The following is a 144,179-nucleotide window of genomic DNA, read 5'->3' as shown; positions in this document are numbered from 1 at the left end:
GATCTCATCTTCAGAGTAGTTTCTCTAGAAACAGCAGCAGTACAGTAAGTGTCCTTCAGTCTTTCTGTTTCAGTTCACTTTCAGATTATTTGAACCCGATTTTGCTCTTGCCAACCCATATCCAATACCAGCATTTCCATCATGTTCCCTGGATACAGAATGGCTTTCCCCCCTTTGAGCTGCTTACCAATTTCTTTCCATACGCTTTCTCGTGTTTGTTTAAATATGCATGTATATCTACTGGCTTCTAAGATAATGAGAAGAGAGATTCTGTACGTGATCTTGCTCTCAGTGTTGTCTCTGAGAATCTTGTGAATTTTGCAAATTATATCAGATTAGGCACTGAAACGTGCCTCTGATTTCCTGCTGAGCTGCTGTTGTCACTCACCCTGGGCATCTGATCTCTAGGTGCCCACGTACGGGGCTCCACTTAATCTGAATGTTTTAAGAAATTATAAAGGTCAATGACAGTATTATTAATGTTTATAGGGCACATCGACTGTAAGACTGAGCACTGTGCATCATTGTAAGAGTATGTGGCCTTCAGAAAGACTTAGTGATCTGGAGATCATAGGAAGGAGACAGTCCAACAGACAGAAAGTTTTTGAGGGTATTTTGGAAATGATGGAAATTCACACAGGGCATCAATGATACAGAGGAAAGGAGAAGGGGGTGTGATGAAGGAAGGGAGAGAGGGAATAAGGAGAGAAGAGAGGAAGAAAGGGAAGAAGTACCCTCCTTTTCTTGAAATAAGAATTTTGTGATTGCCCTAAGAAGTAACAGGAGAAAAACAATTTGTACACTCACCTGTAGGTAATAATATCCCTCTCCTCAAAAATAAAATAGAATAAAATGAAAAGCAGCCCAGATATCTCCCAGGTGTCAATAATCAGGGAATTTTTCTCTATGCAAATAAGGCTTCCTCAAGCACTACCTATCTCTCATCTCCTCTCTGTAGCAGAAAGCAGTGTGTGTAGACTACACAGCCATTAATTCACACTGAGACTGATAATCAAAGATTATCCCCTCAAGGTGTTCCATGCACCATGCCAGGTTTCTCATGTTTCTAAAGCATGTTACCACAGTCTTACTTTGGGTCCATGCTCTTGCCTGGTGGCCTGGAGGGGCTGGTGCCAGGACCAAGGAAGAAGCAAAGTGCCTGAGGCACTGAAAGGTGGGTCACTGACCAGAACACTGCAGTCAAAAAGGACTTATAAGATGGCATGCTTCACAGCATGCCACAGCCTCTTGTTTTGCCCATCCTCTTCCAAATGGCCCAATGCTCCAGGCACCTCCCAGCATACGTCTCTTCTCAGGAGGACGGTTTGCATAGCTACATTTTGGCATCACGACATACTTGTCACATTGTTAGCTAATCTAAATAAATGTATGTGCTCCTTTTCATTCCATCCAGCTTTTTTTTTTCTTATTAGAGCTGTTACATGGTAGGCAAAGGCAAAAACTTGAATATTGTACCCCAGGAGTTCAGCTGCAGCAGTCTCAGCAACAAAACCAAGAGTGCCTTCAGAATCATCCAAGGAATTAGCACTCCAACTTGTCTCACTTCAGATGTACTTTAGATACCAAATATTTCCAGCTGCATGTAAGGTCACTGTAATTTATTTATTTTAGTCTGAATACTGCAGCACGCTTTTTTTTGCTGTATGTCACACTACTGCTCCCTGCTGCCCAAGTCTATTTTGCATCCACAGATACATTTTATACCACCTATGCATGAGATAGATCTTGTACTGACTGTGAATAACTGGCTCCTCAGAAGCAGAGTGGCTGCTTGCTGTCAATGAGATGTTTGTCTCACCATGATTAATTACTGTGAAATTCCCACAGAGATTTAAAATCATGATTAATTACTACAAAATGCACAGAGATCTTAAAGACCAAATTCTACAGCTAGATAAGTTTACCCAAGAGTTCCTGTACATCCTGCATCTGGGGACACTTCTGCAACATGCAATCAGTGGATAAAACTCCCATAGAACATATGGTTAATTCTCAGAAAAAAAGCTAAATAAAAATAACTAGTAGCAAGTTCTGTGACAGTATTTGTAGACAGTCAATGACTGAGGTGTTAGCAGTCTATTCCTTCACTGCTCCCTTGTTTTACCTAGAAGATACTATCTCAATTACAAAGGAAAATACCCTTTTAAAGAAGCAATTACATTGTTGTTGCACTTTTCTTTTTATTTGCCATGCTCAAAGACATAACAGTTCCCAAAAGGTTAATATCTCTTCAGAGTACAAAAATCTAGATCCCATCTGTACGATGCATTTCTTTCCTATTTTATTCAGCACAGAGGCTGAGAAGATTAATAAGCTCCAGTATTTTAAATTAAGCTTATTACAGACCAAACTTTTAGTAGGTTTGAAATCATCTTCTGAAATCCCACATTCAAAGAATAGCTATGAGCAACTTACTCCCTTTTCTAGGAACTTTCCCAAAGACCTTTATCATTCACATAAAAGCCAGAATCCAGATAAGTGTATCATGTGGCAGGGAGGGAAGGGACAGTCAGTCCACCCAGAGTTCTGCCATATTTAGTGCTTATTGGATTCATGATAGCATCCTCCCTTCTGGTGGATGAATGCTTATAAGCACACACATGCTTCACCAGGTAGAAGCAATATGACGTTATGCTGGGAGAGATAAGAAGGGGCAGAGGACTTGGCAGTGAGAGTTTCTCTTTCCTGCACAAACAAGTAGCTGCAGAGCACTGCAGACTGTGTTGGCTCCTCGAATTGGTAAAAACCCACCAAAACACAGGCTCTTTGAATGAGAAAAATGTATTATGCTAATAACTTCAATCCTTCTTCAGTTATCCATGAAAAGCTTCACTGCATTATTCAATATTTTTCCATCTAATGCACTGAATTAAGTCCTTTTAAAAAGTTTTGTTCTTGTAACACTTGGAATTTTTACTGAATTTTATCTTTGGGCTTCCTGGGAAAGTATTCCTTTCACCATTTCTCTCTGCCAGTTGCAATCCATTTAGCAGAGTTTTGCAATGTCAAACATGTTGCAGTTAAAACCACAGGGAAAAAAGGGTGCTCTGAGTAGTGGGATTCCTTGTCAAGATAATTTACCCCAACTCACAGTTTATATAAAACCCAAGAACTGTAGAGGCCTTTAAATAAACACACCCTACAGATATGCTGTAGGTGCAGAGTAATGGTGCCCATTGGTAATAGGTACTTTATGCATGGGGATTTCATTCTACACAGAGGTTTGGTAGACACAGCAGGGTTTTTTTTTCTTTTAGCAGGCTTATAAAAGAAAGATCAAACAATCAGACCTGCTAAAGCCAAAACAAACTCCTTCTTTCCCTTGCCTCCTCAGAGCTTTCCATTTCCTCCAGTTTTACAAGCCTAAGTGAAGAGAACCTGCTGCAAAAACACCATGAGCTATCAAATCTGTGTTCTTTTGTGTCGTGGTTTAAACCCAGTCAGGTAACTTGTTCACTCACTCCCAGTGGGCTAGCCCGGGTCAGGCGCCCCGTCTCTGCCTCCTCACAGCTTCCCCTCCTCCCTGGCAGAGCATGAGCCTCACAGAGTCCTTGGTCAAGGTAAACATCACTTAGCAACAACCGAAAACATCGGCTTCACCAACGCTGCTCTCAAACTAGAAGTCAAAACACAGCACTGCACCAGTTAACACAAAGGAAAAACATGACTGCTACTGCTGAACCCAGGACATTATCCACCCCTTATTCCATACCATTCACGTCGTGCTCAGATCCCACATTTTCAATGCACCATCGCTCTCCCACATATATACATCCATATACATACAGACCAAGAGGAAAAAAAATCATTTTCTTAGTGCATGGACCAATCCCTATAATGCTGCCGAGTCCATTCGGTCCATGATGTTCCAAGTTCATTCTCTGTTGGGATGATGGCTGGAAGGAAGTCAGGGCCAGTCGCTGGTGACCTGGAGACATCTAGTTGATGGGCTATAAAAGCATTACACAGCAGGCAACAGTATACAATTGAGTTCACTGGCTGTTTTCCCCTAAAATCAAATCCCCTTGAGGTATACATCGGACTTCCCCATCTTCCCGCATTACCCACCAAGTATATCCAGGTCCCTGAGCAAAAGCAATCCCACGAGTGGGTTTGCCTTTACCTGAAGCAGGAATAACCCAGACTGTCTTCCCCAGCAAATTCTTCATATGCACCACGGGAACTTTGTCCCCCTCTACAATATGTAAAAGTTCTGACTGGGCTGGGCCAGCCCTGTTGGCAGATCCTCTGGTGTTGACCAACCAGGTGGCCTTTGGTAAATGTGTATCCCAATGCTTGAAAGTTCCCCCACCCATCGCTCTCAGTGTAGTTTTTAACAGCCCATTGTACCGTTCGATTTTCCCAGAGGCTGGTGCATGGTAGGGGATGTGATATACCCACTCAATGCCATGCTCTTTGGCCCAAATATCTATAAGGTTATTCCGGAAATGAGTCCCATTGTCTGATTCAATTCTCTCTGGGGTGCCGTGTCGCCACAAAATCTGTTTCTCAAGTCCCAGGATAGTGTTCCGGGCAGTGGCATGGGGCACAGCGTATGTTTCCAGCCACCCGGTGGTTGCTTCCACCATGGTAAGCACATGGCGCTTGCCTTGGCGGGTTGGTGGCAGTGTGATATAGTCAATCTGCCAGGCCTCCCCATATTTATACTTCAACCATCGTCCTCCATACCAAAGAGGCTTTAACCGCTTGGCTTGTTTAATTGCAGCACATGTTTCACACTCATGAATAACCTGGGCAATAGTGTCCATTGTTAAGTCCACCCCTCGGTCACGGGCCCATCTATATGTTGCATCTCTGCCCTGATGGCCTGAAGTGTCATGGGCCCACCGGGCCAGAAATAATTCACCTTTATGTTGCCAATCTAAGTCCATCTGAGCCACTTCAATCTTAGCCGCTTTATCCACTTGTTGGTTGTTCTGGTGTTCCTCAGTGGCCCGACTCTTGGGTACATGGGCATCTACATGACGTACCTTCACCACCAGGTTCTGCACCCGGGCAGCAATATCTTTCCACAGTGCAGCAGCCCAGATGGGTTTACCTCTGCGTTGCCAGTTGCTCTGCTTCCATTGCTTCAACCACCCCCACAGGGCATTTGTTGTTCTTCAACTTTCAGCAACCCCACAGCAGAGGGATCTTCTGAGAGACCAGGCAAGGTGGACAGCTGCTCAATTTCCTCAGTCTCCAAAGCAGCAATACCAAAAGCCCACCGGTACCCTTTTGGGTCTTTGAAGTACCCTCTCTTGAGGTAGTCTATGCCGAGGATGCATGGAGCCTCTGGACCAGTCACAATAGGGTGCTTTTGCCACTCCCTCCCAGTCAGGCTGATTTCAGCCTCCAGCACAGTCAACTCTTGGGATCCTCCTGTTACTCCAGAAATATAGATGGGTTCCACCCCTTGACAGCTTGATGGCATCAGGGTACACTGTGCACCGGTATCTACTAGAGCCTTATACTTCTGTGGGACTGATGTGCCAGGCCATCTGATCCACACAGTCCAGTAAATCCGATTGTCCCCTACCTCCACCTGGCTGGAGGCAGGGCCCCTCTAATGGTCGTCACAGCATTGGACACTTAAGTCGTGTTGAAAGGGATTATTCTTCGTTATCACAGGAGCTGGAGTAAAATCAGCTCTTCCACTCCATCTGGGAAACTGCTCACCAGAGACTGAAGCCGTAGCTCTCATGGGACGATCAGTCTTGGCCCTTGCTCCCCTCTTCAGTTCACTCACCCGTTCCTCCAAAGCTGAAGTAGGTTTTCCATCCCACTTTGTCATGTCTTCTCCGTGATCCAGCAGGTAAAACCATAGGGTACTCCGTGGCGTATCTCCTTGAATCTCCTGTATCTCCTCTCTTGAATAATAGGACGTCTTTTGTTAATAGCTGAGACGCGTGTTGGTACACGTGAGGAGCTGGATAAATCAGATACATCGTCCCTCAATTTGTCGAGGTCCTGGGACAGTTTTTTCACAGCTGAGATGATGGAAGGAGTGAGATTGTCTTCGAACTCTCGGAGTTTATGAACCATTTCATCCACTGTTAGTGGTACTATGTCATTCCAGGTCACTGTTGCCAATGAATGGGCATATGATGACGGTGCATTCCGTGTAAGTTTTCGCCACATGGGTCGTGTACATTCAACTTCATCTGGATCTATAGGTGTATCCCCGTTATTCGGCTTGATGTGATAGATCATCTCTACGATGGCCGATTCCCTCAGAGACTGGATGCCTTTGTCTATAGTAGTCCACTTGGCCGAACGACTCGTAACATCGTCCTTGTACGGAAACCTTTCTTTCACAGCTGCCAAGAGCCTCCTCCAAAGGCTGAGGGACTTTTTCTCTCTTGCAATTGCTTTGTCAATTCCCCCTTCTCTAGCAAGTGATCCCAGCTGCTTGGCTTCTGTACCTTCTAGTTCGTGACCATCGGCCCCATTGTCCCAGCATCGGAGTAACCAGGTGATGATGTGCTCCCCTGGTTGACGGGTAAAATCTTTTCGCATATTCCGCAGTGAGGTCCGAGTTCGAGAAGTTACCTCTTCTTCTTCTTCTTCGTCATGTGAGGATGACTCCTGATCAGATTCTGGACCGGGTGGTGAATTCATTGGTTCTTCATCTCGCTTCACCCTTTTTGCCTCCTTTTTGCTTGTTCTCTTGCGTACAGGGGCAACTGATATTGGTACGAATTGGTCCTCTGGTTTGGCTGCAGTGATTATCACTGTGGTTTGAGTGGCGACTGTACTTGTTGCTGGGGGTGGTGTAGCTACTGTGCTTGGAGCTGGGGTAACCGCGCTGTCTGTTGCAGTTGAAGTTTGAGCAGCTGCTGTACTTGCCACTGGGGTAGCTGCGCAGTTCATTGCAGCCAAAGTTTGAGTAGCGACTGTCACTTTGCCCTCAAATCCGCCGACATTCTTTTCCTTTTGAAGGTGCTGGATAGTGTTGAACAAGGCCCTGTAAGCATAGGCCAAGCCCCAGCACGTTGCCGTGATTTGTCCATCTCTGGTATGGCCAGAATGACCACACACCTCATTTAAGTGTTTTACTAATTCTTCTGGATTTTGCAGTTGTTCGGTAGTGAAATTCCAAAATACTGGAGGGGCCCACTGACCTAGATACTTGCCCATACTATCCCACACACCCTGCCACTCATGGCTGTCCAGCCTCTGGGAAAATCTCTCGGTCCTCCTACATCGTCGTTTGACCCCAGACAAGACCCAAACCTGAATCTGCTTAATTCTTGAAATCAGTAGTGGGCAAAACACACTCTGTATGCGTGTTAGCATGGTGATTCCCATCACCATCAGTAAACAAGTCTCAAGAGCATTAAAAGGCCATTTAAAAAATTCAAAACTCTCAAATGTAAATGGTCTGGGGGGACGACTAGGAGGGTAAAAGGATGTCTCCTTCACAGGTTGAGCACCTGAGAAGGAGAAAAAAGATGTGTAATTGCTAAGCACCTCCATCATATACCTCCCAAAGTATAAAGGTGGTGACCACACTGGGAACATAAACCAGATCAGTTTCATGATCAACGATTCTATTGTATTACAAGTCATTACCATAAAGTACAATGGGATAAAAACCTTAGCCCAAGCCCCACACTTGAAAAACACTAATACAGCCAATACCGGATGGACGTAAGATATGGTATACTGAAACTGTGAGATCAAGAGGAAAAACCTTGAGAGCCAATAAATCAGCATTGTGACGAGTGACTATCAATCCAGTCAGATCTGTTCTTATCTCAACCCCTTCGAGCCCCACGTTGGGCGCCAAAAAAGAACTGTCGTGGTTTAAACCCAGTCAGGTAACTTGTTCACTCACTCCCAGTGAGTGGTGCCGAGCTGACAACAATCAAGGTCCGTGTTCGTCTCCCCCCTCCCTATACGATACCACCGGCCAAGAAAACGAGTTCCACCCGGAAGCCCCTGTCCTTCCGGGTAACTCCCAGTTACCCCCCACCCCGGGCATGACGTGCTGTGGTATGGAATACCTCCCCGGCTAGCCCGGGTCAGGCGCCCCGTCTCTGCCTCCTCACAGCTTCCCCTCCTCCCTGGCAGAGCATGAGCCTCACAGAGTCCTTGGTCAAGGTAAACATCACTTAGCAACAACCGAAAACATCGGCTTCACCAACGCTGCTCTCAAACTAGAAGTCAAAACACAGCACTGCACCAGTTAACACAAAGGAAAAACATGACTGCTACTGCTGAACCCAGGACATTTTGGTACTATTATTATTTTCAATAGAGAAAAAAAGAGAGGTGGATTCAAGTGTAAAGAAAAAAAACTTCAAAATTTGACCTGGAAACATCCCTCCTTCTGGTGGTTAGACATTTTCACCCATGCAATGCCCTTTCAGGAACAGCTATTGAAAAGGCTCCTAAGTATCCTTAGGCTAACACTCAGAAGAGTAACAACTGTGTGTGTAAATACTGTGTAAAGAATTTGTGTGTGTAAATAATGTGAGAACATTAACCTTATCTAAGAATTGGGTCAAAAAAACAGGCATCCTCTTTCAAAAATGCACCTATAAGCTGACCACAAAGAACTGAGAGTAGAGTCAGCATTAATGAGGATACTGAAATTTTCTAAGACAAACAGAAAAAAACAGTAAATCATTAAAATCTATAAATGCAAAGATATGACCCACTGACACATGAATTGAGTAGGAGTTAGATATCCCTCTGACAAAGAGCTCAAACTGTGCCAGCCTGGGAAACTCAGTCTGTGTATGAGTACCTTAGAACACTTACAAAGCTGGTCTTGTTTCCCTACTTCTAGTAAAAGCCAGTTGTGGCTGTGGAAAGAAAAATAATTAAAACCAACCATGGACCGGCATAATGAAGTGCAGCTATGAGGAACAGCTTCCTAATGGAGAAGCACAGATGTTCTATGCACAATGGCTATAGTTTAAATCGAAAAGTGCCATTGCTTGTCCATCATTTAAATTCATGATACCCCAAAGGAGAGATTTCAGGACATGCACACTTGAGGAGCATATAGCTAAGATAGAGCTAAATTGTTATCTCTGCTCTGCTCTGTGTGAAAAGGAAATGGTTTTCATGTGCATAGAAAGCAAAAGATAGAAAATTGTATTTAGAGTAGAAGGGGAGACCAGGAGTGAAAGGCAAAGAACATGGACAGGAGCTGCCTCCCATCAGTAACTGAAAATCGTTTTTTTTTCCCCAAAATCTGGGAGTACTGCAGTGGGTGGGAAGGCAATATCACTGCCCGGGAGCCCACAGGCTGGCAGTATGCTGGTACTGGGACAGGAGGAAGAGGGAATGGTATATGAAATCCAAGAAGTTGTTCCACCCAGCAGGGGTGCCCAAGTCAGCCCTGCCTTAATGCTGCACAGAGCCCTCCACCCAGTTCTCCTTTGCCACAATACAGCAGGCATCTTGAGCAACATTTAAGATGCATGCCACAAGAAAGCAGAGCCTGCCTTGCTGACAGCAGGGTCATCAGCATCTACTCATGGTGAGCACTCGCACTCTATTTGTTCTGCACTTCAGAGCAGCCACTGCACATGATCTTAGTTAGATCTGATGCTAGATTGGACCTCTCAGGTGTGGGGGTAATGGAAGTAATACCTTATATTTTATCCGTCAGTAAATAAAAGATACCAGCTGGGTGCTCACAGTTCTTCTCCCAGTACCTACCTTAACTTGGGCATTTCAGATCAGCTGTAGACAGCAGCCTTTCCCTCCCCCTTGGAGAAACAATGACACTGCGTAGCGCACTTAACAATGAAGGGGCACTTACAATGAAGGGCAACTGCCGGTTAGCCTTGTTGCTGCTTAAAGTAGGAGACTTTGAAGGGCTCTATAAACTAATGCTTCTGGGGATTTTACTTTCCAAGTCAGCACTGGACACTAATTCTGATTACATGGGTCAGTTACACAGCAGCTAATTATGTTCAAAACTGGAAACAGTCCCATATGCTCCCCAAATCTGTTTCACCAGCACTTCTCCCCACTAACTGTGCAACAGAATCAGAGGGATTCCATTTAATGAGCAATAAATCTGACTTTTCTATACACTTTACCACTGCAGAAAAAAAACTGTGACAGAAAAAGCTGAAGAATCAGATTAAGACAATAAGACAATTACAGAGAAAAGAAATCCATGCAAATTCTTATTGCTCAAAAACTGTCAGATTTATCCCATGGCAAATCATGAGGAGAGAATTAGCCAGTCAGAGCCACTTTCTTCTTAAGATAGGAGAGAAAAGGGGGACAATGGGTAGAACAAGTAAGAGATTTCATTGTAGTTCATACGCTTCAGGAGAATGCAGGACCCCATTTTTCTTCTCTTTTGCCTATTCCTCTCTCTGCTCCCTCCTTTTTCACTACCTTACACAGCTGCCAATCTGGGAGTAAAAGAGTCGAGGTGCTCTTCAGAAGAGTCACTCCCACAGAAGATGTGGGGAGTGGTCAAAAAGCTTTGGCTAAAAAAGAAAATTCCTGACTCCCACTCCATAATTTCACCACTAGACATCATGGAAAACATATGTGGCTGGAAACACAGGTACCTGCATTCTTCAGGAAAATTAATCCTCAAAGCCTAGCATAAAATACAGTCACAGATATTTGTTGGTTTGCAAAGTTAGCTCATAAACTTGTGTGGAATTATTTTATAACATGTATTAAATGCAGCACAAAATGAAGCATGGATTCTTTTGGCAAAAAGAACGTTATCACCTGCCTATAACAGAATTTCACTTTTAAAGTTTTTCTGTGACTGTAATAGAAATCTGTTTCTATCTCTGCTTTATTCATGTTGCGGGGAAGGTAATTCTCCTTGCCAAGCAGTTGCTCGAGGCTGGGAGAAAAGCAACTTAATGAGGTTCATTACCTGAGAGTGACTGGGCAGGACACTATTTAATATTAGTTTTGCTTTGTATTGTGCCTACATTATTGCATGTGTCCAGCTAAATTGTTCTTAGAAGCAAATAGAGGTGACACAATAAATACTTCCATTTCGTTCTGTCCAAAACAATCTATACCTAAATGCCTTGAGAAGCATAAGCAGCAGGCACAGGCTGACTAACTTCTGACATTAAAGTCAATGTGCCACAGTCATCAGTACTTCAAACATTTCAGTTTTGCTAACTTTGGTAGGGTTGCCTAAATTATATAGCCATACAGAATTTTGCATTTCTCTTAATAATCCCCTGTCAGGCAGAGATCTCATTCAGGTTCGTTAGTCTTTGTTTATGTTTTTAAAACCTTGTAGCTGCAGTAAATACCAATAGTTTATAGTCAGCTGTGAGAAGTACTATTGACCTCCAATCTGCATACACCGCTCTCCACCTTCTCTACCTCTTTGCCTTGCACACAACTTACATCTGCTGAATGCTGTGAATTAGTAATTATACACAGGACTCACAGCTTAGATAGGCACACAAAATCGGGGTAGAAGGGACTAAGATAAAGAATAATAAAGACCGGAATAAGATATATAAGCAAATAAGAGGAAAGAAGGACAATAAGGTAGAAATCAGCCTCGGGGTGGGGCTAAGGGAAAAGAGAATTGCTTCAGTCAATTCCCTTTGTATTACCCACACTCATTTATAACTTGAATGGATGAATAAAAGTGTATTTTTTCTCCCAGCTATCCTGCTAGCTATAAGCATGAAAATATGGTAAGTATCCTCTCTGAAATCCATTCCCTGCTTCTCATCTCCCACTGTGTGCAGAAACCAAAGTTACAGTAATTTGAAAATACTTTTTGACTGAGTTGTTCAGCCTCCTTAGGTATGGGAGCAGAGAGTTAATCACTGTTTAATTTCGAAGCTCTCTTGTCACTTGGTTTAAACACTAACTCTCAGCCTAGTCACGTAAAATCCAAACGTGTGAGACACTGAGCACTGTCCTTGATGCTTAATGCCCTCAGCTGCCTTTATCTTCTGGAGGGGGGTTTAGGATGAGGTCATTAACAGCAATCACCAGGAAGTCATGCCTGATTACTCTTTCAATTAGGGCTTGATCCCGCAGGCAGTTATGTGCTGTAAGTGCAGAACCAAAGGCTGGTGCTGAATACTCAGTGTTTGCTTACTGCCTAGTCAATGAAGCTCAACAACTGAGCAAATGAAGGCAGAGAGGAAAAAAAATGTGGTTGGTGATATGGCCAAATTTCTGCAGCCTCCATGCTGAGTCCTGAAGAGGAGGGCAAGGTGGGCATGCCCAGCATGAGCTGCTTAGGATGAGAGACCGTCACATCGCTGAATGTGAACGAGGAATTTCAGGTGCTGCCTGCATGACAGAACTAGCAGATGACTCAAAGGTTATGGTCTTGGAGATAAATCCAGAATAATGTGAGACTAGAAGTAAGTGAAGGGCCATTACTTGTCAATATTTGTCACTCAGTTGGCCAAGTCCATGTGCAAGGCAGCTTTTTTACTATTCCAGGAGACTGCAGTCTGTGTCAGGTGGCAGCAGCAAAGTCTACCTGGTAGTCCTGCAGCAGCTCAGTGCTGCTCTCCCATTGTTCCAGATCCTGTCTTGATTCCTCATGGATTGGCCTGGAAAGGCAGAACAAATGCAAATACCATCTGAGAAAATAGGTTTTCTCCTTTGCTGTTGTTTTCACACTCATTTTGTCTTCATGTTCTGTGTCTGTCTAGCCAGCAGGTTTATGTAGGAGCATTTACTGAAACAGAAAAAGCTCAGAGAAGCTATAGACTAAGAACTTGTAGAAATTATTCAATGAATAATGAATAAATTAAAAGAAATCAGATAATTAGCAAACAGAAAACAGAATCCAATGACACATTAGTTATCAGCTCTCCATAGCAGTTCTGACCTCGGAGCAGCTGGTGCCTGTTTCACACACATTAACTGAGTGTCCCACAGACCTTGCCACATGCTACTGTTATGTCCCTGAGGAGCTCTTCAACAGCCTTCAGACCCCAACAGTCACTGTGGATTAGCAATGCAGGCCAGTCGCCCCACAGGGAATGGTGGCAACAGTGGAACCCTCAGGGCTTCACTGACAAGGCTCATGCCCAGAACCCCCATGAGGCCACAAGAGCCAGGCTGGTGTGGTAATAGGGTTAGCCCAAACCCTGTGGGAATCGTATCAGTCAACAGTCATGGAATAAAAGCTCTCAATTTGTAGACTTCTCATTAACTCATTGAGAAGCACAGCTAAAATTCATCTGCACTACTTGGCTCAGCTGCAGACTTGGCTGATGTGATTTTGCTGTTCCCAGGTGAATCAGACTTTGGGCGCTACTAACCATCTTCCTTGGATTCACGTAAGAGCTGTCTTGGTCTATTCTGACTCAACATTGAATGAAGCAAAGTATCTCTGCCTACTTTGTCCTCAAAGTCAGCTGTCAGTTAACATCTTTCAGTGTGCCTAATAAAGTGATTACATCTATACCACTTTATGCTGCTGAAAAGGGACTTCAGTTTCCCTTCAAACTCCAGCACCTCCTCTAGGAGTTAATGACTAATAGGCAAATCACACTAATAGGCCGATCACTCTCTTTCTTATCTGCATAATTACACTCTTTTTTCCATGCTTCACATCTCCTTCCCCAAATTGGGAAACAATTTCTGCCTCTCATTGCTGCCCTCGGTGGAACTTGCCATATGCCTTCAGACTCCTGCTCTGCCAGCTGCTGCCCTGCCCTTCTCTGCCTCTGAGATTTTCTATTGGGGATTTACTTTGCAAAACATAAGGAGAGGGAAAAGCTGCCACTATGATGCCATAGAGATGCTTGATGGACTATGGGACTTCAGTACCCAAGGTTAAGCTCCAGAGAGGATCTGTGTACTTAACATGAGTTTTCAAACACCATATATATGGTTTCAACTGGGTTTTAATTACTTTTTTCTCAGAGGATTGCTCTAATCCATCCAAATGGCTACTGGTACTATCAACCACAGACAACAGTGGGCATCTCCTGGTGGTCATTTTTATCCCCCATTGACTTCTAACACTTTCACCCTGCATGTCACACCATAAGGAAGCGAGCATTCCCTTCTGATAAGGCTTACGTCTCCACTCCAGTTCCCTTAGCGATCCCTTCAGCCCACTGAAAATTGAATGGAAAATGAAATGGTATCATCCAGCAAGATGGAGAATACCCCATCCAAAAATACTTACTACTCTGGTGGCTGCCAGTGTCATCTAGATGATCCTAAGCAGAGCCTTCAGGGTAGATGTCTAGAGTTTCTCTGGAAAGGAAACTGGAGAAAGAACCACTAGTTTTCTGAAAGCTGTCATTCAGGTCATCAGCTTTGGCAGGTGTTTCAGGTTGCAAACCACAGTGAGATGCAGATATTCCCCAACCACTCTGATTAGGGCTTCTTATTGACTAATCAAGGAGGCTCTTAGCACACTCACTTTTCTGAATCCCACTTTCAGGCATCTAGCTTTACCATGGCAAGATGCCCAAGCACCTCATGCAGGGAAGAAAAGGTATCCCAGTAGGTGTCAGCACATCCGAAAATCAGACATTGCCCTGCACTGCCCATCCTGGGGACCCACTGCTGATCCCAGCCTCTGCAGGCCCCACTGCACCCTGGCACACAGCCTCAAAGTGCCAGCATTGAAGAGATGCTGTTCAGCTGCAATTTTGCTGGACTAAGCAGCACATGTACACTGGAGCTGCATTAGCTTCACCTCTCTGGATGCTGATAAAAAATCATGATGTATTATCCAGTCCATTTTGGCTCTGTGCAGAGCTATCAAAACTCTTAATATGCAAATGGATCTTATTTATCATATGATAGGTACTGTGTAACACAGCACCTAAATTACATTGAGTTTGCAATACCATCTGGTTTCATCTTTCATTACATTAGGGGATCACTTCGTCATACTTGACCTGAAAATTGATGCAGGAATAAAGCAGGGCCATGCATTCTGTTCACGGTGAAAAAAAGCTCTGCTAGCTCATGTTAGACAAGTGGGTCTCAGATCACTCCTCTCATCTTCAGGTCTGGAAAATATCAAGTACCAATAAGGCTGCTACCAAAATTTAGCATTATCATATTTTCTCATGTGATACAAAAAGGGTGATATACGGTGGCTTGAGGAAGAGGGAAACGTCAGTGAAGGCTCAGAGGAATGGTCCACCAGTATAAAGTTGCTGCTGGATTGATAGGATTTTAAGACAGAAAAAAGAACATACTCCCATTAAATTTTAGCAAGCTCCAAGTCTTCCTGTGACTTCAAAGAAACGATGGGCTAATGCATTTATTTTACTGGTTATGCAAAGAGGCTCAAGGAAGTTGACTATTTCTCATTGTTCACATTTCACTCAATTAGCCAAAACACTTTCTTGAGCTCCTTTTGCAGACCAGCTCTCTGACTGTCTGATTAAATCACAGTATAATGATTCATCATTGTCTGTCCATTCCCACTTTACTGACTAATTAAAATGATTTTTATGCCAAAAGTAATTGCTTTCTTCTATTATTACTCTGAAATGTTAACATAATCTAGCTCACCATTCTCTGTGTCTACCACTAGAGACAATAAATAAATTAAACACAGAAAAATGATGTTTAAATAACATTAAGATGGAGTCATAAAACTACAACAGCACAGAAATTCCAGTTAAGGATACACAGTATTGCCAAAGACATTTGCCATACATATGGCTCATTGTTTCTCATAGTTCCAGAAAAGGGGGTGCTAGGCACCCTGGCTGCTCCATTAACAACACATTACTGGCCTTATAGAATCAAGTGAAACAGAAAATGACTTCTACTGCTGAACCCAGGACAGAGTGGTCATTACTTTTATGTCAGTACTTACTGGGAGTTCTCATCCCGCAGCATCTGAGTATGTGGAACAGAAGAGGTTGGCAAACGTTGGCTCAGTGGAAACCTCTTGACTTAACTATCTCATTAGTTATAAACTGTTTAAAAATGCTTTCTTTTGTGGTCTGTCTTTGTCTGGTGACCCTTTGGTAAAGGTAGTTACACCGAATAATTGCCCTGAGAAGATAGATATAACGACCAAACCGCAAATGAGTTACTTCTGTAAAGAGGCAATCAATATCAATATTGGATATTTTGGTTTAAAATACCCATAATATTTTTTTACTTCCTTATTGGTTCTTAACTACAACCGAGCCATATTCAATCTGTCCCTATTTCCTATTTTTCAGCACGTTTCCTTCATTCGTATTGCTTATTCTTGTCGTTCATCAGTCCCAAATACATTTGTAAGTAAGTGTACATACACATATGGGCATAAGCAATGCCGGTTTGATTGTAACTGACATTTGGGGTTGGTCAGATGCATCTCATCCAGCCTCAGAAAGCTATAGCTTGCAGATCATCAGGCCCAGAAGAACAGCAAACTTCAAATTTATCCATACATTTTCTGTCTCTTCCTAACCTGAAATTTTACCCTGTGCTTTTAGTGATAATTATATTAGCTGACTGATCTCAGCTGGCCTTTTTAGTGAAGCCTGGAGAAAAAAAGGGCAACAAACACATTGGCCTTTCCAGAAACGTCTGCTGAGAGCTTTCCATCACTGCCGCCCTGAAATTCAGAACCTCGTAATAATCAATATCATTATCACCTCAATTCCTCACCTCCTTCTAACTCTGATCCATGTTTTTGGGGCTTGCTTTAAATTTCTATAACATCAAAGAACTTCAGACTTTGCTTTACTTCTCATCCAAGCTGATCCCACAAGCAGAAATTTTATTTCATGGAGAGAATGCTGGACTTACTCTCTTGAGATATCAGATGAAAAAGTGAAAAGTTTTAGGTCTAGAAGTTACTCGAGGATATTTCTAGAGATTTTTATGCTATATTTTTGACACCCTATTGTTAGATTCATGCCAACTATAAGCAACTTGGTTTTAAAAGATAAGGGCAGTGAAAAGGAATGGCAGATTCACAGGGTAGATGAAGGGTTATTTGCTGAGAAGCTGCAGGCTCAGCCAATTCAAAACTGTTTGGCAGATTTGCCAAAATAATTTTCAGAGGGTCCTTAGCCATCATCAAGCTCCAGTGGAAATATAGGAAACATCAATTGTAATCTGCCTTTTACAACACAGCAGAATTTTTATCTAAGTAGGGCAATACACAGCTTGCGTGAGAGAAAAGAAGCTGTACTATACGCCTGTTTTATGCCCGCATTATCAGCCTCTAAAATTTAAATGCTCAGGGAAAAGGCTGCTGACTCTAAAAAAAAAAAAAAAGAGAGAGAGAAAAAAAAGGAAAAACTGTCCCCTTAGAACCTTCCTGACCTTTTTTCCTCACATGGATGTACATGTGTACTTGCTGGGGACTCCAACTCATTTCTCGCTCCTGGGACGATCCATGTGGACGTACCTTTAACCCAGCAATTCCTAGAATTAAGACCATGCTGCTTCATTAATACATTATTTATAGTAATCTTTAATTAGTATAAATTACATCTTGCTATTACTGATGTCCATTCTATATGGACTGATTCAAACTCTCTCTTAGAACTAAGTTTAACTTAGTTAAACTAAGAGGTTAGCAGTGATGTTTTCACTGCTAAAAATCTTCACAGAAAAAAAAGCAAACAACAAAACAAGCAATACAGGAAAAAATAATCAAAACACAAAACTGAGCCAAAGCAATTGTGAGAATTCAGATTGAAGTTTTAAATTCCCAGCTGAAGACCTCTGGTAGCTATAACTGAAGAAAGAAAAGTTAGATCCCATAGATATTATATCCTGTCTTCATCAATAAAAGGATAGGAGGCCAAAGCCTTATTCTCACAAAAAAAAAGAAAGATATTGGAAGAGCTGTACCTCAACAGCAGTTTGCTGTCCATCCTCAGAAAAAGTCTAATTTCCATAGTAGACCAGCTGTTAGCTGTGAGAGAGTTATTATGCAATTTCATCCATACAATATTTATCATGTAACAGATGCTTACAGTGTCTGTCTATCTATTAAATCTTTATCAGCACACTAAACAAGACAGGGAGTTATTCAAATGGTAATTGAGACACAGAGAAAACAAGGGGCTTGCAAAACTTACATGGAGAGTATATCAGATTAGTTTCCTTGGACAACAACTTAAAACACAGTTCCATCCTCACCATCCTGATTTGCTTAAATGCCTTCTTAATACACCTTGGAAACTGCCTTGACAAATCATGTCAAACATGAAACCTAAGTTTGAAATAGGAGAAGAAAATTCAACTGTATTCTTCCCAGTCAGCCTGTGGAATTCCTTTCAGCTTCAGTTTGTAAAATACTGCTACTTCGAGGATACAGCAGCTATTTTGCGTATTACTCAAAAAAATGTCAGTAAGATTTCATTAACAGAAGCAGGATCATAAGCATGCTCAAAAGTAAGCTTAAGAGTTTAATTTAATATTGTATTGTCTCTGCTGAATCCTACAGGAGCTGACTGAAGAAAGCAGAAGAAAACCAATCAATTTAACTTGACTGCGTTTTTTAAGCTATTTTTAATTCCTTCCTCTAAAAGTATCAAATTTCTCCTAAACTGGACATGTTAAGACAACATGCAGTAAGTGGGGTTTTCTGAGTTTCCTACATTAGTACAGCATTCCACTGTTGTCTTTAATCAACATGGTCTACATGGAGTGTAGAACTACCTTCTGCAGAGGTAGTTCACATAGCCTCACTATGTGAATAGTTTGGATTGCACTGAATTGGGCTGGATTACAGACTTCATAAACAGATGAATGTTTTTACATTTTCTGAATATTTGCTTTTCACTGCTTTTATTTGTTTTCATTTTTATTCTTTTATTCAGTTTCATTACAGTGCACATTACATGTGTGCATTACATGGGTTTTTTATTGGTTTTACTTGTTTTTCGGTTTTATTCTTTTATTCAGCATCACACAGATAATGCATAAATTTTCTTGACAGTAGCAATTAATAGCACCATCTGAATACTGAATGAATTAGCTGGAAAAGACTGAATTAATTTGTTTTGGTCATGGTCTGAACTATTTTCTTTTAGTTTGTCAAAAACATTTGCATTATTCCCTTGGGGAGCAAGACAGAACTGTTGGATACCTCTCCTTCAAGCAGGATTGGGCAGAACTTGTGATTTCATTTCAGCAGGGCATAGCAATCCAAAACAAGCCTGCACACAGCCACCCAGAAATTGAGCTGCGTGAGTTGTGCCCTGTCAGAGATATGTGCCTCTGCAGCCAGAAACAGCAGCAGGAAAGCTTTCAAAAAAGAAAAAAAACACCCAAAGAACACAAAAAGGAAACGTGCCCCAAAACAAAAGAAGCATTTTGACACAGTGTTGCTTCTAAAGAAGCTTAAAATTGGGAACCAATAAATTATTTCACTTTTATTTCTCCCCTGTTCAGGTGAGACTTTGTGAATGATTTCTCAAGACAGAGGGCTAAGTCTTTTCTCCTTCCAAGGGGAGCTGCCCATAGGACCTCAACACTGCAGGAGTCACAGGGAGTACCAGTATAACAGAACTTAAAACACACAGATGTCCCTAGCAGTGCAATCCAAAGCAATACATTGCACAACGAGTCAAGTAAACAAGGATATAGATTGGCAATTGTGAGTATGGATCTTATGAGAAGCAGAGAAAGCTCCATCAGTTCACTGACCAGTTGTAAGCCATTAGCGCATCCCCAGCAACAGCATCACTCCTAGGCCTCCCAGATCTAGGCATAGATCCCAGGAAGATCAACAGAACTAAATCTGTAGTTGAACTGTTTGGAATAACAAATCAAGACAAAGAAATTAGGATGTGCTCAAAATTATATATATATATATATAAAGGGAGGTCATGTGCTGCATATGTTATTTTTTGCAGATGAATCATTCTATTCCAGCTATTAATTTAATCATGCTTCACCAGAACGAATGCGTTGATTTTGGCTGGGGTGGTGTTCTTTTTCTTTATAGTAGTTAGTATGGGCTATGTTTTGGATTTGTGCTGGAAACAGTGTCTATAATACAGGGATATTTCAGTTACTCCTGAGCAGTGCTTACACAGAGTCAAGGCCTTTTCTGCTCCTCATCCCACCAGCAAGTAGCCTGGAGGTGCACAAAAGGTTGGGAGGAGACAGCTGGGATAGCTGACCCTAACTGAACAAAGGGATATTCCAGACCATACGACATCATGCTCAGCATATAAAACAGGCGGAAGAGGAAGGAAGTGAGGGGGGGCATTCAGAGTGATGGCATTTGTCTCCCCAAGTCCTGGAGATGGCTGAACACCTGCCTGCCCAAGTGAAGTGGTGAATGAATTCTTTGTTTTGCTTTGTTTGTGTACATGGCTTTTTCTTTACTGATTAAACTGTCTTTATCTCAACCCAAGAGTTTTCTCACTTTTAGTCTTCCAGTTAAATCTGGGGTTAAATCACAAGAATACTTTTGCATATTAATAAAGTGCTGCATTACTTTGGAATTGATGTATTTCAGAAGAAAGTGTAAATGTATAGCATGTAGATCTCCACACCAGAATAGGCTCTTACAGTTTCATAAAGCAAGATTAAATTTATAATTGCAAGTTGCAATCATTGTCCTGAAAAGTATGTTGAGCTGAAAACCTACCTGCCCTGTAATATTGCAGGAAGGATTTCATAGCCTGGAGCTGAAGTGATTGATCTGTCATTTAAATGCCAGGGAGAGATTTTAGGGCTGGAGAGAGAAGAGTAATAATGCAGGCTGGTGTTTCATTGAAATGGGGCTGCTCAACAGAGTTAATTCTAAATGCTCATCTTTTTGCAACTTTAGTTAAGTCTCAACTTAATCAGGTTTTTTTTCTGTGACAGTGAAGCCTCAAAAAAACCAAAGAGGTCACACACAGTAGGAGGGTCAGTGAGCAGGAACACCACCATATTAGCCCACCTTAAATCAAGCCTTCCTATACAGCCAGAGTTAAAATTGTAGGCTGTGATGAAAAGTTACTGCAAATGGGGAAAGATCACTGGCTGGCCTGCCCCATGGAGGAAAGAGTGTAAAAGAATGTTAATATAACACCATAATACTTGCTGTCACCCTGATTATCTGTTAATCAGATTAAAGTTTTCCATCCAATAATGAAAATATTGGGTGTTAAGCCACTTTATTTGCAAGTGAATACAATTAGTTCACCCATCACCACAGTATTAGAGTAATCTTCTCTCACTTCTAGTGAGCATTGAGATTATATTTCTGTGGTGAAATCCTTCGAGCTGAATTTTTCCCTTGTTTCTGCCAAGCAAGTCCTGAGGAAAAGCCTGCACATGCACGCTGTCTGCTCCGTCAGGGTGTCAGACAGAGCACCAGTCATTTCCAGCCAGAACACAGGGTTTCCTGGCCAGCAGGCTGATACAAATGGGCATCACTTCTGCAATGGCAGGTCAAAGAACATAAGCATGTTTTCCGGAGAGTCACTAGTCACAAACAGCTAGCTCTCCCAGAAAAGCAGCCAACAGCAGTGGGGAAATCTGTGACACTGTAGTGAGAACATGGAAGAACCAGCAACTGGAGGTGAGGAGTGTGAAGGACCACATGATAGGCTAGGGTATTGCAGGGTGGATGAGAAATGATAGGGAAAACCACAGCAATTTTACTAGAAGACATTAAAAGAGGGATTGGATGAACTGTGAGAAAGAACTTCATCGATAAATTTAGAGGCACGATGGTAAAGGCTGCTTGGGACATGGCAGGATTTAAAGTATAGCGGCAGTGACAGAGTATATGGAGGAACAAGAAGTACAGAGGTGGAAAAACACTGAGGGACAAAGCATACTCTGAAGAGGAACATGGGGAACTGAGGGTATTTCTACTGGCGAGGGAAGGTAGGAGGAAGACTCATTTCGCTACATTCCCTTGCTTTCATTTTCATCTGATACCCAAACACCTCTTTAAGTTATGACTTAATCAGTAAAATATAAACACTGGTCTCTATTGAAAGTGAGCAGCATTGCTGGCCCCAGTGACATTCTTCACACTAACTATGGATAATTTTTTCCAAGCTAGTAAATTCACTTCAGAAGAGAAGCTGTTTGTTTATGCCTGCAGCATTGGCTGCTTTTGCGAACCAAGGAAAGAAATGCCTAATTAATTATGTTTGTTACCTATCTCCTGGAAAAGGAAATGCAGAAAGGAGAAATTGCGCTGACCTTGAATGACCACATTCTGTGTTAGTTCAGCAAGACGAGCTTCTTTGTGCTTAACCAGCTCAATCTTCTGATCTAAATGAGTTAAAGGTAAATCTTGCTAATTCTGTTGCCCTGTAGCCATGTGGGCTAAGCAAGGATCACACGTTAGGATCACAAGGTTAGGCTCAACCCTCCATGGGGCAGGGGACGAAGGAAGAAGTTCTAGCCTAAAACCAGCTTGCAATACACATCTCACAAATAGGAAGGAGTTCACCAAAAGTTGCCTTCAAAGTTAACCATTTAAGTGACATACCACCAACAATCCAGAAAAGAAGCATTTAAAATTAAAAAAGACTTGCTTCTGGTGCTAATAACAAATTAATACACAAATGCCACCAGAAAATTAATAATGAGGGATTAAATTTAGACCTCAGTCAAATCTGACCAAAATTCGAAAATTGGTGTCAAAAGCTATTCTTGGTACAGCTGCCAAAAGGAAGGAGCCAAGCAAGACTTTTACACATCTAACAGATAAAATCTGGGCTTGTTATACGAGGTAGGCTGGATAATTTTCACAGCACTCTTCCATCTCCCTTTCTCTCTGATTGTTCTTTCACTTTAAAGAAAGCTGCTGAACTTTCTGTAAGCCTTATTTGTCCAATCAGTCCCAAATTAAAATTAATATTTGCCTCTTTTTAGGTAACATGACATTTTCCCTAATAATGTCAAATAATATTTTGTTGCCACTATATTTACAGAAAAGCGGTGTACATTGGTTCATTTAGCAATCAGAAACTAAAGTCCCCTGTGAATCAGGTACATCTAAATTAGTGTTTTCCTGCGCAGTGTCCCTCCACAATAAAAGTATTCATTAAAGCTGGAACTGAAGAAACAAACAAAAAAAAAAAAGAGGTAATTTAGCACTCAGATTACAGAAAGGGTACTCAACATTTCAAGGCTAGAGAGCTTAGTTAAAACTTTGCAAAAGAGGAAAGCAACATTGCATCTAGATAGGAATGTTCGGTTGTTTATTAACAGCCTGTGCATGTTTCTTTGATATGCATTCAGATTATAAAGCCTTCGAGAATAGGCATTGCTGTGAAATAACCTAGCCCTTCGTGCTTCCAATTCAGAGTGCCACAGTAATAAACAGCGATCTCATTGTATTTTTTCAGTGCCCTCTACTGGAACAAACATCAGCATCCTGCATCGGGTCTTTCCCACGGGCAGCTTACTAATTTTCTACTGACACTGTATAAGGCAAGCAATCGTTTTTACTTAATCATTTAAAGAAATCTTAAAGAGTTTTGCTTTCCCATCAGTAAAATCATAATCAAGAAATGGCGCTGGCATAAATCAAGTTTGTCGAGGTTGAAAATTCAGAGCTTTTTGTCTTTTCCTCTTTTTCTCCTTTTTCATTGTAGTGCAAACACTGCACTGTTTCGCTTCTACAGAGAAGATACTTTAACAGATTGAGACTGTAATCATTCTTCTTTTCATTATTAAAACCAAAGCAAAAAAAGCTCCTGGTGCCAAAGAGTAAAGTCTGGTGATAGTAATAAGGATAGAGTAAGGATAGTAATAAGCAATAAGGAAGAGAACATATCATTAAACACTGTCTCCTGAGAAGATAATTGATCAATTTGCTTTTCAGTGTAAAAAAAAAGCATGGCAGGGTAGGGGTTTGAAGGTAACTTCAACTTCTTCCCTAGTCTCAAAGTACAAACAGAATACATGAGATTCACTATGAGTTGTTGATATTCTGCCTAAAATTTATTTTAAAGATTAAACAATACTACAAAGGACAACATGTACATTTATCTACTTAGCACATTTAAGGCTTATATAATTTTGCCCCCCTAAACACAGGGGTTTTGGAGCCATCAAAGGGATGCAAAGAAGGGAGAATGTAGGCCCCCTCAGGAAGCTCTCAGGAGAAAAGGCTACACAGGATTTGGAGAAGGCTGAGATTCTGAATGACTTCTTTGCCTCGGTCTTCACTGGCAAAGGCTCTGACCACACCACCCAAGTCCTGGAAGGCAGATGCAGGGACTGTGAGAATGAAGACCTTGGGCCCACTGTAGGAGAGGATCTGGTTTGAGACCATCTTAAAAATCTGAACGTGCACAAGTCCATGGGTCCTGATGAGATCCATCTGCGGGTCCTGAAGGAGCTGGAGAATGAAGTTGCTAAGCCACTGGCCATCATATTTGAAAAATCATGGCAGTCAGGTGAAGTTCCCGATGACTGGAGAAAGGGAAGTATAACCCCCATTTTCAAGAAGGGGAGAATGGATGACCCGGGGAATTACAGACCACTCAGTCTCACCTCTGTGCCTGGCAAAAGCTTGGAGCAGATTCTCCTAGAAGGCATGCTAAGGCACATGAAAATCAACAAGGTGCTTGGTGACAGACAGCATGGCTTCACTAAGGGCAAATCCTGCATGACCAATTTGGTGGCCTTCTATGATGGGGCTACAGAACTGATGGACAGGGGTAGAGCAGTTGATGTCATCTACCTGGACTTGTGTAAAGCGTTCGACACTGTCCCACACAACATCCTTGTCTCTAAATTGGAGCGACATCAATTTGATGGATGGACTACTCAGTGGATAAAGAACTGGCTGGATGGCTGCACACAAAGAGTTGTGGTCAGTGGCTCAATGTCTGGCTGGAGACCAGTAACGAGTGGTGTCCCTCAGGGATCGGTGTTGGGACTGGTCTTGTTCAACGTCTTTGTCGCTGACGTGGACAGTGGGATTGAGTGTGCCCTCAGCAAGTTTGCTGATGACACCAAGCTGTGTGGTTCAGTTGATACCCTGGAGGGAAGGAATGCCATCCAGAGGGACCTTGACACGCCTGTGAGGCGGGCTGATGCCAACCTCATGAAGTTTAACCATGCCAAGTGCAAGGTCCTACACCTGGGTCAGAGCAATCCCAGGCACAGCTACAGGTTGGGCAGAGAAGAGATTCAGAGCAGCCCTGTGGAGAAGGACTTGGGGGTGTTGGTCGATGAGAAAATGAACATGAGCCGGCTTCAGTGTGCGCTCGCAGCCCAGAAAGCCAACCGTATCCTGGGCTGCATCAAAAGGAGTGTGACCAGCAGGTCGAAGGAGGTGATCCTGCCCCTCTACTCTGCTCTTGTGAGAACTCACCTGGAGTATTGTGTGCAGTTCTGGTGTCCTCAACATAAAAAGGACATGGAACTGTTGGAACAAGCCCAGAGAAGGGCCATGAGGATGATCAGGGGACTGGAGCACCTCCCGTATGAAGACAGGCTGAGGAAGTTGGGGCTGTTCAGCCTGGAGAAAAGAAGGCTGTGTGGAGACCTCATAGCAGCCTTCCAGTATCTGAAGGGGGGCTATAGGGATGCTGGGGAGGGACTCTTCATTAGGGACTGTAGTGATAGGACAAGAGGTAACGGGTTAAAACTTAAACAGGGGAAGTTTAAATTGGATATAAGGAGGAAATTCTTTCCTGTTAGGGTGGTGAGGCACTGGAATGGGTTGCCCAGGGACGTTGTGAATGCTCCATCCCTGGCAGTGTTCAAGACCAGGTTGAACGAGGCCTTGGGTGACATGGTTTAGCGTAAGGTGTCCCTGCCCATGGCAGGGGGGTTGGAACTAGATGATCTTAAGGTCCTTTCCAACCCTAATTATTCTATGATTCTATGATTCTAAGGTAAACCTTGCCTCCAGCATTTAGTCTCACACTCCTTGCACTCTAGCCTGACAGAGATTGGTTTTTGCATTCAAAATTCGCTTGTTAGTCACAAACTCAGATTCTAGGTGTTATTGTTCATTCCCTGGCCGGCTTCCTGTCTACAGCACCATTACTGCTAAGTACAAAGCAAAGCGGTGCCATAGCGACAGTCAAATTGTAAATTATTAAAGAAAATGAATAACTGGATTGGACACAAAAAAATAACTATTAATGCTATTTGGCATTAGTGGAGCTAATATAATTACCTTTGCAATAGTTTCAGAGCCACTGAAGCTCACTTCTGCTTTGCTTGTTTGGGAAAATAGTCTATTATTACTAATGAAACAGTCCAGAAACATTTTAAGAACATTTGGTGTTGAATAACAGCATTTAACAACCGTGTAGAGATGGAAAATAATTACAGAACAACCCTGCCTTTCAAAAGCTCAGTAGTACTAATGGCCTGAGCAGGTGACATGCAGTTCACCCCGTATCAGTAGACCTGCTACATTCTCCAGGTCTCAGTGGATAAAGCTGGAAAAACCTGTCCAAGCCAGCAACTGCAAACAACAAACCTACCCTTCTGGAGCTGGTAGTTTCACTGCTTGTTTAGAATCCTGAAAGACAAAGATGCAAAATATTAGTGATGAACATATACATTTCTTCTCTTAAACCTGCCAGTTTTCTGACTTCCCAAAATGTTCCTGGAACAAGCCCCCCCTCCCAGAAAAAAAAAGAAAAATTACAAACACCAAAACTCTGAATAGAATTCAGTGAAACCCCTAAATGCCTTCCAGTTTTCCTATTGTCCTTACAGCTGTCACATATATCAGTGGTCACCAGCTCCTTTCCAGCCCGTGTGGATTTGCCCATGGTCCCAGTAACCTGCACTTCTTCCTGGATCCACCCAAAGCACTCCCAGCTTGGAGTGTGGACAGAGCATCTCCATCCTGCTCTCCTTCCATTTACCTGCCCTCAGTGGCCATACCCTATTCATTTTATTCCTCCAGCTCCTGCCCTAGGCCAGGGGACCCCCCAGAGCCTGTGGACTCCACAGCTGCCCAGGGGGTTGGGGCACAAGCAGCACTTAACCCCAAATACGGTAGCTTCTACCAACTCCCCTCTGTCCATCACTGAGCATTTGCCAGTTCCTAATAACTCAGCTACCAGGTAAAGAGAGCGCTGGGCAGAACATCAGCTCCACCTTTGCTGGTGAGAGCTAGTGTAACTGGCTAATTTCAGGAGAGGATTTGAGGGGACAGACTCCAAATAGAGGAGCATTGCCTTGCAGTCCTCAGTGACAATCACAGGAACACATGGTTAAAACACAGCCTGCCCTATTTCTCACAGGTGAGACGACATGTCTCTTCTAGAGCTTGCTCTAACAAAAATTCAGTAACAGAAAAGCGCTAGTACCAGCTACTAAGAAGGAGAAAAAATGACTGCTACTGCTGAACCCAGGACAGGAGGGAAACTTTTAATCCTCTGTTTCAAATTCCCAAAAAGAAGCTACTGATGGTGGGATGGTGAGTAACTCATAGCAGGACCGGTGTCCCTGAGTGGCAAAGGATAAGCTTGTGAAGATGTGACCTTGTAGGCTGTGAGCCCAGAGGAAGGGCTGGCAACACTCACAGAGCTCTTGCACAGCAGGACTTTCCAACGACGGGCTGCTCCCTGGTGGGACAACAGGTAAAATACAGTGCTCATCTGCTAATAGAGCATCACTGAAATCAGGTGAAAATACTGAGACAAGCATTGGTGATGCACATATCCAACCATGGCAGCATCACTGAAGGGAAAGGCCATTTCCTTCCCAGGAAGTGCAACAGAACAGGCACTGGAAGTGCAAGACAAAAATCCACTGAGTGGAAAACAACTCTGCAAAGCAAAAATCTCACCTCTGCTTGCCTCCAAGAGCAACCAAGCTCTTGTCCCTGGGTTTTTTCCCACCTTTCTTTTGAGCTTTGAGCATCCCTCATTTCTAGGAACCGGCGTGTCCAGCAAGTAACAGCTCCTTTCCCGAGCTGAGACCAGGCAGAGTATTGTTAAAGATTTCCCACAACACAAAGAGTCCCGTCCAGAGGCAGAATTATGCTCACAGCAAAGTAGGAACTGTACAGTGATAAGGGAAAGGATGTGGAAAATAGGGACTGGAACAGCTACTGTTTCAGTTTTCCCAGCTTAGCCCAAACTAATATTTCAATGTGATTTTTTAATGTATGAATAAATACTGCTTTAATAAAAGGAGTAATATGTCTGTAACCATAGATTTTGCTTGTTTGTTTATACAGCTCTCATGCAATATTTATAAGCCCATTCCCATTCCTTTTCTGATAATTTCACTAGCACAGTGAAAGACTGCCTGGCAAGTCATAAAATGCAATTGCTGTTTCACAGCGTATTGTGCACTTCTAAAAGAAACTTCTAGCCTCAGATGAATGCTACTCATTGTTTTGTAGCAAATTGCAACGTGCTGGGGGCACACTGGGAAATCAAATGTCAGTCTCCAAAGTATCACTCTTCCATTTAAAGGTCACATCTCCTCTTAATGGATAACTAGAATGTCTGCTCTGATTTCATACCCCTAAAACCTCTCTTCTTTGCTCCTGCAAATGTTGCCTTCTGACAGTTCCTTTCCAGTAACAGGTCACATAAATGCACATAGACACAAACGCACATGGTGGTGTGGGGCAAGTAGATGAGACAGCTTTATTGATTTGAAGACATCAACTGCTTTTTCCTGTCATTTCATTTTAGGGTGAAAATGCTACTATAATATAAGAAAGAGGACCTTATCTGTGATAGTTTGGGGCACAATATTGTAGTATCGTATTGTACTGTATGATGGCTACAGTATAAAATCTATATTGACATAGTGTAAACTCAGATAAACTCCCCAAGCCTTTATACATGTTTCAGTATTTTAAAAATACAGCAAAACAAATTAGATGAATGTATAGCTGTACCTTTGCAGGGTGTGCAGTGAAAACTGTCATTATTTGGTTTTCTTCTACTTGAAGACATGGAGTTTCTCCCACCCTGCCCATTTCTGTCCAATCAATATAGTGAATATGTTTTGAAATATGATTTTCTGTTTGTCTATTTACTTACTGTTTGGGGTTTTTTTTATTAATAATTGTGGTAGCATGTCTTTTTATCTGACTTTTCTATTGAATTTATAATCACATAATAAATTTATTTCTTATTTGTATATAGTAAAATATAAAAAAAAGTAAAAACAGGAATTCCTAAGGTCTCACTCCCTTATCAGTAAACAGCCAGCAGTTTTATTACTATCTTAATGGCAATAGAATATAGTTACAGATAATCAGTGCATGCTGTGTACAAGTTTCTGTCCCACTGCCTCTGCATATGGGGTCTCTGTTGTGAAGTGGGACACAGAATAAGTCTTCAGCAGAGCTTGGATCCAGCCTTCAGAGATTTTAATTCATATTAGCACTATCACTAGTATGTAAAATCTCAAGAGGAAGAATATATTCTGCTGCACCAGAGTTTTGCTAGCTGCTATTCTGATGTAGTCTTACATGTCAAATTCACCACTAGTCTCAGTGGTAAGTTTGCCATTGTGGTTACTTTAAGACTAAGGTATAAATAAGGGGTATGGATAATTAAGAAATAGATTTGGTTTCAGCATAGCTCAGTCATTAGGTTTTTTCAAAGGAATATTTCTTCAGTTTTCAAGAACTCATGGTTGTCATGGTTTAAAACCTAGGCAGACAGCTAGGTAGATGGTAGATTTTGACTTCAGTATTTCACTTATGGCCTTGGGCAAAGATGTGGATGTTTGCTTTGTTGCACTCTGACAACTCTGAAAAGAAGCACTTTTCAATGGAAAAATACATATTGACAGCAGAAGCCAGGCCAAGGTAAGGGAGACCATATTCAAGATTGACGGCTCAATAGATAGAACAAGTTCAGAGCAACCTTTGTCAAAAACTGGCAGATAACTTTATTGTATTATGGCAACAAACAGGTTTGCCTCTGTGTGTGTTTGTGTGAGTGCACTGCACAGGAGTTATGTGCCAGCACTCAATATCAAAGCTCTTTCTGAAGAAAGAATAACCAATGTGGTCTGGTTGGTAATCAATCCCCAAAAATCCCCCAGGTCATCTTCAGGCGACTAAGCTCTAATTCTTACAGAGATATAAGCTAAGTGCTGAATTGCTCTTCCCCAAACCAATACTTCCCGAACCTGAGTTTTAATTCATATTTTCAGATTTAATGCAATTTAATTGCTGATTACCCATTCCAAAATTGGCAGAATACTTAGGAGGACTCTTTCCTCCAAATAGCATTCACAGCAACCCCAGGGTCCTGACTGTACACATCCCCATGCCCAACATCAGCGGTAAATAAACAGGACACATTATAAGTGTCCTTTTTCATTTCTGCAGCTTTCTATTATTAATGAAGACTGAGAAGAAACACGGAGTGTTACAAACTTTTAGTGCACAGGAGGAGCTCCACGTACTTTTGACAGCTCCTTCTCAAGTGCCATACCAGAGCGAGCCCAGTGCTGGAGCTCACAGAAACTGAAGGCAACATTTTTGCAGCTAACTTTTTACAGACCCACTTCCCTTCTTAACTTTTTCAAACATAGCTCTAGATTAATTACTAGCAAAGCTAGAACGGTCCTGTATTGAGGTGGGTGAAGAGCAGAAGCTTAGCCATTAGCACACTGCAGAAACACTTCTGAAATTTTCAGTTTCTTACTGATGCTGTAAACTGGAAAAAATCAGTCTCTGAGCTAACGTACAGATAAGCGCAGCAAGCAATTTATTTTTCTGTAGTGCTTTTGTAATCAGAGAGAGAAGATTCACAGGAACAAAATAGTTTTAAACTGGAGAAGAGATTAAAAAGATCAAGCAGATGATCATTCACCAGGAGGTAGCTGGGTGACAGGAATAAGTACCCTACACCTGACCTGGCCATAGCACGCAAACCACACTGCCTAAGAAAGTCTCAATATGTTTAGCTTGCAGCCATTACATTCAGGTGTTTCTGGGTGAAGACCAGGATAAAATTTAACATCACTGATTTTTGTCTTTCAGCTGCTCACTTGGAGAAATTGTTCTTTTTCTTGTTGCATTGCAGCCTAAGAATCCACTATTGGAAAATGACTTAATCATGAAAGACAACACAGAACAGCCCATAAGGTTTGCTTGATTTCAGCAGCTGAGAGTATTGATTTGCGTTCACTCTCTGAACTGGCTGCAATACGAATGGTAACAGGGGAAGAGAGAGAAACTATCTCTTCCATCACCTCAAACGAGCTCCAGTTACTCAACTCTCTGTGCTGATGCTGTGACTAACTCGGGAAAAGCAAGGCAGGAGGTGGGGGAAAATGTTGTTCAGAGGCAGCATCAGTCACACAGATGGGACTGTAACTCAGCCTGGGGAGATAAATGAAGAAGCATGTATGATAAATGCTTCTTCTTCAGGATTCTCTTAAGGATTCATTTCTTCTTTGTGAGTGATTCATTGTTTTTCCTCCTTGATTCTCAGGTTATCTTAATAAGCATTTGAGAAACTTTTATTCGGTAATAAAAGGAAATAAGGCTTGAAGTCTCATTTCATAAATCATATCTGACATTCAAAATATGCTGAAATATCAGCCTTGATTTTGCAGCAGCTTTTGGAAGAAAGCATGTCCTGCAAAACATGCAAACTCTGCTTCCATGCTCTTGGAGCACATCTCAACAAAATTTATGAGGGTCTTAGAAGGGAGGGAGTGTGATGGCTTTCACAGAACTTACAGCCATTGTCCGTACTTTATTCCTTTCCTTCTCTTCTGTTGTTCTGTGTATATCCTTGCCTTGTGACAGCAGAGAAAGTGGATACACTCTTCAGCATTACTTCTTTGGCCAAGTCTCAGTGTCACAGGCCATATACGGCCTAAACGTATCTGATATACCCATCTACCCTCTATGCAAATTAGATTTAAATTTAATTACAAAAATAATTTAAATTCTGTAGAATTTAAACTCATTTTTTAATTAAAACTTGGCCAGAGCTACAACATGGCTCCACACAGGCAAATGGAGAGGGAGCTGCTCTGATCTATGCATTTTCCAGCCTCGCTCAGCATATCCTCTCCTTTTGCAGGACATACTTTCAGAAATGACTATACAGTCTGACAGGATAGCATAGTAGGAACATCTTGTACCAAACCCCACTATTGCTGCCCAGCTGATCATCAGAAGGTCTCGGAGAAAAATAAAGTACCTTAGTAGCTGTTGTTTTTCCAGTCGATCCTGTCACCCAACCCAGCAGCAGCTTCAGAGATTCACTTGCTTTGATGAAAGTTTCCAAGGCAGAAGGGAAACTTTAAAGGACTAGAAAGATAGTTCTCATTATTCATCTGCATGAATATTGTTTGTTTGTTAAGAGTGAGCTACCTACACAGAAGCTACTGTTTATGCCAAAAGTAGCGAGAACATTTCCAGCTGGGAAGGATCTGACACAGCCTCTGCTTGCCCAAAACATTCCGTACCTCAGAAAACTCACTTGTAATACATTTGTATTGGCAATAATTTCCGTAAGGCAGGTTTTTTTGGCTCTTCCACCCACATCTTGTGTCCTTTCCCAGCCACTTCAGTACCCTGAGGTATTCCTGCACCAGTTTCTCCTCCTGAACTACATAGTCAGAACTTCAGCCATCTAAGATTAAGCATATGAACTCAAAAATGCTCAGTGGCAAGATAGGTAAGGGGGGGGGGGGGTGTGTGTGTAGATAAGGGTGTGTTCTCTGATTAATTCAATTACCCAGAGGGAGTTGCCGTAATCATAACCAAGGAACCAAGGTCAGGAGATATTACAAGTATTTTCTGCCAGTGTTTTTTCTGTGGGTTTTTTGTTGGTTTTTTTTTGGGGGGGGGGTTCATTCTGTTAGCAGATATTTTAAAAAAGAAAAAAATTGCTAATGAAATAAGAATTTATAAATGTTGCCTTTCTTGAAATGAAAACAATTACCTATAGAAGACAAATATTTGCTCTTTTCCCCTCAAGAGTCAGATTTTTATTGATAATGTAGCGATATCTGTCCCATCTAGGCCAAAATAAATGATTAGCAATAGCATCTCAGTTATACGAAAACGTCCAAATGCAGTCCCAAGAAATCTTAGGGATTACATTTCCACTGTGATAACTCAGTAGTGTTGCTAAACTCAGGGACCAAGAGGGAGATCAAAATCTTGAGGTTGCAAACACCATACTGGCACTGCCTGAGGGTGCAATGCTGATGACAATGCAATGACAGTAGGTCCATGATCAGTCCAGCACCCACACTTGATCCTTTCAGGGACAACACCAGGGTTAAAAAGTGGCAATTAATCATCCACAAAGTAAAATACTGCTTATTCATTGCATCTGCGGCAATAGCCATCTTCTGCAGACCTGTGTACCTCTCATTCCCTGCTCTGTACTATAGGCTAGTCCAGTTATTTTGCATAAGTTTAGGTTTTATTACTCCATTTTTGGACCAGCCAAAGTTAATCTGTACTGGAACTTGTTACCTACATTATTTCAAGGTTGAGCTATGCATTAAGCAATTAAAAATGCTATTAAATCAATTTCCTTGAGAGTATGGCCATACCAAGCCTGTAAAAATATATATAGCAATTATAATACTAATTCAATGTCTTTAAGTTCTGTCATTTCACAGATGCTTCTGCCAATGGGCAAAATTCAGAAAATGGTTTCATGGTGGTAATCAGCAACACAAAATTATCTCACAGAATATATGAAGTTTCATATCTTTTAAACTCTCTGGACTGTACAACTTTCCATATTTCTTCTGAGATTCCAAATTGCTGTGTTTTTGTCGTATAAATATGTGGATGCTCCCACCCTTTTCTAAAACATTTTTGAAAACATCTAGACCCAGAAAACCCTTTGCAAATTTATGTTTTGAGATTCAGTTCCAGATGAACCCCAAGGTGGCAAAAACTCAGCAAACTCTGTGGAAGCTGTCCTATTACTATAAAAAGCCCTCAAAATCAAACTGATTTATCACATCAAAAACCTGAACAACCTTAAAAACATGCATTGGTGCTTAGTTGCGCAGTGATGCTTCTTTAAATGTTAGCTGATTTGAAGAGTACTATGAACACATAATATTAAACACCAAAACTCCCTGTGATGCTGCTTGACCTCTTTAAAAAGTAGAGGTTTGAAATTTAGTTGTTTTAAAGGAAGAATTGCATGGTTTGTTTGTCGGGGTTTGTTGTTTTTTATTTTTAATAAATATCTGAAATTATTACCTACCATAGGCACTATAAATATTTTTCTTTATGGATTTGTGGTAGGAATTTAAAATATATCCTGTACTGCAGAAGCCAGAAAAACAGCTATGAAGCCATAGATATGAATAACTCTTCACCAGCATAGCTAGCATCCACAGTGACTTTGAGAATCCACAGGATTTTATCTTCTTTCTGTTAGGTCATATTTGCATCACATTAATGCTACGGATGAAAGTCAAGGAAAACACAGTCTTTAATAGCTTGTTAATACAGTGTAGTGGTGAGTTGTATTTTCTTTCTCCTGTTCTTAATATTTCTTTCATCCTGCTCTCAGATGTCGGAGATGCATACACATCCTGAAAGCAATGCCAGGCTCCTCTCACCACAGACTCAGGATGAACCTCATAGCAGACCTCATAGCAGCCTTCCAGTATCTGAAGGGGGGCTATAGGGATGCTGGGGAGGGACTCTTCATTAGGGACTGTAGTGATAGGACAAGGGGTAACAGGTTAAAACTTAAACAGGGGAAGTTTAAATTGGATATAAGGAGGAAATTCTTTCCTGTTAGGGTGGTGAGGCACTGGAATGGGTTGCCCAGGGACGTTGTGAATGCTCCATCCCTGGCAGTGTTCAAGACCAGGTTGGACGAGGCCTTGGGTGACATGGTTTAGCATAAGGTGTCCCTGCCCATGGCAGGGGGGTTGGAACTAGATGATCTTAAGGTCCTTTCCAACCCTAATTATTCTATGATTCTATGATTCTAAGGTAAACCTTGCCTCCAGCATTTAGTCTCACACTCCTTGCATTCTAGCCTGACAGAGATTGGTTTTTGCATTCAAAATCTGCTTTTTAGTCACGAATTCAGATTCTAGGTGTTATTGTTCATTCCCTGGCTGGCTTCCTGTCTACAGCACCATTACTGCTAAGTACAAAGCAAAGCGGTGCCATAGCGACAGTCAAATTGTAAATTATTAAAGAAAATGAATAACTGGATTGGACACAAAAAAATAACTATTAATGCTATTTGGCATTAGTGGAGCTAATATAATTAAATTAATAATTTAATATAATTAATATAATTAAAGAAGTTCTTTACTGTTAGGGTGGTGAGGCACTAGAAGGTGTTGCCCAGGGAAGTTGTGAATGCTTCATCCCTGGCAGTGTTCATTCAAGGCCAGGCTGGACAGAGCCTTGGGTGGCATGGTTTAGTGTGAGGTGTCCCTGCCCATGGCAGGGGGGTTGGAACTAGATGATCTTAAGGTCCTTTTCAACCCTAACTATTCTATGGTTCTATGATTCTATGAACAAGCTTGAGCTCTTAATGATGAGGTATTTTTATTTAAGGCCAAAACAAATAACAAGGAATACAGTTAGATGATCCTGTTATTTCTCAAAGCTGGCCCATGGCTTCTGAGAACAAAATTAACTGGGATAGAGCAACACAGGGGCAGAGCATGGCTCAGTGCACTCTGGGGGGGTAAGACACATAGAGAGTATGAATCTGTTTCCTCTCATCACTAAAAAATCCTGTCTAAGGAGACAGACTCCTTTTTCCTAGCAGGAACCCTTGCTTCCTTAGCCCATGTGTTTCCTTTAAGCCTGGTTCTCCAAGGCTCCAGCCCTGGTAAAGTCAGCAGCAGGATGCTGCCTTTCCTCTGCCATTGCCATTTTAGCACCACTTACAGCCTATTACCACAGACAGCTGCTTCTCTGCCTATGCTTAAATTTGTCCCGTTTTTATTTACTGTGTGCATTGAGACTGTCAAACAACAGAGTGGTAATGCATGGCCAGGGAATAAAAAGTGAAAATAACAAATATCTTATTGTTTGCATGAGTCAGAGGGAAAAGTAATTCAGTGTGTTTTTATCTGTGTTTATAAAAAGAAAATCCAGCCCCAATGGTATGCACCTGTGTGTGAATATAAGCCAAGTTTGGCAACTAGTCAGTTTTCTAATTAGGAATTAATTTCTCTGCAGTAATCATACTGAAATAAAAAGAGGCACTTAAATGCAGGCTGCCAGGTAGTACAGAGGCTACAGAGGTTTCTTCAGATGTGAACAAGCCTGGTTTCAGCAACACAGAACTCAGTGGGAGTCAGTTCACCCTTGCAAGAAGAAGGTGACCATGGTGACATCCATGGTGGCACCATCTAGCTGCTTCAAGTATTCAGGTCCCTCTGGGCAAGCTCTGCAGGCTAACTCCACACCAGGCTGCAGATTGCTGCAGCGGCATACATAGAGGCCACTCACAGTAAAGCAGCAGTGGGCACTCGCTACCCTCTCAATCTGATAGCAAAAGCACCAGGTTGTGGTGAAATTCAGCTTCTACCTGCTACTCCACCTGGTTCATATTGGGGTACAACGCTGCCTCTCTTCCCAGAAATGGTCTTACCAAGCAGTGGGCATCTCTTCCCCTCTCTGTACTACTGTCTATGAAGTGATACATAAAGTGTGTATAAGCACTAATTTGAGCAGGCCTGTACTCTCAGCCCAGACTTCACCACCAGGTTACGAGTTTTGGCCTGGCCTCTGTCTAACACAACAAAATGGGCATTTTGTTTCTCCATCCTAGCAGTGAGCAACAGAAAGGTAGCTTGCACTGAACCAGAGCAGGTTAGCAAGGACACAAGCCATCACTCATCTCTGGGACTTATGTTTTAACTTACCCCTTTTTCTCCTTATTCCGAACAAGCAGAAAGAATAAGAAAGAAGCAGGGTTCCTCTTCTCTTTCTGCTCTCCATCAGGCTTCTGTATTTACCCCTCAGCAGGGGTAAGAGCACATCTTTTATCACAACTCGAGTTAGCTGGGCAAAACCAGTCAGGCAACATCCTCCAGCAATCTTGCAATGCAGAGTGTCAAGAGATCTGAACGGATATCTGTGCTGCTGGTCCTAAAGTAACAGCTGCCAGATCTTAATCCCTTTTTGGTGAAAGAAGTCACAAACATGAAACAGCTATTGCTTGAAAAGTTGCAGAAAAAGCTAAATTCATCTGTGGGCCTGCATCCAAAATCCCAGGACACAAAATGGCAATGTTAGTACATAAAATCTGCAGAGGAAAACCACGAGCTCTGTCCATCTGAAACAAGCTTTGTGTGAAGCCAGCCAAGCTCAGGCACTTGGTTGCACTTTCAAATAGTTCAGATCTCTTGGCTGCCACTTCTGGAATCAGTCAGGGGCATTTGAATTCCAAACACTGGCTGGACTGTCACTGCTAGCTTGGCCATTTTCCGTTGAGACAATAGTGCCAAGTTGATTGTATGGTTTGGAGCTGCGTGTTTGAGTTTGGAGCTGAGTCTCAATCATACAAATACTCTCTGCATTGCTGTTGTTTACCCATTTTCAGAAAAAATCTTTCACATAGGTCATATTCAGTCTCCTCCCATTCTATTATACCCTGAGACTTGCCAGTAAGCTCTGTTTGTTAAACAAAGCTGACTGACATTTCTGAAAACCTTTATTAATAGACCAGTCTCATCATCATAACCTCAGCAGCTGGATGCACAAAGCTCAGAGGGATTTGGGAGTAGACATCAGTCACTCATTCTCTACTGCAGAAATCCTTGTAGCTTTCTCATTCCCGGAATGTCAATGTCCCTTCTGCTACTGCATTAAGCAACACACTGCTTGGTGTTTGTTCACCCTTACTCCAGGCAGAAGGCAAAACTGTGTGCCTAATTCAACAATCGGCTGTGCACATGGGACACATAATAGACCATACTTGAGGACATGGAAAAAGCTAGCAAAGGAGCTGCTTCCTCCACAGAGACCAAAATGCCAAAGGAATTGTGTTCCCAACCTTATTTCATCTTTTGTGTTCACACAGTCTTTTAGATCAGCTTAAGTCCAAATTTCTGAAGGATATTTTAAAGATAAGGCCCAAGATTTTGACCAAGATTCGGTACACAGAAGTCACAGTAAAGATATTGAATGCTCCCCACAATGTTTGTGCTAAGCCAGTATGTTTGTTAAATCACTACAGCAAGATGCCTTGAGTCTGCAGTCTGCAGGAAAGAAAAAATGCTTATTTATGTCAATGGAAATGTTTTTCTGCTATGAAATCGTGTTCAAATTCAGCTCCTCAAATGGGACAGACGCAAGTATAATTTAGACTAAGAGTAGGCACTAAGGATAGATTTCAGGCACTATCTAACCTTACTGTAACTCCTTCCAATTCTACTCTGGCAGATAAATAATGCATGTTTTGCTTGTTTTGAAAACTCTATGGTAACAGCCTTTTATGTTCCTCCAGGGCCTGAATCTACTGCCATGGATGCACATTAGCACCAGGCACCTGAGACTCATGTCACCACACAGAGAGTTATCCCAAAACCCTGATTACTGAAATACATAGGAGTTTCAGTATTGCATTTAATGGGGAAGTTTTAGATCTCTTAACACAGAGAATTCTTACCAGAATCAATATAAAGAGCTTATTTTCAAACCTCAGTAAACAAATGTCAAGTGAGGCCAACAAACAATCCTTGGAAGAAGAAAAAAATGCAGATCAGCCATTAAGAGAAAATAGTTTAAAATTATGGGGAGGAGGAAGTTATTATATATATTTTTAATTAATCATTCATTATATGAAAGATCAAGAAGTAAATAGCATGCTAGCTAGACTACTTCACCACTGCTTCTTAAACAGCCTCAGGTCATGGACTTCATCTTTGAACCACCTATTGAAATAACTAATGTACCAAGTATGGGGACTTATCAGTCCAAACTCAGAATTATGCCTCACTTAGCATTTAAATGGTTTATCTTTCTGGTTTTAAGGTGTCTGATTTTACTTCATTCTTCACTTTGGACAGATGCTACTGAATTTCCCTAGAGGAGCTGTATTCAAAGAAGTGAAAGATGGCATTGCACAGATATATCTCTTTATTATCATGCTTTGGAAATATATATAAAATAAATATATAATAAATATAAATATAAACATATATAAAATAAATATATAAAAAAATTAAGCACAAGATTGAGTAGAATACCACTAGGAAATGAACTATAGAGCCCTGCTGACTTAAGTTTGATTGTACTTAATACTTCAGTGGCAACTTTGCCAGAGACAGCAGCCTGCACATTGCTGTGTCAGCTTCCATCTCTAGAGAACTAAGGCAGCCTCAGATCAGGGCTGCAGAGCAGAAAGACCTCTTTCCCCAGGGTCTCTTCCCCAAGGCGTTCAGTCTTCCACTGTCCAACAGCCCCAGAGCCAAACTGATGGCGCTTCTGGAGCACTAAGCCACGCTGGTGTCAAATACTCACTTTGTCCTAGCTGAGGAGCAAAGTATTTAAATGGCCAGAGGGCTGGGGCAGAGGGAAGGAAGAAAAAATTTATGTCAAAGGATTAAGAGTGACTCTGCTGTCCTGCAAAAAAAAAAGAGGTCCCAAAAAACTTCCAGGCAACTTGGAAGTTTTAAATACTTCAGGGGAAAAGGGAAGCTGAGCTGAGATTACAGGTGATTCTTAACCAGGGGTTTTTTCTGTGCATAAGGCATAGGTGTGGAACACGTGGACATGAAATGTTTGCACAAGTGAAAGGCTGCAGGAGCTCATTCAGCAGACACCTTGTGAGCTTCAAGGGAAGGAACAATCACACAGAAAAGTTTCTATTAATTCTCTCTGATTCTCAGACCTCTTATCCTTCAGTCTTTGGCAGGATGGGTGTGAGGCTCTGGATGCTACACTATTTGTGATATCCAACCTAATGATTCAAACTGAAGCCTAGAAGAAAGAGTTCGCTCATCCTATACAGAGATAGTTCTATCACTAGTTACCAGCTGACTCGGTAAGTGACCGAACTTTGTTTCTAGCTTAACCAGCTTCTGGTCTTACCTAATGTTTGGATTTAGAACAATTAACAACAAAGAAGGTTTGCTTCCCACTATCCAGTAAGTGAGCAACTCACCTTCTGGTCTGGAATATTTACCACATTCAACTAAAGCTATAAAAATGTACCTGCTTTGTTAGGAATACACAGGTCACATCTGAGGTTCACAGATAATATTACTCATTTCATAACCCAGAAGAGCAAGGCAGGCAGCTGCCATCTGATGCTGTACCTTTGAAAGATTTATGTACCAAATAAAATGCCTGCACATTTACTGCAGCTATGTTTTTAACCAGTATCTTGGTTTGGACAATCAACCTTCTTTCCATCTATTAGCAGCACTTTATTCCAAGAAAAAGAAAAAAAAAGAAAAATGAGTAAGGTTGTTTTGAATGATTCACTGTGAATAGATCTGACACATTTTGCCATTATCCTCTTTGCAAACAATCCTGTCTTGTATGAAAGTGTCAGTTATACTTGAAAATAAGAGGAGAAACTTAATATATGAAGAAATATCCCTTTCAGGTAACCCAGGAATAGGTACTAATCTCTGTTTGGCGTGTGACTAGCTATATTTCACATGATACTGTTTCTTCTCCCCAGACAGAATCTTTTTAGAGATTCAAGCATAACAGCGGACAAATAGCAATCATCTAAAACCAGACAGCAATTCTTGTTCCTCTGCAGGTATGACTTTTTTGACATGAACATAAATATTTAGACATAGAAAAGACATTGTTTTGCAAACACCCTTTCACTGAAATGCTTAGTAAAGACGTACTTTGTATGAGCAACCATTCAAAATGCTAAGATATGTTCACAGTATTTTCCCTATAATATTGAACATTTTAAATTGCTATCATGTTATCCTGTACATTTGCATCTCTGATCCTGTATAAGATAGGGAAGGGTGTCAGATATCTTTCCTGTTTGGTCTACTACAGATTAACAGGATGCTAGTGCTGAGAAGTAATAAGTGTGCAAATATGTGCAGAGTTTGAAGAAAGTGCTGCACTCCCCAAACTCCTACACTCTTATGAGGATGGAGGCACGGACCCAGAGGTAGAGCGCAAGCTGGATCGTTTATTGGAAAGATTACACGATATTTATATGCTTCCAAGCAATTAGCAAAGCACATCTGTGTTTGCCTTGCAGTTACATCAGGTGAAAGGTCAATCTGATTTTCTTATCGACATCCTCTTTCCAGCTCCAACATCCTTGTTCCTTGCCAGTTCCAACATCTTCCAAGTACCAGTCAGGGACAGGTCACTCTTAATTGCCTGCTGTAGTTCTTCCTTCTCATGGTCACTCTTAATTGCCAGCTGTAGTTTCTCCTTCCCATGGTCTCTGACAGCTTTGATACATTCCACCCCCCACAATTCCCCCTTCTTGTTTTTGCAATGCAGTATACACGTCTTTCAAAAGCTTGGGATAACATTCGCTGCATACATTGTAGTAAGCAAGGTAGAACACATATAATGGCAAAGAGAGCAAGCAAAATGATCATTCCTCCCTTAACCAGAGTCAATAACCACCCAGTTATACCCCAATCAGAGAAGAGTGATGATAACCAATCTTTATCACCCTCCCTTAACTTCATTACACTGTCTTTTAATTTATGGATACATTCATGTATGGATTCTGAATGGTCTGACAAATTCATACAACACATTCCTTCCAAAATTTCACACCCATGTCCATGAGCTAAGAGGAGAAAATGAATTGCTGCTCTGTTTTGCAAAGTTGCATGTCTTATAGAGTCAACATCAGTGAGCAGCGCAGAGAGAGTGGATGCTGTAGCATTAGTTTTCTTAGCAAGCCAACATCCTAACTTATTCAATGCTGCCAAAGCTTGAGTGCTAGCTACTCCAGGAGATAAAAATGAAGCAGCTATTGCTTCACCTGGGTTCCAAAAATTTACTTTGTCATCACAGCTCAGTTAAAAAGCGTGCGTTGACCTTCGAGAACACAATCCTCGTTTATTTATTATCATAGTGTTATTCGGGATAAACATGCCTAAGGTCCCTACTGCACACGGGCCATCCTTTATATGGGATAGCACCCTTTGCCAGGCCCGATCTTGTGGCAACTGAGGCATGGACTCTGTTTCTGGCTACAAATGAAATCCCTTATTGAGTGAGCTTACAGGTTTTTATAGTATTCTGCTTAGCAGTTAGTAGCGGTTAGTTCTTTTGGTACTTTTCCATCACAAAACAATTTTATTAATCACACACTCTTTCAGCCAATCACATTACTGTCCACACACCTTTGCTTGAATAATTATTTCTAAACATAGTTCTCTGCTATCACTACTCATTACAATCTCACCTCCACTTCCCCTTGACTACACATTCTTTATCTTGTCTTAAGCATCCTCCTGTTTCCAAATTTACAGTCCTCAGAAATTATCTTGATGCTCTTTCTTCAGTTCCACCCGGTGTTCTTTCTCCAGTTCTTTCTAACTTGTCCCGTTCACTTCTCCCAAGGTTTGTGGCTGATAAGAGTCCAGATGCCTGGGCTCTCATCCAGGTCTACTGGTGCAGCTTCTTGTGCAGCATTCCCCTCATCTCCCCCTTCTTTATAAACTAACAAAACATTGTTAATAGACTTAGCAAACAAACGATTTACACAAGCAATTAAACAAGGAAGTTTGATTAAAATACATAGAGACTTTTACACAGGTTAATGCGATTTTAATAATATTTTTCAAGCATGCACTGACGCCCTATTCTGACAGCAAACTTTCTAGCCAATTCCAGCTACTCTCCACTCACAACTTCTTAACTCCGTCCTTTAGGTTTTGAATTGCCTCATGGACAGACTCAGAATGACTAGACAGGTTCACGTAACACATTCTATCAAAGTCTTTACATCCATGTCCTTGAGCTAATAGCAAAAAATCTATGGGAGCTCTGTTTTGAAGGGTAGCGTGTTTGACTGAATCGTGCTCTGTTAAGAGACCATTGCTGTGGGTGAAAGACCTGCGGGGCAGAGGCTGGGTTTCTTACCGCCTCTCACCGGGAGGAGTGGACCCCGCGCCGCCCCGCAGCGCGCATCTTGGCGGGCGCAGCGCGTCCCCGCGCCTGCCGGAGCACACAAAGGCGAGGGGCGGGCGAGTATCAGAGCCCTCTGCCCGCGGGCAGGCAATGGGGGGAGCCCGCCGGAGCCTGCTGCGGCCGCCGCCGGGCGAGTGAGTGAGGTCGCGGCATCAGGGAGGTGGCGGCGGCGCGCCCGCGTTCCGCAGCTCCTTATCCCACCGCTGCCACTAAGTGCAGCCCCTCGGTCGGAGGGGAGCCCCCTCCGCAGCCTCCACCCGGCTCCCGCGGGAGCGCCGTTTTCCTCCCCGCCGTCCAGCCCCCGGTTCGCCTCGTGACGGACGGGATGTGGAGCATTCAGGTTGTGGGGCAGGTTCACAGCACCTTGATTTTCCGCTTCTTTTTTAATGTTTTTCCACATATCATGCGGGTCAGGGGGGTAGAGGTGGGGTTCTCTGTCAGGGTCGATTGCTCTGGGGTCAAAAGGGTCATCTTTGCCTGGCTCATTTGCTGTTGCAGCCCGCCGGCAGATATCTTCCCGCAGATCGATAAGCTCGGGAGGGTGTGTGAGCACCGGCAAAGCTTGTGTCTCATGACAGCCAATGCCAGGATCAGGCGGAAATAGATCTGGCTCAGTTTCTGGAACTACTGGCCTCGGGTGTAGAGGATCCGGAGGTTCTCATAGACTGAGTGCCATATGGCCAGCAGTTCGGGTGCTGCCGCATCATCTCTAGTGGCTGCGTCCCAAAGGTAGACCCCAATCTTGTCCCATACTCCCTTTTGATAAATATTAGTTGATGTTGCCTCTGGGGCATGGGCCGAGGCCCATATTAATAAGTCTTTCAGTTTATCTTCATTTACAGTAACCCCCTTCTTTGCTAGGAATTTTACTGGTACTCTGTACACCGATTTGTGCTCGGGGGATACTGAGTTTCCCATGTTCCCGTTCCCAGCCGCTTACCTCAGTCAGACGTATCGGTTAATTGCTGCAGCCTGTCAGAGTTCGGCTGGGCTCCTCACCGGTAGCCAAGTCACGGCTCTGTCTTGTCCCTGTTCAGGCGCCATTTGTGAGGATGGAGGCACGGACCCAGAGGTAGAGCGCAAGCTGGATCGTTTATTGAACAGATTACACGATATTTATATGCTTCCAAGCAATTAGCAAAGCACATCTGTGTTTGCCTTGCGGTTACATCAGGTGAAAGGTCAATCTGATTTTCTTATCGACATCCTCTTTCCAGTTCCGACGTCCTTGTTCCTTGCCAGTTCCAACATCTTCCAAGTACCAGTCAGGGACAGGTCACTCTTAATTGCCAGCTGTAGTTTCTCCTTCCCATGGTCTCTGACAGCTTTGATACATTCCAACCCCCACACACTCTTACGCCAAGAATCTATAGAAACACATACTTTAGGTGCACAAAACACTTACATATGGACTTTTCTTTGCTAAGCCTTCCTAGTGCGTCCAGGTTTCAAAACACTACAGAAAACATACCTTGACCTCACAAATTTAAGAGATTATTTAGTTATTCCAGGGCATTTTTTTGCTATGCTAAAACACCATCATCTGAAAATTTTCGATGTTTAATTTAGGGTGGTATGAAAAACATGCTGAAGTTAATACTGTCAGCCACTTGCCACTCTGAGTAATGTTGAATTGCCTTTATTAAGTCCTGCTGTCCTCTACTTTCAAGCATCATCTTCTTTTATAGCCCTCCTATTACTCTATAAAGAGGGGGAAGACAATATATTTTCAGAACTTTTTCAGAACACAGAAGTCAGGTGTCTTTAATACACTCATACTTTTTCTAAACCTACTTATTTTAGAAAGGATGAGTGATTCTCCATTTTCTTTCTAGGGTGATTGACACATTCATTTTCACTCACACTCATATGAACTTTGATGATTGTTATAAGAATACTTTCCCACATTACAGCAGTACTTTCTTATGGGATTAAATGCAGCGCTTTGCCTAACATATCAATAATTACACTGCAGGTAAAAAGTAATCAGTGTTAGCACCTGATATAGCATTGCTGCTGCATGTTATTGAACAGCCAATTAATCACTGTTCTGTTTGACAACTGTAGAGTATAAATATATGTGACTTAAAAATGTTTCTTTTGCAAAGTGCCGCTACAAAAAAACTTTATTTTAAAAAGACTAGAATAATTAAAAAAAAAAAAAAAAACCAAACCAAACCAAACCTGCTGAGCTGAATGCTGCATTACAATCACAAGCAAAAGTCAATCTTTCAATTAATTATATTAATTAATATACAGGGATTGAACTCAGAGAGGTGACCTGATATCCAATTTTCACTATTCTCCCAAGTGGATGTGGTGGGACAAAGGAAACAGGAAACAGAGGAAAGCAGCACACTGCAGGGCTAAGCTCAGGGCTGGATGCAGGTTGTAATTAACACCCTCCCACTTACCCCCTATGTGTATTTGGAGAAAGTGTAACCTCACTGCTCTGGCTTCACCAGTTCTCAAATGGGAATAAAAGTTTCTTCTTCAGAAGGGTGCTAGGAGCGAGAGCTGCCTGTGCTCACACAAACACCCTCTTTCCCCAGTTTCAGCCCCAAATGGTAAGTTGTGAACCATTTGAGGCAGGACTGCCTGCAGAGTTTAGCCATAGCTCTGAGCACCAGGCTGTCTGCATGACCTTTTGCTCACGGCCAAGCTTGCTCTGCCTCCCTCCCCCATGACAGTGATGCACATCAGCTGTGCCCAGAGTCACTCTGCTCTCCTTCCTCTTAGCCTGCACCCTAGAGACACAGCTCATCTGCATCCAGGATTTGCTAATGGTGAACATGAACAAAAATAGAGGAGACTTTTGAATGCAACGTAAACCCACTGGTAAAAGAATAACAAGGTCTAAAGATGGTGGTTATTGTGAATTTCCCTGATCTCTAGCTCCAGACCCCTTGCTGCAGCGCTAGTTACAGATTTTTTTCTTCACTATCTGGTACCAAACATTGTGTCCACTGGTTACCAGAATCTCAGGCTCACTCTGATGCTGAGCCCAGCCAGGCCCTGCAACAAAACATTGGACTAAACACCCCCATCTGATCCAGAAAGAATTCTTGTGATATCTCTTAGGAGTAAAATGATAGCAGTATCTTAAGTGAAGCACCTTGCTTACAGACATATGTAGCCTGGAGTCCATAAACTAGACTACCCACGAAGAAAGAGTCTCATGTTTATTTAATTGGAAAGCTGTCAGTGAGAATTCTAGACAATAAACTTCAGGTCTTAGAAATCAGGTTATTATGTGACAGCACCCCCTCTTACAGTACATCCTAATTGAATTTAACATCACACTACATTTCTATAAAGACAATGACAAATTTTATTTTGCTACAGAATACTCACAAAATATCTGCTAGATCACAACTAGATTACCCTCTTGACAGCAGTGATAAATGATTGTCATTTTTATTCTTTAAAGAACTTTAAAAGTAATAAACTAGTGATCCTAGTGCTCCAGTAAATAAGTGCACATTTTGTTACCCTCTGTCAAAGCTAACAAAATGGCCACACTGTGTTTGCATTTACCAGAGACAGCCAGGCAGGAAACATCTGCACTGGCTGCCACTTTACATTCCTTGACAGGACACATCTATCCTAGTAAATTCAATTAGTTTTATGTTTTCTGGACACTTAAACACTGAGGCCAACAGAATGCCTCATTACCATGCTATAAAATTCTTTCCGTTATAAACATGGTGGCACCATCCAAACTACATATTGGGAATGGCTTAGGCTAATTCCCAAGTGATGCATGGGGATGGTTCAGGAAACTGATACTTGCCTCAGGCCAAACCCCTTTGATGGACCATTCTGACAATTTCAGAACATAGGCAGTCACAAAACCATATAAATATTGTTTGAAGAGTACTTAATTCAACTTCCTGTTTGACACTGGACCATCTCCATCACTAGCTCAGGTCTGGAATGTCTTCATCCAGCAACATGTTGAAAGGATCCAAGGCTGGAGATCTGACAGCCTGTATGAACCACTTCTCTATGCTTCTGGTGAAGTCATTTTTCTTACACTCCAGCCTGAACCTCTGAACCACAGTCTGCTGTGCTGCAAGTTAGTTCTACACATCAGTCAGTTGGGCATCGAAATAATGCCATGCGATTTGCAGAATTAAACACAATAGTACATTTCATTTTGACAATGCTCTTCAAACATTTCAGGCCCAGTGGAGACTCACACATAATCTTTGACAAATATAGTGGAAAGGTTCATGTTTTTTTTTCCAGCCCTTTGGGAATATGATGAAGAGACAGCCTTCAGCTGTTAACCTGAAATAATTTACCCCATTCTGCCCGGTCACATCAATGAGCTGCTTAATTTCAACACTGCTAGTATAAATGATATGAGTCTCAAATCTTGGAATAATGTTCTGTTATAGAAAACTTAGTTCAGATGACAAAATACAGCCATGCCTTAATCCAATACAGCTAAGATTAAAAAAATAAAAATAAAAAAAAAAGATAGAAGCTATTAGTTTGGTTTCCTTTCCTCTTATTTTTGGGAAATCCATCCATCAAGTTTCAGCTGCTGCTCAGTGTTGTCTTCACCACGAGATGAGCAGCATGACATGGGACCAATTGTCTTTCATTTCTAGACTGTATTACAGATGCTGTGTGATTACAGGAGATCAAGCGGGTGAAATTCTGCTTCATTTCCCTTGAGGCTGCAGATCATCTTTATATAAGTAAGTTGCCACAGCTTGTAAGTGCTTCTCCTGCTCCTGGCTTTCATCCTGTGCTGTAAATGGGCATCCTTGTCCCTGGGATGAAGCTGCCCGGGGTATCCTATGCAAGGATGCTGTGCTGGCATGTGTTTTGTTCTCCCAATTCAGATTTTAAACATCTTGCAGAGTGCTTCCAATATTGCACAAATTCAGTGAGATCCTGGCACACTGCAGTTGTCAGCAAGCCTTTATTAAGCCTATTCAAAAAACACCTGTGAGCATAACAAATCTGAGCCAAGGGAAAACACCAGACAAACAGAAAAACTGTTTCTCCCTTCATAAAATTTCATGGGAATAAGCAGTTTCAGGTGTTCATAAAGTCATCCCACTAGAAAGACAGAGAAAACAAGCTCTGGAAACTGGTCCAGTTTATCACCTGGAATCTAGATATGTTCAGTGCCTGCAGCCTCCTGCTCAGCTCCTGGCCCTGCTCCCCCAGCTTTCTTCTTCCAGGTGTAGTGAAAGCCAATGAGCAGCTTTCTCCCCACAACATACTCACACATGTCTGCTACCTGGTAAAACTAACCTGTCCCACAGCAAGCAGCAAGTATATGTGGCCCTACTCTGGGACAGTAATCACGTTGCTGTACCTGCCCTGAGTCTGATCAGCCCTGGAAGCAGGTCACCAGGACCCTTTGGGTCCCTCCATCTGTGTATAAGTCACAGCTGTCTAATGACATCTGCCCATCTTGAACTAACTGAGGACAACTACACCTGTGCAAAAACAGAACCAAGGAATGAAATCACAGCCTTTAAATAAAACAGTAAATTTGAACTTGACCAAAGAGCCACTTGTATGAAATAATTTCCATAGGAGTTATCTGAACTTTGGTCTGAAAAAACAGTAGGACCATCCTGCTAGACACACATTTATGACGGATGACTCCTTCAATTTTAACCACTACCTCCAATGACTATTAAAACCCAAGCCATATGCCCCAAAGCTTCCCCAGACTGAACTCCCAACCTAGTGTGCAGCTCCATCATCCCCCCTTATCCATGTTGTTGACCTTCCCCATACTTTTACTAAAGTCCACTCTGTCCTTTTTGAGATGAAAAGATAAAAACTGCCCACAGTATTAAAGTTACTCTAGGATTCTGCATAGCTGCAAAATGATGCTTTTCCTTTGTAGTCAATACCTGAGGCTAAGACAGGAAGGGATCCTTATCCTGTCATTGGACATGGAAGGGAACGGTTGAAAAGAGCTCTGTAAATCCTAATTACTCATTCCACAGTGTTTTGGTTTTTTGTTTCATGACCTGGAAGCACACAGGGTGCAGTGTCTTTTAGCAGTATCTGTTTCTTGCCACTTATAGGAATCTATCCTGCTTACAAGTTTCTGAGGAGTTTCTGAGCCCCCTTGCTCCTGAATCAAAGAGTAACCTGAAGTTCGGAAATGAAGCCTACTTTCTTGTCCTGTGTTTTCACCATGTTTGTCATGCTAATATGATTGACTTTGCAAATTCAATGAGCTAAGACACATGCTCAGCAGCCAGGTGGTAGCTCAGCATGCCTTGGTAAGCCAGTCCCTCTAGCTCCAAACCTGTCCAGTTTGGGGGGTTTGCCAGTGACAGAGAAAAGAATTAGCCTCTTGCTATGCTTTACACACAGCCCATTGCTTACAGAAGCAACCACCTTTTGTACTTTTGGCTCTAAAATATTCAGATTCCTTTGATCTAAACCTAAGACCTACTGAATAAGTATTTCTAGCCAATGTCTTTACAATGTTTGTTGCAAAGGAAGAAAACATTCAGGAAGAAAACTAAAAGCATGTAACAAAGGATTTAGGGGGTTGCACAAATGCATTTATGCATCCAAGTGCAAATTCAATGGGGTGCAAAACTTTGGAATTGTGGATTTTATGAGCCTGGTTTTCTTGGCAGCAGGAATATTTGTATTTACCAGCCTTAAGGACACACACTGCTGAAAACCACGGTGCTAATAGGAAGCCTAGGAATAAAGGATCAGCCTTGAAGGAAAATAGTTAGTCTCAAGCAAAAGAAACAGTTAAGCTAGCATTTGATGTACAAATCTTTGAAGGTGTTTGTTTTTTTTTTCCTTCAGATTTCACCATAATTGGAGAATTAGGCATTAAAACCCACAATACACATTTCTTCCTATCTAATTTTTTAAGAAATTAGTTAAGTAATGATGGCTTTTCACTTGAGACTGTTTCTGTAGTACTACACTAATTATTCAATATGCATAGCATTGAGCCCAAACAATACTGATGTTGAACGAAGGTTAAAAAAATTGCCAGTTTGTGCCTTGTTTTTCATAAGCAAATGCACTGATGCTTGCTTCAGGATTCTCGTTTTGCACTCTGTGGCTGAAGGCCATGAATAAATAAATTAATTATTAACTTGGCCCGCACTACGAATTACAACTCTGCACACTGCTAGCAAAACATCTGAAACTTGCCCTTCTGACCTGCAGAATGGCTAGAGAATTGGCACAGAAACTCAGTGGCATGGGTACACTTTCCAAGAGCTTTGAAAGTCATCCAGCTCAGCAGCTCAGAGCACATGCCTGAATCCAGTCAAGTCAAAATATTTTGTCAGAAGGCCATCAGCAAAAGCCTTCACCCCTTCCTCTGACCTTTATCCCTTAGCTAGGAGCTGTCTCCAATCACTGATCCCTCCAATCCGTAAGAAGAAGCATAACTGACCATGACTACAGTCACATAAATAATCTGTGTGTCAGATGCTTTTGATGGTGTGTCAGATGCTTTTGATGAAAGCAAAGTTAAGAAGGGATATTTGGGGCAATTATGCATTGTCAAAACATACTGAATATGTTTCAAAAGCAGAGCTGAAAATAAGCCATTCAAAACAAGCCTGCCAAAAGTCAAAGGCTTAGTATGAACTAATAATATTTGGCATCCCAGCAACAAGACCAGTACATGGATTCACTCAACCTGTTGCTATGAGTTTGGTAGTAGCACACAACCAAAAGCTGGAAGAGGATGGAGTCTGTGCTGGGAGTGACCCTCTGTCATCACTAGAGAAAATGCAATAAGTGGGCTGAACAATACACCAAAATGGTTGTGATAAAACACCACCCATTCATCAGGCATACATAATATGGAGAAGGCATGGGAAGTGCAGAGCATTTCTTCTTGGCACAGAGCATTTCTTCTTGGCATGTGGTTATTGTCCAACATGCAAGGGGGCTTAGCCATGGTGTCTTCTGCATCCCCTATCCTCCTTTTCCTGCTGCAGGGTGTGTCAGGAAGCAGTAACGGCACAGCAGGTGCTCAGAGCACAGCTGATTATTTCCTTTGCCAGCAAGAAAGGGAAATTACTGTCTGGCCCATACTATGGAAGTATTTATTTGCAAAGAGGAGCAGAAGCTAAAACTGGAGTCTAGAAGCATCTCATGGTGTCTAGGGAGCATTAAAGTGTAAGGATAATAGAACATTATTACAAAACATTTCTGCTTAGTTTTGCTTTTCTTTCTGTGTGTAAGTTCTGAAGGACTTCATATTCTATACTAGTCAAAATCTTAGGACCTTAAAAGTCTGATTTACTACGGAGCCAAAACATAAGTTCAGTAGTTTTAAATGATCATTTTCAATTAGTCTGAAACTGCAGTAGATTAGACTCCAGCTTTAAACAGTTTGTCATGTACTCACAAAACTTTAAGTGATTTACTGTGTATTGCTTTTTGGATATAGTGCAATATTTGTGCATAGCACTTTCATATATTAAGTAAATAGCTCCTACCTTATAATTTCATGCTGTAAAATGAAATATGTGTGTATATAAATAGATATATGTATGCATATACTTTTAAACACATATAGATTCCAGTGCTGGCAGCGCAGAAATAATGAAGTTAGTTTCCCACCTGCTTAAAACAGCTGTCAGTTTTGGCTGATCTGAAACAATCAAGAAGAATGCTGAAAAAAACAGAGGCAAATTGATGGCAAACTCTATATTGGGGGAAGCAATTATGCCAGCTGAAAAAAAATGTTTCTGAATTCTTATGAATGAGTTGCTAAATACAACCTTTGTCAGTTAACAAGCCATTCTTCAGTTGCACAACAGATAGCTCAGCATGGTTCTAGATTGCCCTGGCCTTCACATTACTGTTTCCCGAGACAGTGCACATGCAAACACCAGCTGCCTTCACTAAGTTGACACAAATAGACAAAGACACTGAAATGACCAGGGAACCTGATCAGAAATCAATAGCTAAGGTGAGGTTACCTTCAAGCTTTCCTTCCAACATGCCATACAGGAAATGTATGTATTCCCTTATGGAAGAAAATTGCCTTGATGAATGAAATAGACTCTGTGTGTTCTGATTCAGCATCAATTACCATGTATTGCAGGCTTGGTTGATTAACTCCAAGCTGGACTCTCATTAAGCTACAGTGAAGAACACCCCAGTCTTGGGTGCCTCCTACATGTCCCTTTGCACCAGAAGTGTGTGGTGGGCTGTTTTCCCCATTCATGCCTTGCAAACTCCCTGGGTAGCTGCACCTCCCTGACACCATGGAACAGGCAGACCTACAACCATTATCTCATCTACAATGGAAATATCTGCAGTGGTTCATGCCCTCCTTCTAACACTGGAGCAAACTTCACACCACTCACCCAGGCCAGTCCTTCAGGGGGCAACTCAAATCCTTGCTCTGGATCACAATATTCCATATCCCATGATGCCACTGTGTCTCCATCCTATTATGTTCCCAAGGGATCAGCTCCTGAAGCCCACTGTGAAGGAGAGGTGCCTGAGGACTGGAGGAAAGCAAATGTCACTCCAGTCTTCAAAAAGGGCAAGAAGGAGGACCCAGGTAACTATAGACCGGTCAGCCTCACCTCCATCCCTGGGAAAGTGATGGAACACCTTATCCTTGGTACCATCTTAAGGCATATCAAGGATAAGAAGGTTATGAGGGGCAGTCAACATGGCTTCACCAGGGGGAAATCATGTTTGACCAATCTCTTAGCCTTTTATGAGGAAATAACATGGTGGATGGATGATGGCAGAGCGGTGGATGTGGTCTACCTTGACTTCAGCAACGCATTTGACACAGTCTCCCACAGCATCCTCACGGCTAAAATGAGGAAGTGTGGACTGGATGATCAGGTAGTGAGGTGGACTGCGAACTGGCTGAAGGAGAGAAGCCAGAGAGTTATAGTCTATGGGGTGGAGTCTACTTGGAGGCCTGTATCTAGTGGAGTGCCTCAAGGGTCAGTACTGGGACCAGTATTATTTAATATATTCATCAACGATTTAGATGAGGGAATTGAGTGTACTATCAGCAAGTTTGCTGATGACACTGAGCTGGGAGGAGTGGCTGACACGCCAGAAGGCTGTGCTGCTATCCAGCGAGACCTGGACAGGCTGGAGAGTTGGGCAGGGAATAACTTGATGAAATATAACAAGGGAAAGTGTAGAGTCCTGCATCTGGGCAGGAACAACCCCAGGTTCCAGTATAGGTTGGGAAACGACCTGTTAGAGAGCAGTGTAGGGGAGAGGGACCTGGGGGTCCTAGTGGACAACAGGATGACCATGAGCCAACACTGTGCCCTTGTGGCCAAGAAGGCCAATGGCATCCTGGGGTGTATTAGAAGGGGGGTGGTTAGTAGGTCGAGAGAGGTCCTCCTTCCCCTCTACTCTGCCCTGGTGTCCTGGGTTCAGCAGTAGCAGTCATGTTTCTCCTCCTTGGTAGCTGGTGCAGTGCAGTGTTTTGACTTTCAGCTCGGGAACAGAGCTGATAGAGATGTTTTGGTTTGGCCAAGGACTTTGTGAGCCTCATGCTCTGCCAGGGAGGAGGGGAAGCTGGGAGGAAGCAGAGACAGGACACCTGACCCAAACTGACCAAAGAGGTATTCCATACCACAGCACGTCATGCCCAGGATGTAACTGGGAGTTAGCCGGAAGGGCTGGGAGACTGCAGGGTTGGAGGAGGTATCAGTCGGAGCTTGGTCGGGCTTGGGGGGCGAGTTATCGATCAGTGGGTGGTGAGGTGTTGTATTCTGTTCCCTTGTTATTTCCTTTATCATTATTATCATTGGTGGTAGCAGTAGTGATTTGTGTTATACCTTAGAACAACACCTCAGCACCAGCTACCAAGGAGGAGAAACATGACTGCTACTGCATGAGACCGCATCTGGAATATTGTGTCCAGTTCTGGATAGAGTCCAGCGCAGGGCAACTAAGATGATTAAGGGAGTGGAGCATCTCCCTTATGAGGAAAGACTGAGGGAGCTGGGTCTCTATAGTTTGGAGAAGAGGAGACTGAGGGGTGACCTTATAAGTGTCTATAAATATATAAAGGGGGAGTGTCACGAGGATGGAGCCAGGCTCTACTCAGTGGCAAACAATGATAGGACAAGGGGTAATGGGTACAAACTGGAACACAAGAGGTTCCACTTAAACTTGAGAAGAAACTTCTTCTCAGTGAGGGTGACGGAACACTGGACCAGGCTGCCCAGGGAGGTTGTGGAGCATCTCCTTCCCTGGAGACATTCAAAACCCGCCTGGACACATTCCTGTGTAACATTATCTAGGTGTTCCTGCTCCGGCAGGGGGATTGGACTAGATGATCTTTCGAGGTCCCTTCCAATCTCTAGCATACTGTGATATTGTGATACTGTGAAGGCAGGGGAGAGCAAGGCTTCCCTGGAGAGTCTTTTCAGAGTTTTCAGGGCTTTGTCCAGAGATTGGATTCTGCTGCTCACAAGCTGGTAGAGCAGAGGAGATCAAACTCTTGGAGCTTTTCAACACCTCCAAGCTATGCAGCAGTTCAACAGAAGTGCTCAAAAGGCTTGTATGGATGTAAAATCTGACGGTGATGAACACTTTTGAGCATTTCAGCTATCTATCCTTAGATCACTTTCTTATCTCGGAGAGGTACATGCTAGGTTTCACAATAAACAAGCTGATTTCTGTTAGGAACATTTAAAATGAAGAACTCCCAGGTAAAGAAGGACATGGCATAAATAATTTAGTAGCAACAAAAGAGAAAAGGAAATAAAAATTAAAACTCTGTTCAATATTCCTCTCATCCTTCTCCTTGAGGCCTGTACAAAAATAAGCAAAAAGTAACTTGAATTAAAATTCATTTCAGATCTGTTGAAGGGCAGTACCTGGGCAGTCCTTGGAAGGTGCCATTTAGAGGAAAATGTAACTCTAAGGAAGATTTAGGCTCCTCAAAGACTTCACCTTCACCTAGCCTACCATTAATTGGACTTCCATAACAAGATCCTGCCCAACAGCCTGTAACCTTCCACCTTCAATATAGTTTAAATGATCATTTGCATTTCAGTTCTGACAGTGCCACAGAAACTCCTGGGAGTCTCTTTGAACCCAAACATGTGAACACTGTTACAGTACAGTAATACCCAAATGTCATTCAGAAGATGTTGGTAAAACTTCTAAAACAAAATATGGAGTGTGTACAACCTTGACATGCATAATATATGGCTATGCAAGGAACAATATACAAGTTTCAAATTTGTTTATTGGATTTTGAAAAGATATGGAGAGGAAGTGGAGGAAAATGAAAGCAAACAGATATGTATTTTAGGCTTTAAAAAGACTCAAGTACATAGACATATCATGGGGGAGTTCTGCATTGCAGAATGGAAAAGAAATTCAAGTTCTGCAAGATTCTGTTTATATGAGTAAGAATAAAATATCTTTTTAGAGGCTAGAGGACTCCTCTGTCCTTTGAATGCCTAACTAAAAAAAAAGAGTTTGGTTAATCAGTTATCTTGCACTTTTTTACTCAGCTGCATAATGATTCCTATACTTAGTACAAACGGCATATCTGTACTGCTTGCAACAGCGTAAGCAGCAGCCTCAGAAGCAGACGGGACTGATCCTGACTTCCACGGCCCTGCCATTATATAAGAAAAAGATACAGGAGATACCCTGCACACTGAGCTTACTGCTTGGACATAATTTCTTATTCAGCAGTTCTTGGAAGGTACATAAAATTAGTTCCAGAAACCCACTCCGTCTGATTCCTGAGTTTTAAAAAAAACAGCCTTTTCAACAGGTTTTTCTCAGCAGCAAATATGGGTAAGTTTCTTCTACATGTACTTCTAGATGGTAGGTTCCAGCTCTGAATTACTTTCAGAGGACGCTCATTTCTCCATCAGCCACAGCCGTTTTGGGAGACTATCCTCCTAAATCTTGCACCTAGGTGTGATTCCCAGATTTAGTAGTTGTGAACATCTCCAGTAGTCTCAGTCAGCCTTCAACAAGTGCTTTCCTTGGGTCTGTGGCCAGACAGTACTCCTTTCCCTAAAATGGGGAAGGAAAGTACTCTGGTTCAGTAATTTGCACCAATTTACTTCAATGTTCTTCATCATCTCTCCTGACACCCAGGAAAAAAAAGTGGAATTCCAAAGAAATTGAACCTAATTAATTAAGCCAGAATATGTTTTTTTTTCAGAACTATTGCTGGAGTGCATGCAATAGGAATTGCAAATCATCTGTTACATGTCAGGAGATCTTGCAAAAATATTATCAAAAATAGTCATTTCAGAGTGCCTGATTAAGTAACACACTTTGATCATCCCTTCCCAAACACGCCGTGCCTTTTTAGATACTTTTTTTTCAGCTGATTAACTGTTTCTCTGTCACAAGCTCCTCAGCTCTTCTAAGAAACTTCTCTACATAAAATTACCCAACCTTTCTTCATCAGGCATACGAGCTTATTGGGCATATATTAACTCTACCAATACATCTGCATGACACACTGCAGTGCTGCACAAAGAAACCCAAACCAGTTCCAGAGAAATCAGAAATATATCTGGAGCTGCATGAGCATGTTCTATACTCAAGACTTACATCCAGCTTTGCAAGCGTCCTCACTGCTCTGCACTAGGGCTGTGACTCTGGCTCTGGTTCCCAAAATAGATCATTCATGAGATCATGCTGGTTCCATACCCTCTCCATCTAGTTTTCAAAGCAATGCTTTTTTCTTGTATAGAGACAAAATAGGTGGGATTTACCAGAATTCTGCAACAAATATGAGAACAATATTAATTTAGAGTGGAAATACAACGGAAACAGCCCCCAGTCACACATGGCATCTTGTGTCTCTATGCCCTAGGGTGATGAAGGCTTCTTCATTTTCCACAGTTAGAGGCTCAGATGAGGGAGACAGGCAGTGACAGAATACTTGGAGGTGTGCTGCAAGGAAATGTGACTGTGTGGCACAAGTTCAGATTGGAGGGAATAACATTAAATTGTATTGAAAAATACTAATTTTAGCAGGCTAAAAGTTTAAGGCTGACATTTAGTCTGAGCTAGGAAGCTCCCTCTTCCATGGGGACAGTTTGGTTCCTTAGAGACTAGTACTTATTCTAAAGTAAATGGAATGAATCACTGCACATCTCTGCATCAGCTAGAGAAAGATCCTGGAAACTACTGAAGCTGGTAGCATGTGTCTAAGGGGCTGGACTTACACAAGATGGACATGAGGAGGGAGACAGGCTCCATAGGTCAACTATTCACTTATTCTTCCATGGTAAGGACTGCCGCATCTTTCAGATCCCTCTAATGTGAGATCTGAAAAGACAGAAAAAAGTCTGCCTACAGTTTCCTTTCCACACTGGAAAGCATCACACACGAAGTGACTTACTCACAAGCCTTTCACTGAAGCCTCCTTCTGTCTTTTCTCAAGATGTGAACTGAACAAAGATTAGTTGTTTTATTGCTATTTGCTTCCACCTGATTCCTATTCCACTCTGATAAAGTTTTACAACAAGGCCATTAATCAAACCTAAATTTAAATAAAAAGCTGTTGTATTATCTTTTATTGTTGGTACTATTGCTCTCATAATGCAGAATAATGTTAATGATGTGCTTGTGTGCATCCAAAGGATAAATTAAAAAAAATCTCATAGTGGAAATTCTTGTTTCACTTTGAGCCTAGGACAAATATAGCTGTATTAAGTATGGTCTGGTATATTTTATTGCAAAATACTTCAAATTTTCTTTTTTTTATTTGCTAGAAAGGATACTGATAAACAATTATTTTATGCAGAATATCAAACAACTATAGCCATGTATATATTTATACAACCCAGTTATTAATACATTCATCGGGTGGGTAGAACACTTATGCATATCAATCCTTTTGCAAGTTATTAATACATTTTGAAGAGTGGTGTTGCACTTTTCAATGAAAGGTCTAACTCTAAGGACTGCCATCCCCTTGTATCAGTGCAGTCAGCATTTTGTTACTCTGGTCCTTTTACCTCTGTGCTTTCATCCTTTTCCACATGCCTTTTGTCTTTGAGTTTGATCCTATTAGCACTGAGATCGATTACAAAATTCCTGCTGGGAGCAGAAGGGGATGCTATCTTTGTGATGTCTAAATCCAATATTTGCCACCATTCTTCCCTACACACCAGCTGCAAACATGTGTCTTCTCTTCTAACTCATTACTTCTACATCTTTCACTGTTTAGGTCTTTTCACCATTCAAAACAAGATAAGAAAGCTTTTCAAATAATGCTGCTTTTTATTAATATCCTAGAATCTTTGCACAGTTTCTTTTCTACTACCAATTAATACATACACAATTGCACTATTGTTTTAGCTACACAAATCCCAAAGGACAGAAGGTCGAGTTCACCACGGTTCTCACAAGAGCTGAGCAAGCAAAGTTCATGTTCACTGAATGTTTGTGGGTTTTCAGAGTGTATAAAATACATCCACTTATAAACATGCATCAGTATGACTACAAAGAGCTATCTGACTTCAGCCCCTCAGATGAGAAAAAACAACTTGAAGATTTGCGGATTGTAAATAGGTCTATGTTGAGACTCTTTTTGCCAAACAGCAATTTGTTACAATACTGTGATGATTCCTCTTGAGAAATTGGCTTATAGAGGCTTTCACACAGGGCAGAAAAAAATTACATTTTTTCCCTTTAATAACAGCTCACTAGTAAAAGGAAAGTAATTAACAATCATGTGTATTCTTATATCATTTTTACTGACATAGAAGGCATGGTACACATACAATTGCTCATCTCACTAAACATATTTGGAAAATCATCTTAATAATGAATACTTGCCACTGGATATTGGTTTTAATCCAGTTAAGATTGATAGTGGATGAAAGAGCAGCAAGATAAATACCATTTTAATCAAAACATCTGTTACAGCTGATATCTGCTATATCACTACTGCCATCCCCCTCAGCAATATGGAAAATGGGTACTATTCCTCTGGTATTCTCACACCTATATTTAAAGAGCATCACTTCTATAAAATAAAACAGAAATCTTTTAATTTGCTGTTTTGTGAATCAGCATTAACTCTTGTTGTAAAACAGATGCCATGGGAAATACAAAATTTTAAGCTACCTTTTCTGTTGGACTGGTAAATTAGCACACAGTCCACTGAAGTTTTGAATTCCTATGCTACCATAGGAGTTTAAGATACTTCTGAACATGACAGTCCATTTGCATGCACACAAACAGCCCCATCTTCCAGGTATGCAGCCTGGTCTTTCCAGAATTAAACCCAGGATTTCTACAGATTTCATTAGGTTTACTTAGACCAGGACTGTTACCTCCAAAGAAATGTTAGAGAACCAGCCATGAAGCTAGTCTGTGGATATGAATTCAATGTAATTTGGTTGCCTGGATGACTTTCCAGAACATTGGAAAATAGCTAATTGCACACAGTTATCCTAAAGGATAACCAGAAATACAGGAATAATGTGATGCTCCGCAAAAAGATGGGATCATATACAGATAGGATCAGAAGCAGAAGCAATGCCCATCAAGATGGTTTTATGGAAAACAGCTCATTATCAAAACCAGTTTTACTTCTTTAATGATTTAAACAATTACTAGATAAAAGTAATTACATAGACAAAATGTATTTAAATTTTATTATTGTCCGTGATTTAATATTATCTGAGAGGGGAAAAAACAAAAACCCAGCAGATTCAGAGGGTCACTCACAATCCATTCACAAAATCCAAGAGCATAAAATAGAGAACTTAAAAAGATTTTAAGATGTCATTTAGTCCATCCACTACCGAAATGCTTCATTGCCCCAACATCTTTGTTGAAAGGGGGTTTTCAAACTTGCTCTTAAAATGTTTAATGATGGAGATTCCTTCAGATTTTCCATGTAATTTCCATACAGGTTTTCTCAATCTTTTCTGCAAGAGCAGGTATCACCATTCTGTGCCTCAGGAATCTTTTCAGTCTGTACGTTTTTTTTTTCTTTAATCTGGAGCTTTAGCAATGTGAAATGAAACCACAGGGTTACACCAGACACAGTGTGCTTCCCTAGTAGGAGATATCAATGAGGAGATTAAAACTAAGACCACAATCCACGTGGTCTTTTGGTCCACAATCCATGTGGAATGCGTGGCTCTGTGTAGCACTGTCCTATCAACATCAGCTTTTCTTTCTTTTTTTTTTTTTTTTTAGGTTGTGCTAGAATTTGGCCTGGATTATTTTTACCTACATTCTAATTTGCCTTTGGAGTAAATTTGAGTCATGACTGAGTTTTTCACTGCAACCACTAAAACTAACAACTGCTTGAGGGTTGGTTCTTTCTTTCTAAAATAAGGGAGTCATCTCCTGTAATGACTTGTTTCCAAGACAAAGGCTTTGACTGAAAAACAAATCACTGCCTAATTTGAAAACTATTGTTCCTCATAAAAAAGCTAGCAATTTTGAAATGCAGTGCAGCTTTCCAGAAATAAGTGGGGAGCTGAAACTACACAGATGTTTTATCAGATAACATGAAAGAAAACAAAAGCCATCTCACACTTCTTAACAAGTGCAGAGGAGAGCAGGGTCACTTGGCAGCTGAGGGATTCAAACAGCTTCCTGCAATTCAGGGTTGCCCAGTGTCCACAGCGGCTCCAAGTGTCATGGTTATTCGCCAGCAGTACTGGACCTCAGAAATTTAGGAGCAAATATGCGGGCAGAGAGAACCAACATCTGAGAAACACGTGTGTGTATTAATCTCTGATCTCTATGCCTAAAGATCTCAGAAAGGGTTGTGTTAAAAACAAATGGGAAGGCTCCATGAGGTCCTGTTGGGACACACAAGATTTCAAAGCTTATCAAAGAAGACATTTAGTTGGCTCTTTGTATTACTAGGTACATGTTCATACTCCTTCAAAGAAAAAGGTCAAAACCTAACCTAATGGTCTTTTTAGCATACATAGTTTCTGACAAGTTTTACTACTGTCTTTCTTATACAACCTAAATGAAAAATGGATTTTAACCACAGCTACTGGATGGAGAGTACTGCATGAGAGCTGGGGGCATTGCGCAATTGCCGCATCCCAGCAGCTCTGTAGCACTGAGTTTTATGCAAAGTCGCCACCTGGGATGACTAGGAAGAGCACAGTCACTGAGCCATTACATTGTGTCTCTGCACAGCTTAATTCAGTTTGACTGCCACATCCAAAATGCAGCTCGTGCGAGATGCTAATGACAGGCGTCTGAATTCAATGCTTTCAACAACAATTTGTTAGCTTGGATAGAATCTAGTAGGGAATAAGGCATTCTATTCATGAGAATATATTGAAATCAAGGAGAAATACCATCAAAACGCAACCATGCTGCTTTCATGACCAATCCATGGGGGCTTCCATCTATTTAAAATTTTAATACTTTTTTAGAGCTCACTGCAGCGCTAGTGACTAAAACCTTGGAAAACAGCCCTTAGGACATAAATAGGGCAAGGTGAACTGGTTTATATGCTATTCCAGTGCTGTGGATATTTAACAGCCTCCTGGAATAATTAATTATAATGGGGAACTACTTCAGTGCTTCTGTGCCTCAAGACTTACATACAAAATCTTAAACATGTAAATGATTAACCAGGTCTTGTCAGCTCTCCTTGGAGTTCCAGGCTTCTCCCAGGTTTTCCTATGGAGCCCCACCTCCCAGCACGCAAATACACACACACTGTTAGCATAACATTGTTGCCACAGAACTGATTTTTAAAAGCAACATGCAACACAGCCCATTAGGAAATACCAGGAAACCGGGGGGGGGGGGGGGGGAATGTCAGGAAAATTAACCCTGGTTCTAGCCACTAATGTTACTGAGTTCTTGATGCAACACATTTAGTGGAAGCATACACAATCAATTAGTGAGACAGAAATAGGAGTGTGGAAAGCAACTGCCTTTAAATAACAGACTGCTGATGCACTTAAAACTGTTCCATGGGACAAAGCTTCTTCACTTGGTTTATATACAGTTAACCCCACATTTCCTGTGGAGTCTTGGGGGCTTTCCACACTGTGGCAGAGTCGTTGTTAAATAAAAGGCCCTGAAGGTATCACAGTTCCACAGTATGCTAGAGATTGGAAGGGACCTCAAAAGATCATCTAGTCCAATCCCCCTGCTGGAGCAGGAACACCTAGATAATGTTACACAGGAATGTGTCCAGGCGGGTTTTGAATGTCTCCAGGGAAGGAGACTCCACAACCTCCCTGGGCAGCCTGGTCCAGTGTTCCGTCACCCTCACTGAGAAGAAGTTTCTTCTCAAGTTTAAGTGGAACCTCTTGTGTTCCAGTTTGTACCCATTACCCCTTGTCCTATCATTGTTTGCCACCGAGTAGAGCCGGGCTCCATCCTCGTGACACTCCCCCTTTATATATTTATAGACACTAATAAGGTCACCCCTCAGTCTCCTCTTCTCTGAACTATAGAGACCCAGCTGCCTCAGTCTTTCCTCATAAGGGAGATGCTCCACTCCCTTAATCATCTTAGTTGCCCTGCGCTGGACTCTCTCCAGCAGGTCCCTGTCCTTCTTGAACTGAGGGGCCCAGAACTGGACACAATATTCCAGATGCGGTCTCACCAGGGCAGAGTAGAGGGGAAGGAGAACCTCTCTCGACCTACTAACCACCCCCCTCCTAATACACCCCAGGATGCCATTGGCCTTCTTGGCCACAAGGGCACAGTGTTGGCTCATGGTCATCCTGTCATCCACTAGGACCCCCAGGTGCCTCTCCCCTACACTGCTCTCTAACAGGTCGTTTCCCAACCTATACTGGAACCTGGGGTTGTTCCTGCCCAGATGCAGGACTCTACACTTTCCCTTGTTATATTTCATCAAGTTATTCCCTGCCCAACTCTCCAGCCTGTCCAGGTCTCGCTGGATGGCAGCACAGCCTTCTGGCGTGTCAGCCACTCCTCCCAGCTTAGCGTCATCAGCAAACTTGCTGATAGTACACTCAATTCCCTCATCTAAATCGTTGATGAATATATTAAATAATACCGGTCCCAGTACTGACCCTTGAGGCACTCCACTAGATACAGGCCTCCAACTAGACTCCGCCCCATAGACTACAACTCTCTGGCTTCTCTCCTTCAGCCAGTTGTCATGGTTTAAACCCAGTCAGGCAATTCGTTCACTCACTTCCCCCCACTTCTTGCCCTCCCCCTGTTCCCAGAGGGATGGAGAGTCAAAAAGAATGCAACTCCCACGGGTTGAGATAAGAACAGTTTAGTAACTAAGGTATAACACAAATCACTACTGCTACCACCAATGATAATAATGATAAAGGAAATAACAAGGGAAGAGAATACAACACCTCACCACCAGCCAACCGATAACTCACCCCCCAGGCCCGACCCATACCTCCTCCAACCCTGCAGTCTCCCAGCCCTTCCGGCTAACTCCCAGTTACCTCCTGGCCATGACATGCTGTGCTATGGAATACCTCTTTGGTCAGTTTGGGACAGGTGTCCTGTCTCTGCTTCCTCCTGGCATCCCCTCCTCCCTGGCAGAGCATGAGGCTCACAAAGTCCTTGGCCAAACCAAAACATCCTTGTTATCAGCTCTGTTCCCAAGCCGAAAGTCAAAACACTGCACTGCACCAGCTACCAAGGAGGAGAAAAATGACTGCTACTGCTGAACCCAGGACATTATCCACCCCTTATTCCATACCATTCACGTCATGCTCAGATCCCACATTTTCAATATACCATCACTCTTATCTCAGTGCATGGACCAGTAGCTATAAAGCTGCTGCGTCCATCTGGTCCATGATGTCAGGCTCCATCTCTTGTAACAGTCTTCCAGAGCAGGAGAGACTATGTGCAGTGTTCACACGCGTGAATAACCTGGGCAATAGCGTCCATTCCTAAGTCCACCCCTCGATCATGAGTCCATCTCTATGTTGCATTTCTGCTCTGATGGCCTGAAGTGCCATGGGCCCACCAGGCTTAAAATAATTCACTGTCCCCTTCAGCAGTTTCTGCAGCTTGTTGCTGGGGACTCCATACAGCTGCCTTCCATCTCCGACGCTTCCAAAGCACTGGAGGGGCCCAGTGGACTAGATACTTGCCCATACTGTCCTACACACCCTGCCACTCATGACTGTCCAGACTTGGGGAAAATCTCCTGGTCCCCCTGCATCGTCGTCTAACCCCAGACAAGAACCAAACCTGACTCTGCTTAACCTTTGAGATCAGACAAAAAGGTTGTGGGTAGAACACAGTCTGTGTGTGTGCCAACATGCTGATCCCCATCACAGTCAGCAGGCAGGTCCCAAGGATACCCAAAGGCCATTCACAACCTTCAGAACTCTCAGTTGATGCTGCTGTACTTGTCACTGGGGCTGGTGTAGCTGCTGTGCTTGCCGGCTCTCCCACCGCCAGCTTCTCTTTTTCTGAGTCCAGCTCTTCCTCCTCTGCCTTGCTGGGAAATGCTGCGTGGTCTCCTGCATCCTCCTGGGGCTCGGGGAATGCTCTCGGCTGTCTCGGGGCTGGGCTCGGCCGCCGGGCTCGGCTCCTCCGCCGCCTTTTCCCTCTGCTCGGCGACCGCCTCCTTCCGCTCCTCCACCGGCAGCCGTCCCCTCACGGCCTCTGGCCCCGCTCCCTCCACCGGTTGCTCCCCGGGGCCGCTCTCCCGGGCCGCTTCAGCACCCGCCGGCTCCCGGGGCCGCTCCCCCTCGGCTTCCCGCAGCCTCACGAAGACGGAGGCGAGGGAGAGGGCGAGGACGATGAAGAGCAGCCGGACGGCCAGGTACAAGTCCACGGCCACGGCCACGGCCACGTCCGTCCCGCCCTGCTGCTGGAGCCCGCCCGTATTACAAGCCATTGCCATAAAGCACAGTGAGACAAGAACCTTAGCCCAAGCCCCACACTTGATAAACACTAACACAGCAAATACCGGCTCTACGTAAGTTACAACATTCTGAAACTGTGAGATCAAGAGGAACAACTCTGAGAGCCAATAAATCAGCATTGCGACGAGTGACTATTAATCCGGTATCTGTTGTTATCTCAACCCCTCGTGCCCCACATTGGGTGCCAAAAAGAACTGTCGTGGTTTAAACCCAGTCAGGCAATTCGTTCACTCACTTCCCCCCCTTTCTTGCCCTCCCCCTGCTCCCGGAGGGACGGAGAGGAGAGTCAAAAAGAATTCAACTCCCATGGGTTGAGATAAGAACAGTTTAGTAACTAAGGTATAACACAAATCACTACTGCTACCACCAATGATAATAATGATAAAGGAAATAACAAGGGAAGAGAATACAACACCTCAGCACCAGCCAACCGATAACTCACCCCCCAGGCACAACCAAGCAGTCTCCCAGCCCTTCCGGCTAACTCCCAGTTACCTCCTGGCCATGACATGCTGTGCTATGGAATACCTCTTTGGTCAGTTTAGGTCAGGTGTCCTGTCTCTGCTTCCTCTCACCTTCCCCTCCTCCCTGGCAGAGCATGAGGCTCACAAAGTCCTTGGCCAAACCAAAACATCCTTGTTATCAGCTCTGTTCCCAAGCCGAAAGTCAAAACACTGCACTGCACCAGCTACCAAGGAGGAGAAAAATGACTGCTACTGCTGAACCCAGGACACCAATTCACAGTCCACCTCACTACCTGATCATCCAGTCCACACTTCCTCAATTTAGCTGTGAGGATGCTGTGGGAGACTGTGTCAATGCTTTGCTGAAGTCAAGGTAGACCACATCCACCGCTCTGCCATCATCCATCCACCGTGTTATTTCCTCATAAAAGGCTAAGAGACTGGTCAAGCATGACTTCCCCTTGGTGAAGCCATGTTGACTGCCCCTCATAACCCTCTTATCCTTGATATGCCTTAAGATGGCACCAAGGATAAGGCGTTCCATCACTTTCCCAGGGATGGAGGTGAGGCTGACCGGTCTATAGTTACCCAGGTCCTCCTTCTTGCCCTTTTTGAAGACTGGAGTGACATTTGCTTTCCTCCAGTCCTCAGGCACCTCTCCCATTTCCCAAGACTTGGTAAAGATGATGGAGAGTGGTCTAGCAATGACTTCCGCCAGTTCCCTCAGCACCTGCGGGTGCATCCCATCTGGGCCCATGGATTTATGGATGTCCAGATTGCTCAACTGGTCTCTAACCCATTCCTCATCGACTAAGGCAAACCGCTCCATTGACCTGACTTCATCTGAGGTCTCAGGGGTACAGGGCTCTTCAGGACTGCCTGCAGCAGAGTAGACAGAGACAAAGAAGGCATTCAGTAACTCTGCCATCTCTGTATCTTCTGTCACCAGGGCACCCATTCCGTTCATCAGTGGGCCTACATTGCCTCTGGTGTTAGTTTGATCTGCCATGTATTTGAAAAAGCTCTTTCTGCTGTCCTTGACCCCTCTCGCCAGATTTAATTCTAAGGAGGCCTTAGTCATCCTAGCTGCCTTCCTACATCCTCTAGCAGCAGCCTTATATTCCTCCCAAGTGGCCAGCCCCTCCTTCCACGACCTGTAAACTCTCCTCTTCCACTTGAGCATACCCAGCCATTCCCTATTTAGCCACACAGGTCTCCTGGCCCTCTTCCTTGACTTTCTACGTGTTGGGATGCTCTGATCTTGAGCTCGGAAAAAGCAATCCTTGAATGCCAACCAACTATCTTGGGCCCCTTTACCTTCAAGCAGCCTTGCCCACGGGATTTCCCCTAGCAATTGCTTGAAAAGGCCAAAGTTTGCCCTGCTAAAGTCCAGGGTTGCAATTCTACTTGCTATTCTACTAGTCCTACCACACAAGATCCTGAATTCCACCATCTCGTGGTCGCTGCAACCAAGGCAGCCCTCAACCCTTACTGCTTCGACCAGACCCTCCTTGTTAGTGAGGATGAGATCCAGCAGCGCTCCTCTCCTGGTTGGCTCATCCACCATTTGCAGGAGGAAGTTATCATCCATACACTGGAGGAACCTCCTGGACTGCGGCTGGGTTGCTGAGTGGTCCTTCCAGCAAACATCAGGGAAGTTAAAATCCCCCACGACGACCATGGCCTGTGACTGTGAGGCCGCTCTCAGCTGCCTGTAGAAGGCCTCGTCAACTTCCTCACCCTGATCTGGTGGTCTGTAACAGACACCTACAACAGTATCCCCCCTGCCAGCCTGCCCCTTAATTCTCACCCACAGACTCTCAACTCACTCGTCATCTGTCCCTGGACAGAACTCGGTGCATTGTAGTTGCTCCCGTACATAAAGAGCAACCCCACCACTCCGCCTGGCTGGCCTGTCTTTCCTGAAAAGGACATAGCCCTCCATGACTATATTCCAGTCATGTGAGCTGAGGTATAGAAGGATGGATATTAAATATGCCTAACGCGTCACCTTCAAGAAAATCTTGTTTAACCAAAAACTGCTAGCAAAAGCAATGAGACTCACACAGATGATGCCAGATTGCTCAGGCATTAACTCATGTTTGCTGCAGTTCCAGCCTCAGGTAAAAGTCCTTAAGATTTAGGAGTGCTACTAAGTTTTTCGGAAATGCTACGTCAGCATTTCCTACCAGCATGTTTGCCGGAGTCTCACTTTATCTAAAGCCGGAGAGATCATGAAACAGCAGATCTATCCCAGCCATTCCTGAAGCTACCTGACACCCAGTTCTGCCTTTATGCAGGGGGTGGCACTGGACCAGTCCCACGTTTCAGCTACTCACCAGAGCATTGCCTTGGAACTACTGAACACTGCACAAACTAGATTAGCACAGCTCATTTTTCTTCCCATCACCACTGTGCAATACAAAGACCAACTGTCATGTAAAGGAAAGAACATCATTTTAAGGCTTAAATTTAAAACCTTAAACAATTACTAAGAAATCAGACTGACTGTATAGGATGAATAACCTTAGAAGTAAGATACCTCCGTTCACTTCTTCGAGTTACATCTTGCTGTAATAACCTGCTAAGCCAAAAAATGAAACAAATACTGGCAAATTAACAGGTTATTTAATATTAAGTGGTAATGAATATAACTGCTTGATTTCAGACACTATTTCTTTTTATAAGCTATTTTTTTTAATTTTCAGAATATATGATATTTCCAACCCTAAACAGTTCTCTTTCATCATTTAACAGAGAAGCAAAATGCCTTGAAGCACAAGAGCAGGAAACCAGTACTACAGAACTCCCTCTCAGAAGACATTTAAATTTTGTGTAATAAGGAAGGCTTATGACAAAAGTACATGTAATGTAATTGGATAATTTCTTAAAGTTTTGCATAATGACTTTCTGTTTCTAAATAATGTTTCATTATTGGGAGCCAAAGAATGTAATTGTTCTCTGGGCACTGCTGTTAGTTCCTAAGGGCACGATCAATCCTGCCGAGACCTATAATTCATGCACTGTTTTTCTGATACAGCTACATTTACAAAAGCAATGCAGAGATTAGATTCCTCCAGAATAAATGTGTCCATAAATCCTGTGCTGCAAATATTATTAACAGCTATATCCAGTAAAGGACTTGGGCCACTGGCATGAGGCCGAGGCAGAACTAACAGACCTCCAATGAAACCATAACTTAAAGAAAAAAAATCCCCTCACAGCTATTGCTTAACCTGGGACACATTTATAATCACAAGGCATCCTCCTATCTAACTCTAGTCCATTCAGTACCTGAGGTGTTGCTCTGGCTCCTGCTCAGCAGGAGCTGTCCCAGCTTCTCAAACCCTTTTCCAATATGAGCGAAACTAGAATCACGATATTAAGCATTCTTCTGTCACGTTTTGGGGGAGATTGAATCTGATAGGCATTTAACACAGCATGAGCAGAATTAGATGCCTTCACAACAAGCGACCAACGACACTCATAAAAAACATTGGCTATTTTAGCAGTCAGCAGGTGCTCATGAAGGGAGATCACTCTCTGCACCACCTCAAGCCACAGGAGAATAGTCCCTCAGCTGCCTCAGGCTAAATATGATCCGAAGTAATAATAGTACACACAGAGATTACACAAGCTGAACAAAGGGTAAGATTCATCTCTCCAAATTAAGACAACTGCATTGGAGCTAGCTGGAGAACGATTAGTGTTTTAGGGCATAATTTTAATCATTTAAGGAATGTAACTAAAACTCATGATATTCATCACTCCTTAGGAATGTTTTTCCCCACACTGCCAATAAAGAGAACCCTAAAAACCTAAATCAAATCTAAATGTATGCACTGCAGACTGCTAAAATTAGCTGAAATCAGTCTTGCACCAAATGTTTATTAATAATTTAACTAACCAGAAACATAGAAGTCAGTGCATTGTTTTAATATTATTTGTTACCATTGGACTGTGCAGAAAGCAGAAAGGTAAAACAGAGACTGAAAAAGACATAAATCTTTCCTAACCATGGAGAAAGTCATAGCTATGCACGTCCTTGTACACAATAATACTGTATTGATTTCTGTCAATTCCACATAGGCCATTAATATACAGAAACTAAAGTCTGAATAATAGTCAATAATTTAAACAAAGAGAGAGAGAGTGCTGTGATAAACCTATAGGACTCTGACGGTCCAAAGAGATTTCCACACGCAGCTTTGTAACCAGCACAATTTTTATCAGGTTCCATGGACATTCTCAGGGAATCTTCCTAAGACACAAATGTAAGCAGTTTGTTTCAGTACCTTTCCAGATCAATCTTGAAGAAGACTGGTATTACCTACCTTACAATACAGAAGAAAGGCTGATTTTCAGAGATTGTTTCCTATTTGCAACCAAGATGTATAGTGCTTGTGGGCAGAAGCTTGACACCCTGCAAAAAGCAGGAACAGGTGACTGTCCAAGCAGGAGGTGGTGATAAGCTGACAAAGACACGCATAGACAGAGAAGGCATCTTGCTTATCCACCATCAGACAAGACCCTCTCTTTCTGCTTTCTCTCCCTTTGCCTTTCCAGCCTCCTGAACTTGCAGCTCCAGCCAAACCTCTCCATTAGGATCACCAAGAACATTACTTGTTCTCTCATCACAAGTCCAGCGCCACACTGAGCTGGGATAGGTAGCATATAGAAGGAAGTATATAGGACTACCTTAGGACTAACTAGGCACAAGGCATCTGAGGAGCCAGCACAGCCATCTCAGCTGGCTACTTCACAGGAGGGTGGGATGCTCCTATGCAGCACTCAATGGTACTATGACCCTGAGGCACATCAAGACTTTCCCCTTTCTCTTTTTGACATCTCACAGCTGCTTTAGCCCTAAATCAAACTCCTCCACAGCCAGCTATAACTTATCCCATCTGAAACATTAAAAGTGACACATTCTCAAACAGATACCCAGGGAAGAAGAGGGCTTAATATACTTCATTCCCAGTCTGTGAGATTGGGCTCACTCAAAGCTCTGATCAGTTCACAGTAGTTATGTTGACAGCAACCACCCAGGAGCATAAATCTAAACAAACACCCACACAGCACTTGGTAATCACATAGAAATAATGATTTACTTCACTCAGCAGATAAAACAATTAAAAACCTTGGGGGAGGACTTGTGATCACTCAAGCCATATTCAGTGGCATTCCCTCAGCCCCCTCACAAACTCAGCCACAGAAAGGTTAATTGCATAGTGCTTGTTCAGATTAACGTGTTGCAACCCCAGGTAGCACTCAAGATTTAGCCTCTGAGCTCTCAGGCAGAATATTGTCATTCCCCTGAAGGAAAGGAAAAAGTCATGCTGGTTTCTGCAGTCCTTCCATTATCAGCAATATGCAGCAGCTCCAGCATCACACCAGATTCAGTCAGGGTCTGTAACGTAAATATGAACCGCAAAGAGACGTAAAAATTGGCAGCCTTCTCTATCTCTGTTTTGTGGGACTGCAGCCTGAAGGAAGCCGAGGGGTGAAACAGTTTGGCTAGAGCTAGCGTTGCCTTGAAGGTTTCTTCCTAAGGTCCCTTTCACCCCTGTTTCCTGTGACTGCTGACTGGTCAAAGTAGAGCAACTCCTAAACACATTCCTAACTGCACACTCTAACCTCTTAAAAAAATAAATTCAAATATGTAAGAAAATAGTTTTAGCTTTCCCTCTAACTGGAGGATGCCCCCCCACTTGAAAAAGAATAAAAGATCTATTCACTTAGCACTTAGATGACATTCCTAAGTTAAGTTCAGCCACTACACAAATTGCACTGTTCCCTTAAATAAGGTAAAACAACTGGTGCTTTTCACTAACATTTGATATTACTTTCCATTTTCATAGGGATTTTTTTATTCCTGGACCTTAAGTCCCTTGTAAAGGTAAATAAGTGCAAAATAAACTTTTGAAGGAGCTCAGTTCTAGCAGCTAGCTATGTCTTGTACAAGAAATTGGTTATGAATGTATAATTTAGGGCTTCAAGGAAAATTTTAAAGCGAGGTATAAAATAAAGACTTAATAGTACTCTCACTGAAGTCCGTTGGAACATGACTGGATTCTAAATGACCACTGGAGGTTACTGTTTCCCCACAGAAATTTAATGAGTCAAGCATTATGGTAGTTCTTTTCAATTATTAAAGACAGGCATCCTTAATATCGGTGTCTGCAAATTGCTCCCACATATGGCAAGCTGTGTTGTGTTTCAGCGTGACAGAAAGCAGGGGGCAAGAGGAAAGTATTTGTGTGCAAGCATATTGATGCAGCTGGAAGAAGATTTCTTGTTGCTTCTTATTATTTGTTATTAATATATATATTACCCTAGGACCTAGAAACCCAACATTTACTAAGTTCCTGCTGTGTGAAGTGCTCTACAGATTGAAAACACTGTTCTAGCCACCTACAGCCTCAGTGGAGAGGCAACAGACCAGAACCATATAACCAGATAAGAACCCATCAGACAGTACTGACTGGCACAATAGACAAAAGCACTCACATGCCAGTGGCCTCATCATTGCCATGTCCTAGCAGAAATTACAGACACAGACAGCTATTTTAATGGAAGATCCAAAGGAGGACTGGGGAAATAGCCCAGCATTTTTAGTATGAATGAGACATGCCAGGCTGGTTAATGTGACTGATTAACTCTATTTTCAGGCATTAGCCACTATGAGTATCTTGTATTACTGCTTTAACATGCCACTACCTTAGAGCTTGTGAGAAAGTAGTTATTTTAGGATAGATATAGTATCATTCTCCTTCACCCATACTACTTCTATTCAGAGCTTGCTCAGATTTTTCTGTGCAGCCCTGGAGAGATTTAGGTAGATGCTGAAAACTGGGGATAATAATTGCCTTTTTTCTGTCTCACTTGTTCACAGGCAGGCTTTGGGATGTAGGTGCTGTGTTTTAATATCATTTGTGTAACACCTGTTTGACAGATCTGGACAAGGGCCCCTAGAAAGTCCTTCAGTACAAGTAGTAAAAACAATAATAAGGCGATTCTAACTCTCAAAGAGTAGACACGGACCATAATAGTATAAGTCATGTCAGGAAGAGCCTAATGGCAGTTTACCCACAAGAACCTGATCTTCTCCCTCACTATTGGCAGCCAGAGGCGCCCAACGGCATGTTAGAGGCAGCGCATCAAGAGAAGATCAATGTGACACGAAAACAAAAACAACCCAGTGGTGTGCAGAGAAAGCATTCAGCCAAGCACAAGGGAAGCAGCTGCTTTGTCATCTGTAAGGCTGTAAAATACCACAGTCTGAAAAGAAGAAAAGAATCTTTCAAATAGCACTTCATTTTGTCTTTAAAGATTTGTCACCCCCATCATTTTCTCCTCACCATTAAAGCCTTTTAATTTTAATAGTAAAATGACATTTTTTTTCCTCTTTCCTTTTATTTAGGGGAGTGGAGGAGGATTTGAATATTTTCTTTCATTGATGAGTTTATTTTCTTCAGTCTAAAACTGATTTTGAATTTCTAAGCAGGTTTAGAAGCTCTGGTAGAAACTCAACAACCTTCTATTTATTTAATTAAAGAAATATTTATATCTCTGTCATACTATGCAAGGGCATTAACACATACTCTTTGCGACTGTTTCATTGAAAGCCCTTCTGCAGGTAAAGCAGGACTAAGCACAAGAAGCAGCTCACCTTTGAAGGCGTTGTGTCTGGTTGCCTCTCAAACACCTTCCCCCAGCACTGACTGGTATCCTCAGTTCAGCAGGACAAAGAGCCTTTCTCCTTTCAGTTGTCACTTTGGCAGAGTTTGGCAGATAGCAGTCATCTCCTCTTAAACAGGTACTGGATAACCACTGGAGGTCAAGCTGTGGTTGGTATGAGACATTTTGTAAGCCTTCTACCAGGACCTGAGTGAAAAGACTAATAGGTGGGTTCACATTTAAGGGTAGATTACACTAAAGCACCATTCAAGTCCTCTCCCAGGCAACAGGGAAAATTATCCTGAAGCAAAGAGCAGTGTAAATGACTCAGTAAGCAGACTGTCCTCAAGGGCAAATAGGAAACAAATGGTTTAACAAGGAATATTTTTATTAACAGCAGAAAAACAAAATGCCTCTAAACAGGCAGATAAACAGAATAACAGTAAGTCATTCTCAAAGCACAACTGCAATTTACAGTCTTTTCTTCTAGGGAGAGAACAGCCATGCCAGCTGGATGCCTTTCCTCTTCTTCGCCAGTGCAAGATTTTACAGCCTTTCAACGCCTCATCTGAGCTGAGCAGGCTGGTTGCGGGTGGCCCTCGGCTCTGTCCCAGCTGCTCCATTGTCCACCACCTCCCAGCAGTCCTTTCTCCACCACAGCCATGCATGCGTGTTACCTACACAGCATGAGAACATCTCTGCTCCTGCCCTTCTGGGGGGTACAAGGCACACCCTAGCTGGAAGATGCCAGTTCTGCCTGCTGCTTTCTGACCAGCCCATGAAGGAAAGCAGATGTCACCCACCTCTGAGAGCAAAGACAGATGGCAAATGGCCCTCAGAGCAGCAGGACATGCTGATGGCTTTCTCAAGAAAAGTGACTTCTGGGAGGGAGGCGAAGAGGAAGCAGGCGGGGGCGAAGGGAGGAATGGCATGTGGGAGACGGTCCCCTGGCAGGAGTGAGAACAATCACATCCAGATGCCCAAGCAGAGTCACGATGATGAAACTTGAAAGGAAACAAGAAAACTCGATTAGTGTCATACTTTTCCTTTTTTTCACTCCCTGGAGGTGAAAATGTAGTTTACACAAACCCTAGACAATACTGTGTTTTATCAAGGGCAGAATAAAAAAGAATATAAGAATTCCTTGTTCCCAGTGAGAAAATCATCCCTGTCTTGTACAAGTACAAAGAATGCTGCTACCGATAAAAGCTCATGCAAAATTTTTAAGGAATGATCCCCAAGATCCTTAAATATTAACTTTATAGGACTCAGTTAATGTCTTTGCTGCAGAGAAATTTAAGAATAATGGAGACAGGACCAGCAAGTCTAGAACCAGATCCTCTAACAGTAAAGAGTTCTCCAGAGCAAATAGCATCGTTATCAATAAAAATGACATTTCATTTACTGCAGTTTTTGTAAGAATGACTATTCTGTTCACAGAAATCTGCTGTTGATTGGAAAAGTCAACAGTTTTCTAAGTAGTGATAGAAATTACGTGCCTTTTTCTGTATCTAGCATTTACTTTACACTAAATCAGTAACGAACTGATTTAACTAAATTACTGCAGCAGGCTCAGACAGACAGTTACATCAATAGAAAGGCATTAATATATTTTTAGGTGGTATCAATTAATACTCATATCAACATAGTAGTTATACAGATTTAAATACATTTTTATACTACCCCCACAATCACTGAGTAGAGGCAAGCCTTCTGAATAACCAATAGGTGTAGGAAGCCTGCACAATAGTAGGTAAACTTTTATATTAGCTGCATTTGATTGCTGAAGTTGAGAGGAAAAATTTTCTCCAGGCTACTAAAAGCCAGAAAATTTTAAAGGCAAAAAAAAATGGTGTCTTATTGGTGCATTTAACTGCAGAGCTAGACTGATTTCAGACTGCACACAGTGACAAAATGACACAATCAGTTGTACCACTTTGACGGTGACCATTAGATATTGCTCAGTCCTGTTCTCTTCTACAGGTGTTTTTTATTTCCAAGCAAAACAAAAGAAGACTGTCTGCCTTTTTGTTCCAACTTTGCGCAGCACTAGGGTAGCGGGGAAACAGCTCATAATGATGTGAAATAACCAATAAATAAATGATATATCACAGCAGAGCTAGAAATTATCAGTTGACAGTGAAACTGTTAAGGGTTATCTAAAAAGGAAACATGCCAACCATGCAGAGTTCCGAGTAATTCATACCTTTTGATTACCCTCTCACCAAATAGTTTAACATGTATTTAATATCACATTAAACTTTGCTCATAATGAAGAGGCCATAAGTCAAAGTGTTCTTCAAAAATTTTGTATTGAAATTTTTATAACATCTCGATAAATTATGCAGGTAATTTGGCTGTATTTTCTTAAAATGGACAGCAGTGGCTGCTCGAAGCTCTGAGCATGCACTAACCATTCCGGTCAAGACGAAAGAAAAAGCAGAGAGCACAACTCATCCATTTCAGAGAATGCTCTTCCTCATTGCAATCAAAGCCATCTCAGACATCTCTGTAGAGCAGGTGAGACATTTTTCAGTTAGTGGTTCCCATCTACCTAGTGGCAGATCTTTACTTGCTAAAAATTTCTGTAGAAAAGACAGCCCTGACAGAATTCTTCAAAAAGGGAAATGCAAGTTTTCACATTCTTCTATGGTTTCATTTGAGGAAAAAAGTTACAATTTGTGTATTCAAAGTATTTTGGCTTCAAATTTAAGCAAAACCACCAAGTCTTTTGAGATTTTAATTTTGCATTTTAACCAAAAGGAAAATTTTTGAAACCTGAAAACTCTCCCACTTGCCTCTTTTTCTTCTCCTCTGACAATCAATTTTTTAATAGTTCAGTTCAATAGAACAGGTGTAGACAATGTTCAATAGGATGTCTCAACATGGTCTCTCAACTTCTTTTTCTCCAAAATGGGTTTTCAGAAAAATAAATAAAATTTCAAAAGACTATTCCATCTATTTTTCTTATCAACTTTGACCATATTATTTACCTTTTCTTCCACTAACATACTGCCTGTTTCCTATCTGTATTTTGATCTCTTTTGAGTTTGCTTAAAAGCTTGGCTACAAAAATACTACATGAGAGAACTCAAATTCTGAGTAAAAGATAAAAGCTCATTAGTAAATTGCTTTGCAACAGGAGTCACCATGCTCCTCTTGCTGAATCATTTCTATGAGCAACATATTGCAAACTTACCATGAATATATTGAGACAGAAGAAAGTGATTACTGTAGCACTTTAAAGCCACAAAACTTCATGAAAATTTTAGATATTAAATGTTATTGATCCTAATAAACATGAAATTATGCAGACTGAAAGTTTGTCTAGTGAGAACCAGAGAGATATGTTCCCATAACTCTGAAACAGTACAGCTTTATTGCCACCATTTTCCAAAACCACAAGCTAGGGACCTTATTAAACAAAGCACATAAATTCACAGCCTCCTTCACTTACTTATAAAAGAATCAACCAAGTTGTACTCTTTAACACATTCTGTCATCTGGAAGGACACTGGCAGCCAGTAGATTTTAAACTGAGTTCTTCAGAAAGAAGATATCTACTTAATCTCTTTTGATATAGCTCATGTTGGAAATAGATGTTATGTGAACAAAATTACCTCTTTTTATCTTTGAATGATGTCTTGAAAAAGATGTGATGTTAGAGGTTTATTTCTTAGCTGACAGAAGAGAAAAATAAAAAAAGAATGGGACTATTATTCCATAGCAAATCTGACCATTTAAAATCTGACTATCTAACCATTAACTTCCTCTCTGGATTGTGACTTTCATTTCTACCACCAATAAATTTCAGGTTTACTGTGGTTAGTGCTGGTAACCTCAGCCTCGTTACACAATCCATTTGATACAACCTAATCCATTAGTAGTTATTTTCCCACTTAGGACCACAGCCGTTATTTCGCTTCTGACATAAGGACATAAAAATAGGCAGTGAAGAAAACTCAGGTGACAGACTCCACATCATAGAGGTCACAGTCAGAAGTCTTCAATGCAATAAACAGCATCAACAAAACCTAAATAAATCATAACTGACAGTGCAATAAATAAATAAATAAATAAATAAATGGTTCAAACACAGTGACACAATGGGAGTAAAGAAGAACAGTTAAATGTTTCTGAAGAGAGAGAAAGGAATTAAATGCCTAGCTGTACGAGCAGCAGAGATGACGACACCTGGTTTCCTGCTGATCTGTATCTCAAGACTATGCTCTCCTCTGGCTCTCTGATGTCTAAGCAACATGATTCCACATCAGATTCTCCCCTGATGGGGCATGAATCTTCTTCCTCCTCTACATGACCAACTATTTTCACAAAGCTTGTAGATGTTTATTATTTTTCTTGTATCTTTACCTTTCCGACAAGCTTAGATGAAATTATCTCCTACATCCAAAAATCTGGGGCCAGGGTTGTCAGGACTGTGAACCACTGATCAACAGACAGACAGACAAGTGCAGTGCATTTTTATAATTCTTGGTTGCTCAGAACAAAAAGGCTAAAATAAAAACCTGTCATTGAATCAAAGTTGGGCAAACCTGTTATTTGCAGGAATAAATGGAGGAGGGTGGGGTGAGGGAAGACAAGACAATTAAGTGGGACTGCACATGAAATAATTATGAGAGGACTCAGAGACAGAAAAGAGAGATTAGATATGGAAAAGGGGAAGTAAATTTTGAGAAGAAAAAGGTTGCAGTAGGAAAGGGAGAGGGCAATGGGGAAGGTAAGCTGGCTGATGAGAATAAAGGTGCTCAGGACCCTGTCAAGCCATCATTGTCATAGCCTCTGGTTCACCTCGCTTTTCTTCTGATTTGACTTCAGTGCTACAAAAAGGCTGCAAATCTGTATTACATTCAGAAGACACAGTTCACAGATGTCACTGTATGGAACCCAGTGAGAGTCAGAAAATTACTCAAAGACAGGACTAAGCTCAAAATCAGTGAGATTTGGGAGGGGGTTTAGGGGTTATTTATTTGTTTTCCTTGTTGTTCACACCTGACATCTTCCAGCTCATGCTGCTTTTGATTTATTTGGTAGGATGGGGAATTACTTACATGTCAGAGAAAGAAGCGAAGGAGGAAAATCATCCACTTTCTTAAAAATTACAGAGTGGAAATAGCATGCCTGTGGAGGCAGAGCAGAAGAGTTGCTTAGCTGCCATGTCACGATGTGCCATAGGAGGATACTGAGAGGGGAAGCCAGAAAACAGCAAGGAACCTCTTACTCTACACCTGAGAGCTAGAAAAGAAGAAAAACCCTACACCTAATGAAAATAAAACCTGCTGCCATGAGAAAACCAGTTCCTTGGAAACAACAGCAGGAGTCTGCTTTCCAATAGCCTGAAAGCAAAACTGCCACATCCACCCCAGAAATGGTCTGAATCACATTTACTGAGAGCAAAGAAAGGAGTTGCAGGCACAACAGGTAATGCTTATCCCCAAGCTCTTCTGTGACTCATCTTTTGGTACAGTTTTCATCTGAGTGATTCTCAGAAAACTTCTGAAGGTCACTAAGCTAAAAAAAAAAACAACCAAAAGAGGCAAAGGCATTTGCCATTTAAGTAATATCTTTCTTTCTTTGAGCTATTCCATACAAGAGAAGACACAGAGCTGCCTGCTTTCATTTACCAATAAACTATTAAGAGTAAAGAAAGTAACAGTTTTTATGAACTGAACATTCATTTTTGATAACGGACTTTCCATACAGGATGTAAATATGACATTTCAATATCTTTTTAATAAAAAAAAAGCTCAATCTCATCAAGCTGGGTGTTTGAATAACATCTAAATCAGTTAGACATCGGCCAAACTAGTGACCAATTCTTAATCATATTCAGTTTTCAGTAGGTTGAATCTAGAATGGCCTCATTGAGACTTTGCAGCAGATGAGTAATTCTCTTCTGCAGTGAGTCATGGTAAACCACGTCCAAACATAGAAGTCCCATTTCCACTCAGACAGAAATGTTGAATTCAGCCTTCACGGAGGGAGAGTGTAAGAAAAAGCCTCACTTTTACTGTGTGATTGCTGCAGTGAAAAAACAGGTGTTCATAAATGCTTCCTTCAGCAGCCTGAATCAGACATAGGTGAAGGTATAAAAGGCTAGACGATAGCCCAAGTGGATTTCCTGTCTTTGTCTGGAGAGGAATGAATGCGGTACTTATACCTGTGTCCTCAGTGTACCTCAGTGTAGGTACCTGCCTTGAACCAGACTCAGCAGAAGCTAGAGATATCTACTTCTGAGACTCTAACTGCTAAATCTGTACAGGTGAGATCTTGTAAATGAGATTAAAAACACAAACCCTATTTAAACAAACAAACAAACCCACTCCTACCTGTTCCATCCATATCTAACTGAAATTTACCATCTTGACCTTAAATTCAAGGCTTAAACAGCAATTTGAATACTGAACTAAATTAACTTTTCTTCTTGAGTTATAATCCAGTAAGAAGTGTCATTTGGTTCTGTGCAGCTTGTGCACACTCGGAAAGAGTTTTCAACAGAGCCATCAGGCTTTGCAATACAGTTTTACCCCCTTTAAAGTACTTGATTGAAGTTTGTTCCATCTGCATACTTGCAGCTCCCTCAGTTTTCTGCTTGCCAGGACTGGCAGCACAGACCTCCTCAGGTCATTCTCCTGACCACAGCCTGCCTCACATAATCCTCAAAAACATTCCCAGGACATGCTGAGCAGGGAATTTATATTGCACAGCCATGTCTCATTCACACACAACAGTCCTCCAGAAAACATGAGGCAACTTCAGGAAGAGTGAGCCCTTGTGCGGTTGAGTGTATGGCAAGTCTCTCAAGCTTTGCTTTCATCCTGGTCCCTGTGCTGTGGGGCTCTGAACTTCATCAGAAAAGGTTGCTATTAATGATTCAGCTCAGGGAACTCCAACTGATTTAAAGGAGAAAATGTACCCTTTGAAAAAGATCTGATGGGAACCTTCTCTTTCAAATCTCTCAAGACCTGCTTCTGCTGTGATATCCATCAGCCAAATAATAATGCTTACATGTTAACAGCAGTCAGGGACAACCCACATTACTTATTAAAGGTGTTTTCTAATGATTCAGAAGCACCATGCTGGGCCCACAGATAATTTATATCATCTTGTGATATCATCTTCACCTTCCTTCTTGTCATGGTTTAAACCCAGCCAGACAGCTCGTTCACTCACTCCCCCTTTCCTTCTTGCCCTCCCCCTGCTCCCAGAGGGATGGGAAGGAGAATCAAAAGAATGCAACTCCCACGGGCTGAGATAAGAACAGTTTAGTAACTAAGGTATAACACAAATCAGTACTGCTACCACCAATGACAATAATGATAATGGAAATAACAAGGGAAGAGAATACATCACCTCACCACCCACCGACCGATAACTCGCCCCACCCCAGGCTGACCAAGCACCGACCGATACCAAGTCCAACCCCGCAGTCCTCTAGCCCTTCCAGGTAACTCTCAATTACATCCTGGGCATGACGTGCTGTGCTATGGAATACCTCTTTGGTCAGTTTGGGTCAGGTGTCCTGTCTCTGCCTCCTCCTGGCTTTCCCTCCTCCCTGGCAGAGCATGAGGTTCACAAAGTCCTTGGTCAGGGTAAACATTACTTAGCAACAACTAAAAATATTGGTGTTATCAGCACTACTCCCAGGCTGAAAGTCAAAACACAGTGCTGCACCAGCTACTAAGAAGGAGAAAAATGACTGCTACTGCTGAACCCAGGACACTTCCTTTCTTACTCCCTCCTTCCTCTTTAAACCTATTTGTTATATTTTTTACAAGACCCTGTCCTCCTCTGGTGCTGGGGCAGCATGAGGTGCTAGTCAGATGGCACTAATCCTGCAAATGAAGTTCTGCACTGCTGTCTGAGGAGGTGTCTATGAATACACACTTATATGCATGTCTAAATGTTCACAGGCAAGTGTGCATACATATATATTAATATATGCATATACACACCTCCACACATACCTTCTCCATTCTCAGAAAAATTACCTGAAGCTTCCTACAGCTGAGTTTCCAAACACAAAATGAGTGACACTTTATTTACATTTTAAAATCTTAAAAATTGAAAGCAAACACCAAAATTCTTTTAAGTATTTTTTTGTATCTATCTGATGGAAAGAATATTTTGGTTGTAAGGGATAAGAATTACTTCTATTAAATACATGTAATTACATTACTTGAGAAATGAAATACACTTAGCCAGATCAAATAAGATATTACACATGTCAGAACTCTCTTTAAGGAAAATGTTCAAACACAAAACTTGTAATACTTTTTTTCCTTGAAAGTCAGACAAGGTAAAACAAAATGTGTCATCATTCTAAGTGAATTTTCAGAGTTACAGAATCACTGCTTGTTTTACTACCTCTATATACATTGTAGAATTGCTTACAATATGAAAGATGTTTACCAATAAAGTGGTAGGTAAAGCATGACAAGCTAAGTCGAAAATGGTTTTAGTGCTAGGCACAGGGGAGTTCTACTGCTCTGGATGACAGACAGCCCTCTCTGAAATCAGTTAGAGCTTTGCCACCATGACTTCAAGGCCACTGTGCTGAAACACAGACCAGGTTCTCAGTTTGATTATCTGGCTTGAGTACTTCAACAGTAACACTAGTGGGAAAATTTAACCTAAGCAATAATGAAATACCACCTCATTATCATGTTTGCCACATAGATCTTTCTGTATCCTGGCAAGTTTGCATGAGCAGATACATATTATGGATGGATTCTGGTCACATCTATACAGGTGACTCCAGTAAAGCCACTGTTGTATGAGACCTGCTTTACTGATCACACAGCAAGCTCATGGTTCATTCATGAGTGCAATACACTGTTCCATAGGCTGCTCCCCTACACAGAGCCTATTGCAGTCAAGACTGCAAACTTCTCCATTTGGATGCCCAAAATCAGTGCTTCTTTAAGAGGTTGTTGGTTACTTTTCTTCAGTGCTGAGTAACATCAGTTGAGATGCATGCTTTGGCCATGAACATAAAGGACAGCAGCACGGCCATTAAGACTGCAGGTGGCTCCTTGACAGTCTCCATCTTTGAACACAGTACTGCTTTCCTTCCCCACCTGAAAGCCCCTTAAAGGTTTCACATCCAGATGAACCCTTAAAGGTTTCACATCCAGGTGAATGTTACATTTGTGGCAGATTATTTAATAAAAGCAGCAGCATGGACCTGAAAAAAAAGTATTGTCTGGGGGTTACAACAGAGATTTAGAAAGCCTTTGGAACTGCCTGCTCACAACCCCACACGTTAGAGCAGCCTTCCTGTTCAACACTTCCAAAGACACCCTGGCACCCATAGACTTTGCCGACCCATAGGACTCTCAGCCACATACCAGCAACCAGAGGGAAGCAAAAGTGATGCAGTGGTTTGATACCATATGGAAGTTTCCTCAACAAAGCTGAATTCCCTAATGCCTGGAAAAAAACCCATGAGTAAGCTTCACACTGTCCAAACAGCATGAAGTTGTCTCCTAGAGGAAATACCTCTGTTCTGTGCTGCCTTTCAGATTCCCAAATAGCATTTCCTTTATCTGGTAACAAGGAGCATCCTCAAAAGTCACTGTTATCACAGGCCATATGAGAGAATATACAGGTCAGAGACAAACAATGTGTCAAGCTGAGTTATGCTAAACAGAATGCTATACTATAAATTAATATATTATATTAAAACCTTTGCTACTAGAAAGCCTCCAGACATCTTACTATGTCTCAGAACTGATCTGAAAGTGAGGATTACTCATTACCTTCTGCAAGTCAGGCTAACAAATCAGGTATGCACAGTAAAATGGCTTTTTTATTAGAAGCCCTCAACTGTCACATAGATTAAGCTGCTGCTCAGAGGACAGTAGTAGCCGCTGTGGCTGAGACACTCATTCTTAGCTCCTGTTTCAAGCCATTTGTGGAATTCTGGGAAACAGCATCAAAAGTACATGGCAGGAATCATTGCAATACGCTCAAATGAAAACTGGAACAGCTGCACAAAGTTGATATTTTAAAATAAATATTTTAAAGCTACAGAAATCAGATGTTAGGGAGTTAAAGTCTGGGAAGAAGCTTGAAAAAGCTGCTTAGAGAAAGGTCAAAGCTCACCTCTTTCCATCTGCTTTTTCTAGATATCTGTTTGCTTCTTGGACCACGCAGTGTGTTCACCACCACATCTCCTGGCTAAAACCTGAGCTGGGACCTTGGACCAATATAGTAGAAAAGCTCCTAACCAGAACTTATACAAGCTTCTTAAACCAGACTTGACATGCCTCCAGAATGACATGAACCAAGTGATATTCCAAAATATGTCCTGAAAAATCACTATGACCAACAGAAGTTACTTCAAAATTACATTATATGTGCACCTAGATTTGTAACTTGATTCAGATTGAATTAGGTCCCACTGAATATAGCTGAATAGACTCACCCTTATTTGCTTCATAAAGGACCTTCATCCTTTATTTGCTAACTCCTTGAGTCTGGGGAGCTTTTTAATAATCTACAGAAAGGAACAGATGCCCTTGTAAGTAGCAGGCTTTCCATATATTCTATGTCCATAACTCAGCTTCAGCACAGCTGAAGTATTGTCTTTACTGTCAAAAAATCCCCCAGTAAACTATCCTAAGAACAGATTCATCTATTCTTAGAGGCTGTGCCAGCTTCTACCTCTTTACACCATCAGAAGGAGGAAGAACCATCTCCTGGTGGCTTAGAAAGAAAGCCAGCCCCACAGATTCTCTGTCACTAGAGGGGTATTTGAGGGTGTTAGGCTTTCATTTGGAAATTTGAGGGTGTTACGGAGTCACACAGACTCCCACAAAATTCCCTCTGTATTATCTTGCAGTAAAGGCTATGCCCCCAGAGTTCATCTGCCTGCCAAAGGAGTAAGCCATAGGAAAAGGATTTATTTTATCCCCATTTAAACACACATGTACAACTATGTCTGTGCCACGCTCTGCTGCAACCAAGTACATGGGAAGAGCTGTGCAGTGCTTCCCTTGAGCACATATTGCCACAGGGGTGGTGAATGGCAAGCCAGGGCTGGGTTCACCAAACTTCCTTAAACTGGAAGAGGGATGAACCCAAACTGCCACAAGCAAGTCCCTGGGGTTCACCAGTCACCATTCTGGCTATCCTTTGTGTAGCTTATTTCAAAAGGTATTCAAAGAGGAAAAAAAGAGACCTATCCACTCGCAAAAGCTGATAAAGAAACCTAAAGGATACTAAAGTTTCCATGCAGTTCTCAAAGCTATGAAGGAAACTAAAGTTTTTATGTAGCCTCCCTAAGAAAAAAAAACATAATAAATGCCTACTATTTGGTGCAATGCAGTGTAATCCAAGGGCAAGAACTTTTGCTCTTCAGAATTATTTTTATAATGTCACCTCTGCCAGGAATGATTTAAGAGCTTACAGATAAAGCAATGAATTTCATCAGAAGCAGAGAGATCACCTCAAGTCTCCCTTTAGCTTCTCAATGAATAAAACACCCTCCCCAGCCCTCTTCAGCATCTCACTAGAATTGAATCCCACTCAGAAGTGGGACTTCAAAGGAAATTATTTGTGCCTCAGTCTAAAGGCCTTCTTTTAAAACTTAAGAGAATAAACATAAGAGCATTAAGCAGAAATGAGTTTGTTGACTAAGTTTTAGACAGTTTTAAAAGTGAAACTATCTTAAACCACGTATATCCAATCTACACCTCTGAACAGCTACTACTACACAGCACCACCATGCCTGCTGCATGGTAGAACAAATAGTACCTCACATTTCCAGAAAGTGAAGGCTGTCATAGCATTTAAGGTGTCTTGTATGTCAGAATTGCTTCTTGCCATTGCCAGGGGTTACCTGCATGTAGGAATCCTTTCTCTAAAACTTACACTTCTTCCAGTGCTAGATACAGCAGAGTATCATCTAAAAACTTCAATCAAGCCAATTCCAAAGGGATTTCAATACATATTTCCCTCTCTGGGGAGGGGAGATTCCTACTGAGTCTTATCCACCAGACACTACCTTCTCCAGTATCTATCAGCTCTTCTTAGTAAATACAAATAAATAAGCAAAGGAAAACTGAAGTTAGGAAACAATTTGCAATTCACTCCTTTAGTCAACAGACAGCAGCTGCTAAAAGACTATGTGAATGGGATCCTTCTTCATTATAGTCCTTCTGCATAGCTCCAGTAAGGAAAAGGAATCCTAAATATTGCACACATCCAGCCATGAGTCACCCAGAAAAGCGCTATGCTGGGTGGCAAGGAGCTGGGCTTGCAAAAGTCCTTTTGTCAGGTGCAAGGGTTCTACCCAAGTCCCTGGCATTCCTCAGGCACTGCTTCAGCTATTCTTCATGTAGCTTATTTTGAATATTTTTTTTCTATTCCACCAGGATCTTTTCACTTGGAGATGCTTGATCTGAAAAGATATATTGTACAAGTCTCCATAATCTCCCCACTCTCCATAGTCATCTTACTCTTACCTACAGAAAGCAGAGGAGTAGCATTGTTGGCTCTGGTAAGGAAGGCCTCAGCTCACACAGCACTTACATCTTCAAAGAGATATGTTAAAGAAAGAGAAACTCAGACTGGCACATGTTCAGGGAATACTGGTTAGAGGACTGAAGAAATGGAGATGCATCTTCTAAGGGGACACTATTACAAAACTACTTATTCAGCTTTAAAAAAGCAAAGATACACATCTTGAGACAGGGCAAAATTGTGCTACAAACACTTCAGGGAGAAAACCCAAAGGAACTTTCCAAGCTCACAAACAGTGTTGGATATGAAGAAAACGGTCAGTAAGAAATGAGATTTCCAGCTATCTGGAGACCAAAGTTTTTGGAACACTGGAAAAAATACCAGGAACAAAACACAGCCCCCCACTAAGTTTCCAAGATAGGGCTGGATGTGTTTGCAAAAGGTAATTATTTGCATACCTTCTCACAAGGAAATCTGCCTTAGTATTCTACCCACTCTTCCCAAGCTAGGAATAACATACAAACATTTCTAGGTAATGAGAGCACCCAAAGGCTGTTCTTTTTAGGAGAGCTATCTACACAGGGTATATTGACAGGCAAGGGATGAAATTAGTGCTCACTGCTGTATTCCAGGAGGCCTTGATCATTTCTTCTTAGCATGTAATTTACATATTAATACTGGAAATGCCATTTGTTTATCCACTGCATTATTATTCTTTGATAAGCATGTGTCATTAATGCATAGAAATAAGGATCTTCCACTTGTCTGCTAGCAAACATAGCCAGAAGTTATTGACGAAGGAGTCATACTCAGTCTGGTTCATGCCATAATGAATCACCTGCTTTATTAGCGGACACCTTTCCTTCTACAATGCCAAGGAGGCAGAGAAAGATCCTACTGCAGAGCTTGTACCACTTACTGCATGCTGGGTAGTAACACAAGAAGACTTCCTGCTATAAGACCAACATACAGATGTGGTGGAATTGTGCTTATATGCTTCCTCCAAGCACCACCCTCTACTTACTAAGAACAGGAGTTAAAACCCAACTGTTAGGAAAATCAAGGCTTGGGAGGCAAAAAGAAAGTCTAAAACAGTAACAAAAGCACACTAGTGAAGCCTGAAACCAGGGCTAGCATACAGCTTGACAGAGCCACAGCCTTCCACTGGCAAAAGATCTGAGTCACAGCAAACACCTGAGTCCTCTGGCACAGGACAGCCTTTGGTCACCCAGTCAACAGCAAAGAACAGGGCTACTTCCATGCAACCAACAGAATAGATACAAACATAAATATTTTAAGACACTTTGGTCAGACTAAAGGTCCATTTGTTCCTGTAGCCAGTCTCTGGCAGTGGCTATCAGCAGATGCTACTGCCAGGAAACATGGCACACAGAGAGCCCTGTTGACCACAGCTCATCTTCCCAGCAAGCAGGTGTTTGAAGCTGCTCTGTGCCAGGGGACGGTTATGGCCTTTCTGCTCCAAATCCATCCAGTTCGCTCAATGTATTTCTACTTTTACATCTGATACATCATATGGCAATGGGTTCCTGAGCTGCATCACAGGCTGTGTGAAAAAGTACTTTCTCTTGACTTTAAGCCAGATGTCTAATAGCCCCATTACGCCGCCCAAACTGCACAGGCTGTGAGACAGAATAGTCATCCCCAAATGAACTGCACTACAAACATCTCAATAGTCTCTTTTCCAGGCTAAAAGTCATAACTCATTTAATCTCTCCCTGTGCAGAAGCCGTTTCAGATTTCTGGTTAACATTATTGTCCTTCTTTGTATCTTTTCTAACTCCAGTATACCTTTTTGAGATTAAGGGATCAGAAATGAGCTCCCTATTCAACACCCCATATAAGTAACCATGACAAAATGATATTTTTATCCTCATTCCTTTCCTTACAACTTCTAATATTACATTTGTCTATCAATTTGCATTGTTCATTATAAAAATTCATTTTTTCTCTTCAGAAAATTCTGTATAATAACTTCAATTTGTTATAGCTAATAGGAAAATTAGCAGTTTGTACATATATTTGGTGTTGTTTTTCCCAGGTGCATTACATAAGGTATATGGGCCCCAGACTTCATTTGCCATTTTTTATTTTACAGTCAATTAATATCAAGTAATCTTTCTAATGCTCTTTGCAGTCGATCTGAGTTTTAGCTGTTCTGAAATGTTTTGTCTCATCAAGCAGCAGTTGTGACCACATCACTCACCCCCCCTTCTCAGATCATTTATGAATACACTAAACAGCACAGAATCTGGAGCTGTGGACACTCCTCTCTGTTGTGAGACAGACATCATTTACTCCTACCCTGTGGCTTCTTTCATTTAACCAATTATGAATCTGTGACATCCTAATCTCATCAAGAGCCTTTTGTAAAAACTATTGTTGAAAGCTTTTTGGAAATTTATTAATTGCATCACTATTATTCACATATGCTTCAAAGAGCTAGAAGAGATTTGTGACTTCAGTCTACGAAATCTGCCTTGACTCTTCTCCCTTGTGTTGTATTTCACCTGCTTCCTCTTTTTTACCATTTGTTACAGCTTCTACTGAATTGTCCAGCACAAAAGTCAGAGGTACTGTTCCATAGTTTCTCTGCAGCCCTTTGAAAAAAAGACTGGTGTTTCATTTGCTACTTCCCAACCATCCAAAATAAAAATAAAAATAAAATAAATTAAAAAAAAAAAAAGAAAAAAACACATTTTAAACAATAGGTTGGAAGCTACAACTAATTGTTGAGCTTACTCAGCCCTGAATTCAGTGGTACATACTTGGATCATGTTGCCTGATGTCATCAGTTTGATTCTTCTCTTTCCACTGACTTCTCTAAACCCTCTTCTGGTGTCACTTCATACTGAGAGAGTGCTTCAGACACACCTCCTGTAAAGGAAGATTTTACATTAGGACAACTACCTCAATTAATGTCAATGGAAATAATTCATTTTAAGATTAATTCCCCACTTTCACTGTGCTTCCTGTAAATCCCTTCTGCTGAGGTTGAGACATAGGTATCTTCATTTAAGATCAGTTACTCTAGCTCACATCTCTTCATTTTTGTACTTCCACTACCTTTAGAAAAATACTCGTATTCATATGAACTTTTCCAGTAGCTGCCTATTTCTGTGTCTCATGCTTAAATAGACTTTTTAATAATTATCAATGAAAACAGGCAGCTCATTTGTCCACACACGACCTGTTATACTGTCTCATGTTCTGCAGCATCCTATACATAAGTGTAGGAAATACTCCATCTCAGAAGATCTAACAACCTCAACGATGAAAGATAAAATCACAAAGAATAAATTCAAGACAGCTAGCGCTTTTACTCTTCTGTAAATTAGTCGCTCCACTCCAAAATAAACGGTATTTAAATTAGAAGGCCAGGCTCTATTATTTAGGCACAGTCTTAAATAAGGAAGGTTTATGTTTCTGATCTTGAGTTTATCAGAGGTCTCTGAAGACACAGCAAATGTTCAATACAATATTTATACTGCCACACGCTGTGATTTTTCCTGTCTGAGAGACCCCAGGGAATATGTCCTCTGCGCATCTGTAGTTATGAAAGTACTTAGGCTGCCATTTGTACAACAAACCAGTAGAAAGGAATGAAAGCACTAAACCATCCTTCTAAAACCACACAAAATACCCTGGCTGAAATTAACACCACCATTTCAGTGCTCACCTGCAGAAAGGAAACACGACATTATCTTCTCCAATGACACTTTTCACAAGGTATCAACATTGGATATTGCTTTAATGATGAAGCTGACACATATTTCTATTTGCAGTTCAGCATCCCCAAATATTTGTCATCAGTATTTGCTTCTTGTTACTTCAAAGTAAATATTTTCTAGTAGCATTATGTCTAGACATAATGGAAGTCTTACCCAGGCCTTTTAAAAAAATATGGTGGTGAGCTACTCAGACATATTTACAAGTATCTATTGAGAAGCTTTCTGACTCTAAGGCTTACATTGATATTTTATTTTATATACTGTTGTATAATATAAAGCATTTTTAATTAGGGTCACCCCACAAGAAGTCCATGTGGGAATGAGTCGATTTGGAGCTGCCTGACTGCTCCTAGGCTCCCTGCCTCAGGCACACAATCCTCAAGCTGCATAACCAACTGGACCACCACCCAGGTATTATCAACTCAAAACTATCGTTCTACTCACACACAAGTACCTGACAATAGCAGTGAAAAAATCCCTCATGTACAGACACATATATTCACATATATCACTCTTACAACCCAACAACCAACATGTTGCTTACAGGTTTGGCTTGAGCTAAAGCCCTGCAGAAGATCTGCTCTATTATTACAGAGAAAAGCTATCTCGAAAGCAAGTAGAATCTGGTCACCAATAGTTAGTGCATGCCCGCATGCTTCTCGGGCAGCTCACAGGAAAACCACCAGACAGCAATATGACACCAATGTGAATGTCAGCAAGCTTATCCAGAAAGAGAGCATGCACTCAGCATCACTGGAATACAAGTTTAAGTGCTCACTTTGCCTGAATCACTACTAATCCTACTGGAACTATGTACGCAACTAAGGTCTAATTGCAAGAGAAGGGATTGTTTGATGAGGTTCTTAGACTTGTATACTTCTGGTCAAATCATCAACTGATGTAAATTAACACAGCTTCAAATTAATTAGTTAAGTGATGCTGAAGGTCTGGCTCCTGCTATTTGTGTGTTTTAGAGGTAAGGTAATAGAGACAAAGAGATTTTGTATGAGAAAGTTGTCTCTCTACATATTAGAATTCTTGTCAGCACACTAACAGCTAAAGTAGGTTGGTAAGTTGTAAATTATTTTTATTTTCACTAAGTTATTTTTATGGCTGTTAAGGAAACTAATTAACTATGGGTCAAATGTCAAACTTTTATCCTGGTATTTGAAACTGATTAAAAGATAAAAAGGTAGAGAATTAGGCATGCAAACGGTGAGAATTTAAAAGTCATTGTAGGAGGACATTTAATATATTTCAGTTGTTAGTAAACAATCAAGACATGATTTTCTGGGAATCTATTTGGGCAAAAATGTTGAGGTGCATCAAGTCTGAAGATGGTTTGAGGAATTAAAAGGATGTATGTACATAAGCAGATAGTTAATTTCTAAGACAAAGGAGCACTGGAACACCCTGCTTTTAGTAAAAGCAAGCACTGCCACCAGCTGTCTTAAATACACCTGAAGAGCAGCTTGAGCACTTTAAAATGAGCCTCAGCTGAAAAGCAGGAGAAGCTCGCCTCCTTTCATGGAAAACGACAGTTTTAGCAGTCATTGCTAAATCACAAGTCAACACTAGAGCACCTCTGCTATGAAGACAGGTTGAGAGAGTTGGGTTTGTTCAGCCTGAAGAAGAGAAGGCTCAGGGGACATCTTAAAGCATCTTCCAGCACCTAAAAGGGGCCTAGAAGAAATCTGGAGAGGGACTTTTTACAAGAGCATGTAGTGACAGGACAAGGGGGAATGGCTTTAAACTGAAGGAGGGTAGATTTAGATTAGATATTAGGAAGAAATTCTTTATGGTGAGGCACTGGAACAGGTTGCCCAGAGAAGTTCTGCATGTCCCATGCCTGGAAGTGTTCAAGGCCAGACTGGACAGGTCTTTGAGCAACCTGGTCTAGTGGAAGTGTCACTGCCCATGGCACAGGGGGATTGGAACTATATGATCTTTAAGGTCCCTTCCACCCCAAAGTGTTCCATGATGCTATGAACACTGTCATCTGGGTTTGGCTTATTTTTTAATACAAAATGGCTACCCAAGTAGCTCATTATATTTATGCTGTAACAGTATTTTCAACTGCCACCACTTCGCTTTGTCTTTTCCAATCTTCCAGAAACTGATATCCCCCTCTCTTATGAGACATAGAATACTACAGAAAAAGTTTTGTTTGGCTCCAAAAGGACAAATATAACAAAATTGACTGCCACATCCCAAATACATCATTAGAGCTAATGCAAGCCCACTGCCAGGACACCCACAACTCTTATCTGATACTATTAAGTCTCACCAGTGTTCTTCAGCTGAGGACTTTCAGCATTGTCACTGGGGTAATGGTTGGACTTGATGATCTTAAAGGTCTTTTCCAACCCAGCTGATTCTATGATTCCACAAGTTCTTCATATGGCCTGAGCTACAAAACAGAGGTAAAGCCATAAGCCAAGTGCTTGTTTCAAAGTACCTTGTGTAGGAGCTGCCAGAAGGGGAAATGCGTCACAGCATATGACAGTCCTGAAATGCAGTGGAGAGAACATTTCTTCTTTCAGCCTTCTCAGCACATGAGGACACTCAAGGTTTTCCATTTTTACTTCCTTCCTCCCTCACTCCCTTTCTTCCTCCCTCTACTTCCCTCTGCTGTAAAATCTCTGTGGGCTGGACCACAAATACTGTGTATCTATTCAGAGAAACCCTTTGCAGCTGCAAGTGTTGATCTGGGAGAAGCAGCTGAGTGTGAAGCCAAGCAATAGTTCTTTTAGTAAATTTTCTCATCCTAATTGACGCTTCTTCAGGCACAACAGCTTCAGGAGATGAAGGAGTCTTCAGTACTAGCATTTATACAAAACATTTTGTTCCCCACTGACCTTTAGTCTTGTATGTCTGTGGAAGATGTATGGTATATAATAACAGCAGTGCTCAGGGAAATTCAATCCAGCCAGTCACAGTTTATATGCAGGTAAATGCATTTTATTAAGTGTAAGCTTTCATTTTCTCTCATGGGTTCACAGATGCCTCACATGACATTTTTCTAAGGAGAAAATGGAACTGAATGATCTTTCAAGAAAAGAATCCCATAAAGCTCACAATTAACTCAACACCATAGCATGCAGAACCCAGGCCTGAAAGACAACTTAAAATCTTCAACATAAGATCAAAAACTACTACAAAAGGCTGCATTTTTAAAAAGAAACGTTCTCTTCAGGAGTCAAACTGTTTCACAAGTTGACAATCTTCTTTGTTTATAACCAGTAGTTTCCCTTTGAAGCAACTTTTCACACGGAGATCTGATGGAATAACTCAACATTAAAAACCAGGAAAACTAGTAATTATAATTATTATTTTGAGGGTTACAAAAATACAGTCACAGATAAATATCTCAAGTTGTGCACTAGAGAAATTAATAGTCTCTGTCTTATAGCTGATATATGAGAGAGCAAGTGAACAAAAATACACAGGAAAGCAGTGCAATAATAAGGAAAAAGAAATCCATTAATTAGCATCCTGTTTCATGAGTCACGTATAAAGAAAGAGCAAGTCAACCAAGTATTTCTAAAAGTTCCCTCTTAAACTGAAGTGTGGTTACATTTGGGCAGGGACATTTGAAATAGGATGCACACACGCTGTCAGCACCTGCCAAATGCAGCCTCATCATCTGGGAACAGCATAAGATGGAGAAGGAAGTAAAATTACAAACTTAATCAATGTTGCCTACAAAACAAAAAGCACTGGTAAGTAAATCAGTGAGATGACTGAACCATATGAGTATAAACATACAGTCAGACAGTGAGGGGTATCAGCAGAAGAAAATTCTTGGCTTTTTAACATTACTGTCATATTGGATGCCGCAGCTGTATTACTTAGCTAAACTTAAAATTGCATGCAAACACATAGCAAACTTAAAGCTCAAGTTCTCCTTAAAGTCAGACAAGAAGTGGTGTTCAGACTTTTCATTAGGCTGCTACACAGAAGTGAATTTCATACAAAATTTATATCATATCTATATATCCATTTCTCCTGCATGTTTGTACCCAATGCAGAGCACTTTGTGAATAATAGAGCTTCCCAAGCACACAGGTGCTCTGCAGCTAACTCACAACAGACACTCCTGTGTGGAATGTGTGATGAAATCATGGAGTTATTTCTTCAACATTAGTTAACAGCTCTCTGGTGCAAAACACACACTTGTAGTAGGTTGCTCATAGTATCTATAAGCCAAAGTCATCAAGAGATCCATAGCAGCTATTTAAATGCTAAATAAGAAAAATTTCATATTCATCAGTTAAAAATACAAAGATTAAAGTGTAAAGAAAGAGTCACTTTTTTGACAGATGAAAGAATTTGAAAACAATTGCTGAGACCCTTACTTTCGTCTTTAGCACCTCTGCCTTTAGTTCAGCGTTAGACTCACAAAATTTTACCTTTGTTTTTAAAGGTGATGGTGCTTCAGAAAAAAACAAATTATCTGGGGCTATTTCCATGGCTCCTGTCATGGTTGGAACTTACCTTATTGGGATTAGCTGCCCAGAAAAGACATTGGAAATATGGGTGCTACAAAACAGAGTATACCTTTATTCAGGTCCAGTGGCATGACATATTCACTGCTTGAAAAAAAGGCTTTGTTCAGTGACACCGCTGCAGTCTGATTATGTGACATGGTACCAGGAATAAACAGATATCAAAGACAGCACCATGAATGGACAAACAACCAAAAGCTTCAGCAGAGATTCTCTGAAAAAAGGGGGAGAAAGGATATGGAAGAAACCTAAACAGCATGAATCTCCAAGTAATGTGTGCCACAAAAATAGGAGGATTGTCAAAGAAGAGGTTTAGCTCTGGCAATCTCTAGCTGTGCAGTACATGTGTTTCACAAGTTTCCAGTTAATTCGGGCAGATGAAACTACAGTGGGAAGGAACTCTGCCTTCCGTGCAAAAACGATACCCCTGGCTGGCCCCAGCCTGAACATTCCAGTGGTAGACAAGCTGTTCTGCTCTTTCCCAGGACCCCTGTTCTACAGAAACACCTTAATGATTAAGTAAGTCACATTCAATTTTAGGCAACCTTTAAAAGAGACATAAATATCAGCCTTTTTTAACTTCTGCCCCTCTTCCTTCTCTTCTCTTTCACATGTGCCGGAGCATTTATTCTTGTTGTCTGGGACACTCGGCTAGGTGGTGGGAGGTGGTTTGAATTCCTTCAGGTGGAAAAAGGAAGGGAATGGAATTGCATCTCATCCTGCCCACTCAGAATTACACAATAAAGATCACAGAGAAAGAAGATATTACTACTTTCTCTGGTTATGTCTTCTAGGAGATGAGTGTTGCTCCACTTCTGAAGAAAATTTCTGGGGCAAACAACTTAGTCCAGCCTGTCTGAAGGGAAGGCTGGAGTCACAGGTTGGATGTCCGTGAGTTCAGGCAAGGATGAGGATGTGAGATGGAAGTTTATTCCCAGTTGCTCCTCACAGTGATTCATGACAATTTTCCCCTCCAAGTGCTGACTGTGCATGCCTCATGAGGCATCCACTCCTTTGGGGCAGAAAACAGGCGCTGTGAGTCCCTCCACTGTGGATTCCTATATGGCAGTAACAGTCTTAAAGCTAGACTATATACGCAGAGAAACTCATCTCTCCAGCTCCACGTGTTTTGGTGGACCTTGGCTCACGTCCCTGCATTGTGTTCCTTGACATTGACACACAATGAGGATAGCACACAGAAACCTGTGACTGCTGCTGGTGACAAGTGGGGACTGAAAGGATTTCCATCACCACTGGGGCCAGGCAGTTTAACATTCTTTGAGCTCTGTGTTTTCTTTCTTGAAAAATATTAGGATACTGACATTGAATTATCCCTGATTTGCATATAAATAAACTATATTGTATGGTAATTTTTGCTTTGTTTTCTTACATGCTATCGTTGCCATAGTCTTTTGAGGTTTACCAGCTGTGCCCAGAGCATTAAAGAACTCACGGGAATGCCACTTATCTTAATATTTTTTTGACATTTTTCATATACAAAGTTTCCTGCATAGTGACAGGTTCAGTATTGTTAAAAAACAGCAAGAGAAAAACCCAATTAAACTTGCAGTTTTCCATAGAGCAAGGCACATATGCAATATACCTGCCAGATAACTTGCTCTGTCCTTGCCTGTACAGAGCATATCTACAGGAAAATTTTTCCCTGTGCCCACAGCATGCCCCATGTCCTAAAATTCTGCTACCTTTCTGCAGAAGAGAAATATTCAAACTAAAACACAGGAAGTTCAGATTAGATACAAGGAAGAAGCTCTTTACTGTAAGCGTGGTGAGGCACTGGAAGAGGTTGCCCAGAGAAGTGGTAAATGCTCCATCCCTGGCAGTGTTCAAGGCCAGGCTGGACAGAGCCTTGAGTGACATGGTTTAGTGTGTGGTGTCCCTTCCCATGGCAAGGGGGTTGGAACTAGGTGGTCTTAAGGTCCTTTTCAACCCAAACCATTCTATGATTCTATGATAATGGCTTTCTTCACCTTAAATATATATACTGAATTTATACGAAGGGCTGGCATTTTCGAAGGCTCTCCAGATGTGTGAAAGCCACCTGTACTTTCAGTTGCAACTTCCTGGTACACACAAGAAGAGCTTCCGCTTACCACATTGTTCATGCTATGTAACTGCTCCTATACATATCTAATCATTTAATTTTCTCACATGCAGGAGGAAGACTGGACAGACATTTATGTTCTCAGAACTGGGATCCTCCTTTGAGATCCCATCTGCACTTCAAAATCAATCACATTAAGGAACTCCCAGTGTGATTCACAGTGAATCCAAACACTGATTCATAGCAGACCTAGAGTGCAATTTGTCTCCTGCTACTTCAGCTGTCCACAAGCTCAAAATTTTGGATAAGCAAGTCTTCTCCTATTTTCTCCATACTCAATGGAGTACTTTTTGATACAGGATCTTTCTGCTCAGTGATTCATCAGCATGTCTTGTTTCAGGATGGGCTGAGTCATTTTCTGTCTCTCTCTCTGTCCACTGATTAAGAGCCTAGATCACTTTCTTACCGAAAAGCTAATTTCAAAGCAATTAACATTAGGACAGATGAATCTCACACCCAGTTAAATCGCTGTTCTTCAATTCCGGTACTGGTTTTATATCAACGACACTATGACATAAATCCAAGAGAATTTGCGTAAAGTAACACTTCTCTGAGAGTAAAGAGTCCAACAATAATCTCTAGTCCAACAATATTTATGCACTTATGACTAGAAAGTAATTAGATAAAATGCATGACCAATGATATGAGTGACACCTTTCTCCTAAACTGTGGCTCTTATCACTACTCATCAGCGTCAGATCCCTTTTTCCCTGTGTCTTTGGAAGCTTCCACTCCTGGATACACAATGGTCCAGCTGCAACGGGACAACTGCAGACAGCATTTGCTTAGAGTGGTTACTGGCCCAACAGAAAGGCACTTTCCATTTTGCCAGGCTGAGAGAGCTGAATTGCCACAAAAAGGAAAAGCATCTCAATTACTCCCCAATAAGAACATTAGATTCCTATCCAAAGGCTCATCACCTATGTCTGTGAAATAGTTTTAGGCTTCAAATCCCACTGCCACCTAAGCATCTAAGCACCTAAACAACTAAGCAACTGAGACAGTTCTATTTCCACAGGCTCTTTCAATATATCGCCATGGGCTGTTTACTGATAAAACCAATCCTAGATGCCCAAGGGTCCCTATTAAATTCAGAAGGAAATTAAGTATTTACCATAAGCTTACAAATTATACTTCCAGAACAGGTGTTTGTGCTTGACACTGGGTCTAGTGTAAAACACGGTACAGAATTTGGGTGTCTGGCCTGTTCCTGAGTTGCTGAATTATCACTTCCCTGGGCATCTGGAGACACCTTGTGTGGAGACCACAGATAGGTACTGATGATCCCTTTTACAGATAGTAAGTGCAAAATCCATTAAAGAAGCCATAGCAACCATATTTTCAATGGACTGCCTTTTGTCGGCAGTTAGATAGAACATTTCTTCGGCTGTGTTATTGTAGAGGCAACCTACTAATCTCTAGATTTATAAAAAGGAATTTCCTTCAGTTGTGCTAAAGTAAAAGTATAAGCATCCAAACTGAGATTGATTTGTTCACTGCCCTAGTACAGACATACATGTAAGTGAATTTCTTTGCTTTCTAACCTAGCATCACTATTAGAAAAGGAATTCAGAGGGTCTGTTGACTGAAGGTCTATTGGCAGAGGGAGGGAAAATAATTTTCCAGACAGCCTAGAGGCAAAGGTTCATGACAACAACCTACAAAACAGCTGTAATAAACCCTCTCAACAACCAGGCTACACGGCTCATTGCAGGGAGATTAAGGCATAAAATAACTTTTAACACGGGTAATGCTTTAGAGGATTCTACTGCACCAGACACAAGTTTTCCTCCGTCCTGTCTGGTGGGTATGTCTACTGCACAATTCAGCACAGGACAGAATCAGACAGGATTGCTCACTGTAAATTACACAGTCCCTTACCAAGACCTCCTTACGTGAGCTTTTTCTCACTCCTGGAAACTTGATATAACATCACGAGGGCACAGATCAAGAGTGATCAATAAAATAGTCCAGCACATAAATCTTTATTCAGACTTCTGAATCTGACAATCTACAAACAAATAGCATAAAGTAGCTGAAATCAGGCACCCACATTGGTATTGAGAATTCCCCGCAGAGCAGCATTCTTCAGCCTACAGTCTGGAAAAGGTAAAATGTACATCACCAAAGAAAAAGAGATGCTTTTGATATTATGCAGAGAATTGCATTTCAAGGGCCTTCTAGCACAAGGGAACACAGCTCCTCTGACCTTCAGAAAGTGAAGCATTCATTTATGCTGAAACCTTTCATCTGTGAAGCCACTGCTGGAGTTATACCAGGCATTTGAATAAGGACACAAAAGCACATAAACCCCCCCATTCAATATTTGGGTGACTCTTGCAAATTGTATCCAGCAAATTCACTTTTAGCTTTTGTAAACATCAAGAAAACTGGTATGTTATGTGAGAGTTTATAACTTTAATATCTAGATAATTGTTTTGCAACTTTTAATCCCAGCTATTAACTCTTATAAACCAGAGTTGTTTGTGTTAGTCAGAACCCAAAACTGAGACAACAGATTTGGTATTACATCCACCTCACCAGAACATTGCACCTGCACTAAAATAATGACCTATCATAAAAGAGGGCCTAAAATTCTGAACAAATCAAAATTATATGTACAATATATTTTTTAACTTACATATTCATAGAATCATAGAACGATAGAATAATTAGGGTTGGAAAGGACCTTAAGATCATCTAGTTCCAACTCCCCTGCCATGGGCAGAGACACCACACACTAAACCATGTCACCCGAGGCTCTGTCCAACCTGGCCTTGAACACTGCCAGGGATGGAGCATTCACAACGTCCCTGGGCAACCCACTCCAGTGCCTCACCACCCTCACGGTAAAGAACTTCTTCCTTATACCCAATCTAAACTTCCCCTGTTTAACTTTGAACCCATTACCCCTTGTCCTGTCGCTACAGTCCCTAATGAAGAGTCCCACCCCAGCATCCCTACAGCCCCCCTTCAGACACTGGAAGGCTGTTATGAGGTCTCCACACAGCCTTCTCTTCTCCAGGCTGAAAAGTCTCAGCTTTCTCAACCTGTCTTCATACGGGAGGTGCTCCAGTCCCCTGATCATCCTCGTGTTTAATAACTTAGTTCATCTAATGAGACTAATGAACAGCATACTATTTAACATGCTTGCTGAGTTACTTGAGTTTACAAAAAACATCTGGGATCAGTTCTACTTTATGTAAACAATTCAATTGCACTTTCCTTTATGCAGAGGCTATGTGCCAGATCTCTGTTTGAATCACATGTTTATATTTGTGGGAATAGATATAACTGGTTTACATAAAAGTATTTCTAGATTCCTGTTTAAATCTAAGGAGGAAAATGTGTATGTAATTTGCAGAGTTAAATTTCTGAAATACGTTCTTCTTTCCCCTGTATTTTTCAGTCTCAGAAACCACACGGATTACAGGGAAGAGCCTGCTCACCAAGACTAGTTAGTGCATTCTCTAGTGCTAGCCTCAAAACCAACTTAAGAGAGAAGGGAAAAGATTATTTCTTCTTGATAACACATGATATAAATAGGATTTTAATTTTCCTCTGGCATTCTTGCTTTTGGTTGAATCATTGCTGTACACAGATACGTTTATAAGCAATGAAAAACAGCGTTAAGTTTATTCAAAACTAAATCCTAGAGATTTGGAGGAATTAGTGCACTGTTTTGATGAGTACCATCAAAATATTTCTGAAGACCAGAAATCTAGGCATTTTTGTAAGACAACAAAACAGATAAGAAAAAATTTACCTTCAGCTATTTTAACACTAAAGCATTCCCACAAGTCCTTAAAATTCTGGCTAACCTAATGGAGAATTGCACTGAAAAGAAACTAACTTTTTTTCATATTTGGCAAATATTTTCCTGAGAAGCATTTTAATTAATTAATAATAATATTTTAAAATATTTTACAGTACACAATGGACTATTTTATTATTTCATGTATTTTGCTTTCTGATTTTGCTGACAGCTCGTATTAACTTCAGTAAGAAGCATGTCTGTAAAACCATACAAAAGGGCTTACGCTATTTTTGTAAATACCCATAAGTGCAGAATCAAACATTAGACATGTAACTAAAAAGTAATATTTCTATTTGTTACAGAGCTGACCTTTTCTTACTAGATAGTGTAGGTAGGATCCAACTCAATTTGATACAACAAAAGTGACTTTACGTATCTGATTCTAGTAAAGAATCTGGCCCCATATATATTTAAAGAGCTGTCAACTTCAACCTACATTATATCCCACCATAATGTTCACGGTATTTCATGAGCAGATCTATTTTATTTGCAGTTGTTTCTTCTCTTTTCTTGCCTTGCAGAAACAAATACTTCATTTTCTCCCAGTGAAAAAAAAGAAGGAAAAAAGTAGAGAAACCAAAGTCTGTATCTGAAGTTATGATCATTTCCAAAAAAGATCATGTATGTCTTATTACAGATGACTCCATTCACACTAATTTCCTGAGACTATTTTTTTTTGCAATGAACCAAAATGTAGCATTTGTATAAAGAGATACAGTCCACTAAAAATAATAGTTTCTATACTAATAAACTTTATTTCAAAACTGAGTACAAAATCATAAATTAATTCAATATCCAAGTCTGGATATTTCAAAAGCATCTAAAGATTAACTACCTTTGTAGCCCAAATATATTTTAAATTAAATTTAGAAAATTAAATATCATTGACTATCAATGAGATTGAGGGTCCAGTACAAAGGTTTGGTTCTTAAAAATGCAGTATTATGGAGAAACCCCCTCTGTAGCCACACATACTTTTAGGAGGGAAATAAATTTAAGAATCCACCTACTAGTAAAAAAAATCTCATTTGAAAAGGCAAGAAAAATGAACTCAGACCAACTCAGTAACCAAGCTGTCTGAACAAATTAGGTGCCAGTTTTTCTCCTCTATGGCAGTACATAGATAGAACCTTTTGTTCTGAAGTAATTTCCTTCTGTGTGAAGGACACAACCATACTCTGTTCTTTATAATAATATGATAAAAGAGATTAAATTATTTCTGTATATATTCTCCTGAATAAATGTTGGGCCAGATTGCTAAAAATACACAGTAAATACAAGTCAACTTTGCCTCTGATTTCAACAAGAATGCGTTACCTGGACAAGTATTAAGAGCAGCAGCTGAGATACAAGAAAACCATATTTGAATTAATATTCATGCTAACTTACTAGAAGGAGTGGAAGGAATAATAGGAGATATTTAAACTATTCAGGAGGAAAATAGAGAGCTCTATTCTCACTGCAGGTAATCTGACTAAGAAGCTTATTCAACTGGAATTATTATTCCTGAATCAGAAAATCCTGATTTTTTCAGAGAAAGGGGAACTTACTTACAGTAAATTATTAGATATCAGTTTCTTAGCTTAGATTTTCTGGAGGAAAGCAGAGTCAAGATGTACCAGAGTATCAGAAGGGTGCCTTTTCAAGCCAGCAGACCTACCTGCAATACTGTCTTAATGGCTAGGAGAAAGAAAGAGGAGAAAGCAAGAAAGAGTAGTAATAACAGCTACTTCTACAGATTCCCTTGAGAGGGATTTTTTAACTTTAGCATCTAAAAGTCAGATGCCTAAATGTCAGCTAGTCCCCTGGGGTCCTTTACAGTTGAAGGAGAGAAAGAGGCACCTCTAGGAGGCAATTCATCTCATCCTAAAGTAGATATCTAAGACATATTAAATAAATTACTATTTCATTTCTTTCTTATCCTATGACAAGTAACTTTTAGATGCCTGAGTTTGGTAAGATGAATCCTACCTTGTTGTCATTTTTCACTCCATTCTGAAACTCCACTTTGGGAATTTCTTCACTTTTGTAGTCTTTGGTCTTGGTTGCCTTTCTTGCCACTGCTGCCAAGCTTCAGGATGCCTGACCTGACTTCACTCACTGATCCAAACCCACTAGAAGATCTTTGCTGTGGACAATCTTTGGATCAGACCTTAAGGGAAAACAGGACAAGGGCAAGGGCACTCATCAAGACTACTACTGAACAAGAAGTCAATTCACTTCAGGCTGTGCAGGAAAAGTACTTCCTTGAATCTTTAAGATAGAGCCAATGTCTTGATTAGCCCACTTCAGTCCAGAAGGTCAGCAGCTTTTTTGACCTGCTGTCATACATAACTTGACAAACTGCATCAAAATTGCACCATATGGTTGTCATTCACTTCTGGCCAGTAGAAGGTCCAATGAGAGGTGCAAGACTCTCAGAAACCCCTATTGCAAGAGTGTGTCTAAAACACTGATGAAAAATGGACTTTTAGCCTGATTTCTAGAATCCCCCTAGTACTGGAACTAATCAGAATTTTATTAGATTTGGCCAACACATAAAAATATTGTTTAAACCCATATCCATGCTTGTTGTTGAGGCAAAATCACATGACTTAGTCATTTTATTTTCCTCTCTCCTGACAAGAGGACCACGGACAGTCAAGTATTTCTAGTATGAAACAGCAGCATCATAAAAAAGCAATTATACCAGAAGTTGCTTTCAGTGACTATCAGTGCTTTTCAGTGCATGAAAATTCTATCAGATTTTCCACTTTAGGATTAATGGCAAAAATTTCTTACTGAAAACAAAAATAGTTTGTGCTGTGCATCAAAATAGCTTGCATCATTCAGAATTATGGGGAAGAAGAACCAGAAGATAAAATAATCTGGAAAACATGCTGTCACCAAACACGAGCTGTCAATCACCATACTACACTGAACATTACAAAAATGGCAATAAAATGGACCTGACTTGAGAACATCCATTCTCTGTGTGTATATGAGAATATGTATATGTATAATAAACTTGCTATACAGGTAATTACTATTTCCTTCTGCGAACAGAATTCTTGTTGGAAGACAGCTTTTGTCAGAACACGAACCTGAGACTTGGAAATTTGTTTGTAAGTTGCGGTCAAAAGCAGCCCACACCTGAAGTGAATGCACAAAGATGGGTAAACAATGAAGTCCTCAAAACCCATAGAAGCCTACCTGAGAGCTTCCAACTCTGCAGATTCAAATGGCTAAGAATAGGAATAAAAAGCACCACTGCATTTGAATTTGCAAGAACTTACCTTAGCAAAATAGTACTGGTAATAATAATAATAATAATAATAATAATAATAATAATAATAATAATAATGATAATAGACAACCCACCCACAATTTAAAATAATTTCTAAACAGACTGAAGGAAAACAATTCACACTTTTAGTTCATTTATCTACCAATACATATGCTCCTATCCATCTATCTATATGAAACTATGTGAGTTAAACACACCAAGGTGAAATTCATTAAATCAAACTTTGATGCTCTTCACATAATTGAATCAAACCCCAGGGATCTTCATCAATTTCTCATCAGAATTAACAAGATGCAGACACAGTAAAATGTACCATTATTATAATTTCATTATTATGCAGTGCCATGTGTTTACGATTACAATGTAAAACACCATAAATATTCTAATCTCTCAGTCCAATGTGGAATTTAACACCACACAAAAACACTACCAAAAGGAACAGAAAGTAGTAACCTAATTCTAAAGCTACTTTGTCTATAAAACTAAACTGCTATGCTATTCAGATGCATTTTTAATATGAAGGCTAGTTATGTCAGTGCAATGTTGTACCACTCTATGCCATCTAGTTGAGTTTGCATCATGGAGTGGTCTCTCATCATATTAACTGGATTACTTTTGGATAAAAATTAATTGGAAGATGCCCTCCAGGATTTCAAATCCCATCCTGAAGTAAGTGTTCAATCTACAGAACCACACCAGAGTTAGTTTGAAGTACCTGTGCATAGTTATGGTGAGTGGGTTCTCTGCGGCAACGCTCTGCTCCACAAATACAGCTAGTGGCTCCCACTACTTGCCTATGAAGATGTAGCCTGAAAAAAACTCCCCAGTGGAGCAGAGGTGGCATAACCAATCCCCAAAAGAGTGACCAGAAAGGACTGTACAGACTGTGCTACTAGCCGCTATGCCTCTCAGTTGATTGAACTATGCTTGGAAGCCAGGACCTGCCTTCAAACTGCATTGAGCAGGGTAAGATTTTTTCTTAAGGTATTTTTTCTACTCTGTTTTAAGTAGCCACTTAATTTCATTAAATAAATAAATAAATAAATAAATCAGTTCTACTTTTATTCTCAAGAAACTGTTGGGAGGTTTTTGTTGTTGGTTTTTTGTTTGGGTTTGGGGTTTTTTTTAGTTTAAAAGCCCTTTTGCCCTTCAGGGAAGCTCACTACACAGAAGAATCCCCAGCAGATTCATTCCAGAACTCAGAGCTCTGGCCAGTTGCAGTTCCCATTACACAAAATTCTAAAGGGGCTTTCAACTAATGGATCATACGGTCAAATACTGATAGTATTTATGACTGCGATCCTAAGGATCTAGGAGCTGAAGCCCTCCTTTTTATCAGTGAAATGAGAGTATAATCCATGCTTATGCTTTCTGGATTGTTGCTACTCTTCCCACAGGACACTGCGACGATGCCTGCTTACAGCCATACATGATTGCCTCACTGATACAGAGCCCACACCTAGCGCATCATAGTCTACAAAGCAGAGAAGCTGTTTATGTCCCACATGATCAAACACTGTACTGAAAAGACACATGATAAAATGCCCACTTGATCTTCCCAAAAATATAATTATTAAAATTTGCTGAAGTTATATCAATTGAATTTTGCTTTTTATTTCCTGAAATGTTAAAATCTTGACTGGAAAGAATCAGGTACTTATGAACTGCAGCAAAACAAGTTCTTAACTTGCTAGTGATTACATTAACACAGATGCTGAAAATAAACATTTTGCTGAATGAAAGTCCTCATGAACTTAGGCAAACATAAAAATTTCTTCCACATCTACATTTCCCTTCTAAAAGACAGTTTAGGCAACATGCTAGTCACTTTAGAAAATGTTTCTTGTTCATTGTTGCTTCATGTTAATTTTACTTTGTTCACATAAAGACCTTTTTGGTAAGTGATATGCGCATTTATAAGGCACATTCAGATCCAAGGATGAAAAGCACTAACTAAAACCGCTATCATCATTTCCACTGCAAAGAATTCAGAAAATGTGAATCTTTTTGTTTGAGAGGAACATAAAGTATACACAGAGGCTGCAGAACGTAGTTTTAAAGAGTAATGTAAAGACATCACTGAAAATTTCAACACAGATCTAATGAAATCATTGACACTGAGAAATTACACACCTATTATTTTGCAAGGAACTCATATATTCCCATTTTTAGCAATGCTTAAATTGGAGAAATCCTGCTGGAATCAGTCTCCAGAAATTTAGTCCTCTCTTTTTCTCCAGCTTCTTTCCATATAGTGATCACAAACAGTAATTGTATTAATATTCAAACTCATTTCTTTGGCTAAGAAAAGGCAGCAGTGTATCTCTCTAGGTCATAACCCTGGACTGAAAGATTATAAGAAGACCCTAGAGCCTAGATGCCACATCTCATGATCTAGTGTCCCCAGGGCTCACCAGCTCTACCCTCCTCAGGCCAAGCACAGCTCCTGGACTTTGCCTAGATTGTCAGCATGAGTCTAGGCCCACAAAAACCTGTCCTCCACACTGGAGTTTGACAGTGGATGATCTTAATAGCCTCTTGTTTACTAGGAAGGCTGTAAAGCTGACTTCTTAGGTTCTGAATGACTTCCTAGGTTCTGAATGACTTCTTTGCCTCGGTCTTCACTGGCAAAGGCTCTGACCACACCATCCAAGTCTCGGAAGGCAGACCCAGGGACTGTGAGAATGAAGACCTTGGGCCCACTGTAGGAGAGGATCTGGTTTGAGACCATCTTAAAAATCTGAATGTGCACAAGTCCGTGGGTCCTGATGAAATCCATTCGCAGGTCCTGAAGGAGCTGTCGAATGAAGTTGCTAAGCCACTGGCCATCATATTTGAAAAATCATGGCAGTCAGGTGAAGTTCCCGATGACTGGAAAAAGGGAAATATAACTCCCATTTTCAAGAAGGGGAAAATGGATAACCCAGGGAATTACAGACCAGTCAGTCTCACCTCTGTGCCTGGCAAAATCTTGGAGCAGGTTCTCCTGGAAGGCATGCTAAGGCACATGAAAATCAACAAGGTGCTTGGTGACAGCCAGCATGGCTTCACTAAGGGGAAATCCTGCCTGACCAATTTGGTGGCCTTCTATGATGGGGCTACGGAACTGATGGACAGGGGCAGAGCAGTTGATGTCATCTACCTGGACTTGTGCAAAGCGTTCGACACTGTCCCACACAACATCCTTGTCTCTAAATTGGAGAGACATCAATTTGATGGATGGACCACTCGGTGGATAAAGAACTGGCTGGATGGCTGCACGCAAAGAGTTGTGGTCAATGGCTCAATGTCTGGCTGGAGACCAGTAATGAGTGGTGTCCCTCAGGGATCGGTGTTGGGACTGGTCTTGTTCAACATCCTTGTCGGTGACATGGACAGTGGGATTGAGTGCACCCTCAGCAAGTTTGCCGATGACACCAATCTGTGTGGTTCGGTTGACACACTGGAGGGAAGGAATGCCATCCAGAGGGACCTTGACACACTTGTGAGGTGGGCAGATGCCAACCTCATGAAGTTTAACCATGCCAAGTGCAAGGTCCTACACCTGGGTCAGAGCAATCCCAGGCACAGCTACAGGTTGGGCAGAGAAGAGATGCAGAGCAGCCCTGCGGAGAAGGACTTGGGGGTGTTGGTTGATGAGAAAATGAACATGAGCTGGCTTCAGTGTGCGCTTGCAGCCCAGAAAGCCAACCGTATCCTGGGCTGCATCAAAAGGAGCGTGACCAGCAGGTCGAAGGAGGTGATCCTGCCCCTCTACTCTGCTCTCGTGAGACCTCACCTGGAGTGTTGTGTGTACTTCTGGTGTCCTCAACATAAAAAGGACATGGAACTGTTGGAACAAGTCCAGAGGAGGGCCACGAGGATGATCAGGGGACTGGAGCACCTCGCGTATGAAGATAGGCTGAGAAAGTTGGGGCTGTTCATCCTGGAGAAGAGAAGGCTGAGTGGAGACCTCATAGCAGCCTTCATAGCAGTATCTGAAGGGGGCCTATAGGGATGCTGGGGAAGGATTCTTCATTAGGGACTGTAGGGATAGGACAAGGGGTAATGGGTTCAAACTTAAACAGGGGAAGTTTAGATTGGATATAAGGAGGAAATTCTTTCCTGTTAGGTTGGTGAGGCACTGGAATGGTTTGCCCAGGGAGGTTGTGAATGCTCCATCCCTGGCAGTGTTCAAGACCATGTTGGACAGAGCCTTGGGTGATACCATTTAGCGTGAGTGTCCCTGCCCATGGCAGGGGAGTTGGAACTAGATGATCTTAAGGTCCTTTCCAACCCTAACTATTCTATGATTCTATGACATCGTGGTTGTAGTTGTTCCGACCTACTTTGTTCCTACCAGTACATGATGCCATATTTAATATGACTCTAAATTTGGAGTCATTTTCATATAGCACAGATAAAAAACTATGAGCAGTGAATTTCAAATGCTTTCACACAGATGGCAATGCTGTACAAAATACTATTTCATTTTTCCACACTCAGATGAGAAAGTATAAATGTCAAATAAACTGGAGATTCTCCTCTGAGGAAAAAAAAAATGCAAAAATTTAGAAACCAGTGCCTAGATGGGAGCTTAGCAACCCCCATTTTGTCACTTGTTATACAATCATGTTAGTTGCAAGCCAGTGGGTTGATTCCCTGGAATGTGTCGCTCCACTATATTTTGCAATCTCTTACTGCCATCCTATGCCATTTTTTGTCACTGCACAAGCCATGACATGCAAAAAAAAATTGCTGAAGAAATGCTTTCTCACATACAGCATTTTCTTTCCTAAATGTTTGTCATCCTCATTATCATCTGACCCTCATTCCTGCACCCCCAATTCTGCAAGAAAATATTGAATTCTGAATTCCCTTTGAAGTTGATGAGAACCAAGAACCCCCATCACCTTTGAGGATTGTGTTAGAAAAGCTAATAACAAGCTCTCCCCTATAAAACTATTTCTTCAGATGCCCATTGCTTTTCAAACATGTGGCTTGATTCTCATTTGCACTGATTGACTCCACATTTCCATTCCAGTACTGCTTAGGGACCATAAAGTAAATGAAGATAGCCCTGCATTTTTCCTGCTATAAGAAAGATGCCTATAACTGGTGAAAACAGATTCAGAGTATACATTATTCACTCAAAAATAATTTGCAAAAATTGCTGTTTAAACAGCATTAAATGACAGAACACCAAAATGAATGAGGCACAAGAAACAATAGCAGTCTATATTGAACCTTACCTTTAAAACTTTTTCTTTCAAAAATTGCTCTAAATGACTTTACGTACTTCTGTGGGTGTCTTCTTTGTCAAATGTTTAGGGTTTTGGTAAAGGAACACTGCTGGGAGCCTAACCTGCAAAGCATAAAAATGTAAGTAGGTTTTCTCCTTTTCTGGTCCCAACAGCTCTAACAAATGTTCTATTAGCCAAGATATTTCCCAGCACTATGTGTAAAAGCCACTCCATTTTAGTTCTGCTCTAGACCTTGATGATTAGAGTTTAGTACAGAAATTGTGGTTGATATATTAGAGCAAATAGATTTGTTTCTTTCCTTTTCCCTTCTCCCACTCGGTTGTGGTTTTGTTCTTGTTGCTGCACTGATTAAAATTAAAATAGAGCTTAGCTTCTCAGTACAGCCAGTGTAAACAAACTTTCCAATACAAAGCAAACTCTGCAATCACATTTTATACCACATAAACTCCATTTTCATAAAATGCACTGACTTCAACTGTTCCCAGCTATTGTAATCCCAAAGCACAATGCTGCAAGACAACATTTTTATTGATCTTTTGGTATGTGCTACAGTAATTCCTTTTAAACACACTTCAGCCATCACTCTCAATGACAGCGCAATCAAATGAGAGCTGCAAAGTATTTCATTATTTATCTTTCCCTAATCATAGATTCATAGAATCATAGAACCACAGAATCACAGAGTGGTTTGGATTATCCAGTTCCAACCCCCTGGCCACGGGCATGGACACCTTCCACTAGACCAGGCTGCTCAAAGCTCCATCCAACCTGGTCTTGAACACTGCCAGGGACAGGGTAGCCACAGCTTCTTTGGGCAGCCTGTGCCAGTGCCTCACCACCCTCTAGTGAAGATTTTCCTTAATATCTAATCTAAATTTACCCTCTTTCAGCTTAAAGCCATTAATGAATACATACTGTCATAGAACCTTGGGGGAAAAGCTCTGGTAGAGGCATAAAACAGTCATCTGATCCATTCACTGCTAGAGCAATTTCTGTATCTCACTTAATAAGCAAAATTATCTTCTTCTGTGCTCAGTTTCCTGATTCTAACATTATCCAAAAAAGGACAACTTGATATGTCTTAAATAAATGATATCCAAAAGTGTTCTCCACTCTCGGACATCATTTGGCCCTTGTCACAACCCTCTGCTCTGTGGCATATTCCAGTATGGCGAAATCCAAAGTTGTAAGTTACCACTTTCTGCTTACTTGCAAGGAGAAAGAGTGCAGAATCTAATCTTGAAAACTCCCAGAACATGCTGGATTGTTATAAACAGAATCATATTTTTAAATGAGACCTAATTCACCATTTCAGGTGCAAAACAGGTCCCTACCATAAAAAAGGGATATGAGGGTCATACTCAAGGTCATGAAAAATACTGGTGCTTCTCCCACACACATGCACAAATCTAAACCTAGTTAATTAAAGATTTTATTGCTACAAAAAGAGGAAGAATAAATATAGGGAAAAGTGGTGTATATTAACAAGGCAAACCTATTTTTCACTGATAACACTGGTCTCCTGAAAACAGCAGGGAAATACAGCTAGCAGATATGAAGTCTAACTAATATTAAAATAGCAAAAAATCTTTATTTTTTTAAACAAAAGGTAGTATCACAGAATCATAGACTAGTTTGAGTTAAAAGGGAACTTTAAAGGTCAACTAGTCCAACCCCCCTGCAATGAGCAAGGACATCTTCAACTAGGTCAGGTTGCTCAGTCCTGTACAACCTGACTTGGATGTTTCCAGGGATGGGGCATCTACCACCTCTCTGGGCAATGTGCTCCAGTGCCTCACCACCCTCATAAAAAAAGTTCTTCCTTGTATCTAGTCTATCTCTCTGTTTTTTTTGTTTAAAACTATTCTTCCTTGCCCTATCACTACAGGCCCTACTAAGAAGTCTGTCCCCATCTTTCTCATAAGCCTTCTTTAAGTACTGAAAGGCTGCAATAAGGTCTCCCCAGAGCTTCCGTTTCCAGGCTAAACAATCCCAGCTCTCTCTGCCTGATATGTTATATATAATACATTTTCATGCACTCAGGGGACAGAGATTATTCAGAGGGGAATTCAGCTTCAAGCTAGGTCCATAGACATTTAAGTACAGAGACCTGCAATAAAAATAATTTGCCAGCTTAACTTCAGTACTAAGCAAACACATATACTTTAAACCACAGCTGATGCTTTTGTAAGGCTGAAGAGTATTCTACGCATCCCTAGGTATTCGTAAAGTGCCCACGGTAATTTTAGGCAAAAAAAAAAAGTTTCATTGTACAGAGAAAAATACAGAAGTCTCTCTATTGCACTTCATAAAATATAATTTATTGTTTGAAAGAAAAGAACCCCCAAGTTTTTTTTCTGTGTATCTTGCAAGGCTTTTGAACTGATCCCTATTATTTGTTATTTTACATAAGTGTTTAAAAATGTTAGTCCCTCAAGGTTACTAACTACAATGCCAGTCTGTTCCACTTCACAGCTACTTCACAACTGCTTAAAAGTTTCTTCACAAGTCACCTCTACTTCTGAATTAATTTTACACTTACTAGCAATATTGCAAATCTCCAGATTCATAGTCCAAGCATGCTCACATTCTCAAGATACAGCTTTCAGATAATAGACCCTTCTACCTTGCTAGAACTATTGCCCATCTGCTTTGACAGCTCTTCTTCTGTCATCACTTGCTCTGGCATTTGCTGCACACTGTCCTACTGTCTCTGCAGGTCTTAGCTATCCCATTTTCTCTCTCTGGCACTTAGCCAGAGCTCTTTAAAAGCATTTTTATAGGCAATTTTTCCATGAACATTTTCTATTGGCTTATCTTTGAACTGTGATTTGGCTTTTCTCCTACAGTATCACTTATATTTATACTAACCTATTGCTGTAGCCATTGAAGTGGCTATTCTAAAACTATCTGTACCTCAGACAGTCCTGCAAAATTACTGATATAATTTCTTTAAATCTCAGTTACTAAGTGGTGTATTTTTTGATGGGTGTTTACTTACTCATTCTCAAGTCATATTACACTATTCCTTCTATTTCAAACCCTAGAAAAATCTCCACAAAACCAGTTACACCTTGCTATTGATTTATTTCTTTTAAAAAGATGATCATCCAATGACCAGCCTAGATTCAGAGTTTTTAGCCTTTTCCTCACCAATTGTGTAATAGCAAGATGCCACTTGTATTGATAATTTGATAATGAAAGACTAAGGTCTGTGTATAGTCAAACTATGGATTTTTTTGATGCAGGAGATTTAAATTATAGGGTCAAGTCTAATGATGACTGCCTGGGTCATTTTATGAAAGCTAACATTTGTTGCATTGCATACCCAATTATTCTTTTGCTTCAAGACATTAAACTGTACCTTGCCCTGCTGAAAATAAGCTTTTTTTTCTCCATGTCATAGTGTTGTGACACTAGGATAGGTTCAGTATAGTTAAATAAATAACATGTAAGGAAAAGAGTACTTTAAAAAAAAATCTAATTCAAGCTTAAATAGACAATTTTTAAGTGCTGATTTTTAAAAGTCATCTATTTTCCATTGTGTAATTTCCATTTAATTAACAGAAATGTGAGCAAGCAGCAATAGGACAGATAAAAGCTGCCCTGAGCCCACACACTTATGAGTTTAAGGCTTGTTGACACATCAGACCATATCCAGGAGCAAAAAATAAAGAGTCTAAGAACTGAGCCCCAGAACAAACCCACTTGGGATAAAAACTCCTTTCCTTTGCATTTTGAAGCTGTGACAAAGGTCTCTGCAATCAGTTGTGAGAGAGGGAAGACAAAGAGATAGTGCACAAGGAACCTTGTCTGAAATTAAGTAACTGTGCTTGTAGAAAGAGGGAAACCAAAGTCTCTTACAGCAGCTTTTCTTCGTTGTTGCTGATTATAATTAAGTGCTGAATCAGTGCATTCCTTGACTACTTGACAAAAAGGATATAAGCAAGTAAGAGACAGTTGAGAACAGCTAAGGCACAAGGAAGTGAAAAAAACTCTAATATCAGAAGGACTTTTTAGAAGTGGATAGCCTAAAATCCACCAAGGACTGCTTGAAAAAGAACAGACTTGTTAATTTCTAGCCTTTTCTAATCTGCATTTTCTGTTAATCTAGGTGACATATAATTTCCCCTGGGGTTTCTTTAGCAAGCAGAATAATGAACAAATATCTGCCCAGGAACAGTAAGAGGCTCACAGTAATATTAAAACTTTCCATCAAGATTACAGAGTCTTCTAAAAGTTCAGTCAGCTCACTTCTAAACTTCTGAAAGTTGTATGGCCTCTTACAGAGGTCACAACAGAGGGATTTCTTTTGGTCTTAAAATGCAGCATTCTGTAATTCTTCCCAGTTATAGGGTTGCCTCCACAAAGCTCATTTAAAGTGTTCCTGCTGAACATGTATTTCTGTAACTGCCAGGTTCCCAGTGGTGAAATTACACCACTTTGCTAAAAAGGAGTATTTGTGAGCAGTTAACATTAAGATGTTTAGCAGTGCTTATATATGAGAAGTATATGCATATGTTCATTCACAATTATTGTGAACTTCTATGAAAATACGAAATTTCAGATATGAGAAATTATGCAGTTTCCTTCCACAACTCATGAAAGCTCAGATGACATTTTAAATAACATCAAATGAAGACACAGTATTAAAATTGTTAAATATTGCATTTGACACACTTTTTTAAATATTGCTTTTGACACACTTTTTTTTGCAAGATTTATAATATTTATCTTATTATAAATAAGATTTATTGCTTACAAAGAATAATTCCAGGCCATTTCCTCACAAATGCAACACTGAAGACTGCTTCAAGGAGTCATTTAGCCTATCATAGAATCATAGAATAGTTAGGGTTGGAAAGGACTTTAAGATCATCCAGTTCCAACCCCCCTGTCATGGGCAAGGACACCTCCCACTAGACCAGGTTGCTCAAGGCCACATGCAACCTGGCCTTGCGCACTGCCAGAGATGGAGCATTCACAACTTCCTTCGGTAAACTGTTCCAGTACCTCACACTCTCACAGTAAGGAATTTCTTCCTCATATCTAATCTAAATCTCCCTTGTTTACGTTTGAACCCATTACGCGTTGTCCTATCACTAATGTCCCTGATGAACTTCCATAATGTTAACACCCTTGAACAGCAACTGTGTCTTTTTTCACTTTCAGACACTACTGAGCACAGAATAGGAGACTTTTCAGTGACATCTACCACAGAGAACAGATGAAAATCATATTTATATTAGTCTTAACCTAACTTTCTCTCTGACAGCATTATTAATATCAGTATGTTCCATGATTTAGGGCTTCATGAAGTTGCAACCAAAGACAATCACAGTGTCTTAACTGATTTCAGTAGCAACTCTATTAAGTTCCTTACAGTTTTACAGAAATCATCAATAATGATGTTCTGATGGTTTTTTGTACTGTGGGCCTTGGACCAGTAGACTAAATTGACATCAAGGGCTAGCTACAGAGAACAATTTCATTGCTCACATTGCATGTTAAAGTTGACTTAGAAAAACAGTAAATAAATTTCCACTTTTATTAACAGAACTAATTTCAAACTAGAAAAAATCAGATCAGATCTAAGCGCGGCCTGAGTCAGTTGTTTTGTACGGAGCCACTTCTAAAATCACTTTGTCTTGTCAAATCACTACGTGGTAGGAAGTCTGGGAGGAAAAAAAATGACAGATGTCTTTTCTGAATCTGTGAGATGCTGAGCTGTTTAAAATAAAGTAAAAATGTGACAAATCCATTTATATTTTCTAGCAATGCTGCCACGTCCTGTACTTGGGCTACAGATTCTACTCATAGAAGTGTGTCTTCCAGTAAGTGACATCTACAGCATAGACTCACTGAGAAACCTCCTGAGCTACAGAAATTGTTAACAACCCCTGGAAATTGTGTAGGCAAGGTCAGAGTGAGAAGACTGGAGACACTTCTCTTTCTCTACAGACCTCTGTATCTTGTTAAACGATAAACCTTTGTTTGGCTTAAAAATTCACACCAGTCCCACCTCCTGTGAGCCCTACTACGTTCCGCTCAAGCCTCAGTAAGTCTCAGTTATTTTCATTAGTCCATGAAGGAACTGAGGACACGCATTTCTTTAAAATAGGAGATTTCACAGAAAGCACTTAAGTTCTGCATCGGATCCAGCTTATCCACTAAAAACTGATCTTGGAAATAAAACACCAGCAGGGGCAGGGCAAGAAATTTTGTTCTCTCTTTCTTCAACAAGTGTTTCTTCTTAAAAGGTAAATAATTCTGAAACAAAAGTTTGGAACTCTTCAGCAGTCATTATTTAGTTAAGAATTCAGTAATTTAGACCTCTGACAAATTAATTTCAAATACTGAAGAAGAATTTTCTATTTGCTCAGAATTAACCTTCTCAGTTTTGACTCTCATATGGTTTTGAAAAGGTAACAAATCTGGCTTACAGAGTGATTGTCAACGCCATGTAAGAAGTGGGTGACTGACAAACCTTGCATAAAAACATTGTAAGGAATAACCAATTAAGACACAGATATAACTGACATAGGGCCTCCATTCATTAAATGCTTTACAGTACAGTAAGCCAGCATCTGAGACACATGACAGAAAGACAGCAGTGAACATGGCTGGTGCAAACTGTCCTTTCACAAAAAAAAAAAAAGCATTTGGCAGCAGCTTTAAAAAGAGATTTCCTTGTCACAGGCATTCCAAACCTCAAAAATCTTACCTCATTAAATAAATCCAGCTCTGTTGCTAAAAGTCATAAGCAATGTAGCACTTCACTGCTACCATACAGAAATAGATCCAAACATGAAACCATCTGTTTCCTAAGGAAAAAAAAACAAATCCCACACACAATTTAGCACCTTCTCCATCTCTTCGTAGTCTGTAGTTAAGTTCTCAATTTTTTAATTCAACCATAAGTTAGCAAATGATATTCACAATTAAATTAGCGTTTCCAATTCTGAAATAACAGTTTAATCCATCATTTTCAAAAACTCCTCCTACTCAAACTCTAAGTCAGAAAAGCTTATTATCCACAGATTTGGCTTTATATTCAAATTCTGAGTGACAGACTCAATATACTTAAACTGGATCTTTACAAAGCGCCCTTGAGTGCAAACTAAAAATGTGGCTATATTTATTAACTTATCCTTAGTGCAGGGTTCTTATAGTGCATGCTACCCACTCAATAATGTTTGACCCTGTTTCAAAGAAAAGTATTTTTCTATAGATTAATTTGCATCTAAGGTCATTTTATAACTGGTCTTAGAGAAGGTCTTCTAGGATTTATCCAATTAAGCTCTTAATTATGATACCTGTTTGTAATAATTCTACAACACACACTGCATTCCCAGAAAGTTAAAGATTGTACAGCATTGAATTATGAAGTGCATAACACATGAGATTTCACTGCACATCTACGTATATGCATGCATCTACTCCAACAGATCTCGTTTGTTACAAGCTGTCTTTCAAAAAAACGAAAATCTCTTCTAATCAACAATTAAATCAGAATAGTCTTGATCACACAATAACCTGGAGAGTACATAATTTGGCTTCATTACATTATCCAACACTTCTTTAAAAGCTTATTGATGATTGCTTGATAAAACAGCATTCAATTCTTAGAGTGTGTACAGTGATACCATTACATATTAAAGTAAATCCTCTCCAAACATCTTGGCTAAACAAAAAAAGTACTGTTGTGACAAACTACTTTCAAAAGTTTTAATTCCTTGTTTAATGAAAGAATGTATCTCTGAGGAATATGCATTTATAATTTCCTCTGTACTCATTTTCCTTTTATATTTTATTTCTTAAAGTCATCAGTGCCTAGAATTTATTCATGTAAGCTCTTGAATTATGTTAAACGACTAGGCACCAATATTTCTGGATTCTGTTACAAGCTTCTTCCTGTCTTGTCATACGACTTTGATCTAAGTCAGTTACACTCAAAATTTTAGGTGTCTCTACTTTTAGTTATTCATGCTGAGAAACATGGAGTGTCATCTCCAGGGATAACAAATACTTAACAGGTTCAATCCATTCTATTTGAAGCTTTAAGTGTTCAGCAAATCTGAGAGAAAAACAGGTTCAAAGGCAGAAGACTCAAAAAGTCAGAAGGCATACAAAAGTCACTGATACCTCTTAAAGCAGATCTGATATTACTGACTGGAAAAGAAGTTTGTAGAGATGTTCCCTACTGATGGGACATGAAACACACACCACACCAGGCAGATTAATGACAGGTAAAAAAGACAGAGATTCTATTCCCTTAATATTTCTTTCCTGCCACTTCTGATGGTTCTGCATATAACTTGTAAGATCAGGTCCTGATATCTTTGCATGTCATGTTTTTACCTAGGAGGGTTTAGCAATATTTACCTGCATCACGTCATGCAGACTTTCTAACGCTTGCTATGTGAATTCTGAAGGCTGCAAGATCTTGTATAAACACACAGTACTGTCAGCTTCCAGACCCTGTACCAGATTCCAGATTTCAGGTAATCAAAACACCAGGTACCACAAATATAAACAGGAATGACATTACCTGAGTCTTTCCCAAAAACCCTTATGCAAACGAGACCAGACATAGAGAGCTAGTCACTGAGTTAGTCATTTCATAGTCATTTGCACAGGCTGGACAACTGAGCCGAGAGGCATCTCATGAAGATCAGCAAAGAGAAATGAGAAATCCTGCATCTGGAGAGCAACAGGCCCATGCACCAGTGCAAGCTGGTGCCTGACTGGCTGGAAAGCTTAAAAGGACTTGGGAGTCTTGGTGTAACATAAGCAGATCATGCACCCGCATGGCAAAGCAGGCCAACAGCATCCCGGACTGACTAGGAGAAGCGCTGCCAGCAGGTGAAGGGAGATGTCAGCACTGGTGACACACACCTGGAGCGCTGTGTCCAGTTATGGGCTCCTCAGTGAAGGGGTGATAAGGAAATACTGGAGAGAGTCCAACAAGAGGCCATAGACATGATTAAAAGATTGGAGCACTTCTCCCACGAGGAAGGGCTGAAAGAGCTGGGACTGTATAGCCTGGAGAAGAGATGGCTAAGGGAGATCTTAACAATGTATGCAAATGCCCGATGGGAGTCAGGCTCTTCTCAGTGGTGCCCGACAGGACAGATTAAAGCACATGGAACACCTTGTGAACACAAGAAAACACTTTATTTTTACCTATTTTATTACCTTTATTTTTACATTTATTTTAAAATACAATTTTATTATGTATGGTCAAACACTAGCACGGATTGGCCAGATTGGCTCTGGAGTGCCCGTGCTTTGAAATATTCAAAACCCAACTGGATATGACCCTGGACAACCTGCTCTGGCTGACCCTGCTTGGGCCAGGGGCTGCACCCCCTCCCAAGAGGTCTCCTCCCACCTCAATCATTCTGTAGCTCTCTGAGGAGCCAAACTGGACTCCTCTGCCTTTCCTAAGGGCAGAGGAAGGCAGCATTAGCAGAACCGGGACAGCAGACATTAGCAAAGCCAACATGTGTGCTGCTAGACCCCTCCACAACTAACCAGCAGCACTGACACTAGAATGGATTTGTCACCTCTGCCTAGGTCCTGCTACCAGCCAAGTATGTGCTGCAGCACACCCCAGTCTTCCCTCCACAGATGGTGACTACAGCCCTTTCTCCACAAGTCCTTCTCACACTCAGGTTGCTCCAGACATTAGTATGCTGGGAAAAAAAATATGGTAAAAGGGCCAAAATGGCAGAAACATGGCAGCTTTTCCTCGGAGTACGCGCACCTACACGTCCCCTGGTACAGCTTTCCTATCGGCTCCAGCCCGGCCAGCGCCGCCCTCCCTCGGGCACCGCCACAGCGAGCGGCCCGGCGCTTCCTCCTGTGTACCCATCATGGCGGGTGAGAGGGAGCCTCGCTCTGCCGATGGCCGGGTGACATCGTGCCGTCGCCGCGTGGTGGCGGTAGTGAGCAGGCGTGAGGGTGTCACGTGGGTCTGCTCCCAGGGTACAGCGGGCGCGCTGGCGTTGGTTGCCATGGTGCTGCTGTGAGGGGAGGGGGTTCCGCCGTCATGGCGCTGTCCGCGCCGGCCCCCTCCCGCGTCTTCGCCGAGCTCGTCCCGGCCCAGGCTCCGACTCCTCTAACTCCGGCCCAGGCGGGACGCGGCGGACCCCCGGCTCCGTCCGGCCGGGAGGTGCACGTGAGCGGCAGCGCGGAGCTCAGCGCCGGCCCGGACCGGGCGCGGGTGTCGGCGCGTCTGAGCAGCCGGAAGGAGGCAGCCGGGGCGGCGCGGAGCAGCGTGACCCGCCGGCTGGAGTACATCGCCCAGACCGCCCGCCAGCGCGGTGTCCCGGTGAGAGACGCCCCCCCCCAGGCTTCCGCCTCCTGCAGGCGCCGGCGGCGGAGCGGGGACCCTCTGTGAAACGGCCGGCGGGCTCTGGAGGGCGGGCGGTTTCCCTGGGAGAGACGAGTGGAGGAGCGGGCGGGTTAGCTCTCATCTGCTGGGGGGTCCACTCGGAGCCGCCCCTGCCGTTCTCGGCAGCCTGTGGGGTAAAGGTGTCTTCGTGACGGAGACGGGAGCAGGAGCAGCCCTGAGTGGAAAGGCGCCGGCTGAGGGGCCCCGGGAGCGGTGCTTGCATCGGCCTGACCGGCGGGAGGCGCAGAAGTAACGGGAGTAACGGGGTTTGAAGCTTTCGGCCCGCTGTCTCAGGAGTGCGCTGGGGGACTGCTGTGAAAGCCTGCCTGTGCTTGGGAGCTTGTAACTTTGCCAGCCCCAGCAGAAAAGATGGAATGTCGCAATCGGGCTGTCCCAACAGGCCGTTGGCTTGGCTTGGCTTGGGAAAACTAGCCTGCTTCGATGGCGCTTTGAACAGCCTGGTCTAGTGGAAGGTGTCCCTGCACGCGGCAGGGGTTTTGAAATAGATGATGTTTAAGGCCCTTTCCAACCCAAACCATTCAATGAATGCAGTCCTTATGTGCATACGGATGAAACTGTTAAAGTGGTACACAGCAACGTAACCCGTACACGTGTGTTAAGTGTCAGTATAGCTATGTGATGGCCGTAGCTTACCAACAAATGCTGCAGAGCTTTAGTAGAGAGGTATGAAAAAACACGAGACGTGGTCAAGGCAGCCAAAGTGACACAACCCCTTTGTAGACTCAAAAGCTTCATTTACCATAATAAGATTTTTGGCCTCAGGAAGTGATTTGTGACAATGAGAAAAGCATAGTCTTGCCTTTAAAGCTTTTTGTCCGTAAAGCTCTAAACCTTTATAAATGCTCATAAGGGTGATATTTGTCCTAGCAATTATGTTGCTGATGTTTTTTGATTTTATAAAATGCTTTTGAAGAGTGTCCCACACCTAGGACTCTTTTTAAAAACAGAACAAAGCTGATCTTTGATGGAATAAGTGGTTGCTTTTGCAAGTTACTTACTAGTGAATCTCCTCAGGAAGTTTGTGCCCTTTTAGTGTATTCACAAATGAGCTGAGGAAAAAGGAGATGACAGTTTGCCATCAACACCAAACTATTTAATGTAAAAAACAAAGGATTGCAGAAGGGCATCATGGTACTGTGTGGTGTTACAGTGCAGTACAGGATTAGTAAATGCGATGTAAGAGAGTAAGTTCGTTGGCCTAAACAGCGATGAGTTACAGTGAAAATGCTCATGTTTCCAACTCTGTATGCATTTGAAGTGCAGTGCCCCAACAAAATAGGATTTACTGTTTTCTTATTAAACTGACAGTGATGCTATCAGTGATCACCTTTGTGTTTCTAAATAAAGCATTTGTTCAGGAATAAAGAAGGCAATAAAAAAGACCCATGATTTACAAAAAGGTCATATTGGAGCTGTGGGACTAGAAGGTAAGGAGAGATGGAGGCTGCTGTGGGCTAGAGACCTGATCCTGCTCCATACGTTTTCCTGGAAAGCATGGCTGGGTACGTGTCTGTCACAAGAAGCACAGTTCTGTTACCATCAGAATGACTTTTTCAGTCAGAAATGGTGCATTTTTGTATGGGGTTACAGGTTGAATGCCTTCAGTTTCTATGAAGTTAATTAATAGGAGTTTAAAGTCTGGTGGGATGGAGCACCTCCTGTGAGGGAAGGCTGAGAGAGTTGTGGTTGTTCGGCCTGGAGAAGAAAGGGCTCTGGGGAGATCTTAGGGCAGCCTTTCAGTTCTTAAAGGGGGCCTATAAGGACAATGGTTAGACTTGGGTACATGCAGTCAGATTCAGAAACGTAATGCGAGCAAGTGAGGAGTGGTGGTGTAACATAGGTGGAGAGGTAACTGTTTTTACACTGTGAGAGCATTCAGTGTCTTATTATAGTTATAATATTTTCACAGTAATCTTTTTGTTGTTTCAGAGATACCAGGTTTTGGAGAATGAAAATGTTCTTTCTGCTTACTTTGGGGACTGTGAAATGCTGCTTAAGTTGTAGGTTTCTCAGTGTTAGCAAAGTGTTAGCTCTAGGGAACTCCAAGAAAAACAACACGAAGTTGGGGTTTTTTTTCAGAGTAGTTCCCTGCAGTATAATTTTTAGTGCTTTGTTCCATCCAATTTTAAATCACTCAACTGCTGGAGCTTTTATTTGCCTTGCAGCTTTTCTGCTAACAACTCTCACTACTGGCAATTTGTTCTTAACCACATTTACTAACATCACTTGTAGCTAATACCATTCTAGACCACTGTAAAATTAATCTCTCTTCACAATCTCCATACTGTTCTAGTTGTTGCAAGCTTATGTAAGGCCTCTTTATAAATCAGATGGCTATTCTATATATTTATTTTAATTAATCCATAAAACAATTTCCTTAACCCTTGTTATTGCTATCATAGTAAGCCTGTGAGGAACCAGATCAGAAGTGCACAACCTCTGCAGCAGCAGGAGCTTGCATTAGCAGTTTGTCAAGATGCCTAGGGGCAGCACCTAATTTCCATATATATTTACACAGGATTTTAATCAGAAATAGATGCACATAGTGGCATTTATTTATAGAGTGCTGTAAGTATATGCAGCACTACAGAGCATAGAATCTGCTTTGAAGGCTGCAGGGAAAGTAAAATCAATGGGGAATCCAATCTCTCTTACTCAGCCCAGCTGCTCAAAAGCAGCATTTTTTTCCCTTTCTCTGGAAGCAAACTGATTTTATATTTACCACCTAGCGTTTTATTTGGGGAGTAGAGATAACACTTGTGTTCTTTAATCGCTATATCTAATAATTGGCATTGGCCATCTTGTTTAAAAATAACAGTGGTAGTATTTGTTGTACCAGTCAGAGTGTTATTTAACAAAACAAACCGGCTCACAAACTATATCCAGTGGGCTCTGGCTTAGAGTTTGTCTGTACTAGGATATATCCTTGGATATATGTGCAATATCCTCCATATTTTGAAATCGTTATTTAGGAGTCACAGCTATGGATGCACATCCAGTCAATCAGTTAAAAAGAGAGTTTTTAGTTTTGCTCACTCAGTTACAAAATCTTCCCATTTCAATATATCCTTGAATAAGAAAGGTATAAACCTTTGTAAGACATCACCTTTTTTAGACTACCATGTATTTTAAGAAATACCCCCAAAGTATCTTTGCGTTTGCTGAGTACAAATCTGCTTTTTACCCATCTTAAAATAACTGTTTCCACATACTTCAGTTATTTCTTGAATGGACATTAAGCAGCAGAAACTTCTTCACCATAGATTTTTAGGCTGTCATTCTGTCCGACTAATGCCAGACAGAGCTGAGTGAGTGAGCAGATGGGAGGCTGGAGCATGGGTACCCAGTGCCTAACTGGGGTACATGCCGACTAGAGCTGCTTATCATCCTTACCTACCCAGGGACACTATGATGTTTTGAGATACAAACATGCATCGAGACTCTCAATAACCATTTCTTTATTACTAAGAACACAAGTACTTTAGGTTGTTTAAATATGTTTATTTTTCATAATGTAAAGTCATATTAGATAGATCAGTGCAAATGTACAAGTAAATTGTAAGAGGTATTTCCAGGTGTCTGCAGTTTTTTTTTGTTTATAGCTACACCCAGCAGCATCTTACCACAAGGGTGCCTTAGCGTATATTTCCAAACTATAAACACTTTCCCTTACTAAGGCTGGTCTTGTGTTTAATGACAAGGTCTCACAGTTTTGTTTAACTCAGTAACAGGAGCAGAACGCATAACTTAATCTGCAGATGGGCTTTCTCATACTGTATTGTTATACAGCTGTTTCCTTGCAGCATGCTTTTGCGAACTTACCTATTTAGGTTTTTCCCTGTTCTCTTCCTGGATAAAGGAGCAATCATTCCTGTAAAGAGCAGTGGTGTTGTGAGGATGGACACGATGGTCCTGTGGAGAAAATATTGTTCAGAAATAGGTAAATATGTAGCAGATAGGTAGGAGGAAGGGCTATATATGATTTTGTTCTGTTGAAAAGGAAAATACAAGGTGGAACACAGGTCTAGACTAGATGTTAGAGGCTCAGTGGGATAATGACTGTCTTTTTCATTTTTGTTTTTTAGAGTATCTGCAGCAGTGATGGTTTATGTCACTGCTGACTTGGAGAATAGGCTGTATAACCGGAATACAAATGCTATTCTGTTAAGAATTGTTCAGTGGCTTTTGGGGTAATTGAGTTCTCACGTAACAATAATGTTATATTCATTTAATTTTCCTATTGCGATTTTGACCCACAGATTTAGAAAATTGAGAAAGTTATAGCAGAAGTCCTGCACACATGACACATCAAAAGTGTAGCTTTCCCTCAGTGAGTGAAAACTTGTTTTTCCTGTGGCTTTTGAAACCAAATGGATAGGCCCTCTGCCAAAATATGAGCAAGAGACATAAGCAGTAGGGGAAAATAAAAAAAGCCTTTTGCTTTTGATGTAGTCGAAGTTTTGATTCCAACTTAAAATTCAGCCATCACCTACCTGTCTTTTCCATATCTTAGTCCAACACAGGAACAAAGTATCTAACAGAGGATGTATCACAGGAGGCAACCTTGTTATGACTTAAGTGATTATTTCGCCTATTTATCTTCAGAAACAGGTATTTCACAGCTACTGTCAAATCTGGTGGGATAAAAATTAGCTGCGAGGGAAATTTTATAATAGACGGCACAAAATGATCTTTCAGTTGATCTTGCAATAGCGCCTGGAGCCACAGGATGGCACTGTCCTTAAATACACAAGAACCTCGTGGAGGGCAAAACCAAACTGGAAGCTCGAACCTGTTCACCCCGAAAGAGGACTTTTTCGAAAAGATGATTAAGGAGTGGGGACAAGGGAATGCAAATGCATTTTTTTCTTTTTTTACGTTTTATTACAGCATAGTTATTTCTGTGAAATGAGAGTTGTAGAAGAAAGCTTCTCTCTGTGGTTATTTATGTAAGATATGTAAGGGCTCTAGAAAAATATCTTTCTTGTCAGTTGTAATTGGATTCTGTCATAAATAGTAACATTTGCTCCATTTTGAAAGTTAAATGAGTTGTTGGTTCTGGACTCACTTGTTCACTCTTTAGCAAACAACAGCCAGCCACATAAAAGGGGAAATACAGTTTTTAGTGACTAACTGGCTCTGGTCCTTGCCCTTACTGGAAGAGATTATCCAAGAATAGGACTGTTGTTCTTGGATTTGAGTACTACCAGTCAATCAAAAAATTGACATTTCAAAATTTGTTTCTTGTAGGCTGCTGTGCAATGGTAATTATGGATCAAATTTCCATATGATATTTTAAAAGGAAAATGCTTCTCATGATTAATGTCATTATATAAACTTACGCATGCATGCTACAGGAGAAACTTGAAGATTTGGGCCTCCGTAGAAAATATTCAGACACAAAGCATCTTTTGAAATGTCAGTCAAAACTGAAAGCAAATATTGTTCTCCTGTGCAAACAAATTTAGTAAGTAAAACTTTTTCAGTAATTGAAAGGCTTAGTAGCTGCTTCCCTATGACTCCTGGCTATTAAATTCGAAGTGATATTTACAATTAAATTTCAAACTTTGCTTTTTGTTGTGTTATAGTAATTTCACAATAAAGTGTTCCTCCAAACTGTTTACTGAAAAAGCAAGTGTGTGAGAGAAATGTGATTGTTAGACCACTAGCAAGCTTGTCACATACTCAGCCACAACCAAAATTATTCTGTACCTTAGTTCAGTATCTTATTTATAAGTCACAGAGGATTTGCTAGTGCTCTGTGCAGCCATTATGTTGAATAATGTAGCTGCTGTGAATGCAAAAGTGTCACTGGTGGAACAGTTTTTAAAGGTTATCATTCTGCCAGAATAACCAGTGCTCAGTCATTGTTCTCATCACCTTGTTACAAGACACTGCTGTTAAAATATCTTAAAATAGGGGCCTGAAATGCACTTTTCACACCCGAACTTTCTGAAAGCAATTGAAGCTTCTAGATTTTTGAACCAGGTGAATTCACAGTCACACTTTGATACACACCACTTCTAGCTAGCAGTCACTTTGAAGACCTAGTTGTTCTCTTCAAGTGAAAAGTGATAAAATGGTGTTATAGAGCTACTGTATAATTTAAATAACATCAGGAAGTCTTTAGCATGCAGCTAGTTTTTAACTGAAGAGTTTTGCATGGAAAATTCCATATTTCTGTTGCAAAGCCATAAGTAATAAGCTAAAACAGTTCAACCTTTACAAGGCACAATGTACATACAATTCCAACAGGTGCTTTATTTCAGTCTTTTAAGATCCTGTTCTTGTACTTTGTTTTAGGAAGAAAATATGACTGTAACAGAGGATTTTAATAGAGTAGAAAATACTTACCAAATGGAAGCAGAGGTACGTATTCAACCTAACCAAAAATATTAACAAAAGGAGAATAAGAAATATTTCAAGGATCAAGGAGGACAGACTGCAAAGCCTGCCTTTCCTCATACTGAGGAGTAGGTGTTCTTTAAAGGCAGCACAGTCAAAAGAAGCTATTGAGGATGGCAGTTTAAAGCAGATTTCAGATGGTGTCTTCTGTCTTGTGTAGAACTTGTTTTCTGCCACTATAATAGAGAAAAAAAATCCTTTCTTCTCAGATGAATGTGTGCTTTTTAAGTGTTAGACAATGCTACAGAAAGGAATATTTGGTTCTGGAGCTCTACAGCTGTTGTTCTGTGGCAGTGTAAGCAAACCCACGATTCTGCACTCTCCTCCACCCACTGCCCTTCCTGCCCTCTACTTCTTGCAAGGAGTTGTACTTAGGTAATCAGGTGATAGGTCAGTTCAGAAAGCATCTCCAGCTAATAACTCTTCTTTTTCCAGATTAGTTTTTATTTTTTCCATTATTTTAGCTCCCTGAACTGTAAGCAATGCAAGGCAGAGGACAAGAGTGGATGGGGGACAACAGTGGCATGGCAGCCATAATCTAGATCTGCTTAATCCACTCTTGAACAGCACCTGGACTTTGGTCTATCTGACACGACTCTGCCATTAGCTTGCTGCAAGTAAAGCAAAGCTAATTGTTTCCTGGGTAATTGACTTGGAATCCTGCAGGTAAAAAGTGCTGTGTGAAGCTGAATGTTATGGGAATAATCCTGTTTACTTCAGAAGTGGCTCAAGAGAGTATAATTTTGCATGTTTGTTCTGTAGTAATAAATAAATGCTGTGCTGGAGATATTCATTGAGGCAAATGATATATATTCAGCCAGTAGATCTTTTTAGACCATGAAACTTTAATGTTCACCCAGCAAATTTACAGATTCCTATGAAGAAATCCTGGAAGCCAGCGATACAATGATAGCTTAGTTCTATAGAGCTGTTATTTACAATCCCCTAAACCAGAGTTCAGCCTCTTTAGTCTTCTTGCTTTCAGGTATATTCTCATCTAAATAACACCAATAAATACAGAAATAATTGAGAATTTGGAGAACAAATTTGGGAGTTTTAGAATGAGTCTTAAGGTCTCATCAGTGTTGTGTTCTCAGTGACTTTAACTTCATAATGTAGACACCTACTATCATGAGAGCTTAAATCACCGTGTTTAACAATTTAATAAAACTATATTGAATTATGACAAGCTAAGGCTTACTTCAGTCTTCAGTGGTAACTTCACCAATCGTCTCCCTTCTGCTATTCGTTTTTATACAACAAAGATTGTAGGTGGAAAGTTTGGATTTAGTGTTCATTTGTAGGCAGCTCAAACCAGGAGTAATTGCTGTTCAAGAGCTGTGTGGTTGCCTAGATCCTGAGTGTCAGAACTTGAAAAATCTAGCCACACTATTGATATTTGGGCTGCCCTGTGCATGTAACTATCAATATGGTCGCTCTTTATGCAGAGATTAGTTTCTCCTTGCTTCTCCCTTTATCTGTGTACTTGTTTCATTAGTGCAGCTTCATAAACCAATGAAGCTCCACTGCCCAGTGTATTTGCATACTTCAGCAATATAAATGAATTTAAAACTAACTTCTGCTCGCTTCTTTACTAAAGAGTTTGCCATTATATTTGTGTTTTACACAAATGGAAGTCGTGCATTATTTCCTTCTACAAACTTTTCACCAGTTATCTGCTGTAAGTCTTTAAAAAACTAAAGCAACGCCCAGATAGCTCTTTCAAGGTATAATCAAGAATACAAGACACACTTTCAACTGTAAGGAGATAAATTTTAATACATGGTATAACAAAGGAAAGCTCTATAGTGTCTAAATCGTAATAGTTAATTTATTGCATGGTGCTGTCATGGAATGAATGCTATGTTGGGTTTTTACATTTATTGATCTACTCACCTCCCTATAACCTGTAGCTTCTTGTCCTTCACAGCCTTATCCAAACCTTGCAATGTCCATAATGGTTTTGCATACCCTTGTATTGCTTTTTCACACTTTTTAACCTTAATCATAATAGAAGAAATGGAAATGCTGCTTTGCATTGTAATGATTAAGTACCCCCTGCAAATGTAAGTGGAATTTATTTTCAGCTGATTTTTTTTAATGGGGAAAACCCAACAAAATTCACTGTTACTGCTCAGTTATTTTCTTCCCCTGAGGGCACCTGGTTAAATGCTTTTTTAACAATAAAGTTCCTGAGTGCCCAAACTGCCCCAGTCTGAGTAGCTTATCTCTTGATTAAGACTTGTGGTTCTTTTGTTTGAGCATTCTTTTGTTTCATCCCCTTGAGAGAACTAATCTCATAAACACTGATAGCAATCTGGAAAACACTGTGACAGGTCCTCACAGTGAGACTTCCAACTTTTCACAAAATACAACATGACAGTTTTCTGGCAAAACAGCACAAGAGGATGCATGCTTTTTATATATGGCAAGAACTCCCACTGAAGAGAGAAATCTAGACTTGGTCTCATCTTCAACCTTTGTTCAGATTGATACAGCGCCTTGCAGAAAGCGATCCAGCCCCTGAGTTACAGATAGAGGCTGCAGAGCAGAGGTGAAGATGCAGACTTGGTGCAGTTGTGGAGGACAGGCATGAGCTTTTGTCCAAGTAGAAGATGGAATTGCACTGGCACTTCATCTTGGTCAATTTTTAAGGCTCTAAGTTCAGCTTTGCCTCAGTTATGTGGAGAGCTATGGAGCCAGTGCCACGATTCAAGCCAGGATGAGCTTACATGTGCTGCACCACTAGGCTACCGAGGGCAGTAAGACATGTGCAGTAGTTACTTTGTGATAATTGTCAATATCCATTTTTTACCTTACCCTATATATGAAGTAACCCCCTCCTCTCTCACCAAGCGATTCCACTGCCTTGAATTTTATCACATTTTCCACAAGGTAAGTCTGTGGTATACACAGGAAGTTACTGCAGTGCAACTGAAGTACCATAACTTAGATTTCTGTACTGTATAACTTCACTGGGATAGACGTCTGCAGGCACTGCAGCCGTCACGGGGCTGACTGTATGTCACGGGTCAGCAGCAGAATTTTCTTTACCACAGCTTTTTTAATTCCTCTCCTGTTGAAGGTGTACAAAAAGAAAGGAATGAGTCAGGAATAAAAGAGAGGGTGAGTCCGACTTGGTGGTAAGAGCATTGTACTGGGAAGTGAACACAAGGGATTTAGTTCTCCCAAAACCAAGATTTGGGAGCCAGGATTTCTGGTTCTGGAATGCTGTAGCAGCTCAGCATCATTGCTTCGCTCCTGGTGACTGTGCTCTGCTACAGGGAAAGGGTGGCTTCTGCCTGGAAAGTCAGTGCCTGGATTGGCACTTCCCCACAAGAAAAGTGGTAGGGCTCTTAATCTCTCTAGGGCTGACAGTGATGCTTGCTTTGCAGCACTCAGGAAAGCACCTGAATTCCTGATGCATCTGTATTTAATGTTTCTTATTGCCAAAGCCACAGATAGCTAGATGTTTAAACTGGTTTTAATCCAAGTCTGAAGTGCCCAGTTCTCTGTAGGCACTGAAGTGAGTCTTAAACCAATGCAGGGTTTTGAGCTCACTTGCAAGCTGGACGGGGCTACCTGTAGTTTATTCTCATAGTTTCGGTTTCTTGAACCTAATGCTTGGAATTAAAATGTAATTTTCCTTCCTGCACCATGATTTCCACATCATTTTGCTTGAACTTCTGCATAATTAACATCTAGTAACCTAAAAAAGGGAAGAACTGGGATGCACCTGGTCATGTGTCCCAAAGAGCACATTCATTCTTCAGATTGTCTACATACCAAGAATGCCTCACTTCCTCACAAAAGAGCACTTCTTAATCCTCAATTTTAAACCATTTTATGAACTACTTTCTGTTGAAAACCTAATTACAGTCTCTAGGGCTATATAAAAGTGTTCTAAGTAAATAAATTTGGTGTTATATACAGGACTAATATGTTTACTCGGTTTTTACATATCTGGCTTTATACTGATTTATATCCAAGTGTTAATTCATAGGGAGAAAATGAAAAACTTTGCGTGCCGTCTGTGTTCACTCCCAGGTCTGTATCATATTCAGTGACTTTGGAAAAATGCAGAATGTTTGCAATCTACTCATTGAAAAGTTAGGAACCTCTGTTACCATCAGCCCACCCCATTTCTACCATACACCAGAAGCTGTGGACACCCTTCGGTAAGTTCTCACTCATGCCACAGATTGTACAGCCTTGTATAATAGTTAATAGGAATACATAGAATACATAATTTATCCTGTTTGTAGTGGGAGTGAATTGTTTTCTTCATACTTATTAAAATTTATGTTCAAATATTTCAGTATTTGTTTCAAACATAACTTGGAAATTAATGGTTACCCTAGAAGATACAGCTTGTTCTTTTGACAGTGCCTATGTGCAAAAGGAGAATGTAATAAATGGAAGGATAAGCTACTGTGAATACTGGGTCAACAGAATTTGACTTTTGTCACTACGTCAGCATGTGTAGATTTGTGTTTATTTGTGAAGGTACAAGTGTGTTACCAGATGCTGGTAATTCAAAGTACCCTTGCTAATTCCAGTTACTCTTAGCTGCTGACATGATCTGAAAAGAACCATGTGTGGTGCTTGCTCAGCATCGAAACATGCTACTTTGAAGCTGAGAATCTTGATATTTTAGATTTTAACTATTCAAAGTGCTGCTTCTATTGATATTGCAGGGGCAGAGGGAATTTTAGTCTTGGTTTGGGTTTTGCCTCTTTAAACAAAAGAATTATATCTGGTGCAAGAAGCAAGCTCAGCTGGCTGCTGCTCACGGTTCTGCAGGTGTCGGAGTGTATCTCAGAGGTACCTAGGCAGGAGCTCAGGCCAGTGTGGTTTAGGAGCATCTGGGATACTCCTAAGCTACTGCGCAGAAGCTGATGGCAGGTGATGTGCTTACATCTATGCAGTTACAAAAGCTGAGGCTTTAAAAAGTAAAATGCAATAAATGTTTGGCAGGAATACTTGGAATTCAGTTGGCCCTGTTATTATTGCGCTGCTGCTTCTTTCTCTCAGCCGTCAAGTCTGCGTTGCTGCTGTTGAAAACACCCGACGGAAGGCCCAGGAAGTCTGCCGGCTCTTTGGCCAGTCACTGGGAAAACCTTTATTAATAAGAGAAGAAGAAACAAGAGAATGGGGAGGCCACACTGAGAGTCACCTTCCCAACTCCCCAGATTTACTGACTCTGCAGGAAAGAATCCAGAATGCTACAGCTTATGCTTCTTGTAGAGTGTTCGCTGTGTTTGAGATAAAGGGAAAAGAAAACAGGAGAAACAAGTTGCTCTAGAAATCTTCAAACCCTACATATTAATAAATTTTTCACGCTTTTTTGAGTGTGTTGGGTTGGTTTTTTTTTTAACTTTATTCTTATGATAGCAAGTATGGTTAGAAGAGGATATTAAGAATGAGGCTTGTTTAGTGAGCCCAGGTAGAAGGTTTCCTAACATATCTGTCCATGTGCAAAAAAGCAGATGAACTCTTCCTTTGCATGTCTCATTTGAAAGCAGCATAATGCAGGCTTTGATAGAGAGAATAGCTGAAGTATTGCAGGATTTAATTACTACAGCTCTCCCCAGAAGTATTTCAGTTCCTGTTGGCATTTATTTAGCTCTAAGGTTACAATTAACTCTGAAAGTACAGTTCTTAACTATTTAGTTTCTTCCTCTGCCCTTGTAAAAGGGCCAGATACTTCATGTGCAAAAACCTTTGGTACTTTCCAGCTGAACCCAGGCTATATAAAGACCTTTCCTCACAGATCTAGAAGGAAACTAATCCCCATCCCGAGTTGTGGTAAATTGAACACACAGTGTGTTCACTTCCAATGAAATGGATTGTTCAACATAAAACATACCTAGGAATGTTTTATTTCATCATAGAAAAAAATATACAGGAGTTTTATTTGCTCCCATTTAAAAAGGAAATACATTGTGTGGTTGTACATTACATGTACAAACCCTTCAGTCGTGAGGATAGATCTTTTTCAACCAGGGCTGCATGATGTATTTTGTTCCATCATATCCACTGAAATAGGCTTTCATATCAGGGTGGTGCACCTGCAAAAATAATGTCAAGTTGAATAAGCACCAAAATTAGCAATAAACACAAACATACCTAAAAGAATCATTACAATTACTACAGGTAACTTTTTGAAAACTCCTGATGAGTTTTTAAATACACAATGTACATGGAGATTCTTTCAGTGAGATTTTGCATGTATCTCATCATGGATCTGTATAAACCTAATTTATGTCATCAGAACATAAACTTGTTAAAGTACTCTACAAATGCTGAGCACATCTCATGGGATGCTATGTGCTAGATTTACACCAGCATTGCTGTTTTAAAATCGGCACTGTTTCTTACTGAAGTAGTTGCCACTCACATGTTGTTGGTAGAGCTATTTGTTATTTTTAACAGTGGATCAGTCATCCAGTCCAATTAGGCAGTGGGAACAGTAAAGAAGCAGTTGGAGAAATGGTGAAGACACACCAAGGCAATGGCCTTAGGTACCACAATGTCTAAGCTGGAGACGCAAATGCACACAGGGCAGTCCGAGTTTCCTGCCTTGTCATGATGCAGGAAACTTGAAGTGAGCAGGTTAGAGCTGCCAATTGGGAAAGGGTTAAGACAAGTCTAAGCATTGTCTCATCATTCTCAGCTCTTCAGGAAATTGCCTATTAAGCTGCAGGAAAGGCTGAGTGAGGGCAATCTACAGACCTTTTGAACTTGAGGCATAGGCGTGACTCACCAGTTGTAATTAATCTCAACAAGCTAACTTTCAAATACCTGACTTTCTGAGCTTGTTACTATGAGTTCTCCTAATAATCTGTGGGGAGAACTAGCCTGTCATGCAGGTGAATGAAGCAATCTGACATCTTAAAGGCTAATTTACTGAATGTTTAAGATGAGATATCTGTTTCTGCCCATGGACTATAGAGGTAACCGAAGGTAGCCAGCTGACTGACATAAGGAACAGTGCAGACACAGAGCTGTCAGAACCCAATTTTAAATACTGATAGCGCTTATCCTGGGACACCATAGTGCCTGCTCCTAAATTCAGGCATGTTAGCACATTTTATATTACAATCAGGGGCTAAAACAGCAATAAAGACTTGAACTCCCACATAAAAGAGGTGATGGTGTCACACTGTTCACCCCACTGATTGGGGGTGGGGGGTTGTCCTTTATGTGCAGTGGCACAGTTTCAGGACTTTAGGCCAGTCTAACTCATACACTTCCTTTGGGGGGTTCTCCTGAAAGGCAGAAGATGCCTATTTGAATCTCCTCTGTTTAACTAGACCAAGCATTTCCTCTTAGAGGAACAGTTCAGCGCTTGCTGTTATTTCAAATACAGATACTACCACCATCACAATTTAAAAGAAGGCATCCGCAGGAGCAATGCTTCCCTTGCAAAAGCTGTTCATATTTGGCATGAGTGCCTGAAGTTGGTTTTCTGAATCAAAGTCTCTGACTAGCATAAGAATCAGGTGCGCTTGCATAAGCTAGAAACCAAAAGCTATCGAGACTGTGATACACAAAACAAATTTCTGGCTCCCAGAGAGTTTTGCAGCCAAGAAAGGAGACATGATCCAGCCTGGGCAGCAGCTGAGCAGGAGCTCTTGGAAATGCATATTTTACAGAGTGGAATTGAGAAAACAATATACTTTGCTAGATCCAGTAGAAAGTATTAAATGATTCATTCATCTTTGTCAGGTGAGTGAAACCCTAAAACAGAAGTCCATGTCTGCAACAGCCTCTACGTAACAGAAGGCAAGCTGCTACAACACTTACAAAACTAAGCAGTGGGATACTCTGAAGGAGGCAGTACCTGGGTTTGGTCATTCATTACATACTTGAAAGTACAGCAGTAATTTATTTATCTGCTCTCTCTATTAGTTTTCACTAACTTTACAGAATTGATAGTATCTATTAAGCCAAAGGTCAGCCAGCTTTTAAACACACAGGATAACGTAAAAGTTGCAACTGAATAAAAAATAAATAGCACCTCCAATCCCATAATAATTGTTATCTCTTCCTCAGGAATGTAAGCTGTAGATTTGCCAAATCCATTTGCTTTGTTAATTAGAATTCGATAGTGAGGAGTACCTTTTAGATCCTGTAAAAATAGAAGGAAAGTAAATAGCTTCAAGGGGAGATGCCGACTAAAGATTACATTTATATAATCAGTTAACTCTTCCTAGGCTTACAGAACCTAAACCCACTCAATATATACATACATCAAGTTCATTTTTACGATCTTGCCAACATCAATTTGGAAGATTAAATATAAAGCCATCAAACCTGTAATACATGAAGCTCATGCCACATCTGAAACATTTTTTAAGAGCCAAGATTTTTATTCACCTATTCTCCCATAGGTCTGGCAAGAAACCTGACTTAGAATATCCTCCTGCTTTTGTATATGGGCCCCATAACAGTCTTGGACCCAATCCTGGACAGAGCTCAGGAAGCTTCTATGGATATAGCAAAATCTTGCAGCCAAGAAAGAAAAAGGGTAGCTTACTGCTATTTTTACAGTGCCTTTGAAAACAAGACATGGGCCAGGGTCCCACGATGCTCACTACTACCCATAAACATTCCTGCCCAAAGTAACCCACAGTCTAAACAATAGATGCATGCAGACAGGTAATGAGTTCATGAAGCAGTTAGTATTGATCCACGTGGCCTCTGCTCAGCAATTTAGTAAAGAACTGAAAGTCAGAGAAAGGCAAGGAGAAGCTGGGCTGACATCCTGGCTAACGTTTGGAGGGGACTTGCAAGGATCAGGCTTAGCAGTTGTCTTGCAAAGGTCAGAAGGCATTTTGCAGAGCTGATGCATGTAACATGATAGGCAAAGGCAAGTTAAAAAACAAACAAAAGGCACAGGCTTAAACCACATGTCATCACTATTGAAATTAAAACAAGAAAGATGAACACCAGGTCACTGGGAGAACAGAACTATGTAACGCACATAAAAAGAATCGGAATGCCCTTGGGGAAATTCAAGGGTATTCAGTTGGCGGCAACAATACTAAGGGGAGAAAAGGAGAGGAGAAAAGAAAGCAAGGATGCAGGTGTTTTAGAAGGCCAAGATGAGTGGCAGGTGGATAAAATTACAGTGGGGAAGCAACACAATGCACAGAACAGGACTGAACGTCTGCTCCCAGCTGAATGTGAATTCTCTGCTACAGGCAGTTTCTCATTTTCAGTCCTCTTTGACTTAATGATTAGTGCCTTCCTGCCACTTGAGCAGCGTGGCAGCAGCCAACCCACAGAGTATGCAGCACTCTATTATCAGACCAGCACTGTCAACAAAGATTTAGCATCTGATTTTCAAATACAAGGACTTCGGCTAGAGAATTTCAAAAGCTTCAAGAATTCCAGCAAAAACATTTAAAAATAGATTTCCATTCCAATACCCAGATCCCCAACAGCTTTCTAACTGAAACTGATCAAACACAACAGATTACCTGTGTTTCTTAGGTGCAATGAAGATGTTACCAATTATGGATGATCAGTTACAAGATGATTTAACAACCTCTCAACTTTAGTAACACACCACAAGAAATCCATTCAAACATTATCAGAAAAAATTTTTTTCACTGTGAGGGTGGTGAGGCACTGGAACAAGTTGCCCAGAGAAGCTGCTGCTGCTCTATCCCTTGCAGTGTTCAAGGCCAGGTTGGATGGGGCTTTGAGCAACCTGGTCTCGTGCAAGGTGTCCCTGCCCATGGCAGGGGGGTTGGAACTGGATGATCTTCAAGGTCCCTTCTAACCCAAGCCATTCTATGGTTCTGTGATTATAGGTTGGCACCACTGCTTTAAATACAACACTGTGCATTAAAAGTGAGTTATTTTCATTTGAGACATGCTGAACCCAGGACACCAGTACAATCCTGACCAGCGAAGCTTAACTAATCAGTGATGCTAAAACAGAGCTCCACTGTGACAGCAACACAGAAGCAGAAGAGGTACCGCTCAGCTGCACGGGTGATATGGGGCTCTTACGTATTTCTCAGGAGTTAAAAGGAAGTCTGTCTGTAATAGTGTTTCTGAGGGGGTTTTTGAGCCATAGTTACTCTGTGTACATATTAATAAAGCAAGAGTTTAACACATTCAAACCTGTTTCACTGGAGGATATTTCTGTTGCAGCCGTTCTCCTGGAGTGTTAGCTTTCACATCCCATCCAATAATGACTCCAGAATAGCCAAATTTCTTGTGAACTATTACCTGTCCCACACTGAACTGAATATATTCAGGCTTTGGACTGTGAATGTGAGTTGATTCTAGTTTAACATAGAAAGAGACTTATCAAGGATAAGTGTTTGATCAAGTATATTAAACATTGAAATTCTCCTGACTTTTACCAGTTGAGAACTGACAATTAGATTAATATGTGAAGTAAACAAGGGAACGGGTACTTCGGTTTTCCCCCAGAATATTACTATGATATTTGACAAAACAGCATCCACCAAGGAAGGCACTTTCCTATTTGTATGCCTTTGCTTTTACATGGTGGGTCTTAACAGAATTTTGGAAAGCATAAACACCTGAATGTATTGACAATTACTTCTACAGTGTTTACACATGATAAATGGTTTTGCTGTTATTTTTTCCCAGTTTAGCTCATGGAATTCTTCTATTCAGTCTGACTGCAAGGAATTTTTTTCCCAGAAGCAGACTGATCAACTGTTTCTTTTTCCTTTTATGAAATTGATTCAAGTCAGTTCATTTGAATCAAGTGAAAGCTATACCACTCTTTCATACATCAATATTACCATCAATTTCATACTATCAGATGTATTCAATTAAATAGATACATATAGTATAGCTTATTGATGCTGTTACACAACACAAGGTGAAAAAGCTCTGGATTTTACTGTTTTGCTTACTGAACATTATCAATATTGCTTAGAGAACAGGCAAACATATATTAAGTATTGAAACCCACTACAGAAGACCTTATAACACCATCCCAAGCAAAATCAAAAAAAGGATTGCAAAGACTCCAATACCTGCAAAATAAGAATGGGGTTCTGCTTCATTATCACCACTTAGAGTTTTCTTTGCTCCATAGTACCAATTCCTAAAATGTAAAATTAGGAAGTAACCCAACAGTCAAGCTCTTTAGAAACAGAGGTTTAGGATCATTTATGTTCTGGTTATTACAATCTTCAGCATTCATAAAGGGATACTGCAAAGCTTTTCATACAAAATTCTTCACAATTTGAAGCCCAGATAAGTTTTACATTAAAACAATCTTTAAAGAGTACACAAGACATAGGAATTTGTTCTAACAGGGGAATCTCATTTCTTTGGACATGTAACTCTACAGTTGCATTGAAATTTTTATATCTGAGGAAACCCATTTATTTTACACATGCGAACAAATATTGTTCTAAAATCTAACAGAGAGATTCTTTAGTATCTTCTGTAATATATTTACAGGCTGGTTACCACTGGTATGGACAAGGTGCCTGGCAATGAGTCCCATCTTAAGGCTACTGTAAGTTTAGCTTTTCCTTCTGCACCAGGCTGAATTTCATTGAATGTAAAGGATGGGGACTAAGGGAGGGGCATCTTTAGAAAGCAGAAATGTCTTCTGGTTTTCATGCTATTGTGAAAAAGAAAGGGTAGAGAAACAATGATCAAACTAAACATCGACTCAGGGAGCTTTCAAATATTCCTTCTGCTGGCAATGCAGCAGGAGAAGTCTACAAACAGATGTATTTGGGTTAACATTCTTCACCCACACCAGCCAGAAACCCTGCTGGTGTCAAAGAACTGCAGGCTCTCTCTCTTAGTCTCCTTCCTCTTTTACAGTGTTCACCTTTCAGTCTTACTCCCTTCACCCCACCTGCAAGAAGGCCAGAGCAGGTTGCACAACTGTGTAAACAAGGTGTTTTTTAAAAGTCTTGGTTTAGCTCAAATCTGTAGGAAGTCTTAAGGTTGAAAAATACCATTTAACGGAAACAGGAATGGGCAAATATCCTGACTTTCAGATTGCATTGTTGAAAACAGCAGCTAATATAGTAGGTTTGGAAGGTCTCAAATGTCTCCGCATTTTTAGGATAACCAATTCTTTACATCATAAGATATTCAGAAGACACAAGCAGCTCAAACTATATAAAAACACTATATACAAATAAGCAAGGGATCATTCAGTCTTCAAAGACTTTCTTTTTAGATGTGCCTGGAGCTTTCCACAAAGTTTCAAAGCAATTTATGGTGAACCTAAGAAAAGAACAGATTCTGTTTTCATTCATACACCATTCCCCTAAGTTTTCCTGGGGGCAAAACTAAGTCTGAATCTTCCCCAGTTCAGAGGACTTCACACTCATGATTATTGTACATCATCAGTAATAAAGGATCTTTGAAGGTCCAGACAAGGTAAAACGTTTGGAGAATTAAATCTCACAAACAAGTCCTTTAACCTCCCCAAACAAGTCCAAGCAACGTTCTTCTTAAATTAAAATTGCATATACATAAATGGATATAACTTTAGTTTTTCTAGACCAACTGTCACATGCCCAAGAATTAAGTTTCCCCCTTCTTCCTAAACCCACAGATTTCCCATCCTAGTTTTCGAATTCAATTTCAACTTTTTTTGAACTACCACATGCAGCACAGGATGTCCATCCCACGTTGTAGGATCTGATCCTACAAACATGTAGCTGCTTGTAATCACTAATATGGTTAAATTGTCCTGACTCCGCAGTCAGATAAATTTAAAGTAGAGGAGACTACATATAGAATTACTGCCATGATTGACGTTTTGTTTCACATGGAGCTCAAATTGCATGTTTGTGTAGAATATAGGCACAAGATCTTCTTAAAACTGGTAGAGTGTTCTAAATCAGTCTCAATAAGCAAATAAGAGACACTTTCTTTTTGCTACTTGTTTCACCCCTACAGAATCCCCTCCTGTTAAGAAAAGGCCATGTTTGAAATTGATTCTTAAGTGTAGACAGTAGGTAACATCATCCTACCTTGTCTTTGACAGCCACAGCTTTAAACGATCTGCCCATGCATCCAGACTCAAGTAAGGTTTTGCAAAGCTTCTCCAAGAGGCAATGACCCTTTAGTGGTAAAAGTGATTATCACATTGGTTTAAAAAACAATCTCTAGTATTTTTATATATATTTTTTACTATTTAAACTTTTAAGGCTTCACTTCTGTAGCAAACAGGAAAAAAAGTCAGTGGCCAGGAACAAGTTGTCTTCAAGATTAATATCCAGACTGCAAATAAATATTCTTTCAATCATCACTTGTATCAGTAAACTGTATACAAGTTTTGGAAAAGGCCATTTTTCATGACAATGTTACTTGCTTTCTGTACTGAGACCATAGAAACTGCTAAATTGCATCAGATTCTTCAGTTTCAACTGTTACTTGAGAGTACTGAGCATGAGACATTTCAAACATGATGCATGTAATCAAAAGACTATTAAAAATATCCTAAAATTTTTTGCATAAATCTAAAGGGTTCACAATTGACTCATATCATGAAACTTAAGAGTTATTTAAATCTGTGCCTTTGCGCACAAAGCCAGACCTGGTTCTTTTTTTCATTGTTTGCTCTCATTAGTTCACATATTTAAGTTCTACAGATGAACTGCACAACCAGTGCACTACACAGGCTGCACTGTTAAAACTAAGTCTCTTTGCATGGTTCATCTTCAAGATACCAACATTTGCCAGTGGTTACCACTAGCAAATACTTGGATTGATGTATTACGCTCCACTTTACATTTGGAGATAGACACTCATGACCATGTCAATACATAACTTCTTAATTCATATACAAAATGGCACAACTTATTTAACTCTGGTATTATGAGTGCCTTAAGTAATTTACTATGAAATTTTTGCTGCTTAAGGCCCTGCACTTAGTCATACTATGCAAGAAAATCTATTTTGACAGTAAGTGTCAAAAGGTAATGGAAAGTTACAGTCTTACTAATCAAACACTTCATTTCTCCCTTTTTGAAGGGACATAACCCATAGTAACATATTTTGAAATGTCCAAAAGCAGAATGAGATTGAGGGACAGTTGTGTACTAACACAGACTGTACACAGATTTTTATGTAAAGAAAACAATGATTATTATTCAAATTTTGAAGGACATCTTTTTTTGAAGGACAAATAAATAGTCACATTAAGCCACAAAAATGCCTGAGGTGTGATTTGAATGTTGTTTTCGTGTAGGAATGGCCAATGTATCTCACCCACACTCCAGCTTTGCAAGACAAAGTGTCATTGGGGATGAGAAAGAGATCTTTATAAAAAGCAGGGAAAGAGATACTTCCAACCTTTCTGTTATTTGGATGCGCTGAGCAGAGTCTGTTCCATACCACTGGGATATGAAATATTGTGCAGGCAGTGCAGACAGCAGTGCACAAATCTGCAGAGCTGCAGCCACATTGATGTAAGGCATTCTAACAGGAAGTTTCTTCAGAAACAATTCCCTGCTCTCTACTCTGAAGAGAGAAAGGGAGGGAGGGAAACAAAAGGAGAGACAGAAAACATAGCAGTCAGATTTGCCAAGTAGACACCTTCACAAAGCAAACAAAAATAAAGACTGCTTAAGAGTTATACAGTCATCTGTTTCATCTGGAAAGGGGGGGGGGGGGAAGAAAAAAAGAGAACAGGAAAGTTACGTGGTTGTCCAGTTTGTAATAGAAATCTGCTCTAGAAGAACAAAATTCATTGCTCTAATTTATCATCTATTTAAGTTTATTAAACATGCCTGACATATCAGCTTGATAACCTCAAGAAAAATCTATTTAGATTAAGTGATTATTGCACATACGACAGAACTAAGGGCAACAGATTAAAGGCATGTACAGCATCATACCAAGATGATAACAAGATGTGCCACAGCCCCAGCACTAGAAAAGGATTTGATGCTACCATTCATTTCACAGGCACCTGCACACCTTACCAATGCGTTAAGATATTCATGACTCTTCCACCTTCTTGACAAATTAAGATATTCACCTGCAGCTGAGGAGCACATTTGCTGTCTTTTTACATATATGAAGATTTTTCAAACCAGAGCTAAGATTCGCTGATATTTGAGACTTTATACAAGCATTCTTAGAGCACACAGACTTATCACAATGTTCAGAGAGTCAGCTATATCCACTCTCTGTTCTGTCTTACTAGTCTGCAGTAGTGGCAGTTACAGCTACTACTCTCTACTCAAGTACTCACCTTGCAAGTACAAGCAAATAGTTTCAGTTGTTTCTGAGTTGCTTCTAGTTCCTGCTATTTTGTGTCACCTACAAAATAATCTGGGTTGCTGTAATATATACATGTGTATGTGGGAAGTTAGACTTACGACAACCACCTAGCAAAAGTAGTCAAGATCACAGGATAATGCTAAAGGAGGCCCAAGAATATGTAAACCTCTGTGCACGTGATGAAGAGTTACTCAAACTACATTTTTCACTTCTGCATTACCTCCTTTAGAACCAACAGCAAAGAAAAACACATCTAATTTGAGACAATACCAGTACTGTACATCCGGAGCACTTGTTTACCCATGCACATCAGGGGGAGGGAGGAAGAATCACTTATCAATTGAACAGTGTCCATCAGCACCACCAAAATGACCGTACCTGCTGGGCTGGAGAGCCGGCCAGGCACCCCGGAGAAGGTTATCGCTTTGCCCACAGCGTTTGCCCAACCCGAGTGTGCTGACCCGGCGGCGGCAGGTGTTTCTCCTCTTCCTAAAAGCAGGTTTTGAGCAGCTGGATCCACTGGACAGAAAGGATGTGGATGCAGACAGAGATAGCCTGGAGCAAGGCTGCAACCCCACGCAACCAAAATACTTTTGCGCCTATTCTAAACACCCGTAAACCCGTTCAGAAACAAGCTAAGCCTTCACCCCGCCTATGCTGATGGATTCAAAACAGGCAGGGATCGAGCGCAGGGCCCACTCTCAACACCCCCGGTGCCGACGAGCCCCCCGACTAGCGGGCAGGTGAGGCGGCGGGGCGGGCTGCCCACTCCGAAGAGCTGCCGCTGCAGAGGACAGCCTCGCAGCCCTCCCGACCCGGCCCACCTACCGGCTGAGGTAGCCGGCAGGCAGCTGCACGGCGGCAGGTGCCGGTGCCACCCCGTTACCCACTCTCCTTTCCTCCCTCCCTCCCTCCCTCCCCTGCAGCCCCTCGCCCGGCAGCCACCCCGGCAGGCCCTCACCCGTCGGCGGCCGCCGCGTCCCTCTGCCCCGCGGCTCCGAGTGGCAGGTGCAGGCCCCGTTCCGCTCGGCTGGGGCTGGGCGGGGGCGGCAGGTAACGGCCGGCGGACATCTTGTGCGGCTGAGGGGAGTGGCGGGACGGGGCTGCTCTCGGCTTCGCGGCCTCCTCGGCGCTAACGTCTCGGTGCCTGAAGTGGTGCCCGGGTGGTGAAAGGTGGGCCTGAGCCCGGGCCAGGATTTCAGTCCGGCGGTTATCCCCTTTCTCCCAGACTGTTGGCCACCTTCCCCTCGCATGTAAAGTGTATCAGGATTTCTCATGCTCAAAATGCAATAAAACAAAAGCCTGGGGGCAGTTGACATCCTTACCCTTTCTGAGGAGGTATAAAGAAATACTTTTTCTTATTTCTTTTTGCAGTTTTTTTTTTAATTTATTTTTTATTTATTTTAATCACAGAGTCACAATCACAGCCCGGTTTTGGGTGGAAGGGACTTTAAAACCTCATCCAGTTCCAACCCTTTGCCAGGGGCAGAGACACCTTCCACTAGACCTGGTTGCTCAAAGCCCCATCCAGCCTAGCCTTGAGCACTGCCAGGGATGGGGCAGCCACAGCTTCTGTGGGCAACCTGTGCAAGTGCCTCAGCACCCCCATAGTGAAGAATTTCTTCTTCTATCTAGCCTACACCTACCCTGCTTCAGTTTGAAGCCATTCCCCCTTATCCTGTCACTACATGCCCTTGTAAAAGTCCCTCTCCAGATTTCTTGTAGGCCCCTTTAGGCACTGGAAGCTGCTCTAAGTCATCCCTAGAACCTTCTCTTTGGCTGAATAAGCCCAAATCTCTCAGCCTGTCATCACAGGAGAGGCCCTCCAGTCCTCTGTTCATCTTTATGGGTCCAGTCATGGAGGTCAGCCCTGCAAATTATATTTGTAACTCCCTTAAGCAATTTTTTTCTGTGGACAAGCTCCTTCATCCAGCTCTGAGCAGAGGTCAGAAGGAAGTTCTATAGTGAAAAGTTCATGCAAAAGGCATCCTGTTTTAACAGAAACTTTTAACCCAGCCTCACAGCGCACCTCTAACAACCCTGATGATACTTCAGAGAGCACTTGGCTGCGGGCCATGAGCCTGTTTTTGTCACAGACGCGTAAAGGCATAGCTGGAACAAGTCTCCTGCATGGTTTCAGTACTGCACATGTCAGCCATCAAGCAGAGCCTCCCTCTGGGCCTGTGACCAGGAAGCTGCTGCATGGGGGTCAGAACCTGTTAATGAGTCAGGGATCTCTTTGGTGTAAATTCAACGGTGTTGAATTCAAATTTGTTGATGACACTGAAATCAGAGCAAACAGGAGAGGACAGGCTCAAACTGCAAATGACCCAGACAGGTTTAGCACAACAGGAACATTACAAACCACACAGGAAATTCAGCAGTAGCAAATGCTGAGTCTCACCAAGGGAGAAGAAATGTTCTAGTCATCTCTTCTCGCATATCTCTGTAAAGGGCAGTACTATGGAGAAAAAAAAAGGAAAATGTCATCAAGCTGTCGCTTACTCTTCGTTGTATCTTCAGTAACACATCGATACATGCTTTTCAAATGAAAAACTTCAGAAAGTACTTTTTCCTTTAGGCATATGCTAAAAGCAAAACCAGTCTCAAAAATAGTCTGAATAATGCAGAAACTACACCATATGATGGTACAGACTGAAATGGTCCCTGCTGTCTTTTGCGGGCAAAATCAACAACGTATAGTACAAATAGTGCTACCAATAATGGCCCAGTAGACACCTAACAAGTCATTATGTTTCATCTTCATTAACAGGGCCTGTAGTGACAGGACAAGGCATAGCAGTTTTAAACTAAAAGAGGATAGATAGAGTCAGACTAGATATAAGGAAGACATTGCTGCATGGAGACCTCGTAGCAGCCTTCCAGTATCTGAAGGGGGCCTATAGGGGTGCTGGGGAGGGACTCTTCATTAGGGACTGTAGTGATAGGACAAGGGGTAATGGGTTAAAACTTAAACACGGGAAGTTTAGACTGGATATAAGGAATAAGTTCTTTACTGTTAGGGTGGTGAGGTGCTGGAATGGGTTCCCCAAGGAAGTTGTGAATGCTCCATCCCTGGTGGTGTTCAAGGCCAGGTTGGACAGAGCCTTGGGTGGCATGGTTTAGTGTGAGGTGTCCCTGCCCCTGGCAGGGGGGGTGGAACTTGATGATCTTAAGGTCCTTTCCAACCCTAACTGTTCTATGATTCTATGATTTGCTATGATGAGGCTAGTGAAACACTGGCACAGGTTGCCCAGAGAGGTGGTAGATGTCCCATTCCTGGAAACATTCAAAGCCACGTTAGATGGGGCTCTGAGCAACCTGGAGTTGAAGATGCCCCTGCTCATTGCAAGGAGGTTGCACTAGATAACCTTTGAAGGTCTCTTTGAACCCAAACCACTCTATGATTTCATAGATGGGGAAAATCGTGTACCATCTCATACACCATGTCGGACAGGGCAGAGGTGTTAGCTTTTAAGAAGAGCACACTGTTGGCTGCACCAGTTTGACACAGGCAGTTGTCTCAGGCAGTGGTTTTGAGCCTGAGGCCTACGAAACATTTTTGAAAAAAAGCAAACATAGTTTCAGGAAGCTTAGATGCAGCACCCTGGGGCAGGCGGTCAAACAAGGATAATCCATTTTTCTAGTGCATAAAGTGCTTTGAATTCCTGTGTCTTGGCTAGGCAGGAAGCTAAGGAAAATATGCATCAGGATTTGGCACTGCTGCTTTCCCTTCTTCGTTGCTTGTGTTGGCACTTGTTCTTCCTTTCCCTTGCCACCTCAGGGTCTCCTCAGAGACCTTCTTGCTTTGGGGACTGTCTCAGTTTGTCAGTTTTAAGGTTGTACAAAGATGATGAGGGGTTGGCAAAAATTACAATAGTGATTTCAAGAGAACAGCAGTTGTAGAAAACACATTATGTGGCCATGCTTCTGATTTCGTTTGC

The 144,179-nt window shown here is 41.3% G+C and overlaps 2 protein-coding genes and 1 long non-coding RNA gene across 4 annotated transcripts; 1 reads left to right on the top strand and 2 right to left on the bottom strand.

Moving 5' to 3' along the window:
- Nucleotides 1-78,154: 78,154 nt before the first annotated feature.
- Nucleotides 78,155-91,740, bottom strand: LOC130600853 (uncharacterized). The gene is made up of 3 exons (XR_008972541.1): nt 91,629-91,740; nt 88,208-88,316; nt 78,155-78,464 (listed from the first exon to the last, which is right to left on the bottom strand). It is a non-coding gene; the product is annotated as an uncharacterized LOC130600853 (long non-coding RNA).
- A 26,380-nt stretch (nt 91,741-118,120) lies between these two features.
- IRAK1BP1 (interleukin 1 receptor associated kinase 1 binding protein 1) lies at nt 118,121-130,319 on the top strand. 2 transcript variants are annotated; one of them, XM_057412500.1, is made up of 4 exons: nt 118,121-118,482; nt 124,870-124,935; nt 129,019-129,149; nt 130,006-130,319. In XM_057412500.1, the coding sequence occupies exons 1-4, from the start codon at nt 118,201-118,203 to the stop codon at nt 130,274-130,276; spliced, it is 750 nt and encodes a 249-aa protein (XP_057268483.1). In that variant the 5' UTR covers nt 118,121-118,200; the 3' UTR covers nt 130,277-130,319. The 2 variants fall into 2 exon arrangements, with proteins under 2 accessions (XP_057268483.1, XP_057268484.1); XM_057412501.1 differs by lacking the exon at nt 124,870-124,935.
- Nucleotides 130,320-130,837: 518 nt separating this feature from the next.
- LOC130600852 (uncharacterized) lies at nt 130,838-140,504 on the bottom strand. The gene is made up of 7 exons (XM_057412502.1): nt 140,456-140,504; nt 139,303-139,465; nt 137,979-138,068; nt 136,005-136,075; nt 135,112-135,275; nt 132,995-133,105; nt 130,838-131,042 (listed from the first exon to the last, which is right to left on the bottom strand). The coding sequence occupies exons 2-7, from the start codon at nt 139,425-139,427 to the stop codon at nt 130,947-130,949; spliced, it is 657 nt and encodes a 218-aa protein (XP_057268485.1). The 5' UTR covers nt 139,428-139,465; nt 140,456-140,504; the 3' UTR covers nt 130,838-130,946.
- Between the last annotated feature and the right edge of the window lie 3,675 nt (nt 140,505-144,179).

Source organism: Pezoporus wallicus, unplaced genomic scaffold (genome assembly GCF_028554395.1).
Source record: "Pezoporus wallicus isolate ANWC-B61680 ecotype Strahan unplaced genomic scaffold, APGP_CSIRO_Pwel_v1 contig_4788, whole genome shotgun sequence".
NCBI classification, from domain to species: Eukaryota; Metazoa; Chordata; class Aves; order Psittaciformes; family Psittacidae; genus Pezoporus; species Pezoporus wallicus.
This window is presented reverse-complemented; position numbering and strand designations above follow the sequence as displayed.

Excerpts from the sequence above, each read along its gene's own strand:
- LOC130600852 (XM_057412502.1), bottom strand. The coding sequence starts at position 139,427 with ATGCCTTACATCAATGTGGCTGCAGCTCTGCAGATTTGTGCACTGCTG. Across the intron at positions 138,069-139,302 it reads CGCATCCAAATAACAGAAAG|GGTCATTGCCTCTTGGAGAA; the intron begins GTTGGAAGTATC and ends TTACCACTAAAG. Across the intron at positions 135,276-136,004 it reads ACCCCATTCTTATTTTGCAG|AATCAACTCACATTCACAGT; the intron begins GTATTGGAGTCT and ends ATGTTAAACTAG.
- IRAK1BP1 (XM_057412500.1), top strand. The coding sequence starts at position 118,201 with ATGGCGCTGTCCGCGCCGGCCCCCTCCCGCGTCTTCGCCGAGCTCGTC. Across the intron at positions 118,483-124,869 it reads CCCGCCAGCGCGGTGTCCCG|GAAGAAAATATGACTGTAAC; the intron begins GTGAGAGACGCC and ends ACTTTGTTTTAG. Across the intron at positions 124,936-129,018 it reads CTTACCAAATGGAAGCAGAG|GTCTGTATCATATTCAGTGA; the intron begins GTACGTATTCAA and ends GTTCACTCCCAG.